The sequence below is a fragment of the Sminthopsis crassicaudata genome, chromosome 5 (genome assembly GCF_048593235.1).
Source record: "Sminthopsis crassicaudata isolate SCR6 chromosome 5, ASM4859323v1, whole genome shotgun sequence".
In the NCBI taxonomy this organism is placed as follows: Eukaryota; Metazoa; Chordata; class Mammalia; order Dasyuromorphia; family Dasyuridae; genus Sminthopsis; species Sminthopsis crassicaudata.
The window spans coordinates 115,694,688-115,838,866 of NC_133621.1; the positions used below are offsets into that span (position 1 = coordinate 115,694,688).

At 34.3% G+C, this 144,179-nt stretch overlaps 1 protein-coding gene across 10 annotated transcripts; it reads left to right on the forward strand.

The window, feature by feature from the left end:
- The first annotated feature begins 23,084 nt into the window (after window positions 1-23,084).
- On the forward strand, window positions 23,085-119,008 carry ZNF800 (zinc finger protein 800). Of its 10 annotated transcripts, none has more exons than XM_074268038.1 (6): window positions 23,088-23,621; window positions 24,299-24,417; window positions 31,443-31,538; window positions 45,796-45,939; window positions 50,426-52,121; window positions 117,141-119,008. In XM_074268038.1, coding segments are annotated over exons 2-6 (1,998 nt in total). In that variant the 5' UTR covers window positions 23,088-23,621; window positions 24,299-24,356; the 3' UTR covers window positions 117,142-119,008. The 10 variants fall into 10 exon arrangements, with proteins under 10 accessions (XP_074124143.1, XP_074124142.1, XP_074124141.1 ...); XM_074268037.1 differs by lacking the exon at window positions 117,141-119,008 and adding an exon at window positions 53,375-54,875; XM_074268039.1 differs by lacking the exons at window positions 23,088-23,621; window positions 117,141-119,008 and adding exons at window positions 23,679-23,867; window positions 53,375-54,875.
- Window positions 119,009-144,179: the final 25,171 nt, after the last annotated feature.

Here is a 144,179-nt window from a genome sequence, read left to right on the forward strand (position 1 = left end):
AAGTGTAATCAAACTTAAAAACACAATCCAACCAGACTTTGTATTTTTAGTGGACAATCAATAATTGTAGTTAGTGAATAAAGTCTTACTACCAGGAAGGATTAACCTGATGAAAACAATGAATCAAGGAGAAATGGAATGTCCTCAAAGTGAGTAAGTGCTTCATTCAGTTGCAACAACAAAGAAACTGGATTGGTCTGACTATCAAACCATATGCTATCCCGCTTTTGCACTAAGGGTATCTTCACACTTGTTTTAGGCTCACATTATTGGTGTGAAACTCTTATCATCTTCTCTTCGGTACCCAATGACAATTCCTAATCTACTTGGATTCAATTCCCTGATGTCCTAACAACCCTCCCCCCAATACATCTGAAAGGATCTTTAAGGGCCCAAGTATAATGTATTCCTCTAGTATAACTACTACAGAACCCTCAACAAGGAAAGGAATAATTTATATAGCTTTTACTACCTGCCAAGCACTTTACAGATTTAGTCTCATTTAACTTCACAACAACCCAAGGAGGTTAATACTATTATTACCATCATTTTAGTTGAAAAAACTGAAGGAGAAAGAGATTAAGTGACTTGCCCACTGTCATACAGCTAGAAAGTAAACTGGTAAGGCTTGATTTGAACTCAGGTTTTTTTAATTTCAGGTCCATTAGCTCTCTATCCACTGTGCCATCTAGGTGCCTCTACATGGTAAAGGACACCTGAACAACATTCTTATTTGGAGGTAACAAGATCCCTCTACATTGGTAGAGAGAGACTGAACTCCCCCACCTCCTGTCACACTGGAGAATCTCTTTGTGAGATGGTTGAAGTAGTTCACTCAATGGTGGTAACTTTTTACTTTAACAAATTAATTTTTTTTACAACTAGGAACTAAGGTAAGACTATATGTGGCAGGGATCCTTGGGGATGGCAGTATGAATGAGATTCAATACCTTTCCACTTATTCAATCAACTCCTCTCTCCTCATCATCCTCATTCTCTGTTCACATGTAGGTAGATTTAGCAGAATAATCTATGAGTAGGAAAAGGGCCAAGACCCTCCACTGAGGTGTGAAGCTGGTGGGAGCTAGTATACATATCTCTGTGATTTCATCTCAGACAGACAGAAGAAAATTTATTATTGCCAGGCTATATGTAGCAGGGATAGAGATAGCCCCTCACATGTCACTCCTTGCTACCATGTCTGTAAGCAGCTGCCGAAATTGTTCTTTCCTGATCTTGAGAGAAACAGCAATAGTCTGGGAAGACTGTTCTCATATTGGAAGATCAATGGTAACCACCCTGAAAGTCTGTGCAGCCAGCCCTAGTTGGCTGAGTGGAGAGTATGGATGCAGGATGGGAAAGAGAGCTTATGCATGTGTTTAGAACAAGAGTTGAGGGTCTTAATCATACCATTACCCTTCTAGGCTATTGCCTTCATGTCCTGCTAGGGAGGTTTGATTTTAGTAGGAACTCTTTAAATTTAGCACCAACTGAGACAAAGGCTTGCTTGCTCTGTCCTAGTCACAACTCTGAGTAGTCTCCTCAAGGAAATTATAGAATTAGACAGGCATATAAGGAAATACAATCTGAATCAGAATGTGCTAAGTGAATAGCAGAGGTCAAACAGAAAGGGATGACATAATGAGGACAGTGGAATTACTAAAAGTCATGGCTTTAGAATTGGGATTATCCACTAATGTACTCATTTAATAGACTGAATCCCAGACAAGTTCAAAGTAAAAAGAAATGAGCAAATTAGAAAGCCAAGATTTGAATTTATGATGCCTAGCTTTAAACTAGCATTTTTAAACACTGCTACTTCCAGCTAGAGAATCAGGGAAGACCTTATGGAAGAAGAAAAAGAAAGATTTAAAAAATTTTTTTTACTATTAGTTTGCTATTTTCCATTAAGGAGAAGAGATTTTGACCTAATCCAAGATGAGTCAAGGACAAGGAGGGAGAAATTTTTTCTATAATCAGAAAGACAGTTGCAATTATTAGTCAATATTACAATTTTATTCTATTTTTCAATAAAAATATCTCCATGTCCAAATCATATTCAAGTTCTTTCCATCCTAGTACCAATGTTGATGCCCTTTTAGCCTAAGAAAAGAAACCTCAGTCAATAACTCCTAGAAAAAAAATTGTAAGAGTTGCTTTATGACTATGAGTATAAGAATGTCAAAGAGAAATTGAAGTTGTTAAAAATTTTTTTAAGAGTTTACTTAAGACACTGTATAGTAACTGGGAAAAGATAGGCAGGCCCTACTCTCAAAGAGTTTACCATCTAATCAGAGAGGGGCAAGTATACAAATAATTGTGATACCAGGAAGAGTGATATAAATGCAAAGAAGGGAGTAATGCAAAATATAAGGTTTTCATCTGATTAGAGACGATAATGAAGAGGCTTCAGAGAAGGTAGCATTTCAGTTATATCTTCAAGAAAGGGGAGGACTTCAACAGATTGACATAGAACATGACAAGTACGTTTATATATGTGGTTCATTCTAGTGGTGGGGAATGTCTCAGGAACAAAGGTAGGAGGGGGCAGGACAAGAAAAAGGGAGTGAAGGAAGTCAACTTTGGTCAGGATACAGAATATGTGATGACATACAGTATGAGAGAAAACTGTACAGGCAGGTTGGAGCCAGACTGTGGAGGGCTTCTAATATCAAGGAAGACAATGGGGAGCTAATGAATATTTTTTAGTAGGAAGGTGACATGATTTTTAGGAAAATTAATTGGGTAGTAATATAAAAAGATAGATAAAATTATAAGCCTAGACATCAAAAGATGAATCACGAGACTATTACTATACTATAGTTTAAGAAATCTCAAAGTGGAATGAGTGTGGCAGAGATGTCTAATAGATGTCAGAAACATGACTTTTCTTTCAGACAGCCAATAATATCTCATATTTTATAGTACTTTATAAAAATTACAAAGCATATTCCTCATAGAATTATATAAAGTAAGCACTGCAAATTTTACAGATAAGGAAACTGTGACTTAGAGAGTTTACCTTTCTTAGTTGTATAGCTGATTAGTGTTTGATCAAGAATTTGAAACCAGTTGGGATAGCTCCATATTTAATACTATATACCATGATGTCTCCCTTACTTGGTATTCTCACATTGACTTCAAGGCAAAAAAAAATTGGGAAACACTCATTTACTCCAAAATGCAAATAACTTAGTATGTTATATCCTCCAAGAACATAGAGACTTCATTGGCCATTTAGACCAATCTATAGTTTAAAAAAAATCATAAATGGTTATTTATCCTTTGTCTGAAAATAACTAGTATCAAACTGTTCTCTCCCATTATCCATTTAAATAGCTTTAATTGTCAGCATGTTTTTCATTAAATCAAATACAAATCTGCAACTTCTTGTTATAGCTTTGTGCTTTGGTGCCAAAATAAAATGTCTAACCCTTCTTCCACATGAGAGACCTTAAATTCTAGAAGACAGACATCACATGTCCCCTGAATCTTTCCTTTTTTTTTGGAACAACCTCTGAAGTAGAGCTCCTTCAAGTAATGCTCCTATGGAATGATCCTGACTCTTTACTATTGTGGTTGCCATAGTCTCTAATTTCTCCAGGTGATCAATATTATCTCTCAAAATTATTAGGCACACAAAGTGTGATGCCTAAATCTAACATAAAGCTTTAGAAGTCATCTAACCCAGGCAGAATACAGCAGGATGACCACTTCCTTATTCCTGGAAACTGCCTCTCTTACTGTAGGCCAAGATTGCATTATATATTTTTCTTACATTACAATCCACTAATTTAGCTTATAATCCACTAATATTTTTATATATTTTTCAGACAAATTACTATCTGACAACACCTTCTTCAGTTTGTACTCATGAATTCAATTTTTGGATTCAAATATATAATTTGACTTTTAGCCCTGTCAAATTTAATCTTAACAGAAGTAGTGAGATGGTACAGTGAATAGAAATTTGAGCCTAGAATCAGGAAGATGCGAGTTCATAATCAGCTGCAGAAACTTACTGTGTGACTCTGGACAAATCATTTAATCTTTGTCTGTCTCAATTTCTTCAATTGTAAAACAGGACTGAAGAGTACCTACCTACCTCATAGGACTGTTGGAAAGCTCAAATCATATATTCGTAAAGCACGTAAAAAAATATCTAATCCATAGCAAGCACTATATAAATGATTATTCCCTTCTAATATTTTTGACCTAATGTTCTAGTCTGTCATTATCTTTTTGGTTCTTGTCTATCACCCAGTGTACTTGATATCCTCAGGATATGCTCTATGCTTGAGAAGATCAGAAGAACATATTTATCTAGCTAACTTATTTGGTACAAGTCAACCCTGAAATGTATCATGCTCCACTGACTTCAAAAAACTCATATGGCAAAAGAAAGAACACACAAAGCTACAAGAATTATTGAAAAGAAAGCTGAGAAGTGTTTAAAAATTGAAACTCCAGAGTTAAAGAAAATTTCCTTCTCAAATTTAGGATCAAAATAAGAAAAATGCAAAAGCATAATCTTAATCATTTAAATAAAGAATGAAAAGCTAAAATGTGAATTATTTTTCAATGCAGCAATAGCATTATGAAACAAAGTAATAGTAATTTCTACACAAAACTGAAATGGTTAAGTCCAATCTATTTTGCTGATGTACGGCAAGTACGTCTCTGGCCAACTATCTCAGAGCACAATTAGCTATCCAGTAGTAGTATTCTGTCAGTCTTCTGTTAGAATGAAATTGCTTTTGCTTTTGCTTTTTGTATTGACAAGAATATGATTCCCTCTTTTCCAGCAAACTATTAAAAATATCTAATGATTTAAGTATCATTGTGGTTGTAACAATAAAATGGAATGATTGCATTTCTATTTCTTTGGAAGCACACATCATCTAATAGAGCAATATCCCAATGGTTGTATATTGAGAGTCTCAAGATGGGGGTACCATAGCAAAGACAGATTAGGCCCCCAATTTCTGTCTCATGCAATTTGCTCACGAGACACTGATGACTAGCAGGAAGGCAAAAATTTCTGAATTGTTTGAACTATTATGCATGTTCCTTTCATCACTAGGGGTGTTGGAAACTGTGAGAGTGTGACCCTATGTGTAGAGTACTTTACTATTTTGTTTAATACTTTTACTTTGATGTGTCCTCTTATTTGGTCTAGTAAAATAGAAGTATCAGAAGGGTGCTTGTGAGCTATGGTCTTAAATATATTGCCCAAAGAATGTCACAAACCTGGTTATAATTTTCAGAGTCCATATTAAAGAGATGACTAGACCACATTGGCAATATGGTCTTTTCATTGGAACACCTCAGATACTCACTACTGAAATTGGTTTTATCTCATCTTTTAGATGAGTAAAGAGTGTATAACTATGGTTCTCCTAATTAAAAAAAAATCAGAAAAAACAATAGAAATCAAAACTTAGGAATCTTAAGTGCTAGACCCCAGTGAAACTGGAATATTTCTTCTTTGGGGGGATATAATTTTGTAAGCAAAGATTTTTTTTTTCATTTTAAGTAAAAAGATAAGTAGAAGGAATTGAAGAATCAATAATAATATATAAAGTCATACTTTATATGAAGAATTGTCTTCAGTTTCTTAAGAAGTCATTTATTTAAGTGAAGAAAGCTTAGAGGTACAGTGGATAGAGTGCTGGGCCTGAAGTCAGGAAGACTCATCTTCATGAGCTCAAATCTGGCTTCAGATACTTCCTAACTGTGATCTTGGACAAATCACTCAACCCTGTTTATCTCAGTTTCCTCATCTATAAAATGAGTTGGGAAAGAAATAGCAAACTAGTCCAGTATCTTTGCCAAGAAAATCCCAAATGGAGTCACCAAGGTTAGATACAACTGAAAATGAAAGCGCAAACAAATGAGGAAAAAGATAACAATAAAGCATGCATCATAGTATGCCCCAGATTAATTTTGGATTTTAGATTGAGCAAACAAAAACTTGTACAAAGCCCCTCTTCTAGTTTACCTATGATTAATCCTGAATCATACATTCTCAAAGTGGAAGTGGCAAAAGAGGTTATCCAATATGTATTACTGTTTTAAAAGTATCAAATATATGTTTATTTATTGGTCTGATTGCATAAAAATCTTCAGTGGCTCCTTAATATGTTGAGTAAAGTTCTCTCCTTTGTCTTGGTATTACAGACCATTTATGATTTGGGATCATTAACTTTCCTGCCTTATCTCATATTACTCCTTTCGGAAGAAAATTGAGCAAAATCTGCCCCTTGAACATATCTTCTATCTTCTTTTTGTTCCCAGCATTTCCAATTCCTGAACTATCTTCCTTCCTCTTCTTTTACCTGTTGAGTTACTAATCGTTCTTTAAAATCCAATTCAAATGCCACATCTTCTATAATACCCTTCCTAGTAGTCTTATTCAGTAAGGAGACTCGGTTAAGTGGAGAGGCTTTGCCCAGGGTCACACATTTAGTGTCAAGTGTCTGAGGCTGCATTTGAACTCAGGTCCTCCTGACTTCAGGGCCAGTACTCTATCTACTGCGCCACCAAGTGCCCCATATTCTTCCGATTCTTCACATAATGTACTTTTTAAAAATAGTTTTTATTTACCAGATATATGCATGGGTAATTTTACAACATTGACAATTGCCAAATCCTTTGTTCCAATTTTTCCCCTCCTTCCCTGCCCCCCCAGATGGCAGGTTGACCAATACATGTTAAATATGTTAGAGTATAAATTAAATACAATATATGTATACGTGACCAAACAGTTGTTTTGCTATACAAAAAGAATCGGACTTTGAAATAGTGTACAATTAGCCTGTGAAGGAAATCCAAAATGCAGATGGACAAAATTAGAAGGATTGGAAATTCTATGTATTGGTTCATAATCATCTCCTAGAGTTCTTTCGCTGGGTGTAGCTGGTTCAGTTCATTATTGCTCTGTTGGAACTGATTTGGTTCATCTCATTGTTGAAAATGGCCACGTCCATCAGAATTGATCATTATATAGTATTGTTGTTGAAGTATACAATGATTTCCTGGTCCTGCATATGACATTGTTATAGTTATCTATATTTGTGTCTTCTTTACTAGACTCTAAGTTTCATGAGGGCAAGGGATTATATGTTACCAAAAATTTATACCTCCTCTATGTCTGGCTTGATCCACTGTGCAGAGTATGCTTTCAAAAAAATGTTTCTTGAGCAAACAAAGGAAAGAATATCCCCAATGAAGATTTCATGATTTGTTTGGCTCTTATTTTTCCATCTTAATCCTGTTCAATACATTCTCTAAAAGTGTTAAATATGTTATTCTCTTTGCTGATTGACTAAAATAATTTTGTCTTCGGAGGATTAGATCTATAATATAATCTTTAATAGTTTATAACGTAATTATGTTTCTATCATTCCAATGGATGTGGATAGTGATTGTAGAAGAATGAATTTGTTAAATGGTACTCCAGCAATTTAAGGTTTGAACTAAGTTTAAACAGGATCTAATTCTAACCAAGTTCAAGAGTAGATTTTTATGAATTGGTATCATGTAACTCTTTTTTGAGATGGCACTGAAGGTCACTTGTGCACATGGAAACTGATGTTCTCTAGTTCATACTAAAAAGTTCCTAATACCAACTTAGAAAGTTTGATTTAGCTAGTCACAGAGGCTTTAGGTATAACTGAGCAGTTTTCTCTTGACATTAATAAGGTTTGAAATTAAGAAATTTTCCCTACCAAACTGCATATATCCAGTGCTTAAAAGAATCCATAGTTGTAAATTTGTAAGCTGTATTAATGTTAATCTTTTCAATAGCATCAATGGAGGAACTTCCCTATGCCAAAAAAATTATACAGTCTCTATTCCACTTGACTAGCACCCAGTTGGGACTTGTTAGAATGGGGACAGCCAGTTCTTCTTGGGCTTCTTTCATGGTCCTAACTCTATCCTGAAATTCCAATTAAACTGCAAGTTCAGGGTCCCATTAAATCAAATCACTGAAGCAGATCTGGGAAGAGTTCTTGGTAATTCAAAGATTGTATCAAATTTTGTTATACATTGTACTACCCAGAAGAAACCTATGAAAAGTTAGACATATATATATATATATATATATGTATATATAGAGAGACTGTTACATTTAATTTTAACCAAGAACTGTTAATATTATCCAAATAATTTTCATGCTTTTTCTGAGTAAAAATAAGTTTTATTGGCATAATTTAAATTATAACAAAACTTTCTATATATTTGTAATAATTTTATATGTGAAAAAGAAATGTTTATGTAGAAATATGTACTTTGAATCAAATTATTTAAAGTGACCATTTGTAATCCATTAATCAGGATTCTTCTGCTAAGTGTTTAATAGAAGGAAAAGCTGTTTTCATTTTTTAAAATGCCAGGATGGTAAACTAATGAGACAGAATACATGAGAATCAACAGAAGACTCAATTCTAACATGTACATAATTTACTCGGTGAGTAGATAAAGGGTAGACTCTTAAGTACCTAGTTTATGGGGAGTTCAAACTGATGTGTCTAGTTCCATTGCAGTGGTCATAGGTCAGATTGTAGACTGTTGAAGGTTTGTTTTAATTACTGGGTTTAATCAGGATATGGTTGATTTTAGGCCAAATTCTACCACCATGTCAGATGGTGCAAATAAAGGGGAAAAAACCAAATTCTAAATCCACAGATATAAAAATGACTGTCTTTAACACAATGACCAAGACAGTTCAGAGTTAAAAAAGATCTGGTTTTTAGAATAGCAGAAGCAACACTTAGATGGGTAGATGGGTACTCAAATACTTGGATTCTATCTCCTGCTGTGTGACCTTGAACAAACAAATAACCCATCCATTCTGGGCTTCAGTTTCTTCAGCTATAAAATGATCTAGTCAGCTGCACTAGATCATAGGTTCTTAATCAAGGGTCTGAGAACTTGTTTTAAAAATATTTTTACTAACTCTATTGTATAATTGATTTTCTTTGTAATTCTTATGCATTTAAAAACATGATTTTGATGAGGAGTGTGTGGTCTTCACTATATTGTTAAAGGGATCCATGGCGCAAAAAAAGTTAAAAACTTTTAGATTAAGTAATCTCTTAGGTCTTTTCTAACTCAGAATCCATGTTCTTTCATCCTCTCAAGTCTCTGAGGGCAGGCAAGGAGGGGAAAAGTCTGTTTTAATTTGTTGCTGTGATCCTGAAGGCTGTTGGATATGAAAATGACCAGGAGGAGATAAAGATACTCTCCTGGGAATATAGTAACATTCTCTGTTAACCTGCTACAGTTTGATGTTGAGTCACCCTTTGAGCAGCATCTAAGTATCAGAGCTGACAGTTGAATATAAGAGGTTAACTTGAGGGCTGTGATAGCTTCTTCTGGATAATTTAATAAACTCCATTTGAAAATGTGGGAGTATAGGTGGAGAATTCTAATCAGAAAAATATGGAGGGGAAAACTGAACAAATCAATGAATTTTTTCAGCAATTTAAGATTTTTGTTTTCCTGTCTCCTTTCCCATTCCTCAAAAATTTTCCCTCTTTCCCTTTCTTTCAAATATAATATGCAGTGAAAAAAAAGTGTGAAAGTATCTTTTGTGTATTGTTAATGTCATAGTCTTCTTGTTTCTTTAACTGAAATCCTGAGGGATTTAGTTTAGCTAAACTACAAATCTTTGTGTTTTTTTTTAAAGTATGTATAATCTAGTTTTTATGTCTAAGAAGCCAGAGATTCATTGTGCACAATTAATTTTTAAAGAAAGAATAAAAATTAAGGTTACATGTCTTTCTCTTCTTGTCCTATTATGGATTCTCATTTAAACCACGTAGTGAGATTCCTACCAGAAACTCTTACAAGAACCTTCTAAATGTTATCCAAGAAGATCAAAAAATGAGAACTACACATGGGAAGTTTGAGTGTTACAAAACAATGTTTTATCTTACTTTTAAAAGAATATAAATTCTTCCTTTTGACAAAAGTTAGTTCTGATTTTTGGAGAAGCCCATTAATGAAAATGATACTTCTGATAGTATAGTCATTGTAATATCTTTCCTAGTCCTACTATAGATATATACTACATGCTGACTCATTAAAAAAATCAAATTACATTGTTTCAGTGCTAGAAAATGATACTAGATTGAACTTTTGATTTTTTTCCCATGGAACCAAAGATATGAATACTATGTTAGATTTCTCTCTCTCTGAAAGCAGTGCTATTAACTCCAGCATCCAGGTGTCAATGCATGATTTAATATTGCCTAGCAACTCAAGGCTCACTAGGAATTGAAACCATGGATCCTGTGGGGCTTTCTCCTAACTAGAAGCTACTCTGCCTGAGTGGAAAGAATAATTCCCTAATGTTCCTTTTCAAAATTCTAATTGCATTAACTCCTTCCTTACTCTATAATCCATGGAGTTCATATAGGTAAGAACACAGAAATTGCTTTGTTGGTTTTTTGAATGGCTTATAGCAGTGGTGTCAAATTCAGATAGAAAAAGAACTACCAAATTGAACATAAGGATTTCTACAAGACAAATAGTAAGAAAATATATTTTCTATGTTTTATTTTTTCTTATTTAATTAAATATTTCCCAATGACATTTTTAATCTGATTTGAGCTACATTAGGGAGTGTTTCAAGTAACCTATTTGATACCTCTGATCTTGCTAAAATGCTCTGGCTTGAAAAAGAATGCAAATCTCATGGTTTTGTGTATAACATTTCCCTTTTCAAGATTCCTATTTTTAAGATTTTCTGAGTACAAGATATCTTTTCATTAATAAAATTTAGGAATTTAGGGTGTAATAGAAATTAACCTAATGAAATTGGAGATTTGGCCAACCAGTTGACCAATATAAGAAATGTTTTAGATTGAGAAATCTCAAAAAAGAATCACAAACTCAGATTCCAGTTATCTAAATAAAAAGTTTTAACTTCATTTGTAATTTTAGATAAATCCTGATATTATTTCATCTGCTAAAACCTTCTTGGGACACTATTTGAGATTCTCTATCCAAAAAAATTTTTAAAAAGAGAAGTAGAACATAGGATCAATGTTTACTAAGCTAATGACATATTCAGACCACAGATTCTTAAACTGTAGGTTATGACCCCCATTTGGGGGTCACATAACTGAATGTGGGGGTTGTGAAATTATGATTTACAGTAAATGTTTGATTTGTATGCTTTCCCCCCCCCCAAGGCAACTAATTGACTTGCCAAGAGCCACATTGCTAGGACCTGTTAAGTGTCTGGGATTAGATTTGAACTCAGGTCCTCCTGACTTCAGGGCTGGTGCTTTATCCACTCCGCACACACATATCTGGGACTGTATAAAATTTTCTTGGGCAATAGGAGGTCATGAGTAGTATATGTTTAAGAAACCCTGATTTAGATTACTATTTTTTTTCTCCCAATGGCAAAAAGGTGAGATAGAAGGGTATGACTTTTTTTTTTTTTTTTTTTTTTAAAGTAGGGTCATTCTTAAGTAGGGTTAAGTATGTTCCAGATTTACAGAATAACTATGTCTTTGTAAGTTATTCATTTGTCCAAACCTATTTTTGAAATCATTTTTGTCTTTGTTTCGTGTATTGAAACAAACACAATCTGCCCACCTATCAAGGATATCCTTGAAAAAGGTATAAAAGAAAACTCATACTTTCAATTACAATACCTGCCTAGCAGGCCATACCTTTACAAAAACATAATTAATTAAATGGTGTGGCAAATATGGGATCCTGTTGTACTTACCATTTGTTGACTATAAAAAAGTATTTAATTTGGTAGAGCATAATGTTACCTTAACAGCTCCATTTCATAAGGCACAGAACATGCAAAGAAAACTTTTAGATAATGTCTTATATACATTAAAATCATATAGCAGAGACAACTTGTTCAATGAATCTAACCCAGGAAGAGGTTATTCAAGGCAGAGCTCAGATGGGAGTATTAGGGAATTTCCTATAGATAGCAAGGTTTGCAGATAACATTATGCTGATTGCATTCAGCCCTGGAACTCAAGAGAATCTTCAAAATGAGATCCATAATGGTTCAAAATGGAAAGTTTAACTATGTTTAAAAGAAAAAAAAGAATGCTTATTAACAAAAAAGTATATGCAATTAGACAACTCATATTACTGGTTCATCAGCATATATCTCTTGTCTGATATCATGACCTGGACCCAGAATTGAATAGGAGGAAAGCGAACTGGATTGCCTTTGAGAAATTGTATCATGCTTTTAAGGACATAAAGCTTCTTTCTGAACAAAGCCTCTTTTTTGTAAATATTTGTTGGATGATGCTGTATATCTCCAAGTCATGAATTACTATTCTCTTAAAGGATTAAAGCTGTGATACTTCCAAAGGGGAGTGTGGTGGTACATAGTGGGTATCAATAGGCCAAGACATATTACCAATGGAGAATTGAGAAATGGCAAAAAGGAAAAGGAGTCTGTGTGATTGGGAAAAATGATCAGGTAGTCATGTAGTGAGAGGGAGGGATATAGCTTATATAGCTTATCTATCCTATAGAAAGTCTGGATGCTCAAATAGTATCCATTCAATGCCAAGAGATCTAAAGCCAATAAATAATAAAGTCAATAATTATTTCACACTTACTGTGAATGAATTGTGTGCAAAGGCACTAGGGATACAAGAAGTATCTTGTTTTAAAGGAAATACATGTAAAAAAAGAAAGCTTCTAGCACATCTGCTGGACCTCTTGTGAGAAATTTAAGGGAGGACATGGACAAAGATCATCCAATAGAAGAAATAGGTTGAAGTCAGGGGTATGATGGAACCAGCTTGTACCATCTGGTAAGAGTTGATTATTAAATTTTCAGAGTGAGCATTTACATATCAAATTGTTGCAGGTCAGGCTTGATTTATTGTTTTGTTAATTAAGACTTTTAAAAGTTATGGGGAAAATCTTAAGGCAGATTATGTTGTGAATACTTTTTTTTTTTCCCCTTTGGAGAGCTGTTAATTTTTTACAAACATGCCTCTGGAATCTACAAGGTTGAAGTATCACAGATTCTCTTAAGTATGGAAGTTTATACATGTTACTTTGTACTACTTCTTGAAAGCAAGGAGTTTTATAAATTTCATCATATGAATTTCTGCTAGGGTATGGGACCCTGCTGAGAGGGGAGTACAGAGGCCACCTCAACCTTTGGTGCGCAGTAAGTTTTCACTCTTGTTGAGGAAGGAGTAGTGATTTGTGACCAAGGGAATGGGTTCAATCTGAGTGTCAGGTGTAAATTGTTCTTAAGTGGGAATTCCTGGACAGGGCCTCTCACCTGTGAGCAAGTTGCTAGATTGCTGGATTAGCCCATTGGCAGATACCCTGCATACACAAAGCCCATGAGCTTGCCTATTGTTCACATGCTGATCATGCTTGTAAAAATGTATATCAAGAAGACTGTGCTGCATAATAAACTGGAGCTCTTTTCACACTCTGAATCTCCCACCTCCATCTCACCTCTGAGATCAAAGAGCTCATATACTTTGTGCTCTTAAGACTGCTGCAACAATTTTCATTCACTATATGAAGTATGTTCAGGTATTTTTAAATTTTTCAGGCTCTTCATAACCCCATTTGGGGATTTTGTGACAAAGATACTGCAGTGGTTTGCCATCTTCCCCAGCTCATTTTATAGATGAGGGATAAGTCTTAATGTGCTGTAGAGGGGATTCCTGTTTAGATTAAATGGTCTCTGGGGTATCTCCCCATTTTTAGATTCAGTGATTCTGTAAACATGTCTTGCTCAAGTTTTAACTTTCCCAATTCCCATCCCGGGTTCTACTCCCAATGCTAATGTTAGGATCTGGCACACATGACTATGTTCACTCTATCCATGTCATTCACATAATTTCAAGAATGTTGACCAGCTCAGATCTTTTATAGACCAAAAATTATTTTTTAGTTTGTCTCATGCAATAGTTTTTACTTTGTGAATTCTTTACAAGTTTCATTATGTCTATCTTGAGTTGTGCTAAACCAATCTGTACAATATATTCTAGATATTGTTTTATCATAAAGTTGGGATATCCATGTTTGATGATGCCTAATATTTTGTTGACCTTTTTGGCTACACTGCATATTTAAATCATAGCTTCAGGAGCTTTCTACAATAAAAATTCCTTTCCTCTTCTGGCTTTTACCTGATAGTTGAGATTTTATACACAAGTGTATAATCTTGTATGTGTTTAAATTAAAAATCATTTGTTTTTGGTCCACTTGCCCAGATTATTTTCCTTCAGTCCATCCTTATTGTCATTCCGGTCACATGAAACCCACAAACTTAGGAAATTTCACTAAATACATTATATTCTAGATCAGGGTTTCTTAAAACTTTTTCCACTCATGATCTATTTTTGCCCAAGAAATTTTTATATGACCCTAGGTATATAGGAATATAAAATAGGGATACGAATCAAACATTTATTGATGATAAATCCTAATTTTATGGCCTCCACATTCAGTTATGAGACCCCATATGAGGTCATGATCCACAATTTAAGAAGCTGGGTTATAATAATTCCCAAAGCTCTTTGTGGTAAGACCACCACAAATTAACAATCAGGAAACCTGAATTTGAGTCCATACTCAATTACTGCCTAGATCTGTAGCCTTGTGCAAATCACTTAACTATCCTAAATCTCATAACTTTTCCATTGAGGTAGTCGAATTACATGATTTCCATTTACAAAATTCTGTGTGGCAGCTGTTAACCTAATGGGTGAATGCTGGACCTGGAGTCAGAAAGACCTGAGTTCAAATTTCACTTCAGATACTTGACAGTTGTAAAATCTTGGGCTAATCAATCTCTATCTGCCTCAATTTCATTAACTACAAAATGAGGATAATAGCATCTGCCTTCCAGGGTTATTATGAGAATCAAAGGAGACAACATTCCTAAAGCTTTTAGGCCATTTCCTGGCACACAATAGTTATTATGTAATATCTATTCCCCTTCCCATGCTAAATAAACTCTTTTTTTAAGATTGAAACATTCCTATGTTCATAAGAGAGGCTAATTTATCCCTATCCCTAGTTCCATAAGCCAAACCCATTCCTACTTGTGACAAAACAATTTCATCAACCCTCTCCCCCACCCCAACCCCAGTAAATCTAGTGATTTAGTTAGTGTCATACAGTTCATGTCAGAGGTAAGATTTAAACTTTCTGATTACAAGCTCACCATTCTATCCACTATGTAGTGTTTACCTCACTTACCTTCTCAAATAATTCCAAAGAATACTGGGAAGGATTTTCCTGTGTAGAGTATATTACTTTTTTCCTAACAGACTCTTTTAATTTTGTTTTATTATTTTATCCTTTGTCGTAAACTTCAAAAGTTTGTTATAAAAATGTAAGTCTTTAGTCTATAAATCCTCTTAGAAGCCTTTCTTTTGAAACAAGGGTCTCCTTTTCAAAACCACCAATTCAAACTCACAGTTGCTATTTGTAACATGCTACACATTTTGGCCAACAGATCCTAATTTCATCTTTGAATTCCTTCAAAAGTTTGAATTGGGTATCATCTATTACTGGTAAATTTTTTCCTCATTTATCTTAGAAATTTGGCTTAGAACATCCTAAAGTTCTAATATTTAACCTCATTGTCCCTTCAACATACTGAATTCAGTGATTATGGAAGTGGGAATCTCCATAACATCATTCTCAGGAAAGATTCAGGCAAATGACTTTACTGTTTTAGGACATCTCATCTCCTTTTTCCTTGTCACTCTCCTAACTCTAGTCCTTGACTCCCATCATTCCTCATTCTCTAGCCAGTTTTCATCTTGTTCTAGAGGGACTCTTCTCAATTTTAGAGGTTCTTAAAAATGCGTCTCAAAAAGACTTTGGTTCTCTTAATGTCTAGTTCACCTAAAACATTCTATACTTTTGTGGGTGTTCATGTTCTCACTTGGGCAATTATTCTATTTTTGGAATTCAGAAATTTTGCAAAGATATTTTGTCCTCTCTGAAAAAAAAAACAACAAAAACCTTTTTAACCAGTCTGCTCTGTAGTTATATAGACATATCTCTCTCCTCCTCTTCCCTTTAAGGCATATGGTTTTGGGTTTTTTTTTTGTTTTTTTTTTAAAGAGAGTACTGTTGGAAATTGTTTTGAGTCTTTTAAATCCCATCTAACATCTCAAATTTTGTTAAAAGTCTTTCCTTATTTGTCTTAATTCTAGTGTCTTCCATCTGTCTGCTATCTTAAATTTATCCTATCTATAGTTTGTTTCTACATAGTTGTTAAATGTTGTCTCTCCCCCTTTTAGACTGTAGACTCTTTGAAATCAGGGACCGTCTTTTTTTGTTTTTATTTTCAATGTTCCCAGAGCTTAGTACAGTGCCTGACACATTTTTGTTTTTTTGGTTTTGTTCAGTTGCTCAACTTTTTGTGACCCTGTTGGAAATTTTCTGTCAAAGATATTAGAAGGGGTTGCCACTTCCTTCTCTAGCTCATCTTATAGATGAGGAAACTGAGTTAAATGATTTTCCTGGGACTGTGAAGTCTTATTTGAATTCAGGTACTCTAGACTCCAGGCCTGGCACTCTATCTGTTGTTCTGATAACACATTGTAGTGGCTTAATAAAGGTTTATCTTTTTGAAAAGAATGTTACTTATTTGCACTACTTTTACATTTTTGCTCTTCAAAAGGTTAATGATCCTTTTGTTAAGTTAGAAGATTTACAATCAAAAATCTGCTGAGAGAATCTTAATCAGAATGCTGATAAAGTAACTTTCTCATATTTCCATGTAACACATTAGATTAATATATATATATATATATTTTTCTTTTTTCTTTTCTGATGGGGTTAAGTGACTTGCCCAGGGTCACACAGCTAGGAAGTGTTAAGTGTCTGAGACTAGATTTGAACTCAGGTCCTCCTGAATTCAGGGCTGATGCTCTATCCATTGCGCCACCTAGCTGCCCCCCCCATTATATTAATATTAAGTGTACTGGGATTACTGTATATTTGTACCTAATATTGGGGTGTTTTCTATTGTGGAGATAGACAAATATGTATATTTAAAGTGATAGGGATAGGGATGCATGATTTCACTGATATGAGAAACACCTAAATAAGGTAACTATCAAGACAAATTTTAGTATCTTCTCTGGCATTCATAGTCGGAATTGGTTAGAGAACTGAGAGAATTGAGAGAAAGTGAATTTAGGAGGATCACACAGCTGATACATGTCAGAGGTAGGACTTGAACATAAATTTTTGGTTCCCGAACACACTGTCTATTCACTGAATTGTTTGTCCTTTGTTTTTGAAGGGGACCAGTGATGTCATGGAGTGAGGTTTTGATTAGCAAGTGAATTGAATTTAAGGCAGAGTTGCACAAAATCCTTGGCCTCTCTGAATCATCAAAGTCTAATGCCAAGACAAGACAATGCCATGACAAAGAGTCAGGATGACCAGTGATAGCGCAGGATGAAGTGGATGTCCTTGGCATCTTCCATATCTGACCAAGTCTTAAGTGCTTCATAGTGCCTGGTTCAGCCACCTTCATGGCCATTGGAACAAATGGTTCTCATCTGTCTATTTTTGATGAGAGAAGTCTTTATATGATAACTCACTGTGTCTATCAGTTATCCTCAATCTGGGTTAGCCCTTGTGTCAAGACAGTTTTAGCAGGGTATGACTGCCACATATGCTATAGCTTTTTGGAACCACAGGTGAAAGTTGGGTGAAAGGGGAACACAACAAAAGTGGATGAGCAGTCCTGAAAAGGGTTCTGCAAATCCTTACACCAGAGCTGCTAGTCCTCCTAAGCACCCCATCCACTCATCTATTAACTACAACATATTCTGAGATGCCTTTGAGACATTTAGTTTATGGGGCAAATAGTATGTATAACTTCAACAATGACATGAAATCTTTTTCATGTGTATTTCATGTGATCTTCCTGTGTAGATATATAAATCATATCTTGTCTCCATATATGATATATATATATACATATATATATACATCTATATGTATAATAAAATGTTTATGGCAAATTAAAAGCTTTATCAGGGAATATTCATAGCTAAGTAGTTTATAGATGAGCCTTCTAATGACTTTGATGCCCCTAAAATTTTAGGTTTTTCCAGGACAAATCAGTTTCAGTCTTTTCTGCAGCTACATAATATATCCTAACATTAAACAGACAGACAAGGTGAGAATATGGATAAATAAGTAGAAACTCAGAATCACTACTGGAAAAAATAAATTAAAACATGCCTTTTTGATGGTATAGCATTCATATAGAAAAGACAGCTCATTATTTCCCTCGTGGTTAGCCTTGCAAAAGAAATTGCTTAAAGCATCACAATATATGATTTAAACTAGCTGTTTAAAGATAAATAATCCACAGTAAACTCATTAGATACATTTTCCCTCTTCCTTGAAGTAACAGTTACTTCTTAAATTAGAATATAAATCTGAAGATACCTGGAATTTTCTGTTCCTCAAAAGTTCAGTTGAAGCTAAAAAAAAATAAAAACTAATTTTTTTTTGTCTAACAATTTTTAAAATCAGTTATGCATTTTAGTCTTTATAAATATTTTATTACTTTAAGAATGACATTCAATTTAACAATGAAAACCTTTACTAAGAGCCTACTGTGTTCTAGGAACTGTGCTAAATGTTGGAGATTAAAAAAAAAAAAAAAAGATAATCCCTTCCCTTAAGCAGTTTATAATCTAATGGGGAAAAAAACTAGAAAAGGAAGAGAGATTTATGTTAATTGTTTAATTAATTAATGAGAAAAAGCTAATTACAGTTATTTCCTAATTCAATGACATAGTCTAGAAACCAAAAACCTAGTTCATCTGCCTGCCTTTTATTTTTGTTCTGATATTGAGAAATTTCTTCATTATCTAGGTGGAATTAAGGAATTGGAAGTCATCCCTTTGGACTGAGGACAGAAGTTATAGAAGTTGTAAGGAAGTGGACCCTAGCAATTGGAGCTATCTGAAAATAGAATAGATTGATTGTCACACCAAGTAAAGCTGGAAAAACTGATGCAGAGGCTGGATTGTGGAGAATGTTGTAGAGGAGACTGGAAAAGGTGTCTTTTCACATAATTTTCAAAACTAATATTTGTTGCTTAACATTTGGGATGAGAGCTAACAAATGATTTTTAAAGGTCTTTTTCTGATTTTGGATTCCTTGATTCTATGTTCATTCTCAAAAACAAGGAAAATTTGACAAGAAAACTCATCAACAGGTATTGCTTACTACGTTTGTGGCATTATATTAAAATACTAAGTATACAAAGGCAAAAGTGAAATACTCCTTGTCTTCAAGGAGCTAAAATTCTAATGTAGGAGAAAAAGCATACTATACACCTAGTAATATGCACAGAATATAAATAAGAGAATATAAGGTAGTTTTCAAAGGGATTACACTCATAGCAATTTGGGGTTGGGATGAGAAGGGACAAAGAAATACTTCATGAAGAAAGTTGCACATAAGTTGAGTATTGAAAGAGATTCTAAGAGATCAAGGCTAGAAGGGAATGCAGTGGAGGCTTTGGGACAGAGAATATTAAGAAGCAGAGCAAGCATAGGGAGTGTCTTGTGGGTGGGAAAGTCTGTAGATTGTAGTTGGAATGCACAGTGTGAAGAGGGATTGTGATAAGATTAGAAAAACTGGATGAGATCTGGTTGTAGACAGCTTTTAACATATCAAACAGAGCAGTTCTGAAATTTAAGGAACTCTGGAATATTGTTAATTGAGGAAATGGATGATGAATTGTATTTTAGGAAAATCATTGCAGTAGCAATGTGGAGAAGCTTGAGGCAGGGAGACCAAAAAGGTTACTGTAGGCCTCCAATGAAGTGATATAAAGAGATGATTAGTGTGAGTATAGAGAAGGCAGTTTATATGTGGAAAGGCTATGGAGAAGGAAGATTTGGCAATTATTTGGGTATGTGGGGTAAAAGAGAGTAAGGGGTTAAGGATAACCCCAATGTTGCAAACCTGATTAGAAGGATGATAGTGCTTTAGAGAGTATTAGGGAAGTTTAAGAGAGAGATAAAGTAGAGAATGAGGAATACTGAGCTCCAAATCTTCAGTTTGAGAAGCCTATGGCACATCCAGTTTGAAATGTTTGATGATAGTTGATGTGTGACTGGAGCTCAGAAGACATAGGACTAGATATAAATATCTGAAACTCTCCTGAATAGATAATTGAATTTAGAGAGAAAATAGATCATTGCAAAGAAGACCACTTCACAATGAAACTATATCTGTGTCCTAGTGGATAGCCTCAAATAATAGTACTTAACTTGGTTATGGTTCAAATAAATTCAACATATATATTTAGCACTTATTTTGAAGACAAGACACTATGTTAAACACTGAAAATACAAAAATGATAAACAGTTCTTGCTTTCAAAAAGGTTACAATCTAATGTGGGGAAGAGAATGCTATAAGAAATTCTGAGGTGATACCCGAGTTGAGGAATTCAAAAGACTAAGATAGATAATGTGTCTTAGGCACATTGGGGATAAATTTCCAAATAAGGATTTTAAGGTTGTACTTATTGTATGTATTGTATTGGGCTTTTTTTTCGGGCCCATACTGGTGTTGTCATCAAGCCCATACAGAGCTACCACACTGACAATCTGATCAATTTAATCAATTCATTTAACTAATGCTTTTATGATTTGGCTAGTTATTTAACTGAATACAATTGGTTCTTTGTTGTATAAACAGTTTTAAAGTCTTCTAGAACTGCTTATGAAGGTATATAATATTTGAATGGTGATAATTACATTGTTTCCACTGAGGGCAAAATATCAGAAAATGCCTCAAAGTGTCAAAAGGTTATTTAAATATCTTTACTGAAGTTCTTTGATAACTCATTGTGATATGTAGTTATTCTTAGTTTAGTGATTTATTCTTAGTTTAGTGATTTAGTTCACTAAGTTCATGTTAGTGGGATTTACTCTCTAAAGCCCTCATTAAATTGGAAAGGTTTGATTAGGGCCTGGTAATGAATTATAGTTATCCAAAGATAATCCAAGATAAATTCAGAAAGGCTCATGACTAGGTTAATCTCAAGGCAATGAATTTCTTGGTCACAGCAATTCCTGGAAGCCATTGATTAAGTCATATATTAATTTCTGTCTGTATCAGTGGAAGTACCACCAAGATGAAGTATCAAGAAGCATTTGAAAGAATTATTAAGGTTGTTAGATAATGTGTATCAAGGAAGGTTGTAAACTTTTCTCTGAAGGTGTCTTTTTCAGTAATAGCTATTTCATGTAATACTTTAAAAAAAGTATTTTAGATACAGATAATGTACTATGACAAAAGTAAAAATGGAGATCACTTTCACCTAGGGGGTGGTCAGGGAAGGTTTGTAAGGTAGATCATTGTTGGGTGAAAATATTGGTAGGATATTGGAGAGGAGGAAGATCATTCCACACAAGGGAGGGCAGAATGCAGGAATACAAGCAGAGTCGAAAAAGATCGGGGACAAGAATGCCAATAGAAAGTGACCCAGTTTGGTTGAAAAATACTACATGAAAACATTATGAATAAACCTGATTAGGGTGGAGCCAAATTGTGGAGAGCCTTGAATGTCAAGATCAGAAATTTATCAATTATTCAGTAGAATGGGTAATCAGGAAAGGTTATTGAGAAGAATGACACTGTCATACAGGTGTGGTTAGAAGATCAAACTTGGGCAACAGTGTCTAAAACGGTTTGAAAAGGAGATATAGGAGAGACTATTACCTAGGTGCGAAGTGGAGTCTATTTTTTTTTGGTAGGGGGGAGCGGAGGTGAGGACCTAGATTGAAGAAGCTCTGAACATTATATTTATATAATACTTAAAATAATTACCTCATTTGATCTTCATTTTAGATTGATAAACAGGGTCAGATTTAAGAGTCCCAGGATCACAAAGCTATTGAGTATCTGGTGAGGAATTTGAACCCAGGTCTTACGGTAAATTTAGCTAGTTATTCTGCCTTGCACCAGGAAACAGAACTGATTGGAGGCGTGTGCCGAGTTAGAAAAGGGATGACTGAAACTTAAAGATGACTGAAGCTACAAGCTTGAGACAGGATGCGGCACCATTAAAAAATTGAGAAGTCACAGGGAAGGGTAAGCTTGGAGAGAACTTAAGTTCAGTTAACAAAACTTTTGAGTTTGAAGTGTTGGCAGAATATTCAGATAGATATCTACCAGTCAGTTGGAAATTAATATGGAACTGGAACTCTAGAAAGACGTTGGTGTTACATATTGGAGTCATCTGTAGAGAGGTGATAAGTAGAGGAAATGGAAGGAGAGTCCTTTAAAAGACTGAAGAATAAGGAAGCTAGCGATCATTAATTTGTGTGTTTTTTGATTGTTTGGTTTCCATTACTCGTGTAAGTAAGGTAAGTAGGTACTTAAAATGTTTGAGTGACAACGTCATAGTAGTCAAGGGAGAAGGTATCCTTTCCCCTCAAATCCTGAAGATTTCTAGCTAGCTCATAATAGTCGGCTTTAATACTGATGCAAAATTTTTAAAATTTAGAAGTTGGCAAGATCTTCATGAGAAAAGTTCACCAACGGTCATCCTGGAATGGTTAATTTCAGCTCATGCGCTCGTTAATGCGCTCGTTTTGTTTTCTACCTCAGCCCCTTCCTGCATTTTTCTTCTTCGGCAAGGAGCCGCCCAGAGTCATTCATTTAACAAATACGTATTCCCTGTCCATTCTCATCAACTCAACTTTACTATATATGGGGGGGAGGGAGAGAGGGAGAAACAGGTGGAGAAACAACCTAGGCAGCATCAGTGGGACGCAGAGAGGCTGCATCATCACTCCTTCCCTCTTCCCGGTCAAGTCTAGCCCCGGAGTGCTCCAACTACTGCAGCAGCCGAACTAACGCCAAACTAGCCCAGCTCCTCCTCTAGCTACTGGCTCCCTCCCTCCTCGCCAGCCCGCCTGCCAGAAGCCCAACGAAACGTGGGTTCCACGCATGCGCCCTACGCCGCACTGCCCCGGGAGTGCCGGCCACCCTCCTATTCCCTCCTCCGTGCGCTTGTCACTTCCTGCCCTCTCCACATCTCCGTCCGGGGTCAGCCGTCTGCCTCCGAGCTCCCTGTCGTCGGCTTCAGAGCTTCGGCTTTCCCCCTCCCCCACATCCCCCCTAGGCTATCTGCACCGCGGCCGCGGCGGCTGCTCGTGTCTTCGTGAAGGGAGAGAGCGCTCGAGGGACAGCGACAGGCTGACTCAATAAAGTTCCCTCAAACAGCCCCCTCAAAAAAAAAAAAAGGGAAAAAAGAGAAGGCCCAAAGAGAGAGGAGAAAATCCCCGTCCCCAGCCCGGCCCCTCCCCTTTCCCAGAGGAGAGGCGAGCCCTGCAGGTGAAGGGGCTCTTGGCTCCCGCCGCTGCTGTCGCCGGGGGGCTCCCCGGCTCCCGCCGACTCCAGGCCGGGCCTCCGGAGGGGCGTCGGTCTGGGCGGTTCCCCTGTCAACTGCCGGCGCCCGCGCCCCCGCCCGCCGGCCGGCCCCACTGCGCGGAGGGACGTCGTGAGCCGCCGCCGCCGCCGCCGCCGCCTCTGCCGCCGCCGCCACGGCCCCGGCCCGCCGAGAGACGGGGTAAGCTGCGCCGGCCGCTTCCGCGTCGGCGGCGGGGATTCTTTGGGAGCGCAGCGCTTTGCGGCGCGGCCCGAGCGGGCGGGCGGGCGGCTAGAGAGCGAGGCCCCGGCCCCCTCCCGCCTCCCGCTGCCGGGGTCGGCGAGGGGCTGTGCCAGGTGCCGGCCGTCGCCTCCCACGCTAGGCTGGCCCAGCTGCCGCCCGCCCGGCCTGCCCGCCCGCTTTGCGCCCGCCTGTCCCGGGAGTTGAGTAAGTTGGAGGTAGTTGGGTTGGGTTTTAAAATTAGTAATTGAATTTTTAACGTGACTTGTAGCCCGTCGCCACTCCCCCCTTCCCCCCCAGTCCCCGGAGCCATGCGCCTGAAGCGGGGGTTGCAGGCGGAGGGGAGACACCTTCTTGTCTCGGCTGAGGCTCCACGCCCGCTTGCCCAGCCCGGGCTTCCGTCCCTCCCTTCCTCCCTCGCTGCCTGGCAGGCGGGGGAGGCCCCTTGTGTGCTGCCCCGCGGCGCCGGGGAGGGGAGGGGGCTCCTTATCTTTGTGAGGATGGATGGAGCTCGTCTGTGGGGGACGGTGGGGGAAGCGGGAGCTGGAGGCACCGGGAAGTGGACCCGTCTGGAAAACGCAGCTGCCGCTCCCCGGGAGGCTAAGGGTGAGTGACTGGGCTTGTGCTTGTTTCAGCAGAAGAGCCGCAATGAGGAGCTTCGAACTGTAGAAGGAAAGTAGGTCGCACCCACTGAAAATGCCTCTAAGGGACAAGTGCTGTCAGACTGACCACCATCATCATGGATGCTGTGAACCAGGTATAGGCCATCCTTTCTTCTCCTTAGGCTGCCTTGACCCTTTCAGTGCACCATCTCGCCCATACCTTGCCTCCTCTTCCCTCCCCTTCCATCCTAGAAGTTGGCTTTAAATAGTTGTAATTTGTCTGGTGCGGAATAGCTGTGGAGCCCTAAGACTTGTGAAGTCAGAGCTTTCCCCTACTTGGTTCCTTAAAAAAATATCCCAAGTGCCACATTCAATCATTTCCACAAGATCAGTCACTCAGTCCTTTTTCCTTTTCTTTCAAAGACAGCTTGAGTAATTCCGCATGCCCTTGTGAATGTTAAACCGAAAGGAAAGGAAGAAACTGCATTTGTCTTTTTGCAGATTGTTGCTTTTAGACTTCTTAAAAATCAAATAAATATGATAAGTGTACGTGAAAGGAGAACAAGATATCGTCCTAGTTTCCAATAAGCTATGCTTTTTAAAAATGGAGCTCTGGGCTGACTAGGCTAGATCCCAGGTTCTGTTAAATACAATTATTTTGTTTAAGAAATCCTCTAATTTATCTGTATTTTTAAAAATCCATCTTTTGTATACATTTAAGATGCCTAAGTATTCTTATTGTATGTTCATCTGACAGAAGTTGGCTTTTTGATTTAACTTATGAACTAACAGAATCAGTACTTTTAACAACTAGTGGTGCCTTTTAGCTTCATTTTCACTTTTAAAAAGGTGATATCCAAATTTGTTTGACACGATGCTTCTTAGATGTGAAGTTTCATTTATTTGTAGAGATTTATGTATACAGCTTAAAATATCCCTGAATAAACATTTTAACTTTTTCAAGATAAAGACTTTTCTGAGAATGAGTTGTACATGAATGTGCAGTAATGTACATACTCTTGGACTATAAATATTTTTCTCTCAAAAGTTATTAGGAAAAAATGTAGCCAGATTCATTCATTTGTTCAGTAATTAAGTATACACAGTACTTTATGCTATTCTGAAGAGTTTGCTGGACCAGTTGAGATCTTTAGATTTGGAACATTTTGGCGGTGAGGGTAATATTTTAGCTACCTTAATGGTACCAAGTATCTTTACAATGCTGTTCACATAAATGGAATGATTTTTCTTTTTTTTTTTTTAACTTATAAATGGTAATGGGAAAGATGTTACTGTTTTGGGGAGCCCTGTTGTCAGCTTCTGCTCATGAGAATGAGAACTAGGTTTCTTCTTTGTTTGTCATTTTACTACTACCACCACTTAGTCTTTAGCCATAAAACAACTAATTTGAGATTGGGAAATTAGTTTTCTGTATTCATGATTTAACTGAGATTTATTAAGTATTTTCTAAGGTTATAAACATTGTAATCCATATTCCAGCACCTAAAACATCTTCAAGTTCCATTCATATTATGTATTGTATGAATTAGAAATGATAGAATCTTAGAGTTGGGGCTTTGCAGTCTATCTAGTTCACTCTGTACCAGAACAAGAGTTTTCTCTCCAGCTTACTAACAAATGGTCACCTAACCTTTGCTAGAATACCTCTAGGGAAAGAGAAGCCACTTTGTCCCGAGGCAGGCCATTCCACTTTTATATAGCTCTGATCTTCAGGGATGTCTTTCCTTACACCAAAATATACCTCATAAATTGACCTCTTCTGCAACTTGTGTACATTGCTTATAGTTCTGTTCATTGGGACCAAGCAGTACAAGACTAGTCCCTATTTCTGATGATACCCCTTTATATAGTTGAAAATAGCACTTATGGCCCATCTAAGTCTTCTTTTCTCAAGGATAAACATCCCTAGTTCTTTTAGCCATCTTCTTACTATGTGCTTTTGAGGTCTTTTACCATCCTTTTAAGTTTACCAATATTCTTTCTAGAATGTAATGCCTAGACTTGGACAGTCTATTATGTGTGTGTAGTAGCACTAATGAGGCCCTGGATGTTGTGTCTCATATTGCAACCAACTCGTATGGAGGTTAAGTCCACTAACTTTAATGTAGACTTTAACTTTCCACAACCTATAAAGTTGATTTTTTTAAATCATATTGTAATATTTTACATTTAATTGATTTTAAATTTTATTAGATTTGGCCCATTGTTCTAGCTTGTCAAAATATTTCTGAGACTGATGGTCTTACTATGTGTTAGCTATCCTCAGCTTTGTTTCAGTTTTGAAAAGTTATGCCTTTAGTTAAATCATTGATAAAAATATTAAATAACAGAAGATCTAGCACAGATTCCTAGAATCCTCTAGTGGAGACTTGCTGCCAAGTTGACATCATTGAGTCCAGATAGTCAACCAGCTTAGAACTCATTTAACTTTACCAGTTCACATCTTTTTATCAAATAATAAAAATAGCATGCGAGACTTTTGTCAGATGCTTTGCTAAAATTCACATAAACTGAATCAACAATATTCTTCTGATCTATCATCTAATAACTCTGTCATAGAGAGGAAATATTGCTAGTTTGGTGTGACCTTTTCTTGGGGAAGCTTTTTGTGATCACTACTTCCTTTTGTTGATGTTCATGTATCATCTCTTTAGTAATATAGGTTAGAATTTTCCTATAACTCCAGGTTAAGGACACTGGCCTTTAGTTTGTAGACTCCATTCTTTTTCTTATTTTGAAAGTTAAGGTAACATTTTCTCTTACCTCATCCTGTGGACTCTTCTTGTCCTCCATGATCTTTCAGTGTCACAGTAATCACACTTGCTAGATCTTTTAGTTCCCTGGGGAAGAAAAAATTATATGAAAAATATCAGAATAAAACTTTTTAATTTTTGAAGTAGACAGTATCAACACATTTGAGTCATGCTGAGTCTATTTCAGTTTGTGTTTGAAGATAATTCAATGCCCTTCTCTAAATTGAAGCAGTTTTAAAAATTGAAAATATATTATTTTGCCAGATTACCGTAATTGTCATGTTTTAATAATTAAAAATTTTCATGGATTTGAGGATTTTTATGACAATATACAAAACTAACTTTCAATATTTTAACATGAACCAGAACCTTTGATTATCTTTGAAAATTCAAGAAATCATTAGAGAAATTGCAGGAAATTGAAAAAAACAACCTTATAGAAGCTTTGATATTACCTTTCATTGCTTTTCAGGCTGGACATTGTTCCTGTTGCTTTTTTTTTGCTAATATTCTGAGCTTTTTTTTTTTTTTTTTTTTTTTTTAATGTGAGGACATTTTATATTAGTTAAGCAGAAGACTAGGTAGGATTAATTGTAATCCATTGGTGGTTATTTTAGGAGAAGGTGTTTTTTTTTTTTTTTTTTTAAATTAATAATTTTTTATTATATATATATTTTTTATAATATTATCCCTTGTATTCATTTTTCCAAATTATCCCCCTCTCCCTCTATTCCCTCCCCCCGATGACAGGCAATCCCATACATTTTACATGTGTTACAATATAGTCTAGATACAATACATGTGTGTGAATATCATTTTCTTGTTGCACAATAAACTTTAGATTCTGAAGGTACATGTAACCTGGGCAGACAGATATTAGTGCTAACAATTTACATTCACTTCCCAGTGTTTCTTCTCTGGGTGTAGCTACCTCTGTCCATCATTGATCAACTGGAAGTGAGTTGGTTTTTCTTTATGTTGAAGATTTCCACTTCCATCAGAATATATCCTCATACAGTATTGTTGAAGTGTACAGTGATCTTCTGGTTCTGCTCATTTCACTCAGCATCAGTTGATTTAAGTCTCTCCAAGCCTCTCTGTATTCCTCCTGCTGGTCATTTCTTACAGAGCAATAATATTCCATAACCTTCATATGCCATAATTTACCCAACCATTCTCCAACTGATGGACATCCATTCATCTTCCAGTTTCTAGCTACTACAAAAAGAGCTGCCACAAACATTTTGGCACATATATGTCTCTTTCCGCTCTTTAGTATTTCTTTGGGATATAAGCCCAGTAGTAGCGCTGTTGGGTCAAAGGGTATGCACAGTTTGATAACTTTTTGGGCATAATTCCAGATTGCTCTCCAGAATGGCTGGATTCTTTCGCAAATCCACCAGCAAGTATTAGTGTCCCAGTTTCCCCACATCCCCTCCAACATTCATCATTATTTGTTCCTGTCATCTTAGCCAATCTGACAGGTGTGTAGTGGTATCTCAGAGTTGTCTTAATTTGCATTTCTCTGATCAATAGTGATTTGGAACACTCTTTCATGTGAGTGGATATAGTTTCAATTTCTTCCTCTGAGAATTGTCTGTTGATATCCTTTGACCATTTATCAATTGGAGAATGGTTCGGTTTCTTATAAATTAGGGTCAGTTCTCTATATATTTTGGAAATGAGACCTTTGTCAGAACCTTTGTTTTTAAAAATATTTTCCCAATTTGTTACTTCCCTTCTAATCTTGTTTGCATTAGTATTATTTGTACAGAAACTTTTTAGTTTGATGTAATCAAAATCTTCTATTTTGTGATCAATAATGATCTCTAGTTCTCCTCTGGTCATAAATTCCTTCCTCCTCCACAAGTCTGAGAGGTAGATTATCCTCTGTTCCTCTAATCTATTTATTATCTCCCTCTTTATGCCTAAATCATGGACCCATTTTGATCTTATCTTGGTATATGGTGTTAAGTGTGGATCCATATCTAATTTCTGCCATACTAATTTCCAGTTTTCCCAACAGTTTTTTCCGAATTATGAATTTTTATCCCTAAGGTTGAGAAGGTGTTTTCTATGAAAATGATCTCCAAATTTCCTAAAGCTGAAAAGAATGTATTTTGATCGTATTTGTGTTCAGAAGAGGTCTTGGAATAATTAATGGTTGAAACATTTTGATTGAATTCTCCCAAAATGTTGTTTTCTAGAGGTTAGCAAACACCCTAGTTTAATTTTTAGGCCATCAGTGAAGCTGTGGATGAAGACTGTATATTCATGGACAGGGGTGTGGGCTAGGCTAAAGGTGGGAATAAATGTCTTAAGAGTAAAGAGGTTATTTTAGGCTTCTTGAGATAAATAGAACTTTATTGTGACATAGGAGTGTCCCTGGATTTCTGAAGACTGTTCCACCAGACAGATTTGTCCAACAGGTTCTTAATCTCAAAAGGCTTTCGGTATAGGCACAGAATTTGAATTTCATTTTAAATTCAGAGGTCATTAGCAGGTTGGTCACCTTATGATTACTGTTACTGGCCACAGCAACTCATGAAACTATCTTTTGTGTGCAAAAAAGTTGCAATCTTTCTTAGTGTTTAGAGTATCCAAATAGATTAAATTATGCCTCTTGAAGTATTTAAGTAATGGTATGATTGTGTTGCGAAGGACAAGGATCTTAGGATCCTTGATAAGGATAAGGAATAAAATAGCCCTGCAGTTGAAACTTCTTCTAGTATGCTTCTATACCTGGAAGGATGAAACTCATGTCTTATGAATGAAGATAATACCATTATGAAAGTGGATTTCTTGGTGGGAGAAAGTGGTGTTGATCTAGATGAATAGATAATTTGAGTATATCTTTTGCTTGTCATGGAAGAGATACAAAGGTGTATGAGAAAGATTTGTGAATAGCAGTAGACATATTCACAAAACTAAGGGAGTTTTTCAAGTGAGGGAGAAACTTTTTTCTTCTCTAGTGAGTACCCCATAGACATTCGTGGATAGTATCCATGTATGCAGAATAACTCAAGAATCTTTGGCCAAATTATGTCTTGGTATGATTGTGAGATGAGAGGTACAATTTTAGGATTGTGATAGTGAATACGAACATGTTTTTGGATTTGGATCTTTTGCTGTCCTGTGGGGGGAGAATTTATTTTTCCTAAGGAATTACTAAAGATTTTAGGAATATGCCTTTAATGGAGTTTTGTGTCCTGAGGATGAAGAACCAATGTTCTTTTTTCCCCCTTTTGTTCTTTACCAAAATTGTTTCTATTTCTTTAGATTCTTTTTTAGAACTTTTTTCACTAATAGATATATCCTTGGAACATTCTTTAGAATTATATGGGATTTTTCTTTTTTATACTTATTTCAATAACTGCTGCTTGTGAATATGGCAAAAGGGTACAACTTCAATCTTTGAAAAACTTTATTGTTTTAATTTTTAGCTTTGTTTTATGTGCTTGATCTTTAGTATCCCTTTCTAATATAAAAGAATTTCTGATCTTTGGTACTTGTCAGCATATAGTAGCAAAGATGTGTTTATGTCAGGAGTTTGGAGAACTTGTATTATTTCTCTATTTTTATTTTATCCTTGAAATGTTTAATCTGGGAAATTTTTACTTTTTTAGAAGAATTAAATTGATTCTAGGTTCCTGTATCTGGTTTATCTTTCCTTTGATTACTGAGGATACTTTTTGTTTATATTAATTTAAGAACTTGTAGTTTATTAGGCAGTCAGAAATGGAATCAGTTCTCTTAGTTGGGATACTTAAAACTTTGTAAACTCAGGTTTTGTGCTATGGGTTCATCTCCTTTCTGAAGTAGTCCTACCCTGGTTAGCTTTGCAAACTTATTGGTAGTATCTTGTGGATGGCAGTTGCAGTTTGGGACATGATGGGAAATAGAAAATGAGATTGATGCTCATAAGTTTTTTGTCAGCTACACTTCATTTTCCACTATGTGCTTTGGTAAATAGTTTTAGAAGTACAAGTAACATCTCTATGTCTGACCTGGAGCTTTACAATTCTGTTTTACATAAGTGTTATGAGAAAGCTATTCCAGATAACCTTGAGAGCCAGTGATTTAAGGCTTATGTGGTGTGGTGTGATTTAAATTAAACAGAATTACTAACAGTTTTTCATTTTCTAGAGAAATGTAAGTAGAAAGTAGGTTTTTGTTTTTGAATTTAATTCCTACTCTAAGTATCATTTCTGTTAAGAAGAGTACTTAGCCATGCTATGTTGGTTTTTGTCTTAGAAAGACTATGGTGTAATATGCATTAAAATATTTTGTATTATAATTACATACATTTGTTGAGAATCTAAAACATTGTTATATTTCAGTTGTAATATGTAAATAATATTAATTTTTTTATGGGGATGGGGTGGGTATTAATATCTTTTATACAGTGTATATTCTGGAACCTGGAGATCCTCCTTTGTTACAGCAACCACTGCAGACTTCCAAATCTGGCATTCAACAAATTATTGAATGCTTTCGATCAGGTATGAACATTTGCTTTGTTTCAAGATATTTTTTTTTGACATTTGTGTAGGAGGTGGCAGAAAAAAAAATCTGTAAAAACTTAGAAACAGGTAACTTTCTTAAAAGTCAAAATTTAAGGTGATTTGTTTGCTAGAAATTAGCTTTTCTTCACTTCTGCTTATATTTAGAACAGTATAGTAGCATATTTTCCAGTTGAAGATGTTTGTTTGGTATCTCAATACAGTTTAGCTTTTCATTATACATAATGTTATTGACAAATATGAATGTATATGCCTGAAAAACTGAATTGATACTTAGTATTCTTCGGGATTATATAATTGAAAAATCTTGTAATTATTGAACAGAATTTTCAGTTCTTTAGGAACCTTCATTTTTATAAATTTTATAAAAGTTACAAATAAAAGGAGTTTTCTGAGGCTGTTCATTTTGCATTGGTGATGCTCTTTGTGCATGCTCATTTATGGATTTTATTCCTTAGAATCTTTATCTTGAGTCTCTCTATCTTGTCATTTATTTAGCAAGTATTTATTAAGTGCCCATTATGCACCAAGCCTTGAGGATATAAAGATGAAATTGAAACAGTCAAGTATTTTACATTTCTATAGTGGGAGATAACTTGCAGAAATATAAGTTTATATAAAAGACATAACAGATAATCTTTTGGGGGGGCAGGCATGAGCAGCTGGGGTGGATCTAGAAAAACCTTAAGCTTTCATAGGAAGTTTTTAGGAGTCAAATATAGTCAGGTATTTAGTATCTACTAGCTTCCTCTCATCTTACAAATGTAACTCGTATTACATTCTGTACCTTAAAGGGATTGTGCTTTATGTTAATGATTTGTGGTTCAAACCTGGTTAAACACATAATGTTAAAATGAATTTTTAAATATTAAGTATTTGAACACTGGTCCATTTATTTAGGATGATACACAAGAAATTTCTTGTATATAAGGTGTCCAGATTTCATAATAGGATTTTTTTTTAACTACCTGAAATATGAAACATGTAATCTATTCTTTAACTTGTTAGCTGTGCCATGGAAATAATGCAGGGGATAACGAGATTTCTTTATCTATAATTTTCTTAACCATTGTCTTCATCTATAATTTTCTTAATTATTTTCTTCTTAATTCTAAATGGGCAAGTAAGGTCCTTTTTTACTGATTGTGTTCTTTGTGTCATTTGTTCAAATGGTATAAAATAGATTTTTAAAATTAACTCATACTTGAAATCCTGTTATAGATACCTTTACTAAGAAGCTTTAGAAGTAGCACCCTTTTTTTCTCTCTTGAAACAATTTCAACTTGAGAAAATTATTGTCATCTTGGTATACTCTATATGTGTGTATATCTTTATATGCACATCCAATTTTTTTTATGTACGGTCAACTAGGGACTATTTAAAGATGAGACTGGGGAGCAGATAATTTATAAATCTCTTATTCATGAGTTGACTTCCCCTTACCTCCACCCTGTAGTTTAAACTTCTGAGTTATTATTTCTATTATTGTTAATTTAGTTTTGATTATAAATATAAAATATATATAAAATATAAATATATATAAAATGCTGAATACTGTTACTTGCGTTCTTTTAGCACATATTTAACATTAGGTGTTTCAGAATTAGGTTATGTGGTCCAAGAAATTGTATTTGGGTTAGAAAGAACCTATTACTTATTTTATAGATTAATTCACAAATAAGAATAATTGTGTACACTTATATAGTATTTTAATGTTTGCAGAGTGCATTTTTTTCCACCATAATTCTGTGAGGTAGGTAGTGCAAGAATTGTTAACCATTTTATATTGACACTGAAAAGTTAAGTGCTTTGCCTATAGTCATACTGTTTATAAATGTCTGAGGTGATTTTAAATCAAAGTTTCTCAACTCTAAGTTAATACTTTTTTAATGCTATGTCATATTCTTTCAGAAAGGTAACTATGAACTGAGGACTGAAGTTTTCTAGAGCTATAAGGCACAAAATGTCATTACACTTTTTTTCCTTTTGGTTTTCTCGGAGGTTTGTCCTTTAAATGCAGTTTAGTTTGCATGCATTTTAGTGTAAACATTTTTGTCTATTTCTGTGAAGTAGAAAAATTTTAAAATAGGTCTTCTATATTTCTTGATTTTGAGAGACTGCTTCCTGATGTCTTACATGTTTCTTATAGCTATGTATCTATGTTTGTATGGGAGCACAGGAGAGCAAATGCAGTTTAAATTTATGAATATTTATAAGGGTATAGCTAGAAATTAGGGAATCCAAATCACTGAACATTCCTTTTGATCTCTATAACTGGCAGCATGACCTCCCTTTTTTTTTTTTTTTTTTTTTTTTTAATCTTTAATACCTTTTTCCAGATGTTACCACTTTTGTTTTTTGCCCTTGGAGGACTTAGTTTCCTCTATTTTAATTTGATTTGGGTTCTCTTTAATCCTACCCCTTGTCTTTAGTGGTCTAATAGTTATTATTGAAGTCTTCTTTTCACCTTCTTTCTTGCATCTCTTCCCAAACCCAGGTGCTTGCTTTATATGCCTTTCTCTTATTGGACTTTATCCTGTACATTTGGACCATCCCAACCTTTTCTAAAGGAATGACCTAGTGGTATCATGTTCCTTGAACAGAGTGGAAGATAGCTATTCCAGTGGAACAAGTTCTAGCTCAGGGATTCTTAACTTTTTTTTTGTATCATCAATCCCTTTGGTAGTTTGGTGAAGGTTGCTGACACCATCTCCTCCCTCCAAAATAATATTTTTAAATGAATAAAATAAAATGTATAGGATTACAAAAGGAAGCAGTTATATTGAAACATATTTATCAAAATATTAAAAAGGAATTTGCCAGATTAAAAATTCTCATGCTGACCAGTTAGGGTCCTGGAATTCCTGTCTTCCCAATCCTTTTATACCTCTTATTTTCAGTCTTCTTGGCTAGCAGCTATTATTAGAACTGTAACCTTGGATAGCATATTTACTATTCTAGTCAGGTTAACATCTTTTATCTTGAATTTCATTTCTTTGCACTCATACATGCTGGCTAATCTAGGAGTATTTTGGCATTGGTACCTCCTTTTATTTGAGATGAAATTGATTTAATTTCAGAGTTCCCACTCTTGAGTTTTGTTTTTGATGTTTTAACTTATTGACAGTTTTACTCAGCTTTTTGACTACTTTCTCTAGCTCTTAATATTTCCCTCTTTTTTTGGACCTCCATTATTTAGGTACTTTGTTATTGTCTCACTGGCTTTTGACTCTCTGCTCTCTCTTGAATATTGGTTCCTGTCTACTCGATGATATTTGAATACTGGTGCCTGATAGCTGGTTCGTTATTTTATCTGGTTCTCTATGCATTTTTTGAGTAAGGGATGTTCCTTTTACTTATTTCAATGCTTTGTTTCATGGCAAATTTTGCTTTCCTGGGCTGGTTTTCCTGGTCTGTGAAATTCCATAGCTTTAGCATGATCTCATGCCTATTCCCATAACTATCTTTAAAAGTATTTTTTTAAATTATGAAATTAACTTTCGAACATCAGAAAACCAGTTTATATTGTGTAGTAACTATTTACATTTTAGATTATTTCATCAAATATTATACTTGTTTTTCAGTAACTTTTAATTTCTTATCATATTTGTATTTTTATTCTCTTCCATTAAAACTTAGTATAGTTAATGCTAATAATATTTATCTGGATCTGCTTTTTTGCTTTGCATTATTATTTCATTAATGTATTTCTTGATTTCTATGTATTCTTCATAATTGTTAATATTAATTGTCATGGTATTCCATCACTAACATACCACAAATTATTTAGCCATTGCATTGCTATTGGATATTTAGGCATAATCTCCTTTTAAGCAATATTTTTTTCCACTTTGAACTTTATTTAAAATAGGTTTTATAAATATTTTTAAGCATAACATTCCCCCAAAAAATCTTGTACCAAAGTTATTGGAGTTTTGATCAGAATTGTTTGAAGTGAACTTAACCTCCCCTTTTTAGTCCTTGCTCAACATTTGCTGAATTTGCTAAGAAACAGTAAATGGCCTATAAATTAGAAATAATAGAAAAAAGGGTGAGACTTTGTTGTTTACAAAGTACTTTCCTTCTGACAACTTTGTGAAATAGGTGGTAGAAGTATTACTATTTTTATTGTACAGATAAAGAAGCTGAGACATTAGGTAAGTTAAGTGATTTGTCCAAGATTATGTGAGAAATAATTATAAGTCCCTTGATCAGTTCTCTTCCAGGTAATCTCTTCTACACTAAATCACTTTCTCCTTTTCTCCCCATCTTGACTACTTGATAACCCAGTTAATCTTTACATTGTCCTCTCTCTTGAATCCTTTGCTCCCTTATCATATCCCTGTTTTAGCCCACTGCCAACATTTGTACTTTTCCACAAGTGTTGTTGAACAGAGATGGAGAAAATCATCACCATTCTGACTTGGTCTGCTACAAATTTGTGTTACATAAATGTCAACTTGGCCTTCACTGCTACTAGGTAAACCTATGTAATATCTTCCTTAACACATTCTCTTACTTTCCACAGAGGTTCTTTCAATCTTATTATCCCTTCCTCAAGCCTTCCATTATATCCTCTTCTCCCACTCTCAGCTGAGAACTTTGTCTCTTATTTTACAGAAAAAATTGAGGCCATTTGTTATGAATTCCCTCTACTATCCAATTCACATGTCTTCTGATATTCTCCTCTATCATGCCTGTCTCTTATGGTGATATGGTCTTATTTTTTTTTTTTTTTATCAAAGTTAAATCTTCTCTTTGTTCAATTGATTTATTCCATCTCAACTCCTCTAACATTGTCCTTTCTGTCATCTCATCCCCACTATTTTACTTACTTCCAATCTCTTCCTATCTAATCATTTCCTGCTTTCTATATACCTGCTCATGTCTTCCCTATCCTGAAAAAACTCCCACTTGACTCTTCTACCCTCACAATTATTCTATATCCCTTTTGCCATTTATAGCTAAACTCCTTCAAAAAGCTGTCAACAATAGATGCCTTCGCTTTCTCTGTTCTTACTCTCTGAACCCTTATAATCCAACTTCTGACCTTATCATTCTACTGAAATTGCTCTCTCCAAAATTACTAATGATTTCTTAGTTATCATTTAATCCTTATTCTTTTGGATTTCTGTTTAACAATGTTTATTATTCCTTCTTGATATTTTCTTCTTTCTAGGTTTTTAGGACACCATTATCTCCTGATTCTCCTCCTACCTCTATGATCACTCTATTCCTCTCCAGATCATATCCTCTAATTGTAGTTGTCTCTCAGCATTCTTTTCTCTTCTATACCACTTACTTAGGGATTTTATCAGCTTCCATCGATTTAATTACTGTCTTTATGCTGATGATTTTCAAATCTACTTATCTTTCCCCAATCTCTTTGCTGACCTCCAATCTTGCATCTTTACATGTTTTTCAGACATCTTACATGATATCCAGTAGATATTTTAAACCCAATATGTTTGAAACAGATCTCATCTTATCCTTTAATTTTTCTCCCTTTCCTGCTTTCCATGTTTACTGAGGAGGGTCACACACTCTTACCAGTCCCTCAGACTTGCAATCTAGGGGTCATCCTGGATTCTTATCACTGTGTCTCACCATGTTCAGTCTGTTGCCAAGGTCTGTTTTCACCTTTGCAGCGTGCCTCCTTCTCTCCTCTCACACTGCCACCATTCTAGTGCAGGCTTTTATTGCCTTAAGCCTGTCTTATTTGTCACAGTCCTACTTATAGGTTTGCTTTCCTCAAGTCTTTCCCCACTTCAAACCATTTTCCCATCACTAAAGCAGAAGTCTGATCATCCCTCCCCCCATTCCAATGGCTTCTTAATGTGTCAAGTGGTAAATATAAAATGTTCTGTTTCACATTCAAAATTCTCCATAACCTTGTCTCCTCCTACATTTTCAATCTTCTTATTTCTCTGCTACAGCCTCTTCAGTATATTGATGCTGACCTCTTGAGTGTTTTACAAACAAGACATTACTTCTCTTGATTCGAAGCATTTTATTTGCATGTTCCTCATATGTAAAATGCTTTAGCTCTTCTGCTTTAAATATTGATCTTTTTGGCATCGTTTGAATTCCACCTAAAATCTCATTTTCTACAGGAAGCCTTCTGCAACCCCTTATTAAACCAGTGCTTCCCTTCATTATTTATTTATTTACTTTTATTTTATTATGTATTTATTTTATTATTTATTATATTTTTATTTATTTTTATTTTATTATTTTATTTATTATTATATATTTATTTTATTTATTTGTTTATTCTGTATATTTCTTGTTTTAGTTTTCATATTGGTTTTCTCATTACATTTTAAGCTCTTTGACAGGAGGGGTTGCCCTTTGCCTTTTAAAAAAATTCTCAGTACTTAACACAATGCCTGGCACGTAATAGATCTTTAATAAATATTGGTTGATTGAAATTCAGGCATTCTGATATCAAATCTTTTTTATGTACATTGTACATAAGAGCCTGTTGTAATAGTCCAAATGAGAAGTAATGAAGCATAATCTGAGATGTGTCCATGTAAATGGAGAATGTCTGACTTGGAAGTCAGACATTGAGGAGTTAGAAGTCACAAGGTTTGGCCACTGTGGAATGTGGAATGAGAGAGAATGAGAGAGCAAGGATAACTCAGAAGTTGTGAACTTGGTAGATTGAAAGGATGTTAGTGCTTTTTACAGAAATTGGGAATTTCAGAAAAATGGTGAGTTAGGGAGGAAGATAATGAGTTCTTTTTTAGGCATTTTTGAGTTTGAGACATTTATGATAGATATTCTAGATGAGGTATGTAGATTTGTACTTTGTTCAGATATTTGTCCTTCTCTGGTGTTTATTCATGCATGTCTTTCCCTTATTAGGGTATTTGATATTTTCAAAAAAGGTCTGTACTATAGTTATCACAGTACCCTATGGTAAGTGCTTATCATATGTTGGCCAAATTTAATTGAGTTTTGGAATAAAAAGTTGTCTCTAGTTTGCCATATGTTCAGCATTTAAAATCTTTAGGGTTGAAGTGTTGTTATAAATTCATTTAGATATTTAATTAAGGAATCCTTTGACTTCTCTTGTGGATATGTAGTCAACTTTTGGTACAGGCATGACATATAGATGATTATAGCACTTAAAATTATCTAGATTTCATCATAGAACTCTAGATTTCTAAAAGTTGAACTATCTAAAAGGGATCTTCCTGAAAAGTAGGCATATAATATCCAAATCTGAAAAGATTTTTCTTTAGTTTCCTGAAGCCTCTTGATTTAACTAGAAGGGTATCCCCAGGTCTAGGAAAGAAGGTTTTTGGCATATCAAGATCTTTGGAATTGGATGTTATGCTTATTAACTGTTTTGTAATCTAGTAACCAATTAAAAAAAAATTGAGATAACCAACATTTCGTGTTTTCTCCCTGTTCTTTCTGTTGAACCATATTATTTTACCCCCAGTTCCTGAAGTGTTCAATAATTAAATGTCATATACAATTGATAACATTTTTAATTTTTGAAAATTACATAAATTTCCCACTTACTAAAGTCCTTTTTCATTGGCTCATTGTGATTTAGAGGTGATGTTGGATTCTTAAAGGCTCTTAACAAGTCTTAAGTTGAAAAGGTTAAATGAATTCTGATTACTAAGAGGCTGTGGTAACTTGTTTTACCTTAGACTCTAGTAGTGGCAGTATGATATAGAGAAAAGAGCACTGAATTTGGATTCAAAAGACTTGGGTTTATTCCTGACTGCTGCTGATTTAAATATCCTTGGGCAAGTCACAGCCTCTCTGGATTTTGGGTAAGAATGTGTAAGAATTTCTAAATTGTAGATCTAGGTATAGATCTGGTATACAATCCAGTGGTTTAGCTTTTCATACTTTCTTACTGGAATTTGCAGGTTATTTCACTTAGTTATGTTTATGATTTTCTCATGTAACTAGAAAAGAAGTCTGAAATGACAGACAACACTACTGAGTTAGGACATCTGTTGGGACTTTTTAAAAAAGCTGCTATCATAATTGTTGTAGCTTGGCTTTGAGCTGTGCACCCTGCATGTAATTGAGGAGTAGTGGAAGGGCCTTTGAGGTAATTGTAGTCATACATGCTTCTTACTTTGAGCATTTTCAGAGGATCCTTAATGATTCTAATTTAATTCTTGACTTGAGGTTGAGAACCATTTTTTATTATAATATTATATATACTGCCTTTTTTTTCTTTTATTTTTTGAATTTTTCACCTTTCAAAGAGGAAAAAAAAAATTAGCTCCAAAACCAACCCAGGAATCGATTCCCAAATACATTTTTGTACTTAAGATTTGATTTGTAAGTCTGGTGCAAAGCCTGTTAGGAAAGATGACCTTTAAAGAGGTCTTATTGCTACCTTAGGAATAGGTAAAAATGAACAATTTGAGGCATTATAACTTGTTGTTAAGGTGATGTGGATAAAAGAATCTTTGTTTTTATAAGTCCATTAGAATCTTAAGCTCTAAAAAGCAACAAGTAGCTCTTTTTTCTTTTTTTCTTTTTTTTTTTTTTTTAAAATTTTAAAAGCAGTATGATAGGGAATAATGAAGAGAGTAACTGATGTTTGCCATTGTCATTACTTTAAGTTGAGGTTCGCAGATTCAACTTTCAAGAGATTTTCACCATTTTAAAGAATAGAAACTGCTGTTAGGCTAAGCAGGCATAAGGAAGTCATGACTATGGTCTGAACCAGTAAGATTTTAGGTGTGTGCTTTACGTGAGATATTGATAAAATTGCTTTTTCTTTATCTAAAGACAAAAATAGCATTTTTACACATCAGAACAAAAACTTAGCCATTAACTATATATGTAAAGTAGACATTCTTGATCTTTTTTGTGTCAAGGACCCATTTGGTAGTCTGATGACCCTTTCATGAAATAATGTTGTTAAATGTTTACAATTAAATACACAAAATTACATAGAAACCAACTATATTGAAATATGGTTTTTAATATGCATGTATGTGTATATAAAAACTGCTAATATGTATATTAATATATGTACATATGCCCCCATACATGTGTATTATGTGTGTATATATAAATGTATATAATAATGATATTATATATACTGTCTTTTTTTCCTTTCCTTTTTTGAATTTTTCACCTTTCAAAGGTATAAATATATATATGAAAAATTCACAGACCACAAAAATTCATAAGAACCCCAATTAAGGGATTATACCTTTGAAGTCAACTTTTAAAGAAAAGAAAGGCTTTAGTATAATCTTTTATTTTAAATTTTATTCAGAGGATTTAGGTTACAATAATATTGGTAATTCATTTAATCAAATTCAATTCAATTTGCTAGTTTTCATTTATCAGTCTTCATTGCTATCATTCTAATATATCTTCTAGATTCTTAAGCTGGGGTTCAGAGAGCAATTGATTAAAAAATTATCTATCTTTATTTAAGTATAGTTGGCTTCCTTTGTATTACTATGTATTTTATTTTTTACATTTAAAATCAAAAAGGGTTCACAGGTTTTACCTGACTGCCAAAAAGAACCATGAAAAAAAAAAAAAAGATTAGAAATCTCTGGTAATGAATAGTTTTCTCTGACTTTTCCTACTATTCATTTAATCAGAAAAATGCTTTAATTTTCACTTCCATCCTTTTATTATAATACCTCCCTCTTCCAGATAAGCACTCAAAAAACTTTAAAGAAAGATACACCTATCTTTTCTTTAGTAAGGAGGAACTAGTTTTTTTCTCTGTAGACATAAGAACTTTTTTCATTCCTGACTTGAAATGTGAGGAAATTTAACTGCTGAGTAGATAGAAACAATGACATCTCATTTAGTATTTGCTTCCCCTGAATCCATGAAATGTTTCTTAAGCCCCTCTTTGTACAGATATTCTATCTGTCTATAACAATATTTTCATCCTTTCATTGTATTTCTCTTGCATATTTTTTCTATAATATTTAAGTTCCTTGTATATTATTTTATAGTTAGTTTTATTTATCTTTGTGTGTTTCTTTTCACTTGTAACAGGCATGAGGCAGAGACCAATTAAATTCCATATCTCTTCTAGTGCTTAGCACAATGCTCCATAACTATAAAATAATAAAATATAGACTGCTTTTGTTGACGCCCTGTAAGACTGATTTATAAAAGAGCTAATATCACCACAGGAAGAAGCCATTTAAGATAACTTTTACCGGTGTTTTAAATAAAAATTTAAATTAAAACTTCACGTAAAAATATTTTATTCTGCTAGTAATCAATAAGCGTTAAGTACCTGCTATGTGCTAGGCACTGTGGTGCTAGGAATAGAAAGGCAAAAAGTCCTTGGCTTCAAAAAACTCAGTCTAATTGAGTAGAATTGTTTCATGTCATCTTATCAGAATCATTCTTTGTTTTCTGTGGAGGGGAGGAGGATGTCACTGCTGTAATGGGTTCAGTGAATCCTTGTTTGCTTATGCAAGAGGTATCTATAAAAGTTGTTCAGAATGCAGGTTTATAAGTATTTTTATGACCTCATGTTTATTATAATGATTTGCCTAGTGCCTTAAACACCACTTGGACAAACATTTATTTACTTTTATTCAAACATTTATTAAGTACCTACTATGTGCTGTCTTTTTTGATTCTCCCAACAATACTGGAGTAGTCAGGCCAGGTATTATTTCTATTATAGAAGAGGAAACAGACTCTGAGAGGTAAAGTAAGTTGCTAAAGGTAAGCACAGAGTTAGAACTTGCTGGCTTTCTAGTCTATTGGTCTTTGTTACACCTTATGTTTTGCTTTTTAAACTTTCAAACATTTTTTAATGGATTTAGACATTTGTCATTAAGTATAGTAAGATTTTATTGCCTTCGGAACAAAATGTGTCCATCTTGCTGCTTTTGGTCTTTCACTTGGATAGCATGACTGGGCCCCCTATTTTCCTGAAATGACTACTTTAATTAACACACCGGTAATACATTTATAGGAGAAACCTTTTTGTATTTAAAAAGTAACCTGAGGATAATCTCTTAACAGGACAGTTATTTTTATATAAAAGTTTATTGAATAAAAGAGAGTTTGTACAATTTGATTTTTGAAAAATACATCTATATATTGGTTGTAGGATACATTTTTAATCATTTACTATGCTTTTATTCTACTCTGCACCTCTTGGAATATTAAGTTCTAAGGATAATCACTTTAAGAATATTTTTTATACTGTTCTGTGAAAGAAGAAGCTCACAAGGGCATGAAAAAAGGATTATACATTCCTTAGCAATGTCATTATGTCATTCTGTTGCTTAACATGCATTTTTAAAGAAGATGGAGGTCATGTATAAGTATATAACAGACAAACATGCCAATTAAAAAATTGTTATTGTTGAAGCCACAATAACTGAAAGCTGTCAGATGAATTCTGTATGTCTCAATAACAACATATCAGCTATGAGGTATAAAGAAATAAAGCTAGCTCATCTAGCAGAAAACAGTTGGTATTAATCTGGTATCAGATTATGAGCTTGATAATATAAGACTGGTCCCTGAATTTTTTTTTTTGGAAAGATCTTCTGATTATTGTCACCCACTACCTATATATATTGTTGCTGTCATATAATGATACAGAGTAACCAAGGATGAGGTTCTGGGAGCCTTGTCTGTGGTTGAATTGGTTTATATGAAAATATTAATTCTTAATAGCAGTCAGAAAACATTAGCTCAGTTCAAACAGAGCATTATATCCTAAAAGACAATTAACTCAAATGATTGCCATCAAGTAAGAGAATGATTAGAAATTAATAAATATGTATATACATATACACATATATGATGACTACATATGGCATATATATGAATATACATTTATAAATATGTACCTAAAATTATTTATATTTATAGTCATTTCCTTTGTGTATGTATACTTGTTTTCAATTTTTATGATGTAGATAATAGAAACTGCTTCTTTACTTGAAAAATAATGTTTCTATAGTACTTCAAAGTTTACAAATGTTTAAAATTAAGCCCCACCATGATGTAAAATTCAATTTAGATCTTTTCTAAAGGTGATCTTCAAAACTGCAGTTTGTCAATTAAAGTAACAAGTAATAAAAGCAGGGAACATACTTGTTTGGCCAACTTTCTATTTAATAATGAGTATAATAAAATCACTAGAAAATACAGCTATTTGTATGAAATATATCGCTGTTTTTCAATGATCAGCTTTACAGTTGAGTCAAATAAAAACTTGAATTATAATTCTTTTTTGCTAAGTTTAAGATTATCATTGGGGGAAATGAGAGAAAGGCCAAACTTTACACCTAGAGATATAGTCATTTTTTTACATAAATATTCCCCTAGTATCTATATTATTTGTACATATGCTAAAATTATTTTTATGTTTTCCAATTTGTAATGTGCCATTCTTTAAACCTGATTCTGGCTTAATTTATATAATTATATAAATTCTAAAATTTATATAATTTAAAAATCTTCTTAAAAAAAGATCAAACTTTAAACTATGATTTATTTTAGAAATCTAGTCTTATTTCTGTTTTGAGTTGGAATGTGATATGATTTCTCTTTTACTGGGAGAATCCTTCTAGTCCTCAGTCAGAGAGGCATTCACATAGGAACATATAAGAATAATATTTATGGTTTCCAGTATTGTGCCTTTACCACATGAGTTGTTGGGCAGTTATGTACCATGGTAATGAAGACATGTAGTTTGGTTTGGATACAGATTAGGGATTTGGAATTCTCTTTCTAAATTTATACTTCAGAATTCATAGAGAGATAGTCTAACAGGGGAGCAAGCAAGGAATTTCTAGTCAGAGAGATCTTTTCAGTTTTATTTCATCTTAATTTTCTTAAGCCTAAATTCTATATTTATATAATTTCTTTATCTAAAGAACTCAAAACACATTTCATGTATTTTTATTTGTACCCCTCCGTTCCATTTGAGTTATATAAGAGGTATTATTTTGTTTTCCTTACTTATAGATAAATATAATGCAAAGTGATCCCATAATTTCTTAATTTCCCTAATTTATAGCAGTATTTGCAAGTAAATATAGATCCCTTTGTTCTCTAGGAAACAAACTAGACTAGGAATTAGAGATCTGACTATTATGTCACTCTATAGTTGTTTGACGTTAATTGTTAATTTTTTCTGGGCCTCACTTTCTTCATATGAATAAAGAGGATTTAGGATTAAAGCAAGAGGTCTTAAATTTGAGAAAAAAAATTTGATGAAAATTTCAATATTGATTTTCTTTGTATTCCAATGTATTTTATTAAGAACATTGTTCTGAGATGGGGTCTGTGATCTTCATTTGACTGTCAGAATGGTCCATGATTCCCCCCCCCCCCAAAAAAAAAACCCCAACGATTAAAAATACTTAGATTAGATAACTGTTAATGACATCTTTCCAGTTCAGACACACTAATTTTATTATACTGGGTCTTCTAACATTAGACAGTGCTACTAATAGCAGATGCAGCTAATCATTTACGAATAGCTAGTGATTTTAAAGTATTTTGATAATGTCAGTATGAGGTGTTTTAAATGCAATCACAAGCATTTATAGCCTCAGTTTTTTGTTCTATGAGAAATACAAGTTTGATGAGAATTATAGAAGTATATTCCATTGATATCTTTGAAAATGCTTGCATACACTATAGAAATACTTGCCTAGAATCTGAAATATTTTAAGACAGTCCTAGATGTAATATATTAGGATGATTGTAGTTTTCCCTTTTAGCATCTGTATAAAGTAGATCAGTATTATTTGCATTTTTATATTGAGGGAGCTGAGTTCATAAATTAGTTCAGAGTTTCAAATCCAAATTATCTACCAACTTGTCTGTTCCAAGAAACATAGTTTTCAGGGGTTTGAGGGAGGGCTCACTTTTGCTATCCTTATTTATTCTTATTTTAAATAAAAATAACTAAAAGCCCCCAAAGATGTATGGCCTATTTGATTTCATCCTTTTGATACAGTATCTGAATGATGGATTCTTTAATATCTCCAGAGCTTCTTGGTATCTCCTGGCAAGTAAATCATCACCAGGATAGAAGCCTTTTAGAAGCCATCTATATAACTGATCGAAGAGTATAGTTTTGCTTAGGACTTAAATAATATGACCCTCATAATATTGTGCCTGTATTTATTTTTGGTTACATGTAATATTTCATTTTTTATTTATCATCATTTCTTACCTAGTTTTGAGGTGTGCATTTAAATTTCATTTTTCTTTCTTCCCCCAGGAACTAAACAACTAAAACACATTTTATTAAGAGATGTGGACACAATTTTTGAGTGTAAATTATGTCGCAGTCTCTTCAGAGGATTACCCAATTTAATTACTCATAAAAAATTCTACTGCCCTCCAAGTCTCCAGATGGATGATAGTAAGTTTCTTTCACTAAAATCTTCCTTTATGCATTTTAGAGTTGTTCATACCCTAGTAGTTTTGTGTATTAAAATATTATTAGCTTGAAATTACAAATGATTTAAATAATCTTGAATAATAAAATACTTGCTATCAATTTGGTTTCCCCCAATTATCAGGTTAGCTTTTTTTGATTAGTAGAGTCTACTTGATTTAAATAATGTGTGAAATTTTTCACTGGTGCAAATCAGCAGCTCATCTGTAATTTAATCTTTTCAGAGTTGCCTGAGGCACTCAGAGGGTTAAATGATTTGCTTATCTTGGTGTAGCCTCTGTATGTCAGAGACAGGACTCCTACACAGGTCTTCTAGATTTTAATTTTGGCTTTTTTTTTTTTTTTTAATACTACATTGAATCTTGTACATGATTTCCTTCCAATATATCTGCATTAAAATTTTAAATATCAGAGCGGGGAGTGAGAAGATAGAGAGAAAAGAGAGAGTTTGTGTGTGTGTGTGGTATGTGTATACACATATGTATGTATATTTATGAATAATGCCTAAATGAACTCTAGATTAAGGTTTTGTTTTTCTTATTTTAATGCTATCTTAAATATGACTTTTAAAAATTGCTCTTCTTTTTTCACATATTTTCCTCTATATAGGATGATTTGCCTAGAATCCCTTTAGCAGAGAAAGGTAAAAATAATAGGAGCTACATGCTGAATTAATAGAAATTGAATCAAGGAAAGGAAAAAGGAATTAGTGCCACTTAAAATGTATTCTTCCTTTAGCTTTTGCTTTGCTTCCTCTTGTGTTTGTTTTATTTTTGTTTGCTTGTAAGAAATATGTATCTTGATTTTGAAGCAACTAATTTTTTTATGAATCTTTGTTTAAAGATTTTGGTCTGTTTATAAAATTCACTATTTTTGCTTGTAGTTGCATTTGCCAAACGATGGGTAATGTATTGCAAGAATTAAATCACTATAGATTAATTTAAAAGTATAGAAGTTTATAAGAATAATCAGTTTTAAATAATTAGCTTTTTAATTGACAAAATCTAGGAATTTCTCAGGGTTGAGTTAACATCTCAGTGGTATTAGTTTGTGTTTTAAAGAATTAATATGGGGCAGCTAGGTGGCACAGTGGATAGAGCACTAGCCTTGAATTCAGGAGGACCCCAGTTCAAATGTGGTCTCAGACACTTAACACTTCCTAGCTATGTCACCCTGGGCAAGTCACTTAACCCCAGCCCCCCCCCCCCCAAATTAATATAAGTTCTTTATAATGTTTTGTTAAAGTAATAGTTAAGGAAGATAATTTTCATTATTTAATAATCTGGAATTTATTACTTTATGGATCTTTAGTGTATTGCACTTAGAGAAGTTTTTTTTTGATACAAAAGTTATAACATTAGCAATTGAGTGAATTAGTTTTTAAATTTTGTACTTTGTGAGTGAAACAAACAAAATTTACATACATATTGATGTTCCCTCAAATATTCTTAACTTTCCAGTTCCTCATGCTATTCATTTTCTGTGACTTTTACTACTTTGTTCTGCCTTATTTATCTACACAGTCATACTCTGGATCTTGTCATCACTTAAAATATTCCACTTTCATGCTCATGAACCCCAAAATTACTTTATTTGATCATAATATTTTATTGGTCTTTTCTGTATGTCTTTCTTTACATTTATTGGAACTTCCATAATAGTTTCTCGGTCCATTACTTTTGCACTGGCTACGTATCCTCTTCCTTTCCCAATAATCACCCTTTGATAAACCAAGGTAACTTATACTGAATTCTTTTCTTGAATCACTTTGTATTGTCACTAATCATAAGTCGCCAAAATCCAACCTTGAATTATTTCCACCATTTCTCCTTCATTTTCTATTCATATGCTGCTTAAAAGTTGAAGGAAATATTGATTTGGTGCATTGTAAGTTATATTAAATAATTTCACCTGAGCATTCATTGCAGCAAGACAGTATTCTTCTTTAATTGGTTCTCTGTCCTACTCACCACAGTGATTGTTTCCAATCTTCCTGTCTCTTCTCAAGCATTCCATGATATTTCTTCCTCCCCTGTCCTACCTGAGAACTTTATTTCATATTTCACTGAAAAAAGTGAGATTATTTGTCAAGAGCTCTCTTTTCTCTCCTCCTCATTTTGACATTCCTTAGCATTAGTCTCCCTGTCTCCTTTAGCCTGTAACTAAGAGGTCATTCTTCTTGTCAAGACTAATACTTCCACATATGTTCTTGATCCTGTACCTTTCTTGTCTTCTCCAGTAGATTGGTTCCTCTGTAACGGGGTTCCACTATATGATATATTTACATTCTGTCTCCTTTATTAGAATATTACTTGATGGTAGGGACTATTTTTGCCTTTCTTAGTTTTTAACATAATGATTTAAATGTAAAAGAGCTTAATAAATGTTAGTTGATTGATTCATTTCACTGCTGTGTCAAGTGTATTATAGAACATAGAGAAAAAACAAATTCAGTGAAGATTAAGTTTAAGGTCCAAAGATGAAAATTTTTTTCCTTGTTATCAATGAATTTACAGTTTATTTAGGAATGTGAGACAAATAAACATATTAGAATGTAATAAAGACTACAAAGTTTAATGATACAACTTAAGAGGGAAATACTACTTTTAGCTGGGAAGATTAGGTAAACTATCATGGAAGAATTGGACATTCTCAGATTGGGCAGATTTTCAGTAGTTCAGTGTTGGGAAGGATGGAATTCTTTTGAGACGGGGTGGGAAGATGGGGAGTGGGAGCAAAAGGAAAAAGCAATACAGAATAAGATAAATTAGGGGTATATTAAATAATCTGGGTCAGCTGGAGAGGAGAATATGTGCAGGGGAATTTTTTAGACTGGAAAAATTTCTGCTGTTATTTGGGCTATATCTCCTTATTTTTCTGATCAAAGTAAATTAATTTCTTTTTAATTAAAAGGCACAGTGCTGAGTTGGTATTTAGATTTTTTTTTATTTGTTTGTTATTTTTGTTAATGGCAGGATGGTATCTTTGGACCAGTCTAGAGATTAAAATTAATTAGGAATCTACCCAGTTAAGTGTATGCTTTTATTTTGTAGTACTCATTCCAAAAGAAGGAATATTACCATATTTGCAATTAACCACCTTATCCATTACACAAGTGTAGATAGCTATAAGAATAAAAATTGGGATTTCTTTGGGATAGCCAGGTGGCACATTGGATAGAGCACTGGGCCTGGAGTCCTGAAGACTTGAGTTCATATATAGCCTCATATATTAAATATGTGATCTTGGACAAGTCACTTAACTAATTTGCTTTAGTTTCCTCATCTATAAAATGTGAAGAATAATAATAATACTGACCTACCAGGATTGTTGAGGGGACTCAAATGAGAAAATAATTGTAAAGTGTTTAGCATAGTGGCTGATCTATAGTAAATGCTATATGTTAGCTTTTATTATTGATTTAATATTCACAACTAGACTTGGGGGTAACTGGTATTTATAAATCTACTAAACCAATGTCCTGTTGTTAATGGCCCACTTGACAAATTTTTTTACAAGTATATTTTATCACCTGCTTATGGTGGAATTCATGTATCAACTGAACAAAACTAGCTGTATTTTTAGAATAATCACCAGTAGCCGTGTGTTAGTCCTTTGTTCAATAAAAATAGTACTGATTCTAATAAATTTTGGCTATAATTCATAACATGTTCATTTATTCTCACATTTCCTCTCAATTTTAAAATTCATTTTGCATGGTATATGCTGCATAATTGTTTGGTTTGCCATAATTAAAATAGATTTTTTTAATCTTAAGTTATTTTAATGAATATTCTTTCCATTTTAGTTTATCCACTTTAAACATTTCTTTTGAAATTCTCTATAGTAGTTCTTCCATGCTATATTATGTTAACTGATCTTTGTTCTTCTTGAAATACCGTTTAAATATTTTGTAACATAGTGCCTAGCACTTAATAAGCACTTAAAATGCTTATTTATTGATTGCTCACAAAGAATAAAGTTTGACATGTTGTTCAGAAAAATTGTTTTTGGCTTATATAATTTAAATTGATGGAAGCAATGTGTTGTAGTACATATAGTGCTAAGCCAGGAATGTGTATATTCAAATATGGCCTCTTTCACTTTCTAACTCTTTCTTCCTGGGCAAGTCACTTAATCTCATGTTCCTCTCTTTCCACACATTAACATAATTTAAACTTCTAGTAGAATAATTATACCCTCAAAAGTGGAAACAAATATTATGAAGCTGCATCTATTACTAATTAGAAAGTTGCATGTTTGTGTTGAATTGGCAATTTATATTAAAGTAAAGGTGAATTAAATTTACTGGTTGTACTTTTTAAGATATTGAGGATTCTTATAAAGAATAAAAAGAACCATGTGATTTAATAAACATTTTGCAGGTGTTCATATTGTTTTTTAAAATATGAACTAGAACAAACCTAAAATGGTGTTTTTGTTTTAACAGACCTTCCTGATGTAAATGATAAACAAAGCCAAGCCATAAACGATCTCCTAGAAGCCATTTATCCAAGCGTGGACAAGCGAGAATATATTATTAGGCTAGAACCTATAGAAACTAATCAGAATGCAGTATTTCAGTATATTTCAAGGACTAATAATCCAGCTGAGGTTACTGAGACAAGTAATTCTCCTGATCAAACTCAAGTTCAGATGCAAGAACCTAACATTGAACAGTCCAAAACAACTCCAGTTCCAGATACAGAAGTAGAAATTGTAGAGCCCCCTCCTGCAGAAACAGTTGTGAGTGAAGCAACACCAACTTCTGATGAACAGCCTCAGGAATCACACACTGATTTGGAAACTTCTGATAATTCTGATTTTGGCCACCAGTTGATTTGTTGTCTTTGTAGAAAAGAATTCAATTCCAGACGTGGTGTTCGTCGACACATTAGAAAAGTACACAAAAAAAAGATGGAAGAACTAAAGAAGTATATTGAAACACGAAAGAATCCAAACCAGTCCTCTACTAAAGGGCGCAATAAGAATGTTCTAGTAACATTGAGTAGGAGTTGTCCAGTATGTTATAAATCATTTGCTACAAAAGCAAATGTAAGGAGGCATTTTGATGAAGTTCATAGAGGACTGAGGAGGGATTCAATTACTCCTGATATAGCTACAAAGCCTGGGCAGCCTTTGTTCCTGGATACTGTTTCTCCTAAAAAATCTTTTAAGACTCGGAAACAAAAGTCTTCTTCAAAGGCTGAATACAATTTAACTGCATGCAAATGCCTTCTTTGCAAGAGAAAATATAGTTCACAAATAATGCTTAAAAGACATATGCAAATTGTCCACAAGATAACTCTTTCTGGAACAAACTCTAAAAGAGAGAAAGGCCCTAATAATACTGCCAACAGCACAGAAATAAAAATAAAAGTTGAACCATCAGACTCTGTAGAATCTTCACCCCCTTCTATTACCCATTCTCCACAGAATGAATTAAAGGGAACAAATCATTCAAATGAGAAAAAGAACACACCGGCAGCACAGAAAAATAAAGTTAAGCAAGACTTGGACAGCCCTAAATCAACGAGTCCTTCTGCTGCAGGTGGCCAGCAAAAAACCAGGAAACCAAAACTTTCAGCTGGCTTTGACTTCAAGCAGCTTTACTGTAAACTTTGTAAACGCCAATTTACTTCCAAACAGAACTTGACTAAACACATTGAGTTGCACACAGATGGAAATAACATTTATGTTAAATTTTATAAGTGTCCACTTTGCACTTATGAAACGCGTCGGAAACGTGATGTGATAAGGCACATAACTGTGGTTCACAAAAAATCATCACGTTATCTTGGGAAAATCACAGCCAGTTTAGAGATCAGAGCTATAAAAAAGCCCATTGATTTTGTTCTAAATAAAGTGGCAAAAAGAGGCCCTCCACGGGATGAAGCGAAGCAAAACGATTCAAAACATGATGGAACTTCAAATTCTCCCAACAAAAAGTATGAAGTAGCTGATGTTGGCATTGAAGTAAAAGTCACAAAAAACTTTTCTCTTCACAGATGCAATAAGTGTGGAAAGGCATTTGCAAAAAAGACTTACCTTGAACATCATAAGAAAACTCATAAGGCAAATGCTTCTAATTCACCTGAAGGAAATAAAACCAAAGGCCGAAGTACAAGATCTAAGGCTCTTGTCTGGTGAGGAACAGTTACAGAGTTTTGCTTCCCCCCACCCCCTTTCAAAACTAAAAAAAATATCATTTGGCCATAATTTATAGCAGGTTCCATTTTAACTGCTAACATGCCACATCTGATGGCAGTGGGAACTGAGGAGAAATGTACTTATTGGCATTTACTTCAGTGACCTTTATTCCACTGACTTGGGAACAAAAGTTAACTTCAGAGTTTATCTTCTACAGGACAATGCAACATAGCTGTAGGTAGCATGGAGCCAGTGCTATTCTTTTAATATTGTAAAATATGTGCATTTATATTGGCTTATGTTTATAGTAGAAGACCTCTGTTTTACTAACTTTGCACAGATTTGATTCAGCAACTTAGTCTACTAATGAACTTTATGCAGGAAAGTTACAGAGATAATAGAATGAAGATTTGTGAAGGCTATAATTATAGGAAAAATCTTTTAAGGCACTGTAATTATTGTAAAATTGATTTGTGATGGCTAAATAAAGTGCTACACAGAAAAATCTCTAAATTAATTTAGAATATTTAGCAGTAATAAAACATTTATTAATTACTTTTAACATAGTGTTTCAAAGCAAGGGGAAAACTTAGTAAACAAAAATTGAATTTTGTTTTAAGGTTTTTTTTTTTTTTTGGTTACTGTTTTTCATTTTTGTTTTATGGAAATAATGATAATTTAGTTAGTCCCAGAATGTTTTAGTTTTCCCCCTTTTGTTCAAATAAACTTTTTGGTGATTATTTCAATCTAATTAATAATTTTACCTCAAGGTTTTTTTGTTTTTGTTTTTGTTTTACTTTGTTTTTATGTGTATAGCAGGAAGTAGGTTAACATCCTTAACAGAAGAAAGAGAAGTTTTAAAAATTACATTTTAAGAAAGTTTTGAATGAAATAAATACAAAATTTGAAATGCAATATAAAATACAAAATAAACAAGTAGAAACATCTTCTACTTGTTTTTACAAGTATATGCATTTTAAAGACTTTATCATTAATACTTGAGTACCCCTTGAATTGAGGTCTCTGGTGAATAATAAATTAATTTTTGGATTCAACTTCTAAGGCATAATAGTTTGATTATTGAGTAACTTAAATTGTATGTACAAGCTTAAAGTCACAAACCTTTCCTTCTATTTATGTGGAAAACTTTAAATGAAATTATCATTTTATTGTTCATTTTAACTATTGTATAACTTTAAGATTTTATTGGCAAACTCAAAGGTGTTAATTTATTCCCATTTCTCCTCAGATAACTTCAAGTGATGTACGGAAAGGTTTGGAGTTCATTTATGTGGAAAGACTTTAAATTGGTGTTAGAACCACTAACGTCTTCAAATGGTACTATAAAGAAAAAAAGAAAAATATTTTCATAAATATTCAACTGTTACTGCTGTTTTCTAACTAAATTAATAACCATCTGACTACATGTTTCTAAGGCCATTGCCTCTTCCAACACTTTCAAATAGCTATGAAGTTAACCTTATTCTACCTACATCATAGTTTGTCTTACCATGTACATTTGGTCTACAGGCTCATCCTATTGTATTTAAAAACAAAAAGTTGCAAAATTTGTTTTCCCTTAAAAACCAGAAGCTTTAGGCATTCAACAGTTTGAGGGAATATCTCGGTTGGTGGTGGTATTTGACAAAGAAGTTCTATCATAGTTTCATTTTATTTGGCAAGATTTTCATCCTGGTTGTGTGCATGATTTCAAAAATTTCTCAAGTGAATGTATGCTAAGAACAGACTATTAATTAAAACACAGAGGAACTTAAGTCTGCTGAATATTAATACTTGTCCTCACTTCAGTTCATCTCCAACTGATTTTCTAGTGTAATGAAAGTTTCATTGTACAAAAAATAGTGTAGAGAAAGTTCCAGTTCATTTTCATGCATGGTTCATAGTAACACCTTTAATTTGTAAACATTTGAGGTTTTTATGAAAATCAAACATTCCCCTATTTTTTCTTTAAATTTTTTACACAAGCACTTTAATGATAGATGCAACTTAATTTTTCAGTTTCTATTTTTTTAAATGGGCAACACATTTACTAATGTTAATATGAAGGTAGTAAATATCTTACTGATATTTTATATTTACAGACAATCCATGCACAACCACTTCTTATGATGTTAGTTTTATTTCTTTAAATATTGCTACATAGGGAGGAAGAAAAGAGAAACTAAGAAAACTTTTTTCTCTCAAGAAAATTTCAAGCAACCACTTTAGATAACATTTGATTTTTGCTATAGAATTTGCAAAATAATGAATTCTTTTGCAATGAATTCTTTTCCAATTTATAATAAATCAAGATTTTAGGGAAAAAAGGTAAACCTATCATTACAAATTTCTTGGTAGGTTTCTGTGTACCAACATTTTGTACTTTTTAGGAAAAACCATTTTGTTTTTTAGAAATTTGTGTCAAATTATCCTAATTTCAAAAGGTTCAAGAGAAAATATACCATGTTTTTATAATAGGTTCATACCTGTAATTAGGAGGGACCCTGTTTCCATTTGCTTTTTGTATAAAATCTAAAAATGTTGAAGATCACAAGGTTATAAGAATAAAATGCTTCTATAGATAGGAAAAACATTTAGCCTTCCTAGTGCTTTGCACTAAAATATACTGTGAAAGGAAACTAGAAAGACTGTAACTGTTGCTGGAAATGTTCTATATTGAATGTACATTCTTTTGTTTGGACAAATGTACTGTATGTGATGGAAATAAACCAGACTCGAAGTCACTTCAGCTAAATGTGCTTCAACAAAGGTGCATTGGTTGAACCATAAATGCTTATTATTCACTTTCTTCAGTTACAATGGGCAGTTGTACTTAAACTATGTCTTTCTGTTAGCTTTGTTTTTAAACTTGTGAAGTAATAATTTTCTTTTTAATTTAAAAACAAATCTACATGTGGAAAACATACTTGTAGGTATGATTAACAAATGAACGTCTTTTTAGGGACCCAAATTTAAAGGTAGTATTACATTTCTAAGTTAATTTATAATATTATTGAACATTTATGTTTAGTTTTTGAAGGTACTTCATACATTCCTACTCACTATATACTCACAAAACACTTTATGAGTTCCTAATTTTAGTCAGTGAAATAGTGGCAGTAATCTATAAAGATTCCTTGAAACTTTGAGGAACTTCCTTGATACTGCTCTTCCCTCAGCTGTAACCTGCCTTTCTCTTATCCATTCTTTGGAAAGGAATCTAGTTTTCAGGGATCACTCAATTTTTGGAATTTTCTTTTTCTAATAACTTTTCCCATTAGGCTTCTCTCTGCTGATTTGCTACAGAGTTATTCTAATGTTGCAGAGCAGGCACAAGAAAAGGGACAGGAAAGAGCTGCAAACCTTTCTTAGTTGGGTCATGTAGAAAGTAAGCAAATAATATTGAAGCAGGATTTGCCTTTATTGTTAGAAAAGGTAGAGTACACATATGCACACACACATATATACATACACATATATATATAGATACATAAATATATATGTATATATAAACAAGGTCTAACAGTGGATCATAACAAAAATGAGTTGTAGGGGAAGCTGCAGCAATTTTGCAATTAAAGTTTAAGAAACTCGAGAAACAATTAGTTATTAATCTTCCCATTTCTTTCTGGCTTAAACAATACTGATTCTTGGAGTTTGAGACTCTTTAACTCTGTTTCTAGACCCAGGGGCTTCAGATAAGGTTTCAGACATCTGAGAAGAGACCTACAAAATTTGTGCCAGAAACATTTTTATATAAATTGTAACTTTTTATAAACATTTTAATTGTAGGTGAAAGGAATTATTACAAACAGGAAGTTAATGAAAACTTCCCTTGAATTTAGACTTGGTATTGACTATTAGAATAGCTCAGCTTTTTGGTTACTTTAGAAACAAAGGTTGCACTGAAAAGATTCCATTTATCTGATGTATCTTCTACTCCCAAATAAGATGAAAAAGGGGAAGTTAGAAAAACAGATTTATTACACAATTTAACATGTAGACAAACCTAGGAAAACACTGCTAATATTACCTTATTGAAGGACACTTGTTATGGGATCTTTTAATACACAGCAAGCCGTTTATATTGACTCATTGCTTTATCTTTTATATAAAGAACAAAATCTTCAAGGAAAATACAAATTACTAACACTAGTTTTTAGCTTACCTCTTTACGGACAGTTGATTTTTGTTTGAACTAATTTGATTTTGTTGTTAAGTAAATTTGTATTCTTTAGAATTATTATTTATGTTACTATATTAATCCTAAAATGAGTATGTGTTTCCCTCAGACTTTTGAATTTTACAGAGCTTGGAGATATATTAAGTGAAGAATCCTTGTAGTTTCATCATAATTTAAGATTATAGGAATGGAATATAGTATTTATTTCTTTGCAGTCATTCTAGCCATAAGTTTTGGACCTGGTGGCTTCCTGACTACATTTGGGGATGTAGAGAATCTTTTTCAGGAAGCTTGATTATGATGGATGAGTTCTATCAAATTTGATGGCAATACTATTAAAAATACTGAATAGACATCTTTGCTCCTGTGTCTGCACATGACAAGTGTTACTTAATATATTTAATACCCTTAATTGTAAGTCATAGAAATGGTTAAGATTATAACCTGAATCAGATGATAGCAACTAAAATACACATACACTGAGTAGAATCAGCTGCTACTGGGGATTTTCCTAGTATCTCTCTTTTCCTTCAAAGTTTTACTGAAAAAATCTTAAGTATGGGGAAAAAAAGTAATGTCAGAAAGAGCTGTTTAATGATGTCTGTGACCTAAGCACATTCATTGTGAACAAGGGATATGTTAGATGTTACATAAAATCGCTTTCATTTCCTTATTCAAACATTTCCTGTGTCTATCTTGACCCCTCAAAATGCTTCCTTTCCATCATACCTGTCTAACTTCTCCCTTATTCATTCCAGCTTTTTTGTTTTCCCCAATATCTTGACCAGTTTACGTAAAAACAGGATTGGAGGGGGGAGGGAGGAATGGAAAAGGAATAAAAAGATGTCTAAGAAAGGGAAACATTGTCATTAGTTTCATACCCCAGTCCTTTAGCTTATTCTATTGGGGTTGTAGTTTTAAGTATCTTAATGACCTAATACACATAGTTACTATAGCTATGGATGTCTATAATTTATAGGGCTAACGGAAAATAGGAATATCTGGGTAAAAATGTCCAAATGGAGAGGATATTATTTCTGCCCATAAAGTAGTGGAATTGCCTTGCTTTTATATATATTTTGAAAGTAAGGACTATATCTTCAGATTAATTTTGTACAGTGCCTAAACACATTGCCATGTATACTCAGGCACTTGAATGAATATTTGATGATGAAGAGTAAGGAGTAACCTTTTCCATCTGAAAAATAATATGCCTTTGTGATTTTGAGGTTTTGTTTCACTATATTTAAATGGAAAAATAATGATAAATTACATTTAACATGAAAAGTGCCACAACAATGAAGGAAAGTGAAAAATTATGAAAAGAAGAGTTCGGAATAATGATTTATAATTTAAAAATGTTAAAACCAGGTATTTTGTGATAGATATCTCATTTTTTGCATTGTCTTGGGATAATATATCTAAATGTGAAATTCTTTTGTAAATGTCACTTAGAATATATTTGTATATATGGAAATTTATGAATTTGAAAAATCTCACTTATTGTTTTAATGGCTATTTTTGCATTCCATTTTGGCATGAAAACAACTGGATAGATTTTATTTTGGGACCATTTCATGGTATGGTACAATATTAATAGCTTAATTGTCACTTAAGAATACTTCATCTTGTGAAAAGCATTAGAAAATTTATTCTAAAAAGGCCACTTTAAGCACAGAAATTTTCAGTGTCTGCCTTAGAGTGGTTAAGTCTTTTGCAGTTTTGGGGTTATGTGCAAAATTATGATATGGAAAAAATAATAACTGAGTTATTGGGCTATTTAATAAACAGTTCTTAAGAGTAAAGGGCTTACTGCTGTGCAGTACTTGTTGAAATTGCTAGATTGTAAAAGCATGGATTTTTGAGGGGGGAGGGAATGCAGTTTTAATCAAATTGGACTCTTCATTGGTGAATGTATCATAAATGAATCCAAACAAATACTACTCATCAGGAATATCTTGCTAACCATATTCAGTTGTGGCCAAAGATCTATTGAGAAAACTTAGGCACATTCATGGAGCATTTCTAAAATTCATTTTATTAAATCTTGGTTCAATGCCCTGGATGTTGTTTTTTTAAAATTTTGGGGTTTTGGACTTGCCACAGTTTCTGATACTGTGTCATAAACCACTTGATTCAGGTTTGAGTGAACTTGTTTCCTAATTTGTAAGTTTTGAAGTAGGTGCTCTGGTCATTAGCACCAGAGGCAAGTTGACTTCTAATAAATGCTACTACTCAGATACTTGCAGCAAAGGTTACTGATAAAAAGGTAACCCCAAATTGTGGTGAAGTCATTTGATTTCTGGGATTTTTCTAAAATCAAATTGCCTTTGAAAAAATATGGATGTTTGTTTCTTTGGCTATATTATAATTGTGTTTACTAGGGGTTTTATTATTTGGAGATTGTTTCAGCTTTGGTACTCATACATATCCTTACTTTCTATTGTTTTTCTGATTATTGGGCTGGAAGGAAGCAAAACTCTTCCCAAAGTCTTCCTTTATGGAGGGTTTGTAATCCCAGCCATCTCTTCACTTGTCACTATTAGCTTCTCTGCTTGGTTTTGAATCCATCATTGTTATAATGCCCTTGTAGGTGGCATCCTTTCTCCTATCTCCTTCCTTCTGCTTCTTATTCAACTCCTTAAGATTGAGCTTTAAAAAAAAATTATCCTTAGTGCTTAGCAGAGTGCTTGGCATATAGTAGATAATGTTTAGCATATATTTTATCAAAAGTTAGGCCTAATTACATTGGTAAATAATACCCATTGTCTAGGTATTATGTATTTGGATGGATAACCTTTAGTTCGTGCATACAGAAACTGCAGTTGGACAGTGAATTGGGCCCAAAATTCAATAGGAGGAGAAGAGTGATCTGGATTGACTTGGGAAATGATGTAGTGCTTTACCCCAAATCTATCCTTGACCCAAAGGTTTGTCTTTTCTAATTTTTAGTGCTACATGACTTCATGAGCATGAAATAATACAATCCCATGGTCACTTCAAGGGCAATGGAAGGCTATTATCAGAGCATGAGTATAATCCATCATGTTACCAAAGAATTGTGCCAGGAAGAATGTAAAGGATGTCTTTAGAGTACTGTGTCAGTGGAAAAGATGAGTAAGTCATTGTGAAAGTAAGAGACTGGATATAGCTCTTATGCTCCATTAGAATCCATGCATTGTCAATAATTCTTTAGGAAGGCCCCAAAACTTTTGGTTTACCCCTCCTGTGGAGGATTTAGACTTGGACAAGAGTTATGGATATGCATGAATGGGTTGCATTATGCATAGTTGGAGAAAGTATCTTTATAGATGAGACCACAGATCCATTGAAGTATTAAAATCATTGAAACTGGGGTTAGTTCCATGCTTTGATAGCCTATGAAGATTTATATAATCTCTACTACTTTGTGAGTCAGCCTATCATTGGAGAGTATGTTAAGGACTAGAATTCATGTAGTTTTTAATCTTTATATTTTGATTGAGAATTTTAGGTTATAGGTACAAGCCTACAAATTTAGTCTTACCATTTTGCTTGTCTTGCAAAATAATTCACAGTTGCTCTATATGTGCTGCAGTAATAACTCATTTTTATAACCTTGTCAAAGCACTTAAAACAACCATCTGAGATAGGCAGTACAATAATCATCCTCATTTTACAGAAAACAGATTTTTGAGAGTTTAAATGGCTAATAAGTATCTTAACGAAGGATTCAAACTCACTCCTGATGTCAAATTTAACATTCTTCATTATTACAATCTCCCTAAAGAATATGGTACTCAATTCTGTATTGTATCATTGTTTTCCAGAGTTATTTAGAACCTTATCTCTCAGTCAAATGACTTTTATTTCAGTTTCCATCTTGACCTCTGCAACATTTGCCTTTTTTTCCTTCCTGCCTTCATGACAATTTCCCATTTCAATTTCTATGATGACTCTTTTATCTCTTTTGCTAGTTAAAAACAATAACAGTTTAACATTAAACACTAATCCACTATTTATGCTAGGCACTCTGCTAAGTGATTACAAATAATACTTGATTCTTACAACTACCCTGGTAGGTAGGTGCTATTATTATCATTATTTTACCAGTGAGAAAAGTGAGGTAAATAGAGGTTAAGAGACTTACTTGGGGTCACACAGTTATTGAATGTCTGAGTCTGGATCTGGACTCCACTCTTCCTGCCTCCAGACCCAGGACTTTATCCACTTTATCATCTAGCTGCAACTCATCCTGCTTCTACTTCTCAAATATGGATGTCCTTTTCTAGGTTTCACCTACCATCCCCTTTCCCCCTTTCCCTCTCTTATACTCTTGGTGATCTTAAAACCAATTTTTAATAATAGTTAACACTTCTATTCAGATGATTCCAAAAACAGTATCTGTCTGCAACTTTTTTCAGTCTCATCCCTTTAAAATAAAATAAAAATGGGGGAAATTTTATTTTATAAAAAATAGCTTCTTAGTGATATCTTTTTTTTACATTGCTTAAATTTCCTTCAATTTTATTTTAATAATGCCAATAATAAATATATAATACTTTAAGGTTTAAAAAGCACTTTATATGCATTATCTCTAAGTGCCTGTTGAATATCTCTACTTGAATGGGTGCCTTGCTTGCCTCAGTCTATTTTCTGAACTTTAGTTATGCTTTCTTAACTACCAATTGAATTCAAAATGGGAGTCTCAAACTCAGCATATCCAAAAGGGAATTCATTTCCTTTTCTTCTAATAATAAAACTCTTTTGAATGGCCCTATTTCTGTTGGGAACACTACCATCCTTTCCAATTGCCTAGGTTCCCAACCATATTGTCATCCTTGACTCCTCACTCTTATGCTACGGTACCAATAAACTGCCAAATCTTGTTGCTGTTGCCATCACAGCTTCTCTGTCATCTTTCCACTTACATGACCACTACCTTAGTTTGAATCCTCTTTACTTCTTATCTGAACTATTGTAATTGCCTTCTAACTGGTCTCTGACTTTAATCTCTCTCTGCTTCAATTCTCTGCAAAATGGAGAATTCCAAAATGAATTTCCTAATTCTGATCAAGTCTGACCAAGTTAATCTTCTGTAAACTCTTACTATTTGAATCCCTTCAATATCAAGTTCCATTCAACCTTTTCAGCCTTAACAACCAGTTATTCCTTCATACAAATACTCTGGCTTAGCCAAACTGACTTTTAAAATTGTTCCTCTTGTCTATTTTCTTTCTCCTTGTTTCTTTCTCTTCTGTGCCTGGAAATCACTTAATCAGCTCCAGATCTTGGAATCTTTAGGTTCTTTTAAAGCTAACTTCTACTTTAAGACTTTTCTGATCTACCTTAGCTATAACTGCCTTCCTCCTAAAATGATCCAGTACCTGTTTTTACAAACCTATGTGTGTGTGTGTGTGTGTGTGTGTGTGTGTGTATATATATATATATATATTTTTTTTTTTTTTTTTTTTTTTTTTTTTTTTCCCTCTCACTAGATTTTTAAGTCTCTCAAAAGTAGAGATTGCTTCACTTTAGTCTTTAGTGTCTAGCACGATGCCTGGCAATATATCATTGTTTGTTAATGGCTTGCTTGCGCCTAAAACATTTTAGCTCAAACAGAACTTTCTCCTTTGAATTTACCCTTCTCCCTAACTTATCTGTTAATTTTGGAATCACCTAGTAACCTTGAAATCATCTTTGATGCTGCTCTTTCCTTCGTGCTACACATTTAAACAAATGGCTACATCATCTTGTTTCTACCTTCACAGTATTTCCATCTGTTTTCTACTTTGTATTCCCAACGGAACCCTTTTAATTAGGCTTTCATTTCCTCTCATTTATACTATTATAATAGACTCCCAGCTGTCTTCCATCCTCCAGTCTATCTTCTGTCCAATTTATTCTTCACATTGGTGCCCAAATAATCCTAATCTGTCATTGTGGTCATGCTTCTTATTCACTAAATACAACTACTTTAGTGGTTCCCAGTGGCTTACTGAATGTCCTTGACATCCATAAGTTATATTTCTGAAATTTATGTATTTTTTTGTTATGTGTTCCCTTTCCAAGTCTCCTGGACTACTAGATTACCCCATTCTTATCTGTTCTTGTTTTTGTGCCTATAACAAGAATAGGCTACATTTTCACCCCTATCTCTCTGATGAAATCTCTTCTCAGCAGGCAACATAGATGCCACTTAGTCCATGAAGCCTTCCTTGAACCTCATTCTACCTTTATAGTGAAAGTGGACTCTAATTATATTTTATTTGGTCTTCCTTGTATTTATTATATTTTATCTATTATCATACTTATTTAAGTACATGTCACCCAATCCACCTCCTGTAAATTCTTTGAGGGCAGTACAAATTTTCATTTTTGTGTACATAGTATCTTTCACATAGCTACTTAATAAATATGTTAATTTGAAACAGTCATCTACAGATAGTTCAAGATGCATTCTCTCTGTTTATCTAAATTCTGCTTGTCCAATCCAGCGTCCATATCCTTACTTTCATTTCCCAGGTCTGCAGATAATCATTGGGTCTCTAATAATGATAGTACTTTATACTTGTGTATTTCCATATAGATCTTAATAGATCTATAGCTTTTCTCTATATTCACTTAGTTGACCCTGGCCACAACCCTGTGAAAAAAGCAGATCGAATGTTTCCTTCACTTTTCAGATGCAGGTGTAGAGTTGTTAAACTTCTTGTATAGTATTGCATGGCCAGTAAATGGCAAAGGAGAGATGAGAACCCAAATGGGTTAGAATTTTAATCATGGTCTAGAGCATGGCATTTATAAGACAATGGATCCCCACTTGGAGAATTATAGTATCATGAAATCATTTGCCCAGAATTACTTTTAGACATATAGCAGGTTTTAGAATCTATCTTCCTCTAATTAATTGTTACTGGCTCAATTTCCTTATACGTATCCAGGATTCTAATGGACCTGCTGTGATATTTCCTCTTTAAATGCAACGTGTTAATCATTTGTTAACCACACTAAATCTCCTCCCTTGTATGCTTTTGCTAATTTCTTTCAATATGAATTGCCCTTGAATTATAAACGTGAACAGTGTTAACTAGATATAGTTTACTCCAGTGTAAAAACAAATACAAAAATATTTAGATATCTCAGTAAATTGAAATGAGAGATCACAGACCATAGTCTAATAGTTCCTTTCTTTTAGGATGCCCCTTAAATTGTTTTCAACAAATCTCTTGTAATAATTGATTATATTCTTTCTCTTTGACAATTCATTAGGTCTTACAGGAAAGAATTTCATTTAGTCCTTCTCTATTTCTTTTCAAAAGAAATGGGCAATTTATTTTTAACCCATCAGTTAAAATAGTCTTTCCAAAGTGAATAGTTTAATCTGTCAGTCTCCCTTAACTTTTCACAGATGACAAACTCTAAACCCCTTAGATCCCATTTCTTCTTAAATATACAATAATAGTAACCATTGTCTTCGTGAAAGAATCTGTTCATACTGGAGTTACATTTTGCCTTGTAGCCAAAAATATTTTCTTGAACCTAAAAAAATCATTATTATATATACAACAAATACCACAATTACCAGAGAACATTAAGTACATTCATTTTATAGATTAGAAGATTGAGGTCCTGAAAGGGTAAATCTTCAAGTTTCAGCAGATAGCAAGTGACAAAACTGGTAGTTTGTGCTCATGCTCTGTAATTCAAATGCAGCAATCTTTGCTTTGCATTATGTTCATTCCACAAACTATCAGACTATATGTAATACATCCTTCTACCTAATACAGAATTCTATTTTCAGAATAAATTCTATTTTTGTCAATGGTGTTTATATTTTTCAGTGTATCTCTACCTTCCTCCCCAATCCTTCCCTTATAACAAAAAATTTTGAATGGGGGAAAAATAGTTCAGCAAAACTTAACAAGCATTTCAACAATGCCATATATTTTTACTTTCATAGTCCCCTGCCTTTGCCTAGAAGAGAGGGAGGAACGCTCATATTTTTCCCTTTGTGTTCAAACTTGCTCATTATAATGATAAAATATTCATTTTCTTTTGTTGTTTCAATTTACATTGTTGTCCTTCCTTATTGGTTTTTGGGTTTTCTAAGTTCACTTTGCATCAGGTCATATGAATCTTCCCATGCTTTCTTTGCTAATATAAAAGTATTCCTATAAAGCTTTTGATATGCATGGAACCTTCCTTTTCATTGTTATGATTTTTGGGTTACATACCCGACAGTGAGATTTCTGGGTCAAAGGTTATGGATATTTTAGTTGCTTTCATAGTATAATTCCAAATTACTTTCCAGAATTGTTAAATCATTTCACAGCTCTCTTAAAAGTGCTTTAGTAAGTTTGTCTTTTCATTCCTTCTCTAAACTATCTCATCTTTTGTCTCCTTTGTTGAATTGTTGGGTTTGTGAAAAAATGTATTTAAAATGTGTATTAATTTTTTTATTATTAATGACTTGGAATATTCATATGGTTATTAATAATTTGCCATTCTTTCCAGAGCTGTTTATTCAAATCCTTTAATCAGTTACATATTGGGAAATGACCTTCTGGTCTCATTTATGTTAGTGATTTTCTCTTATTTGGAACTTGGTTATTATGTACTTTGTATTGCTTAAATTTAATGTTAGAATCCTCTTAATCCACAAGCATTTGAATATGTACTATTTATTTAGTAAATATTTATCAAATTCCTATTGTATTCAAAACACTATTAAGCAGTAGGGGAAATTAAAAAAAAAGACAGACATGATCCCTCTCCTTATGGAGCTTAGAGACAAGTAGAGGAATAAAACACAAATGCAGAAAACTGTAATATATCATATCACATAAGTGCCTTAGAGAATTACTGAACAAAGTACTAGGTGAGACCTGGCATGGAGTGGGAGATTATCACTAGCAGCATATATAGAAAATGGTATAAACAAAGGGAGAGTGAACTGAGAATTAAGTTCTCAGGTGTATTTAAGGAATAGCGTTAGTATAGTTTTATATAGGACATGCGGAGAAAAATAATTGAGATGGTTAGAAAGCTAGAAAGGAACCACTGACAGGTTTTGAGTAGAGGAATGATGATAATGCATAAGAAAGATTAATATGGCAAGAGTGGATAGATTGGAGTGGGTAGAGAGTAGAGACAGAAATAAACCATTGAAAGGTTTTAGTCTAGATAGGTGTTAATGAATAGTAGAGTAATAGTGTTGTGAGTAGAAAGGAAGGGATAGATGGGAGATTTGGTGGAGATTTTGGATGTGAGAAGTGAGGCAAGAAAGAATTGAAGATTATACCCAGTTTTTGAAAATAGATGGGATAAGTAGTAAAGCCAGTGAAATAAATATATACATACATATACATTTATATATACTTACAGACGTATAAATGTTTAGGACACAATCATTTTGAAATAATATTTCATAATTATATAGCATTTTAAAGTTTGCAAACTACTTCTTTCCTAACAAAGCAAGTACAGTCTTGCCTTGGAGATATTGCAGGTTTGGTTCCAGACCACTACATTAAAGCAAACATTGTAATAAAGTGATTTTTTTTGTTTCTCAGTGCATATAATAATTATGTTTATACTATACTGTAGTCTATTAGGTGCAAAATAGAATTGTGTCTTTAAAAACAGTGTACATATTTTAATTAAAATAGATTATTGCTAAAAAAAATGCCAACCATTATTGAACTTTTAGTAGGTGGTAATCTTTTCTCTAGTGCAGGGTCTTGTCTGGATATTGATGGCTGCTGACTGATCAGGGTGGCTGTATTCTTAAAATAAGACAAAAAAGTTTGCCTCATAGATGGACTCTTCCTTTTATTTGAACACTTGGAACACGTTGTTGAGTTAATAATTTGGTCTAATTTCAATATTGTTGTCTTTCAGCGAATAGGTAGACCAGAGGAGAGGAAAAAAGACAGAGAATGGCCTATTGATGGAGAAAACAGAACATATTTATCAATTGAGTTCACCAACTTACATGATATGGGAATAGTTCATGTCACCCCAAAACAATTATAATAGTCATTAATCATATCATCATAACAGATTTAATAATAATGAAACAGAAATATTGAGGGAATTAACAAAAGATGACATAGAGAGACATTGTGAGCATGTTGGAGAATGGCATAGATAGACTTGCTCATTGTAGGGTTGCCACAAACTTTCAATTTGTAAAAAATATATTAAAGTGAAGTGCGATAAATGCAGAAATGTCTGTAGTTTAAAAATGAGCACTGTGTTGGGAAAAAGGTAAAAGGAATGATCTCTCCCCTCCGGATATTGGCAGTCTAGTTGAAAAGACCTGCCCTATAGGAAAAAGATAAAAATAATAGGCTTTAGCAATCCTGAGTGCCAAATGAGTGCTACTAGTATAGTAAACTGGAGAAATTTAAGCTTGGTGTGTTTGGGAAAGGCTCCATGGAGAAACCCTGGGCACTGAAGAAAATGTATTTACTAGATTTTATGTTTCTTGTGATAGTCTTATATTATCCAGTAGGTCCTTATTTTGGGACAGCTAAATAAAGCTCTGGAGTCTGGGCCTGAAATCTGAATGACTCATCTTTAAATCAAGCCTCAGACACTTAGCTGTGTGACCTTGGACAAGTCACTTAATTCTGTTTGCCTCAGTTTCCTCATTTGTAAAATGAGCTAGAGACATAAATGGCAAAACCACTTTAGTATCTTAGCCAAGAAAACCCCGAATGGGGTCATGAAGAGTTAACACAATTGAAATGATTGAACAACAGCAGCAACATTTTCATTTATTATGAATCATTAAAAAAATTTGCATTATTATGAATATTAACAGAAAACTGAAGCTTTTCCTTTTAGGTGCCAAAGTAACATCTATTATAATTGTGTGTGGAAATCTTCTAAAATGAATTATATAATTCTTTGCATTCTAAAACATTTTCTTAAAAATCTCAAGGTAAAAAGCAAACACAACAAGAAAAGACAAAAGAAACATTGCATGTGTGAGATAATAAATTTTCATTTCAAGAAAGCCTATATAATAAATGCTATACATTATGTTCAGAACTGTCTTTGCTTCCTTGTAGGTTTTCTTTTGTTCTCTGTTGTGCACTTTTTACTTTATTTTTTCCCCTTTCCTCCCCTTCAAGAAGACTATGATTAAGCTAGGATATATTTATATATGTATACACATGCATATATATGTGCATATTATACACACATATAAACAAAGTACATTTATATACATCTGTGTAAGTCTATTCTACACTTCTTCTGTTTCTTTGAAGGTAGATAACAACATCCAAGTGTTCCCATATTTTTCTAAATTCACCAACTCATTTTCTATATCACAGCAATATTCCAACCTTATATTATTTAGCTATTTTAAATAGTTTGAAACAATATTGATTAATATGACTGGCTTATACTGTTTCCTTATTTTTCTTTTTTGATTAAATCTATTTTAGCTTTAACTTTCAGAAGAAACCCTGCTTCATCTTTCTTTTCTTTCTTTTTTATTTTATTTTATTTTTTTTTGGTGAGGCAATTGAGTTTAAGTGACTTGACTAGGGTAACACAGCCAGGAAGTGTTAAGTGTCTGAGGTCAGATTTGAACTCCGGTCTTCCTGACTTCAGGGCTGGTGCTTTATCCACTACACCAACCAGCTGCCTCTCTGCTTCATTTTTTTCTAATAAGTTCTACTCCTGATCATTGTTATATTTGTGTGTTTTTATTTCCTATCCCTACTGACTCCTGTACTTCTACCCAGTACCTTGGCTTGTTATTACTTAACCTACTCCCCTCCTCAAGGATCCTTCTCTACTCTCTATCTCCCCAATGCTTTCTCTCATTCTTCATTTCATTCTCGTTAATCTACATGCCTTATCCTGTTTCTGTTAATCTACACATCCTTCTATACTTCTCATCTTATGCTATTCCCTCCTCTTTTTTCTTTATAAATTTAAAAGATTTTTATATTCTCCCAGATAGATATATATTATTCCCTCTTTATCCAGTTCTCAATGACAGTAAGGTTCCAGAACTACCAGGCCTCCTCTCCCCATTTAATTCCTCATCTAATTCAAATTATTCTGTGTCAATTCTTGCTCTCACCTCAGTCATATGACATAATTAACATTTTTTACCTTTTCCTAGAGTTTTGCTTTTTAGAGTAACATACTCAGTTCTACTTCAATCTTTCTTTTGAAACATCCAATTACTAAAGAAAATCTTAGATATATGGTTTTTATTTCCACATATAAAACATAAACAATTTGTCCCTAGTGAGTCCCTTGAAATTAGACTTTGAAGTTTACCTTATGTTTCCCTTGGATCTTTTTATGTTGAATTTTCTTTTAAGTTCAGGTCTTTTTGCAACAAAACCTTGAAAGTCTGGCGATTCATTGAATGTCCACTTTTTCCCATTTAAGATTGTATTCAACTTTGCTGGGTATGATAAATTTGGGCACAGCTCTATTTCTTTTGCTTTTTGATATATACTGTTCTAAGATCTGAAGTCTTTTAATGTAGAACAGCTACATCTAGGTCTTGTGTGATTCTAATTGTGGCTCTGCTGTATTTGAATTGTTTTTTTCCTTGTTGGTTGTAAAATTTTCTCCTTGATCTGGGGTTTTATGATTTGGCAAGATGTTCCTGTAGGTTTTTCTCACAGGATCTCTTGCAGCTGGTGATTGGTGAATTTTTCTGTTTCTACTTTCCCCACTTATTCTAACACTTACGACAATTTTCTTGAATTATTGTGGCAATTTTTTTTTTCTTGTAGCTTTCAGGTAGTCCAATAATTATGTTTTTTTCTTGATCTATTCTTCAGATATGTTTTTATTATGAAATGTCTCACATTCTCTTCTGTTTTTTCATCCTTTATATTTTATTATTTCTTGGCCAATTATAGCTTCACTAGCTTCCTCTTGTCCCATTCTAGTTTTTGAAGTCATTTTCTTCCTTTTTTAAAATTTTCTATGAATTCTTTTTGAATTAAATTTGAGGTAGCTTTTCCTGAATTGGAGGCAGTTGAATTCAAGTCTCTATCTCTGGGACCAGCCTACTTCATTGGCTTGGCAGCATTGATTTTAATATGATCAGCGATAATATTGTAGTTTAGTGTTAGATTAAAAGTGTTAGATTTGGCAGCCAAAATCTCTGCCAGAGCCTTATTCTGCCATTGGAATAGTCACTTGAAAGAGGGAGGTTGTAGTTCAAGATCTGTCTTAATCACAAATGCAAGAACTCTGCATGAATCAATTGCATGATGGAACTCTGTTTTATTAGCTCATTTCTTCTGTTCATAAGAAAATAAAATTTGGTATATTTAAGTTCATAGCATAGATACCACTTTGTATCCCCTTTTTCAATTGAAAAGAGTGTCTGTTATAGAGAGGGCCAGAAATTCCCATGCACTGATAAATCCTAAATTGATCCACTCCCACAACTTTTATATAATTTAGGTAAGCTGTTAGCAGATTTTTAATTTCACCTCATTGTGTATATATTTACATGTTTAAAGTTCACATTTGTTGTAAAAATATTTAATAAAATTGATGGAAAATTCTCTGCTTTTCATAATTTTTAGTTTGTAAATTTTTATCTGGTGATTTCCAGCTGTGCTGTTGTCTTCTTAATTGGCTTATCCCATTAATTATCAATTATTTTACTGTATTAGAAAAAATAATAAAATTCATTTGGAAAAACAAATAGGAATATTAAAGGAACTAATAAAAATGTAAAGCAAGGTGGATGTAGCAGTACCAGATCTTAAACTATATGTTATAAAGCAATAATTACCCAAACTATTTGGAACTGGCTAAGAAATAGAAAGGTAGATCAGTGGAATATTTTTTTTATATTAGTAAATTAATATAATAACCTTGTTTTTGTAAAGACTGAAGTTTTCGGAGTAAAAATTGTTTAGTAAACATTGTTGGGAAAACTGGAAAGTATTCTGGCAGAAATTGGAAATAGAATAGTATCTTACATCATTTACCAAGATAAGGTCAAAGTGATCTAGATATAGAGATATTACAAGAAAATTCGAAGGACATGGAACATGTTACCTATCAGACTTATTGATAGATGGACAGTTAATGAATAAGCAAGAGAGAGATAACAGTGTGAGGTGTAAAATGGGAAATTTTGATTACACTAAATTAAAAAAGGTTTTGTACAAATAAATGTGAAGATCAGAAGGAAAGCAGAAAGTTGGGAAAAAAAGTTTCTCAGATAAAGTTCTCATGTATCAAATATATCAAGAGCTTTGTCAAATCTCCCCAGTGGATAAATGGTCAAAGGATATGAACAGGCAGTTTTCCAATGAAATTAAAACTATGTTGTTATTATTTAGAGAAATGCAAATTACAACAACTTTGAAATATCATTTTTACACTTATCAGTTTGGCTGCAATGAAATGGGAAGCAATAAAATGTTGGACGGGATGTGGGAAAAGTGGAATACTTGTTAATGAAACTGTGACTTGATCCAACCATTGAAGAGCAATCTGGCATCATTCCTAAAAGAGTTATTAAACTGTCTATAACCTTTGACCTAAAAATATTACTACTAAATTTATTTCCAAAGATAATTAAGGTAAAAGGAAAAACTATATGTTCTAAAATATTTATATTAGGTGTTTATGTGGTGGCAAAGAACTGGAAATTTCAGGGATGCCATCAATTGGGGACTGGGTAAACAACTTGTATTATATGATTGTGATGGAATACTATTCTGTTATAAAATGAGTTCTGTGATCTTAGAAAAACGCAGATAGGCTTGCGTGAAATAAGGAGCAAAATGAGCAAAACCAAAAAAAGGTGGTATAGAGTAAGAATACATTACTATTTTAAGAGCAGTTAAGTCATTTTGACTAATGTATACAGTTAAATTAACCACAAAGGATCTCTGAAGGAAGATGCTGCCTGCATTCAGAAAACTGATAAAGACACACACACACACACACACACACACACAGAGAGAGAGAGAGAGAGACATACACGTATATAATGGTAGTCCTCTCTATGGCAAGAAGGGGGAGAGAAGAAAAAAGAGGAAAAAAGTTACCTGGTTATTTAGCAAGTTGTACATAAGAGATTTGCAGTTTCATACACAATCATCTTTTTTTTTTTTAAATTCTACTGTGTTATGGAAATACTTGTGTTATTTCATAAATTAAAAATAAAATAAAAAATATTAATGGTGTTATTGTCACAAGCTTTCCTTGTGGTGGCTTAGGAATGACATGTATTCTATTCAGATGAAGAATCAGATAGGAGAGGATAGACTTTTAAGTTCTTTACTGAATTCAATTTAATTTAGCAGATATTTATTAAGTACCCACTAAGTACAAGGCACTGTGCCAGGTAGACAATGTATAAAGACAAAAAACAGATTCTCAGTGTCTGGCACAGAATAGGTGTGTCATAAATATAAATTATAAAAGATTGTGTTAGTATACAGATTTAGCAGAGTTAGCTCACTTTATACTTTAATGAAGTGTGTAAAAAGTTGTGGATAAATTACATTGTATTTAAATGTTCTAAGAGTATTTATTATTGAAAAAAGCACTTTATTGAGCCTTTTGGTAAAGTAAGAAATTTTTTGGTCATGCAAATAGTTGCTCTTTAATTTATCCCATTTGTAAAATCACACTTTCATAGTTTGGGTTTTCTTAAAGAGGTGAGTAAATCCATTTATTCTTGTTTATTTAAAATATATCTGGACTCTAGAAACAATAAAAAACAATTTGTATTTCATCTGGATATTTTCATTAAAGTATGAGCTTTCAGGGGATAAGCTGTCATCCTTATGCCCTAGCATGCTTGCCATCTGTAGTGATATACTGCATCCAAGAGTAATTTCTCCTATCTAATTCTAGTATCAACTGTAGTTATTTGGAATTCAAGGAAAAACATCTGGCAGGGTTGCAACGATAGAGAAAAACAAGTTGTGTATATGGAAGAGTTTGCTTTACAATATCAAAAATCCTTCCCTGAGGATTTTCATGTCAAGATTGTTTTCCTGCTTGCATCATCCTAATGGAGAATGTACATGATTACAATATTTAATTGTATATGATTACTAATTTTCAAGATACATTTAAAATTAATTTTTTTGAAGTGCAAACTATGAACAATGTGAAGTAGACATATTCTGTGATCATATATCTCAAGCTCTGCTTTGCTCATGGTATAGAAGGTTCGAGTGACAGTAAATGGGGACCTGGATTTGGAATCAGGAGACCTTAGTCTCTCAATATTCCACTTTTTCATTAGTCAAATGGGAATATTTCATACTTATATTATTTACCTCATAGGGTAGTGAAGAAAGCAATTTGCAAACTTTAATGCTCAATGAAGTTTTATATTGTAGGAAATAGAGGGTTGGCCTTTTAATCAGGAAAATTTTGGCTCTACTCTTTTGACATATATTATTGAGTGATTATGTGCAAGTTGCTTAATTTCTCAAGTTGATCCAAGTGACTTTTTGAAAATATAGGTAATGAGTTTCTTTTTGGAATCAAAGGAGGGTGTTTCCATACTTGGGTTTTTTTTTTCACACAAACAGGTTCTTTAGAGCTGGAAGAGTCTTTTAAGTTCATATTGTATTCCCTCACTTTTCTGTCTTCTTCACAGGCCTAAAGGAAACCCCAGATCAGATCATGAAGACATAGACAGTACTGAACAACAATACGTTCTATTAAGGGCAGGTAGGGAATTCAGTAAATAGCACTGGACTTGGAACCAGGAAAACTCAGCTTCATAAGTTCAAATTTGGCTTCAGACTAGCTTTGTGATCCTGGGGAAATCACTTAACCTCATTTGCCCCAGTTTTTTAAATACAAAGAAAACTCTTAAATAGGGTCACAAAGATTCATAAGTAACTGAAATAATTAAACCACACAATAATATTCTACAGATTTTGTGTTCCTTGGAGATAGGAACCATGTCTTATTAAATCTTTATCTTCTTCAGTGCCTATCACAGTGCCCTATTTCAGACAGATAATATGTGTTTATTGAATTGAACTGAACAGATAAATTATCCTTAGCATTAGGCATAAAAAAGTTAACTATTCTGCTGGCTAGCTTTTTCATGCTCCAACATTATATGGAAAGTAGAGGATGGATATACTTGGTCATAGTTGTCTTAGGAGTTGAATCAGAGGGAGGTAGGGATTGCCATTGTGATAGCAGTTGAACTTGAGAGAGCAAGAAGGTAGCTGTCCTTTTGTTATTCAAGGGCTGTAAGTGTTTGGATGCTCCTGATATGGTGGCTAATAGGTCCTAAAAATAACACTTCAATTGTTTTATGACTCCAATCAGCATTTCAGTGACTTCCCAAGCCAAAATACTTCTCTTCTTCATCATTCCCCTATAGTTGTTGCTAACAGCTACAAAAATTTTAGCTCTTGAGAATAGGAACAGTCTTGCTTTTTATATCTAAATCCTTAGCACTTAACACATAATAAGTGATTAATAATATTTTTCATTCATCCATCCATTATTCCTTTTCAGGGAGGCAACAATTGCTAAAGAGTTTGTTTTTCTTTCATATTTTCATTGGTCCGTGTGTTGCTGGGGTTTAGGGGAAATTTTGGGAAGATGGTCTTTTTCAATCTCTCACCCTTTAATATTTAACATTATTGCCATTTAACAGATGGGGAAACTAATGTAAAGAAGAACTGACCTAAGGAATATAATTGGCCAATAGAGAAGTGTGGGTAAAATGTTTAAGATCTAATTTATATCTGTCCTGAGGACAAGATACTGAACTAGATGAAATTTGAAAGTAACTCATAAAATACTTTTTTGAGGGCCTGAAAATCATTATTAGAGAAATATAAAGGAAAAACCTATCTGAACTCTTTATTTTTACTTTATACTAGAGGCAATACATTTTGTTATTTTAAGTAAGAGTTGTCTTTACTGTTTCTTCAATTTTTGGCTCAATAGATGCAAGTTAATTTTAATTAAACCCCTTCAGTCTCTACTTGATCAATGAGCTATATCATAGTTTATCACACAATTAGTCCTATCAATAGAGGTGTTTTAAATGCTTAAAACTTAATATAGAGCATGAAAGTCTATATTATCTAGGAAGTTATAAATGTATAGAAATTTATTTCACCTGGGCAGAACCTATTAGCCACCATATCAGGAGCATCCAAACACTTACATAATCATAATTTTTGAAAAAAGAACATTGGAAAATATCTTTGATAAAAAGTAAGAATTATTATGTATCTCCCTGCCAAAGATGAAGGAAGATGTTTACAAGCATATTTAAGCAAACCAAGAATATTTTCCTAGAATTATTGAAACCAAAGGATAAATTGAAAGATTGACAATATCAGATGCCAGTGTAGACAAATCCAGATTAAGCTGCCCAAACATATTGCTGTCAAATTCTTAAACTCTGATCAGAAAGATGATCTTGTAGACAACCAAGAAATACATCTCTTACAAAAAAAAAGTTGATTCAAATAGCACAGACTTTTTGATTGAAATGAGAAAAGAAAGAGTAAAATATATTCTGAAAATTAGGGAAAATTTGGCTTTATCTTAAAACTTAGCTAGAATGAATTTGCTTTTCTAAAACAAAGGATGCTTATTTAAACCCCACAAGAATTTTAAGGGATTCCTAGCGAAGGTTGTATAGGGCCTTTAATATGTGAACCAACCTTGAAGAAAAACTTCACCAAGGTAAAGAATGAACTTTAAAATTGAGCTTTGCCTATTTAAGTGCTAGAGAAGACTGGCAATACAATAATAATATTTTTGTGATCACCTTAAAGTGCAATTTAAATTTGTCACAATTGCTATTATCAAAGTAATATGCCTATCTTTAGGTAGAAGGGAGAAAAATTAAATAATAGGAGTGTTAAAACGACTAATGCAATCATATCAATGTAATCATCATAAACCTTACAGGGAGAACAACATAACAGCAATGGTATAGTTTTGATTAGGAAGTACTAATATAAAGAGGCTTGGTTCCTCAAATGGGTGAGTGAGTTGGAATAAATAAAAAATAAAAATGTAAATATTAACTTCTTTAAAGAAAAGCATAAAAAAGGAAGAAGGGAACAGTGAATACTTTCATTAGGGACAGATGAAAAATGAGGGAATAGAGGAGAAAAGTTACATTCTATTATAAGATGGGCTAAATGGGTGGTACAGTCAAAATTTATGAAGAACTTAACAGATATAATACTAGGATTTTAAGATGTATATATAAGTTTGCATATTATCTGAAAAATGGAATTGAATAAAATTAGGTAGGATATACTCAAACTAGGAATAGTTTTATTATAAAGAATTGGAAGAGGAAAAGTAAATTAAAATAAGTATTAATCATTTGACAAGCATTCTGATAAGCATTGTGAATACAAAAGGCAAAAATATAGTATGTTTTCAAGGAACTTATTTTATTGTGGGAGAGAATGATATTTTGACACATAATATATATATACATATAAATATGCTGATATCATATATATATATATATATATATATATATATATATATATATATATATATATATAATATAAGTAAAGACACTATCAGAGATGCAGGTTTTAGCAACTTTGGGGGACCTGAAAAGACCTGGAGTAGATTTACTTTGAGCAAAGTCTTGAAGGAATTCAGGAAAGCTAAGAGGGACAGGGGAGGGGGTGTAACCTTCTAGGCATGGGAATAATAGCCACTGACCTTATATCAGAGAGACTGAGAGTGTCATGTTCTAGGAAATACTAGTAAGCTGGTGTAGCTAGAATATGGGGTGTATAGAGGAAAACAAAATGTAAAAAGACTGGAAAGGTGGGAAGGGGCCATGTGATGAAAACCTTTCAATGAATGAAATGACCTTTCAATCAAGGTCAGTTATTGCATTGGTGGTAAATTGTCAACTTGAAAAGGCTGCAAGCCAAACTAGAAGTGAGGGAGTGCTGGTGCATGTTTTTTGTTTGCAGATGATTATGCACTCCTTGCAGCCTCTGAAGCTGAGAAGCAACAAAGTATGGATTGATTCTCTGCTATTTGCACTAAGTTTGCTATTAACAATTAACACCAAGAAAGCTCAGGTGCTCCATCAGCCAGCACCATAATCATCCTTTTGTAGTTATCACATCAGTTACAGCAAATGGAGAAGCTGTGAATGCTGTGGACAAGTTCACTTACCTTGAAGTATACTTTCATGTGTACTTTGATAATGAGGTTGATGTACGCATTGCCAGATCTGTTAGAGAGGCTCCAAAGGAAAGAATGGGAGAGGAGAGATATAAGACTCCTACCAAACTGAAGGCTTATGGAGCTGTTCTGTTGACCTCACTGTTGTGCAGCTCTGAAAGCTGGACATATACCAGCGCCATGCTTTCAGGAAACTCAATTGCTTCCATTTGAATTGTCTTAGGAAGATTCTGAAGATCACCTGGCAGGAGAAGGCACCAGACACAGGTCCTTTCTCAAACTCAACTGCCAAGTATTGCAATTCTATTTCAGAGAGTGCAACTCCCTTGGGCCGGCCACATTGTTTAAATGCCAAATGTACACTTGCCAAAAAGACGATTTTACTGAGGTCACACACAAAGCAAATGCTCACATGGTGGTCTGAAAAAGTGATACAAAGATACTTTCAAGGTCTCTCTTTAAAACTTCAGAATTGACTATATAAGAGATACTGGCATAGAACCACTCAGCAGAGCATGCCCTCAGAAGATGCTGTGCTCTATGAGCAAAGCAGAATGGAAATAACTTGAAAGAACTGTGAGATGTGTAAAATTGGAGAATCCACCCTGAATGTTCATATGAACTATTTGTGCCCGACCTGTGGTAGGACATGTTGAACTCATATTGGTTTGATTTACTATTATAACTTGACTCTAACATAATGATGTCATTTTGGTCCTATTTGAGAACAAAGGACAACAACCAGTGAAGAACTTTAAATGCCAAAGGTATGATAGTTATGGGGAGATTTGTATTTGGTATTTGTTGTTGTTTCTGATTTGTATCAGTTGTGTCCTATTTGGGGTTGTCTTGGTAAGGATACTGGAGTGGTTTGATATTCCCTTCTCCAGCTCATCTTACAGATGAGGAAACTGAAGCAAACAGGTTTAAGCCTGGTTTGCCCAGGTTCACATGGTTAAAGGCTAGATTTGAACTTAGTAAGATCTTTCTGACTCTAGGCTTGGTATTCTATACACTGCACCACCAAGCTGCCCATATATATTTGGTATACCGAGAAGTAATAACCAATGAGTTCATTGAGTTCATTCAGAACAACTAGAAAAACCACCTTGGTAGCTAAGTGGAAGATAGATTGGAGTGGGGAGGTACTTGAGGTTAGGAGACAGGGAGACCTGTTAGAAGGCTATTGCAATAGTCTTATGAGAGTCTGAAGTTGTGTTGTGGCTGTAGGAGTGAAGAGGAGGACAGGTCTGCTAGAGATACTGGGAAGATATAAATAAGACTTAGTAATAAATGGGATATTTGGCATGAGTGAGAGTGAGGAAGACACCAAGATTGTGAGCCTTGCAGACTGGGAAGACAGTGATATCCTTAACAGTAATAGGGAAGTTAAGGAAAGTTTAAGAGGAAAACATGAACTCTCTTTTGGGCATATTGAGTTTGAGATGCTCATGAGGCATCTACTTTGGGGTTTCTAAAAGGCTGTTGATAATGGGGGACTGAAGTTAGAGATCAGGGCTTCCACAGGAGTCTGATTCAGTACAAATTCTGATTCTTCCTATTTAATCTGAGCTCTGCAAATTCTTGACCTAGGGTTGAGTCTGTGCAAGAGCAGACTGCTATTAGACTGTATCCCTATTAACCAATGGGAAAGTTTTGTTGGTTCAGAGTCTGAAAATTGGAGGTCCCCTTTGGTTTAGATTTCTTGCTTGTTTTTTCTCTGCATGGCTGAGCTAGGTAGTGAAAGTGAGATCTTGAGGTTTGAGCCACTCTACTACTGCTGCTGGCTTCTGAATGTCCTCCTCTTTTTGGTATTCTACCCGGGGCTTCCCTGCTTGGGAAAAGCTGTCCTTTGGGGCCACTGAGTATAGGGATCTTCATTCCTCTCTGGATCTGTGACTCAGGATTGGGTAGTTGGCAACTGCCTAAGCATCTTTCTAAGATTATGAATTGCAAAGTAGTCACTTTACCTCCTGGGGTATATATATATCTACCAGTATAGTCTTTGAGTCAATCTGGACATTTAAGCTGCTTTATTGGCCAAATTCCCCATTTTTTCCCAGAATGGTTGTACTAATTCACAGAAGCAATGTTAGCTTGATTAGGCTGATTTCTAATGATTGATAATCTAAACAATTATCTATTTTTATGTCTATTTTTTTCTTACCCACCATTACTGGTTGTTATTATGATGGTAACTGCAACTTTCTACATGATGTCATAAGATCCCCAAAGTTACTGAAACTATATTGGTTCACATGCTTATTGTAGTTCATCTGGCAGCTTGTTCTTCTAGCCCATCTAGAGTTATGTTCTGTGTTGGCTGCAGGACTCAGGACTGCAGCTGTCTCCTCTCTATGGTACATTCTGTTTCCTTCTCTTTTTATCTGTCAGTCCTGGTAAAATTACTCCATATTTCAAGCATTTAGTCACATAGTAACTGAAGTCTCAGGAACCTCTATCAATCAGAGCCCCAGTGACATGGAATTCTCTTTTTTTGATGTGCTCCTGTTATAGTCACATGCAGTGTTTTGTGGGGGTCAGACTATCTCCACACCTTACTCTGGAATACTTGTTAAGTATTTGCTCCATTTGGATGTACAGGCACACCATGGAGATATTGTGGGTCGTGTTTCAGTTCAGATAATAAAATGAATATTGCAATAAAGCAGGTCACATATTTCTTGATTTCCCAATGCATATAAAAGTTAAGTTTACATTATATTGTAGTCCATTAAGTGTGCAATAGCATTACATCTAAAAAATAGACATGCTTTAATAAAAATACTTTATTGCTAAAAAAAAAAAAAAGCTAAACATATGAGCCTTCAGTGAGTTATAATCCTTTTGTTGGTGAAGAGTCTTGCTTCAATGTTGATTGCTGGCTCATCAAGATTGTGGTTGCTAAAGGTTAGGGTGGGTGTGGCAATTTCTTAAAATAAGACAAGAATTGCCTCATGGTTTGACTCTTCCTTTCACTTCAATAGAATCCTTTGTGGAGTTATTAATTGTTCTCATTTTAATATTGTTGTGCCTCAAGGAATAGAGAGGTCTGGGGAGACAGCAAGATTTGGGAAACTGTCAATTGGTGGAAAAGTCAGCACACTTAATATTTATTAAGTTGACCATCTTAAATAGATGTGATTTATAATATCTTGAAATAATTACAATAGTAACATCAAGAGCACGATCATAGATCATCATAATAGATGTAATAATAAACAGCTTGGCAAATATGGAATTACCAAAATGTAATAATTCCTCCCTCCCTCCCTCACATAATTTCAAGTTTTTCAGTTTCTTTTGTGAAGTCCTAAATTCTGCTTTGATAATTCTTATTTCTCCTTTAAATTCTTAAAGAGCATCCTGCTTGGTAATGTGTTCTTTTGGAAATCCACAGTGTCCTCTGTCTCATCAATTGTTGATTCATTTTCCTTTGTTTTAGAATATTTATTCATAGATGTTTGGTCTCACTTAGCTGATCTTGAGATTATATTTCACTGTAGTATTAATATCCTCCCTGTTAATTTATTTGCTTAAGAATTTTCATTCTCCAGAGATTTTCAGTAATTTTTAAGTTTTATCCTTCTCATATTCCCTCATTGCTTACTTTCTGACTCCTTATTTTTTGACTTTGGTTTCTTTTAAGACTAGATCTTCAAGCCATTTGTGCCTCTTTCTATACTGGTCAATTCACATTTCACCAGGCTCAATTTAAGTTCCAAGTGACTTCTGGAGTGGAGGGAACAGAACTGGGTCTAGCTAGTTTCTTTGCTTTAAGCAGGCCTAGATCTATGCACATTTTGGAGTCCTGCCATAGATCTCTCTCTGAGAGCTGTTATAGCACAGGTTGCATGCAGATACAGATAGAATAATCTTTCTGCCTTTTATTTTGTGATTTGGCAATGCCACAGTGTGGTGAACAGTAGGGGAGAGGTTACTAAATGCAGGCATTAAGGGTTAGGGATTAACCTTCTCTGATCATAGTTCACTGGATTTTTTTTTTTTCTTTGTTAGGGTTCTTAATATCTTTGTGGAGAGAACTGAAATTGCCTTATCTTTGAACACAATTCCTATTTTGAAGAGGTTTGAAAGATTATTAGGAATAGAAAAAATACCTTGTCTTCCATCTTGATAGCCATGTAAACTAGAAATCCTCAGTTGTCTTTAAATAGAAATGGGAAAACAACTCTGAGATTGTCTAAACTTTGCCCTTGGATACTTCCTTTCAATTTCTTGACTATCCTAGTTATATAGTTTCTGACCTTGTCTTTGTATTTTGTGTCCTGGACTAACTGCTGGCATTTTTCCAGATCACAGTGATTTCTTACTTTGACTTTCTCCATAAAAATATTCATATTGTTAAATAAGAGCTACAGTGAACCTAGAGAAAAGAAATTGTCAATCTGGCCCCATTGTGCCATCAAATACTTGTAGACTTCCCATTTTATGAGATTTCCTGCCAGGGAAGCCACAGGACATTATATATTCATCAAATCTAATAGAGTGAAGGCCTAAGATTGCTGTTAGTTGGAATGAGCCAACATTCCATAGTGTAATGTGTATCTACATACATGAGAGATTTGGCTAGGGTGCCAGATTTGGAATCAGGAAGACCTGAGTTCAAATCTGACCTTAGACATTTTCTATCAGTTCTACCCTAAGTGAATCATTTAATATTTGTTTGCCTCAGGTTTTTTTTTTCACCATAAAATGGAGATGGTAATAATAGTGACTACTATATAGTGCTTGGCATGTAGGAAACATTATAGAAATGTTAGCTTCTATATATGTGTGTATATACACAGGTATATATATGTATACATAAATACATGTATGTATGCATACATACATAAACACATTTGTATTTGAAAATCTAGAAAACATAAGTAAGGAAAGGCATCTGGGTAGATCCTAATATAAGGTACAGGATTTCTTTTCTATTTATTAAATTATTTGAATATGTTTAATAAGGTGATATTAATGGTTAAGAGGTGAATGTAATATAATTTTTTTCATAGAATCATAGAAATGGAGTATTTTAGAATTAGAATATGATCTCAGAAGACTAGTCTAACTTATATGGGAAAATTAATATTCACTATAACATTTCTGATAAATTGTCATCTAGCCTTTAAACATCTAACTATTGGATCCTAAAGAAACTTTGCATCTTTTGATTATCAGTGAATACATTCTTGATCCTCCCTTTTCTGCTATTCATCCTTTGTGGTCATCAATGACTTTCCCCATCTCTATTCTGGAGGGGGTAGTTAGCACAGAAACTTTTCTTGACCTTGCTATTGGTATAATCATTGTAGTTTTAGTCAGTTATTTTTCTAGTATGGACAGCTATCTACCAGAAATTGAACTCGGGTGATGCATTTATGTTACCTGGGGCATTGGATACTCCTGAAAGTGAAATGACTTTTAAGAAAATGAGCAATCTGGCTCAAGATTGGAACCAGTGATTTCCTATAAGGAACATAGGCCCTGTGTGCCATTTGAGCTGTCCAACTTCCAATTAATTTTTAAAATTTGTCTTTAAAGGGAATAATTCCCTGAGAGATTTTGTATGCCAAGTTTCAGCAGAGTGAATTTTATGGATGAGTTATGAAACCCTGAAAACCAAAGTCTATAATAGAAATGCTGACAGACCTGAACTAGAATACTACTACTATAATAAAGCAACTTTTTGTTATTCCCTTATGGTCTCCATCACAATGAAAAAGAACTAAAGTTTTCAGATTTAACACTTTGAGAATGTTTTATTTTCCTGATCAAGTATTCAACTTTAAATTAGCCATTAATAGTTATAGCCATAAACACATAATATCCACATTGACCAATACAAGTCATAGCTATTCTAGTATAGAATAGAATTATTCTGAGAGATTAATAACTAGTACATATTTCAAATCTACCTCTTGAAGAAATTTATCTTAAACAGTGATTTTTTTTAAAAGGAAACTACCTTCCCCATAGAATGATTCTCCTTCTAACCCCTAACTCTGCTACATCCTTCAGCAGCTTATTGAGAGGTAGAATAAATGTATTTTGGCTCTGCAGGATCAAGATCATTTTTCAATAAACTTGCTTTTCCAAATACAATTTCTCTTGCTTAATAGCCTTTTTTCAACCAGTAATATTCTTCATTTTCCAATGAACAAATGTTTGTAGATAAATTCTCCTTTTTTGAAATTTTATAGGATTTATTATTGTATATTATTATTGCATATCACTTCACTGATACTACATTTTCTAACCAAGTGGTAATGAACACCTTGAAGTTATATTGAATATTTCTCCCAAAGATTTTAAATGGTATAGATATACAAATATGTATCCTTATTATATACTCATATGTATATATGTAATTACTTCAATTCTTTAATATCCCAAGTGGATAGCAAAGGAATGAAAATTTTTATTTTTATGTGGCAGGTAGCTGTTCCTAGAGCCTTAAGAATTCATTAATTTGGCTCAGCTCACAGAAGTAATGGATGGAACATCCAGACTAGAACAGTTTACATCTCCTGATTTCTTCATTGTGCTCTCGCTATAAAAACTGACTTTTTTTGAATTTGAGAAGGTTGAGTTGTGATAGGAAATAGCACCAGGGACTTGTGAAAAAAATACTGGAACATATTTGTAAAACATCATGTATATCTAGGAGTTTTCCATATGTTAAGTTCTTGCCTCATTTTATAATGTCTGAATGATTACAAGTACTTTTTTTTCCTGCCCTGTTAAACACTGTTGATCTCTACTGTTTGTTCACACTCCCACTGCCACTCAGTTTCATTCAACATTTTAAAACTACAAGACAAGGAATTAAAATTGCTGAAATTATAAAAAATGATTAGGACTCCAAGAACCTAACAATCTAGTAGAGGAAGATAAAAATATATGCAAAAACTACAATGCAAATTCAAATATGTTATGTGTAAAAAGTAGCCCTAAAAGTGTTCTGAGAAATTCCAAGATGGAAAGAATTCTTGTGAAGAATGCTAGGATGAAAGAAGCTTCTTGGAGGGAAGTAGCATCTGAAATAAGCTTTGAAAGACAGAAAGAATTTTAACAAGTAATGACTTATAAGGAAATCCATTTCAGTCAGTGGGGATGGTGTGAATAAAGTTTAAGGGACAAGAAAGGTCAGGAAAAGAATCAGAGAATGGAGAAAAGTCTATTTTGCCTGGAATCCAGAGTGTGTTATGAGGAGTAGAGTTGATAGGTAAAAAGGAAATGGGATCTGAATTGTACCAGGCCTTGACTGTTAAGCCAAGAAGTTGTTACTTCATTTGGTGAGCTTGTAATAACTCTTCTAACTAAAATTGAGCAACTTCTTCTTGAATAAAAAAAAATTCTTTCATGGACCCTATTTTAGAGATTAAAGTTTGCATATTCTTTTCCAATTTATTTTATTTTTCTCTTCTGTTAGAGTCACCAAGTTTATTTTTAACTCCACAAATTCTTTACCACCACTTTTATTCACATGATACACAAATCCCTATGACTTTTCTTTTTATCTTCATGTACATTATTTCTAAAAGTTTATTGTGCATTCCTGGGTCCCACAGTCACTTCAAATTCAACACATCCAAGATTAAATTTATCCCTTTTTACCTTTCAAATAATTTCTTTCTTGACTCCCCTGTTTCTGTCAGTGATGCCATAAGATTTCTCAATCACTCAGGTTCAAAAATTCAGCCATGTTTGCCTCATTTGGCTTTCTTATACTAAGTAATTAAATCTGGCCAATTCTTCCTTTGTGATGTGCCTCATACATGCTACTGCTGCTAATCTACATCTCTCCCTTGGTACTGTCTTCCCTTATCCACACTTGCAACCACTGTTAGATTAATAGTAAAGTTCTGGCTTCATTCTACTTCTCTAATGTCCAAAATGGGTTTTTAAATCCTCTAAAAAATCTGGACACCCCCAAATCTTACTTTCTCAATTTTGTCATCTACTTTCCCTCTACATGAATTCTCTGCTATTGCCAGTTTGTTCAATCATCCCCTAGTAATGCAGAATACATCTTTCACCTTGTAGCTGCTAGATAGTTAAGATTAGTAATAAGGGCTGATATGAATGCTCCTTAAATCAACTGGGACTTTAGCAGTCTGGTCAGATGAGATAGTGCTCCTTGTTAAGGAGCCAACCAGGCAGGGGTTAGCATAGTCAGTAGCATGTTATGCAGTCATGCTGTCTCAATTTAGAAGACAGGAGTTCTAAGAGATGTAGTAAATCCTATGACTTCTAGGTCACAAGATCAATAAGATAGAGGACTAGATTTTTTTTTTGTCCTCACATCTGCTCAAGTCCTTCTAAAACAGAATTTTTGCACCAAAGATAAAACAATTTCAGCTGTTTCCATGGTGTGGGACAGAATGTCATATAATATGGTCTACAGGCCACATGCAATGACACAGTGCTTCTGAATGCAACCCAAGCCACATTAAAACATTTAACAAAAATACAATAAAATATAGATAATATTAAAATTAAAACTAAGTTAATATGCAGCCCACAGAGATATTTATGTATGGATTAGTGGTACCATTTACATTTGAAATTACTGGTTTAGGATAATGGGAACCCAAAAGCTAATAAAAATCTTCATGAAATAATTCCTAACTTGAACTCAACTCAGAACTCCTGTCCCCACTGCCTACCCCACTCCTGACAGCAAGGCTATACTAGCTGACCTGATCCATGGACTTGCAAGTCCAAAATGCACCCTCACATCCTATTCTCCTTTTTTCAATGCTTTGGAGATATAAGCCCCACACTATAGGAATTAAGGCTGAGACATTAATAGCCTGTGCCATAGCAACATTTTATAGTTCAAAAGATCTCTGCAGGAGAGCGGAGAAACAAAGTAGGAGTAAGAACATGTGTATAAGTTTGTTATAGGGCACAACTTCATACCATGACATTCCTCCTCTCTCCTGTTTTCAGAGCCTCAGTGTTTCAAACTCCAAATGACAGAAATCATCTGAGGTTGCAACAGCACCAACATAGCAGACAGGTCAGAAAACTAAGGATCAGAGAGAATGGGACAAGACATCATGTACGGAGAATGGAAGAAAAGGCCTAAAGGAAAATGTTCATCATCCAGCTGGGGTCAGTTTTCCCAGAAGTCATTTGGGAAAGATATCTAGGTTGGCAAAATAAGAATTACACAGCATGGGAGCAAGCTGACAAGGTTTGAGATCTAGCTCTAATTTAAGCCACCATTAGATGGGGAAGGAGTTAGAAAGTGAGAAATAAGAGAAAATGAAGGAACAAAGACAATTTCAGGAGGAAGAAAACCTGAAAACTGTGAGCATAAATAGATAAATCAACAGGGAAAATAATTAATAGTAGTTGATAATATAGTCTCCAGATCTAATAAATGATTTCAGGTATCTATGAATAAATACTACAAAAGAAGATGACACTTGATGAGACAGAAAGATCCTGTGGAATCTGAGAACATGGGACAATAAAACACTGTACCTGAATAGTTTAAAATAGATATGAGAATTGTGAGAAAATTTATGGCCTGCACAACAAAAATAATTGGCAGAATTAAAAAAACAAATAAACTTGAATCTGCAATGTCTAGTCTTACCCAAGAAACTAAAGAGAGAAGGAACAACTGAATGGGAATGCAAATATGCAGAACTGAAGGGCAATTTAGAAGAAGAAAAAAACAATAACATTTTTAAAAAGTGCTTTCTATTTGAGCAAATCATATTGATATTGAAGAAAGAATGAGTGGAGACAATCTAGAAGGACACAGGTCAAAGACATGTCCGGATGGTGGGATGAGGCAGGATAGAAGAAATGGTAAGGCTGCATGAATGGAGCTGGTGACTTCTTGGTGGCTAGGCAAGGTGAAGTTCAGTACTGAGCATTCTAAAACTAGGTTTGCTGGAAAAGGAGCCTCCCTAGAGTTGAAGACGATTAAATGTTACCTGTGTTCTTAGGAATTTTTCTGCATCTTAAAAAGGGGAACATATCAGATCAGAACGTGGTGTAATATCCTCTGGATGAGCAGAAGTAGGGTTCCTGTGGCTGAGTTCATCTTAGTGTAGGCAAGGAGGTTATAACCAGTATCCTAACCCCTGCTTTCATGCAAGTTGGCAATTTTTTCTTTAAAAAATATTGAGTGTCTTCCAAGCTTGGTTTGCTTGGAGGATTAAAGGGTCAGGCTCCTGCCACATTTCCTCATCCCCTGTACACAAAACAACAACAAGACAATTCTAGACTACCTCTCTTTGATGTTCAGCCAATAGATCATGGTTGATATAAGGGAGTTTCAGGCAGCTGAATCAACTTGAGGTATCTTCAGTACCTTGCTTTGTTGAAGCAATAGCTAAGTAAATCTCCTTTTGTCAATTGCTGAAGGATCTCTGAGGGTCCATTGTTTTCTTCATTTTGTTAATATTAAACCCAAACTATGAAGGGACTGACCTGAATCAAACCCAGTCAAGAACATGAAACAAGAATTCATTGGCTCTTAGTTTTTCTGCATACCTTCATCTTGAAACGGGTCTGATTAGAAAGTCATTAGGGTTGGCAGCTTACTTGGTCTCAGGTACCCACAAGTCTGAGGGGTGTAGACTATGCTTCCAGACCAGAAAACCTTATTAGGAAAGATGGAACCAACCAGGCTCTGGTGGCTTCCAGTCAAATCCACCCCTGTTATGGATGGGAGGAAAGAAGCTGTGTCAGAGAAATGTCACTCCTAACAAATCAATATATGTCATTAGCAGATATAAAATTTCTCACCATTTTCCATGAGTGTGTGTATTATTGCCACCTTCCATGCCATGCTGGAAAAAAAAGATGATTATTTGTTCCTAGTTTAACTTCCTGGATCACAATGCAAAGAGGCAGCAGGGGAAATAGACTTAAATCTATCTGGAAGAGAGTGGGGAAATTTGTTAGGATAAATTGTAATGTTTTTGTTTGGTTTTCTGGTGGTCTTGGAGCAGTCTTCATTTTTGCCATGTAATCATCACAAGAATAGCCAGGTGTTAAAGTCCAAAAGTCTTTATTGTCTCCTTCACCTGGCGTTCAGCTAGCTTTCTTGTGGCCTTCAGAGGGAACTTGATTTCAGTGGAGAAAATGCAGGAGGACAGGCCAGCCACCACAGTGGTGTGAGATGGAATGAATGAATCTGTCTCTGCGTCCCCGGACTTGTGCTTTAGCCTCCAGCTACCATAAAGGTGGACAATGGAATGAATCTGTCTCTCCTTAGCTCTGAGAGTTTGAGCTCCTATCTCTACTGTACTTGTCTTCTCTGGCTCTGACTTTGGCTGTTTGTCCCAGCTTTATATGGGTGTGAATCTTGTAGAACTATATTAAGTACTAAGTACATGTACTGAACTAGAGAAGTACTAGTCATCATGCTAAACTAGATAACCATTATAATTCCACTGACTTAACATCTTGGAAGAATCCTTGTTTCAGAGTTGTGGTCCATAACATCTCCCACTTTCTTTTGTTTTAGAGCATAGGTGGTCATGCCCTCCCTGACTTCTCAGAGAGGCGAGAACCCCAAAAAGGAGGTGATCATACCCTTCCTGATGTCTCAGGAAGGGAGATGAAAACTCAAGGAAAATGGGAAATCAAACCAGATTAGCGGGTTTCTGAAGTGTCTCACTTGAAACAGATATACATAGATCCATCATCATGAGAGGCATTACATAACAAACAACATGAATCAAAATGAGGAATTATACATGTCCATAAGTCCTAGAAATAGTCCAAAATCAATGTATTGTCCATTATTTTATGTGTCAGAGAATCCAATAATTCCTGCAAGTTTTAAAGTCCTGAAATAGTCTCATCATGTATCAGAGAATCCCATGATTCCTGCAGATTTTGAAGTCCTGTATCAGTCTTATCATGTCTCAGGAAATTCAATGATTCCTGCTGGTTTTAAAGTCCTGCAACAGTATCATTATCAGCCATGCTCTTTCAGTGTCAGATGTTTCTTCTTCTCCTTTGTTTAGAGGTTTTTCTCTTTTTCTTTCTCTCTCAAGTTGCTCATTGGCACCCATCTGATTCCTTCTCCTTCTGTAGAGAGACAAGCAGACCCTTTTTCTCAGGCAGTTAACCTATCTAGTCCTTTCCATTCACCACTTTCTGGATTTCTCCACATTACCTGGCAATTACATTGGAGCTGCTCACAGTGGACACTGCCCTTCTGTCAGATTAAAAAGCCTGTATTCTCCCTAATTGTAATCTCTTTCTCCCATCTGATTGCTTTTTGGCTGATTGATCATATCAAAGAATTGAGCTTCTAAAGACTCTTCATATAAACTCAGCTGCCATCATGCCCCACCTGTTTTTTTGTCTGAGGTCTTGGAGCTGGGCCTCACCTCTCATTTCCATGGGCTAGTCTACATTCTGAGGCCCAGTGGAAGCCCTTATTGCATGAGGTTTTGGGTCTTGTTCCCCCACCCTGTCTACTCACTCTATCTCTATGCCTATATTGAGCTTTCAGATACTCTACTTTACCACACTGAAAGCTTTGATGAGTCTCTCTGGAAGTCCCTTGCCAAGAGGGACCCTGTCTTCCCATGTTTTGCATCATAGCCTGGGTATAAAAGGCATTTGTGCCCACTGTGACACAATGTCTTATGATCTCCTCTAAAGGAGCATCCTTGTTTAGTCCCCATATAATTCTTCTACACACCTCATTCACATTTTCTCTAGCAAGTTGTTTGATCGTTATTTCTGTTGCTGATTTTTCTCCAATCGTTTGTATGATGGCTGTTTGCAGACATCCCACAAAATCAGCAAAGGGTTCATTTGGACCTTACTCTATTTTCGTGAAGGCTTCCCCTCGATCTTGCTTTCCTGGGAGGGTACCCCAAGCTTTTATAGCAGCACTAGCAATTTCCTCATATGCTATCAAAGGATAATTAATCTGTACTGAAGTGTCTGCATACTGACCTTTATCTGCTAGTTGGTCAAAGGTGATTTGTGTATTAACTCTAGTTTGCCTATTTTGTTGGGCTTTTATTCTACATAGTTCACTATGCTCCAAAAGCCACAACAAATTTTGCCCAGGTTCTAAACCTGTCCTTTCCATTTCATTTCCAATCACTAGGGGTTAAAATTTCATAAGCCAAATTCTCTAATACCAGTTTAACATATGATGATGTAGCACCATAATGAATGCAACCTTTTTTCAAATCCTTGATTTTTTTTTTCAGATCAAAAGAAGTATATCTTCTCCTTTGTTGACATGAAGAGTTAAACTCTTCAATAACAGGATATGCATTTATCAAATCAGATATATCCTATCCTTCTTTTTTAGCTTTAACTAGTGCCTTTTGTAATCTTGTCAAAGGCTGCTTCATAGATGATGCTGATTGTTACTGCCCCTCCCTCTCCTCCTCCTCCACCTATGAAGGGTTAATTGAGGGGGGTAAATCAGGGGTTGGGAAATGCCCTAATGGCTCCTGCTGTGAAGCACCACATTCCTGAATTTCATCAGATTTGTACTTAACTCCTTTCTTGTCTAATTCTTCATCCTTTTTACCTAGTTTGTCCCCCTCCTGTTCTTTCTTCTTTTTCCTTATTCTATAACTTATATAATTTCCTAAAGCCAATTGTATTAAGTTATATGCATAGAGTGTTTCTTTAGGAATTGAATCAGTACCATTATCATTGTAATATTCACATAGTTGCTCTCCTATTAATTTCCACTTGTCTGGATCTAATTATTTTTCCTTAGAGAACCAAGGAGATGTGTACTGTAATGTTTCTAAAAGTTCAATGATCTGCTCCCAAGTTACAATCAAACCTTGGCTTTTTATTAGTTTAACCATTTTACTTGAGGTAGAAAAGGCTCCTTTCTAAACATTTGTCCTATTTCAGCTAGAATACTACTTTAGCCCTTAACAAAGTTTCCTTCTTGTCTGTTTTTGTACTCGCCCTAATTTCTGAGTCACACATGTAGGTCCTTAGCTCCATGTTGGGCGCCAAAATGTAGTGTTCTTGTTTAGTTTTCTGGAGGTTTTGGGAGCAGCCTTCTTTTCAGCAGATTAAGCACCACAAGAATAGGCAGATGTTAAAATACAAATTCTTTATTGTCTCCTTGCTTCTGGCTTTAGCTAGCTTTCTGGAGGTCCTTCAAAGGGTCATTGGTCTCAGTGGAGGAAATGCAGGAGGATAGGCCAGCCACCACGGTGGTATGAGATGAAGTGAATGAATGAGTTTGAGGGCTTGTGCTTCAGCCTCCAGCCACCACAAAGGTGGATGATGGAATGAATTTGTCTCTCAGTCCCTAGGTCCCCCAGGAGAGCCACCAAGAGCCTGACTGAAGATGGAATTAATCTCATCCAGTCCTTGCTGGCTGTTATATACTCTATTATAATTACATTTATCATGGGTGTGAGTTTTGTGGATAATTATTAAGTACTAAGTACATGTACTGAACTAGAGAGTTATTAGTCACCATGCTAAACTCATTGTAATTCCACTGACTTAACATCTTGTAAGAATCCTTATTTCAGAGTTCTGGTCCATAACATCTCCCACTTTCTTTTGTTTTAGAACATAAGTGGTCATGCCCTCTCTGACTTCTCAGGGAGGTGAGAACCCCAAAAATACATTAGTCATATATGTAAATGCATTGTTAATTTTGATCAATGGATTTTTTTTTTTTGGATGAGTAGGGTGTTGACTGATTTGTTGTTACTATTATTATTTTTAAAAAGAATGCTGTGAAGTGAAACTTTTAATTTTAGACTTTACAATCTAAATTGGATTACAGGCTTGTCTAATTTTAATATATATATATGTACATGCATGTGTGCATATGCAAACACATGTATGTACATACATATAAACACACATACATATATGTGCTGATATACATATATACACCAGACCAATGCTACATCCCAAGATGCATAGGAAAGAAAAGTTGAATATTGCTTTTATAATTCTGTATTGCCCAAATGCTGATCAACAATATTAAATTCTCCAAAAGATGGCAGTATTCTTCACTCTATTTTCTAATTCTATTTTAGCAAATTTTTTTTCTTTCTTGAGCACCTACTATGTGTAAGATATAAGTTCACACCTCAAAAAAAACTTACTGTAATGTAGCTTGGAAAATTTAAATGGTTTTTAAAAAAAACATATCCATAGTATCACCAGAATCATTGTTATTCACAGTAAAATTCTAGATAAAATTATGGTTCTCATATTTATAGTGACCTTTCATATTTATCATTTAAGTAGATCATATGATCATAGATCTTGCTCTGAAAAGGACTTGGAGGTATGTTTGATTTAAAAAAGAATTCAGAATATTCATTAATCAATGACTATATTCTGATATAGGGATTCTTGGTTGTAATTCTAAAAACTAAAGTCATGTTGATGCAGTTTGAGTGAGGTTAGTGGCAATAATAGAGTTGTTAGTAATCCCCTTTAAATTGGCCACAGGTGGCGCATCTAGGTGGCGCAGCTAGGTGGCGCAGTGGATAGAGCACCAGAGCACCAGCCCTGAATTCAGGAGGACCCGAGTTCAAATGTAGTCTCAGACACTTAACACTTTCTAGCTGTGTGACCCTGGGCAAGTCACTTAACCCCAGCCTCAGGGAAAAAGAAATAAACAAACAAACAAACAAATAAATAAATAAATTGGCCACAGGTTTAGAGTGAAAGAATTCACTCACTCCCGAATCATTAGTTGCAAAGTGAAAGTTTATTGTTGGGTAGAAATCACTTTACCAAGAGACTGACTTCTATAGTGGCAGATCTATTGGAAAATGTTTTGCACTGAGAGAATGCTTTTTCAATGGACAGAAGATCCTGGCAGCTACCTCCGTCCATCTGCAAAGACTTTGTTGAGGAAAGCTGTTATATTGGGTGTCTTGGTGGGAGTTGGGACAGCCCAGGTTCCTGGGCTTACTTCTTATCAGCCAGGATCTCCTATTGGAATTAACAACACTTCAAAGAGGGTACTTTTTGACCAGGATTTCTAATTGAATCAAAGGCCCTGGCAGACTGGAAAGACCTGGGGAGGATGTGCTTCTTAAGAGGGGCTGAGAATCTGAAAGGGATCACAGATCAAAAGGAAATAATTTCTTAAAGGGACCACAACCTGCTTCAACATCAGTAGCTGAAAAATATCTTGTTAGAACCATAATACATTAATTTTTTTCCTATTTGAATGGGATTAAAGGGAGAATGGGGACACCACAACATACTAAATAACTATGTAGTTTTTCTGTGTGGAGACATTTGGCATATCTTGTTTCTTAAACTTCAATAAAAGTTGGCTTGCACAAGTCCCATGTGAATTGTGAACTATTTTTCATTTGTGTAGTTCCAACTCTTCAGATGCATTTGGGAAGCTTCTCACTAAAATATGTCTTTTAAGTTAATATCTCTACCCAAGATCTTTCCTGAGAATATCAGAATTTGGTTCATGTCTTGGTCTCTACAAAGGGCTCCCAGTTTTCATGAAAGTACTCAGACTAATGATATATTAATTATAGGACAGGCTTCATTTCATCTGACAGTAAATTCAATGAACAAAAGATGCATAATTTACCTCTTTAATAGCTAAAAAGCTTCATTTCCCTCCCTCAGAACTGCTGTGGAGTTAAGCCTCCCTTCTCCTTAAGGGGAAATCAGTGTGGGTCAATAGAATGTTAATCTCTCTACCATAAGAAAGTACCATCTTTCTAGAGATCTATAATTTGCTTCCAGATTTGTAACACTTTGGTTAGTGAGGTATTTTCTTCCCTTCCCCAGAAAGGAAGAGCATTCGGGGTTACTTAGGACATCTTGATTCGATTTAAAGATGAAGGGTGAACAATTAAAGATAAAGGAGTGAAGTCATGCTTCCTTCTGCTGAGCCTTATCTCCCCCAGGTCCTAAACAGCACCTGTTTAGTAAACAGCACTGTGCTTTGGGATGGGGTGGCTAGGTAACACCGAGGATGGAGTGCCAGCTCTGGAGTAAAGATGACTCATCTCCATGAGTTCAAATCTAGTTTTAGATTCTTAGCAGGAGTGGGACCCAGGGCAAGGCATTTGATCCTGTTTGCCTCAGTTTCCCTATCAGATACTAATAAATCTGGCCTCTTTGTCAAGAAAGCCTTCTTTAAAACAAGCTAAACATTTCTCAATTAGGCTATGTATGATTCTTTAATATGTACTTTTAATGATCTTACTTTGGTGTATTATTTTTATACTATGATGGCTCAATGATCTCATATCTATTCGTTTCCTCATGTGGACAGCAATATATGCCTTCTTATCCTATGTGACCATTGTTCACATTCTCCTATAGAGAATCACAATAAAAAATAATTGTAATTTTAAAATTGAAAAGCACTTATTTTCTCTCTTACCCAGAGTTCTCTCCCACTTGAGAGAAAACAACAACAACAACAAAAACCTTTATAATAAATATGAATAGTTAAGTAAAGCAATTTTCCCCACATTGCATGCCAAAAAAATCTCATTTTGCATCTTGAGCCCATTGTCTCTCTGTCAGGAAGTATATAGCATGCTTCATCCATAATCCTCTGTAATCATGGTTTTTCATTATATTGCTAAGATCCTCAAGTCTTTCAAACTTGTTTTTTTATAAGGTTATTATTGTATACAATGTTCTCATTCAGATCTTTACTGTGGACCAGTTTACACAAATCTTTCCTCTAAAACTGTCCATTTCATCATGTCTGGGACACAATTATATTTCATTGTTTCATGAATATGCTATAATTTGTTTAGCTATCTCTAATAGAAGGAAAATTCCTGAGTTTCAGTTTTTTTTGGTTCTATAAAAATAACTGCTATAAATATTTTTGTATACATGTTTTTTTTTTTTTTTTTTTTTTTTTTTTTTGTTTCTTTGATCTTTTTGGAATTCACCTATAGATTCTTCACACGGATTCACCCAAAATGTTGAGACTTTCCCAGTAGATGATAATAGCTAACATTTATGTAGTACTTAAAAATTTACATTGTCTCATTAGTAATAATTATATTAATAAGAGCTAATATTTATACATGCTTATTGTGTACTAAGTGCTTTATAAAAATTCTCTCATTTAATCCTTAAAACAATCCCGGTGGTAGGCAATAGTTATTTCCATTTTACAGATAAGGAAGCAGACCAAGAAAGGTTAAGTTATTTGCCATTGGTCATGAAGTAAAGAAATAGATGAGATAAAATGTAACTTGGGTCTTTCTGACTTCAAGTCCAGTGCTTTATGGCATATTTCCTCAGACATCAATCTCTTTATACTGTATGATATCCTGTCCCGTCCCGCGAGACTCAGTCATTCGTGGGGAATAGAGGTGGATCCAGCCTGGGGGAGAATGGGCGAGAAAGAAGAGGGAGACCAAGCAGATCTTGTCAAGGTCTCATTTATTGAAGGAAACAGCTCAAGTTATATAGGGTAGAGCTAGGTGCAGGTAGAGCTACCTGCGAGAAAGGGTATGGGGGGGACTGCAGGAAGGAGCAGACATTCCAGGAGGAGGAGGGGAAAGAGCATCCTGTGGTTACAATTCTTATCTGAGTCTCTAGGGTCGTTAAGCCCTGAGACATCTCCGTGGTTAATACAATACCATGACTATGTGTTTACAAGTGTGGGGGTCGTTCGCTTCTCTAGCCACCTGGTCGCCATCTAATGCTAGATGCAAAGTTTATGGTCTGGTAATATTCCATGACTATAGTTCCCGTCACCGACAATATCCACAAAATGCAGCAATCAGGTTGTTCTCTATTCATTATCACCATTTTAAAAAATACCTGAATGGTATACCTCCTTTTCTAGTCACATATTTCTGGTGATATCCATCATGTCACTTTCCTTTCTTCGTTTAATAGATTCTCGACTATCATATGCCCATGTATTGCTCTTTTGATAATCTGAAACTTTTAATACTTTGTGAACTAAATGATTTGTAGGCAGATATCACAACTAGAAGCATATAAAGATTGTTGATTGAATATTGTTTTTTTTCTTTTTGAATATTGTTGAATATTGTTGAAAAGATTAATCTTTATTTTAGGGAGAAGCATAGATTCATTAAAAACAATTTTCCTGATGCAGCCAAGTCTGCTCTTATCATCCTGTTCAGTTCTGGGACTAGTTTGTTGCTCACCTTCAGCATCTGTCAAGATATATGTATTGAAGAACCAGCTTTATGGATTGCCTATCTAACTATATAACATGATCTAGACAATAGATAATGCTTATTCGCTTGTTTTTTTCTTGTGTGAATAATTAAGCCTAACTCTTTTGAGTAACCATAGGTCCTGTTTTAGGAGAATTTGCCACGTTTCAGGGCTGGATGATGTCAGCGCAAAGTCATCTATAATAGTTTTGATTGCATTGAATTTTAAGTCTTTGCACAAACAAAATCAATGCAGCCAAGATTATAAGGAAAGCAGAAAACTGGGAAAGTATTTTTACACCAGGTTTCTCTGATAAAAGTCTATTTTTTCAAATGGATAGAGAACTGAATCAAATTTATAAGAATACTAGTCATTCCCCAATTGATAAATGATAAAAAAATTTAAGTAGGCAGCTTTCAGAAGAAGAAATCAAAGCTATAATTATATGAAAAAAATGTTATAAAACTAAATTACTTATTAAAGAAATGGAAGTGAAAGTAACTCTGAGGTATTCCCTCACACCTATCAGAGTGGCTAATATAACAGAAAAAGAAAATGACAAATGTTTGAGGGGATGTGGAAAAATTGGGACACTTGGATTTGTGAACTAATGTAATTTTCTGGGAAGCAATTTGGGACTATGCCCAAAGGACTATAAAACTGTGCATACATTTTGACCCTGTAGTACTACTACTATGTCCATATCCCAAAGAGATTAACAAAAGGAAAAGGACAAACACATGTACACATACACATATATATGTACTTATAGCAGCTCTTTTTTGTGATGACAAAGAATTGGAAATTGAGGGCATGCTCACCTATCGGGAAATGACTGAACAAGTTGTGGCGTATGATTGTGATGGAATACTATTCTGCTATAAAAAATGATGTGCAAGATGATTTCAGAAAAACCTAGTAACACTCCTATGGGCTGATACCAAGTGAAGTGAGCAGAACCAGGAGAATATTGTATATAGTTACAACAATTTTGTATGATTAATTGTGAATGACTGAGCTCTTCTCAGCAATACAATGATCCAAGACAATTCTGAACAATTTATTTTTTTATTTTTTATTTTTTTTTTATTCATTTTTCCAAATTATCCCCTCCCTTCCTCTTCTCCCTTCCCCCGATGGCAGGCAATCCCATACATTTTACATGTGTTACAATATAACCTAGATACAATATATGTGTGTAAATACCATTTTCTTGTTGCACATTAATTATTAGCTTCCGAAGGTATAAGTAACCTGGGTAGATAGACAGTAGCGCTAACAATTTACATTCACTTCCCAGTGTTCCTTCTCTGGGTGTAGTTATTTCTGTCCATCATTGATCAACTGGAAGTGAGTTGGATCTTCTTTATGTTGAAGATTTCCACCTCCATCAGAATACATCCTCATACAGTATTGTTGTTGAAGTGTATAGTGATCTTCTGGTTCTGCTCATTTCACTCAGCAACAGTTGATGTAAGTCTCTCCAAGCCTCTCTGTATTCCTCCTGCTGGTCATTTCTTACAGAGCAATAATATTCCATAACCTTCATATACCATAATTTACCCAACCATTCTCCAACTGATGGACATCCATTCAACTTCCAGTTTCTAGCTACAACAAAAAGAGCTGCCACAAACATTTTGGCACAGGTCCCTTTCCGCTCTTTAGTATTTCTTTGGGATATAATCCTAATAACAGCAATGCTGGGTCAAAGGGTATGCACAGTTTGATAACTTTTTGGGCATAGTTCCAAATTGCTCTCCAGAATGGCTGGATTCTTTCGCAACTCCACCAACAATGCGTCAGTGTCCCAGTTTTCCCACATCCCCTCCAACATTCATCATTATTTGTTCCTGTCATCTTAGCCAATCTGACAGGTGTGTAGTGGTATCTCAGAGTTGTCTTAATTTGCATTTCTCTGATCAGTAGTGATTTGGAACACTCTTTCATATGAGTGGAAATAGTTTCAATTTCATCATCTGAGAATTGTCTGTTCATATCCCTTGACCATTTATCAATTGGAGAATGGTTTGGTTTCCTATAAATCAGGGTCAGTTCTCTATATATTTTGGAAATGAGACCTTTGTCAGAACCTTTCTTTTTAAAAATATTTTCCCAATTTGTTACTTCCCTTCTAATCTTGTTTGCATTAGTATTGTTTGTACAGAAACTTTTTAGTTTGATGTAATCAAAATCTTCTATTTTGTGATCAATAATGATCTCTAGTTCTCCTCTGGTCATAAATTCCTCCCTCCTCCACAAATCTGAGAGGTAGACTATCCTCTGTTCCTCTAATCTATTTATTATCTCATTCTTTATGCCTAAATCATGGACCCATTTTGATCTTATCTTGGTATATGGTGTTAAGTGTGGATCCATATCTAATTTCTGCCATACTAATTTCCAGTTTTCCCAACAGTTTTTTCCGAATAATGAATTTTTGTCCCTAATGTTGGTATCTTTGGGTTTGTCAAAGATTAGATTGCTATAGATGCACCCTTTTTTGCTGGACAATTTATGATGAAAAATGCCATCTATCTCCATAGAAATAACTGATAAAATATGAATGCAGATCAAATAATATTTTTTCTTTATTTTTCTTGGTTTTTTTGGGGGGTATCCGTTTTCTTTTGCAGCATGGCTAACATGGAAATGCTTTGTATGATTGTACAAACACAACTTATATAAAATTATTTGTCTTCTCAAAGAAGGGGTAGGGAAGGGAGAGAGCTAGAGAATTCTGAACTAAAAATTTTGAAAAAAAAATTAAACATTTTTAAACATGTAATTGGATATATAGGTATATCTATATGTATCCAATTACATGTTTAAAAATTTAATATTTGTTTTTATTTAATATATAAATATAAATAATAAATTTTATTATATATATGTATATATAAAATGCTTTGAGTATCTAGCTAGGAGCTGTAGCTCTAGGATGGTATAGAAAAGCCCTGGAGCTAAGGTTAAGGGTCTCCAGATTAGTCAGTAAGTCAATAAGCATTTATTAAGCACCTACTGAAATAAGCTCTGGGATACAAAGAAAAATAAAAGTCTATTCTCAAGATGCTCATTGTTTACTAGGAAAAATAATATGCAAACAAGTATATACAAACCAGACATATATAAGACAAGCTGAAGATAATCAACAGAGGAATGCTATTAGAATTATGGGGGACTGGGAAAGGTTGCTTTGCTAGGCTTTGAAGTAAAGCCAGGAGGGATACTGTTTCATGCACAAAGGAATACTCAGTGAAATTATCTGGAGTTTAGAGATGGTGTACTTTTGCATAAAATGAAAAAAAGGTAAATGATCAAGGTGATGCCAGATATTCTGCAGAAAATATTAGCATCAGCCCGGCAGTCAGAACTATCAATCAATAAATATTTGTTGTTGTTGTTTAGTCATTTTAGTTATGTCCAACCTTTTTAAACTCTATTTGGGATTTTCTTGGCAAAGATACAGGAGTGATTTGCCATTTCTATTTCCATCTCATTTTACAGATGAAGAATTGGAGGCAAACAATTAAGTGACTTGTCCAGTATCACACAGCTAGTCTGAGAATATATTCAAATTCATGAAGATGGGCTTCCAGACTTCAGGTTTGGTACTATCCATTGTACCATCTAGCTGCCCCTTCCATACTATGGTTTCATCTAATACTGTCACATAAAATGAGACACACAATTGATTGATTAATTTATCGACTACTAAGCAAAATTGCTATCATTATTCATTCGTGCATTTTCATTCATTATGAAGTAAAATGAATTTAACAGATATGAGGGCACTTTGGTTAAAAATTCCAGTGGAATCCATGTAGAAATGACATTTTTTCCACAAGTTTTATAATAGTTTTGGCATTCTTCCCATGTGTTATAATACTTTAATTTTATTGTGACCTTTATACATTTTCTTTGAACTAAAGTCCATAAATATTAATAGGAGTTAACATTTTTGAGTTTATTAATGGCAGAGCAAGAGAATAAATTCATTCTTTAAACTATTGTTGCACTCTATAGTTTTAGTGCCCTTACATTCTTTCAAATTGCAGTAGAAAGCAAATGTATTTAATTATCATTGTAACATATTTCCACACAAAGGAAAGAATAATAGTGCTCACATTACATATTAAATAAGAATTTTTCAAATCGCTAACTTCAGGAGGAAACTCTAGCGTTCCACCATGAATGAGAAAATTATTATGGGATAATGCTACAGGCAAGGCCATGTAAAACCTTTGTTGTCTAGAATATTTGCCACAATGTCTCTTTTATTCCACAAACTTCACTTGTACTCCACATTTTATTATCAAAGTTAATAAACCCAAACAGGATTTCTGAAAGCTCAGCAATCTGAAAAATTTCTTCTCTTAAATAAAAATGATTAGTAGAGTCAAAGGAAAAGTTCAAGTCAATAAAAGACAACTATAATGGGCTCATCGTTACCTTTGTACATAAAATAAAAATTTAAAAGGTGACATTCAAGTGATGCTCTGATTTATAATACAATGACCTACTTAAAAAAAAAAGAAATCTTCCTTTTTTCTTGTGAGTTAACTACAGGACAATTACTTCACAAATTTGCATGAGAAGCAGATGGATTTGAAGGAAAGGGAGTCTTTTGGATCATATTAAAAAGTAAAGTAAACAAATTTATTGCTTTTGTAAAGGGTGGAGTAAATACCTAGACAATATATTCAGTTGTTGAGTGTTTTCCTCACTTGTGAGGAAACAACTCTGTCTAAGCATCTGTGAAAGATACATTAAAAAGCCTTGTCCCCTGAGAGCTTTTATAATTTGGAAATAGAATTAAAACAAAATCCCCTGTCCTCAGGCCATGTGAAAGTTAACAGTTTTTTAAAAAGTCTTTGCAAAAAGAACTCTGGGAGTTGACTATGAACCACTACATAGAATTCCCAATCCCTATATTTTTGTCTGCCTACATTTTTGACTTCCTTCACAGGCTAATGGTACACTGTTTCAAGTCCGATTCTTTTTGTACACCAAAATAACTGTTTGGACATGCATACATATATTGTATTTAACTTATACTTTCACATATTTAACATGTGTTGGTTAACCTGCCATCTAGGGGAAGGGGTGGGGGGAAGGACAGGAAAAGTTGAAACAAAAGGTTTTACAATTGTCAATGCTGGAAAATTACCTATGCATAAAATTTTTGTAAAAACAAAGAAATTAATAAAAAAAATAAAAAGTCTTTGCAAGAAACTAAGGTCCTATAAATATTGAAAAAATGTCTTTTAAAATTGTTTGAAATAAGCCTTATTTGCCCCCTCTTCAGATCTGTGATTTCAATGGCATAGGAAACTTCTGCTGAGGGGAGCTCTTCTTCTGTTATTGTCTCAGAGCAAAATTTTTAAAAACCTCTTTTTTTTTTTTTTTTTTTTTTTTTTTTTTTAACATTGACCCCATTGACATTCTGGTGATGAATTTGGACCCCTTCTTAGGATAATGTTTTTAAATAACTGAAGGAAATGTTAAATTTTAATTAGAAGTTAGTGAAAATAATTATCTTTTTTTCCCCCCTCTCCAATCCATGTTCATAGATCCACTGAAATCTTTCCACATGATTCATGATTAGGAAGGAACTTTTCTCAGAGAGAACTGCCTGGGAAGTTGTCACTTAGCTATGGTCATAAAAGATAATATTCAAATCCAGGTTTTCTTGACTTCCAGCTAGATATCTGTCCACTATGCCATGCTGCAAATAACATTATATCACTTTTGCCTTACTTATTGTCTTTAGAATTAAAATAATTGAAAATGGTATATAGAAAGCCCAAGAGGGGAGGTGAAAAGTGCTAAAAAGAAATCATATTTTCCATTGTTCTTGTAAAGTGAGTTACTGGCTGTTTCCTATTGTTTATTGTTGTTTGTAATTGTGCTTAGCAAGTTAGATTATGGGTCCAATTAGTTTATTCCCTATTAGGTCAATGGGGACTCTTTATGTGGCACAAGGGCTAACTATCATAGGGCTAACAATCAAAGGAATGCTTTAAGTCCTTATCAATCAAGGATCTTCAAATTCATAATTTGAATAATAGTTTTGGGTGTATATTTAAAATTTTTAATTTTAAATATGATAATGTATATTGAATTTATCAGAAATTACTTCTGCTAAATAATTGCTCAGAAAAAGTATAAAAGTAATTGGATAATCATCCTTTTGAATATGAATATTTCCAATTATTACCTATGTCACCATTACTTCGTACATGTACAGTCAAAGAAACCAACCCCAGAGTTAAATATACATAAATAAAGAAAAGCCATTCTTGAGACACTGATCTTCTGGATGAAGTAATGTTTCATAAAAATAAAATTTTTTCTTCATCTTTTTTTAATGCTAAACTTTCTTTTAGAATTTATTTTTCAGTCACTCAGGATTTCTATAGAAGTTGAAAAGATGATAAAGAAAGTTGATGAGGATAAATGGTTAGCTTTTGAGTTGAAACAGTTCTGTAAAACTACCACAGAAACTCACTTTATTTTGGTTGAATAATCTAATAGGAATGAATAAATAGAATAGGAATGAAATAAAAATTGAGAGGTGTGTGGTTTAAAAGGATAAACCAAAGATTGGAACAATGATCTGACATTTAATGGTATTTGGCCACAGACTCAATATTTTATCTCTCAGTGTCGATTTCTTTATTATCTACAAAATAGAAGTCATGAACCTCATCTACCTTCCAGGGTTCTTGGGAATATAGTTAATAAAAGTGAAACATGAAACTGTAGAAATTCTAAGTACAGTCTATGCCGGGGCTCAAAACATTGGTTTATTTGTTCTTCTGACATTCCAGCTTCTGCTCTCTCTCCTCCCCTCCACCTCTTAAAATCCTTTTGCAGGAAGCCTTTCTTAATCCCTTGAGCTGCTAGTGCCTTCTCTCAGATTATCTTCTATACATACATATATCTATTATGTACCTATTAATAAATAGTATAATAAATATACAAGTTGTGTCTTACATTAGAATGTAAGCCCATTGAAGTCAGGAACTGTTTTTGACTTTTTTTTTTTTTTTTTGTACCCTTAGTGCTTGACATACAGTGCTTGGCATCTAGTAATCACATATTAAATTTTTATTGATGTATTGAGTGGTGTGAAAGCTTCCTATTAGCTTTCATAATCTGATCTGTCAATTGATATATATTTAGAGCTAAAGCAAAAGAAATTAGGTATTTCATTGGAGACAAAATTTTGGGGAGCAGAAAAGAGATGTGGCAGTTTCTAGCTTCATTGTCTACCTATTCTGAACTGTCATAGATTTTGTAGGTGTCTTATCAGACATTTTGATTTTCCTTACCCTGTGGTTATTTGTGTGTGTGTGTGTGTACCTCATCTTCTCTATCAGTTATTCAGACAAGCATTTATTAAGGACCTACTGAGTGCCAAGTACGTGGGTTTTTTCTGTTTTGTTTTTTTTTCTGAGAAGAGTAAGACCCCTGGTATGTGAGTTTGTCAGATCCTGTTCAAGGCTCTCCACCTTAACCCAACTCTCACCTGTGGCTCCAAGAAGCTTTTTAGCATGTGCCCCAGCCACACTCCAGTAAATAAATGTCTGGGCAGATGGTAGACCAGGTGGAAAGTAACAGACTTGTTGGTGAGTTAGGAAGATGTCTGCCCCAAGCCTGTGAAGACTTTCCCTTTGCAGTGGGTGATTGACATCATTGTATTCCAATGACCACAAAGGTGGCTCAAGGAGGCAGTGTGGAGTACTTAGATTGGTCAGGCATGGAACATGGCCAAGGTCATCCACCAAATCCTGGACTGTTGCCTGGTTGTCTAGGTTGTCTTGATTTTTTTTTTTTTTTTTTTTTGCCGCCAGATTTTGATGACTCTGGAAGAGAGAGAGAGGCTGATGACTTTGTGCAACTCTGCCTCACTTAAATCCAATCTACTCACAGGACAAGACATCTCCTGATGATGTCATTGGTTGTCTTCAAAAATAAAGGACAAACAATAACATTAAGTTATCAGTACTTTGCTAGGCAGTGGGAAAACAAAGACAAAAATGAAATCATCCCTATCCTCAAGAGACTTATATTGTGCCTGTGGATATAATATGAAAGTAGGGGTTGGGTCTTCTTCCTATTAGTATCCTCCATAAAATGTAACACAACATAACAGGTAGTCAATAAATATTGGGATATTGATTCTATTCTAATTTATTTCATAGTTATTCATGTACATGTGTTATTAGTTATTCACGTTATTCACAATAACTCATTAAGGTCAAATCTTCCCCTAAAGTACCTTGGACTGTAAGCTCCTGGAGGGCAGGGGAAGTGTCTTTTTTATAGTACCTTGTGGTATACACATAGGGCTATTATCTGTATTCTCCTCAGGTGAAAGGAATAGTTGATTAAATTCAGAGAGGCAATACTAGATCTTCTTCACAGCTGCATCATTGTGTGTTCTCCTTCAACTGGTGCATGTTATGATATGACTTAGATGCGCCCCTATCAAGCACTCATATACCAACGGCCTTTTTACTCTTTGGCATTTTAAAATTCTGGTGGAAATTATGGGAAGCTAACTGCTTACCTCAGTTATTTATTTGCAGAGAAACATGGAGAAGATGTTCTCTATGTAGTAAACCTTTTGTTATATGCCTCAAGGAATTTCTTTCTTAAAGGATTGTTGGAAAATAGGACATATCTCTTACAGAACTGGTGTCTTAGTGTGGGATAATGGAAAGAATTAGGGTATCAGGAGACTTGGACTCCAACCCCCAACTTGCTAATTTGCTGTGTGATCTTGAGAAAGTTATCCCACCTCTCTAGGCCTCAATGCATTTCTCTGTAAAGTGAAATATTAGAGTTGGTGATTCCATTCTAAGTAGAAAAGACTTTCACTGTTAGCAGTTTTCCATTTTAATAAATATATCTTAAATATTTTCTCTGTTAATTTACAATTGCTGGATATATTTCCAGGAACTTTTGTTTCTTTAGTCCTGTTGATTGTTTAGGAAAGATACCACATTTTAAAATGGATCTGTAATATATTCCACATGCTCTTCAAGATCTTTCATCTTGTGGTGACAAGAAGTTTCATATGCTTTTTTGAAAGGACAAGACTTGAACTGAAAAATCAATTTATTCCAAGAAAGGAGAAAAGGGGCTATTATTAAGAAGTAAAGAACAGTCCAAGAAGGGGTGAACAGATCATTGGAGACATCTGAGATAACGTTAGTATCCTTACTAGTAACTTAGTTACAGCCTTGAGCTTTTGACAATTTATTTCTCTTTTTGTATCAGAATCAATCAGCATAAGTATAGGCAAATAGCCATGGGTTTGTTAATTCCTGATAATGAAATCTCAATATCTTGGTCCTTTGCTTTTTTTTTTTTTTTTTTTTTTTTTCATTCTCAGAAACATAAATCTAATAAATAAATCCAATTATCTCTACATAGCAATAATTGTTGATTCCATGGGTATGATTCTTATGTATATGACTCTCTCATCTCAACTTTTCTTCCAAGTTCCAGTCTAATTATAACCTTTTGTTGGACATTTCCATCTGATTGTCCTGCTCAAACTCTTCAAGACTTTGATAAGCTTGTAATCTTTTCAATGGAGATACTTTTTCTATCAGTGTCCATTTCTACATAATCATGCTATCTATCTTTTCTATCTTCTAGTCAAAGTTCTTTAGTATAAAGTTCTCACAGAGGATCCATTAGTAAGCTTAGGACTTTTCTCTAAATCTCTTAATGCATGAATTCAAATGGAACACATGGGTCAGTAATTATCCCATGATTTTATCCCACTTCAAACTCTACATGTCCACCCATAATTCAATTTTTCTCTCTTTTTCTTTATTTCTATTAATGGAATTCTCATTTCCCCAGTCAACCTTTTTGTTGTTTAAAATTTTCAAAGTAAATTTTGGTTTATTTTATCAGGGAACAAAATCCATTTTTCTTCCCTTCCCTTCTCTTCCTCTATTGTGAAAAAAAAATTTAAAAACAAAACAAAACCAAAAAACCAAAACAAATTCCTATATTAGCTATGTTCAAAAACCAAATATGTCACACATTCTGGCTATATATAGCCACATATATATGTATGTATATGTGTGTATATATATATATATATGTATGTATATGTGTGTATATATATATAGGTATATATGTGTGTATATATATATATATATGTATGTATATGTGTATATACATATATGTATATGCCAGTCCTCTGGCATATCATTGTGTTGATCAGAGTTCCTAAATCTTTCAAAAGTTGTTTGTCATGATAATGTTATTGTATAAATTATTCTCCTGGTTATGCTCATTTTACTTTGTAGCAGTTTATATAAGTCATCTTGGGTTTCTCCAAAATCATCCTTTTCACCATTTCTTATTAGTGAAATTAATATATTCCATTACATCTCCTATAATTTATTTATCCAATTCCCAATTGGTTTCCACAAAAGGAACTATTATAAGTATTTGTGTGTGTGTGTGTGTGTGTGTATTTATAGACTCTCTCTCTCTTCCTCCTTCTCTCTCATTCTGTCTCTCTGTCTCTGTCTGTCACTCTCTCTCTTCTCTTTCTTTCTGTCTCTTTGTCTTTGTCTGTCTGTCTCTGTCTCTCTCTGTCTCTGTCTCTCTCTTATCCTCTTTTCTAGCCCTAATTTATAAATCAAAGAGTATGTACACTTTAGGAAATATTGAAGCATACTTCTAAATTACTGCTGGATTAATTCATAGCTCTACCAACAAGGCATTAATAAATGTGTTTTCTTGCAGCTCTTCTAATGTGTCATTTTCCTTTTTTGTCAACTTTACCAATTTGATGGGTGGGAGATAGAACACAGAAGTTGTTTTAATTTTCATTTTTCTTATTATTAGTGATTTGGAGTGATTTATATGGTGATCAATAGCTTGGATTTGTTCCTTAGAAAACAACTTATTCATATCCTTTGACTACTTTATCAGTTGGGGAACCAGCCATCCATTCATAACTTCTTCCCATAGCTAAGAAATTGTCATGTCTTATCAGTACTTCCATTTTGCATCTGGACCCCTTTTTTTTTTTTTTTTTTTTTACCATGCTTACTGTCATAATTCTAATTCATGCTATTTTTACATCTCCCTGGCTCTGTCTCCTAATTGTTGTCCCTGCTTGCTTTTCTGTTCTCCAAGCATCTGAGGAAGTGACTATCATTGACTCTTCCTCTCCTTAACAACCACTAGAGGGAGAAATCACTTTATTTGAAAGTCTGAGGTCACTTTTCAGTTTCAGTAAGATTCAAATAGGGAATATTAATGAATTGATGCCTGCATTTTCCCAACTTTTAGACATTTTGCTAGATGGCCTTTGTGGGACCAGTTCTCAGTCCGCTATAAGGATATAGAAATGCTTCTTGAGACAAACTTGTGGAAAGGAAATCTGGGAGGAGAGAAGAGTCAGAGGTGACTGGGATTCAGCTCTTCTAGGTTCATCCCACCTTCACATCAAATAGCACAAGTTGTGTAACCCAAACTCAATGATGACTGATTGATGAAAAGGGAAAGAAGTCCTTACACGGTGATTCTTAATTACCCAATCACTCAATAGCCAAAGATTCATCTGCCAGGATTCCTGCCTTTGGCCCTGAACCCCATCTAGATCACTATTCAGCTCTGAGGAATCCTGAAACACCCCTAAAGCTGCAGCAAGGACCTTGATATTCATCCCTTTTTAGTGTCATAGGATTAGTGTCACTACCTGGGCAGGTGGAAGCCCTTCTGGCCTTCCCGGGTCCAAGCACTAGGAATGATCTTCAATTGAAGTGAAGAGGCAATAAGCAGTGATAAGAAAGAGAAAAGTGGAGAAGAAGAAGAACAGAACTAATTTCTAGGGCTTTGAGGAGTGCCATCTCATTGCAGGATAATGGAACAACTTTCCAAATTCTTTCAAGATCAGTCCCTAGGGACTAACCTAGGGAACTGAATAAAGTCATTCATGAAATAAATTTGTGGAAAACAGTTCTGAGAAGGGCAGAATGAAAGGTGGGGGTAGGGTGGCTAGGTATGGGATTGAGATAATAATAATAGCTCATATTTATATATTGTGTATTATATGCTAGATACTGTGCTAAGCACTTTACACATAAAAAAATAATAATAAACATTTATATAGTACTTATGTCAGAAATTATGCTAAGTGATTTACAATTCATATTTTATTTTATTTTCACAACAACCTGCTTTTATGAGCCCCATTTTACACTGGGGAAATTGAGGCAGGCTGAGATTAGATTAAATGATTTGCTCAAGGTCACATAGTTACTAAGTAAGTAAGGTCATATTTCAACTCAGGTCTTTCTGATTTCAGGCCCATTGTTCTTTCCACATTAGCTACCTAGTAATATAATAGTAGAACCCAGAATAGAATGCTAAAGGCAGAGAAAAAGTCCAACTACTTTGACCAATGTTTCCTGATAGCAGTGTGCCAAATGGTCACCTTCACTCTCTGAAGGAAGTAGATGTCCTCAGTACCCTGGTGGTCCTAGATAGCAGAGTGCTGGGGGACAGGCACAATAGAGCAGTTCCTCAGAAGGGAAAGGATATTTCAAGAAGTATACCAATGGAATATCAGCACAGTGATTGATAAAGACAGGCAAAGACTGACTGAGAAGAAATGGATCAAAATTTGAAGAAGAGAAGTTCAAAAGACAAAAATACTTAACAACAAAGAGAAACTGAGTCAAAATCTCCCAAGGAAGGTGAAGAAATTCTCAAGATCCTCTGAGATGACAATATTGCAGCTCTCTAAACCTTCTAATTGGTTCAGGAAAGTAATCAAAGAATTAAGTCGATTACAAAGTTGAAAGTCTTAGCCTACATTGGAGACAGAGGTACAAAGATAAAGCATAGAAAGCCTAGGAGTATCAGTTACTGAAACATGGTTCTAGCACAAAGTTTGTTCTAGCTCTTTTCCAGAACCATGCAGGCCATATCTGTACATCTTTCCTCAGAGATTTAGGGATCATCTATTTTCTATTGCCATGGGCTTGAACTTCCACCAGTTGGGTCCCCCAGTTGTTAGGGACTTATCTAGTTACATCTAACTTCTTAACATTGATTAGCTTTAACAAAGGAATATTTATATCCAAGATTTAATTAGAACAAACATTCAAACTTTTCTACTACCCCAACACTTTGGGAGTTTACCTCTCCCCAATAACACCTACTTCAGTTTATGGGAGAGAAGGCTCAAAATTTAGTCAAGTTCTACATAGCACTGGTCCCAATAAGTTCGTGTCTAGATGTGGTACAACTGCTGGATGAGCCACTGGGCCAGAGACCTAAAGGTCATTCCCAAAGATTTCTCCTTGTTTTTCAGGACATTGATACAGCATTGGCCATGAAATCTGGCTCTGACTCCCAGGTTCCTGAGGATCACTCTCCCTTCCTTTTGAAACTCCCCTCCGCTGGCCTGGTCTCAAGCTAATCAAAGAGCCTTCTCTTCCACACAGGATTAGTTCACCAGAACCAGTTACAGAATGTCTCTGTATGCTTTGTAGTCATCAGTACACAGGCTTCCCAGGTTGTCTCTCTGGTGGGTGACCCTGGGCAGGTGATTGGGCACTTACCTCCCAGGTTGTTGTGAGGATCAAGTAAAAAATATTTGTAAAGTACTTAGTCCAGGGCCTGACATGTAGTAATCATCTAACAAATACTTATTCTCTCCTCCCCTTCCCAAGAGCTCATTGCATTTGCCAAACCATCATGACATGGAGGAGAAAGGGTCAATATTACATGGGGGGGGGCAGCTAGGTGGCGCAGTGGATAGAGAACCAGCCTGAAGTCAGGAGGACCCCAGTTCAAATATGGCCTCAGATACTTAACACTTCCTAGTTGTGTGATCCTAGGCAAGTCACTTAATCCCAATTGTCTCAGCAAACAAACAAATAATTACACTGTGAAAGATAGTTATGTCCAATAGAGACTTGTAAAGAACAGAGTTGAAATAATATTGTATAACCTAGGGTTGAGAAAGATGATAGACATCTTTCTGCATCTTCATCTCAGATGTTACAATACTAGCAAGTAGAACTTTTGGTAAGAGGAATGAAGGGAATACAGAAGGCTCCTTCTTTATACTGTTGACTCTAGAACAGCTAGAAGAATCAGGGTGAAATTCTGGTCAAATGATGTCCACAAACATTTTTGTTTTTTAACATCCCAATGTTTGTGTAATGAAAATGAAAGCAGAAATGAAAGTTTAGCAAAAACCAGCAAGATAATGACTACATCTAACAAGGTAACATTAGGCATCTATGGTCAGCCCCAGGCCATCAATGAAAAGAAAGAGAGGGGAGATGCATTTAATCACCTCATTACTGGGGTCAAGCTTTGATCATCAGATCATTTTCAAAGGTGCCCATTTTGGACACAGAGTAAGTCTTCTGTCCAAGAAAAAACACTTCTATAATTGGGAATCTCCTTTGTGCTGTTTTACTGGGAAACTGAGATAGGAGCACCAGATAGAAGAGAAAGAAGGACCTCAAACATAAAGCATAAAATGTATCCCCCAATAAAGTAAAAGATCTTTGAGGGCAAGGACTATTTTTCATTTTGCCTCTCCCCTCAACTTGAAGTACAGTGCTTTGGATAGGACTAAATGCTCAATGCATGCTTATTTACTGAATCACAGAATCCCCATTCTTTTCTTTTTTCTTCCTTTCCTCCTTCCTTCCTTCCTTCCTTCCTTCCTTCCTTCCTTCCTCCTTCCTTCCTTCCTTCCTTCCTTCCTTCCTTCCTTCCTTCCTTCCTTCCTTCCTTCCTTCCTTCCTTCCTTCCTTCCTTCCTTCCTTCCTTCCTTCCTTCCTTCCTTCCTTCCTTCCTTCCTTTCTTTCTTCCTTCCTTCCTTCCTTCCTTCCTTCCTTCCTTCCTTCCTTCCTTCCTTCTCTTTCTTTCCTTCTTTCTTTCTTTCTTTCCTTCTTTCTTTCTTTCTCTCTTTCTTTCTTTCTTCTTTCTTTCTCTCTCTCTTTCTTTCTTTCTCTCTCTTTCTTTCTTTCTTCTTTCTTTCCTTTCTCTTTCTTTCTTTCTTCTTTCTTTCTTTCTTTCTTTCTTTCTTTCTTTCTTTCTTTCTTTCTTTCTTTCTTTCTTTCTTTCTTTCTCTTTCTTTCTTCTTCTCTTTCTTTCTTCTTCTTTCTTTCTTTCTTTCTTTCTTTCTTTCTTTCTTTCTTTCTTTCTTCCTTCCTTCCTTCCTTCCTTCCTTCCTTCCTTCCTTCCTTCCTTCCTTCCTTCCTTCCTTCCCTTCCTTCCTTCCTTCATGATCTAGTAGATGGGTAGAGTGTAGGACCTGGAGTCAGGAAGACCTGACTTCAAATTTGACCCCCAACACTTAACCTTAGGTACATTAAATGTGTGCCTCAGTTTCCTCATCTGTAAAATGGAGATTATAATAGCACTTCCCTTCCAGAGCTGTTGTGATGATCAAATGAGGAATAATTATAAGGTCCTTAGCAAATCCCTTGTATCACGGTAACTGCTATATAAATATTAGTAATGTGGTTTTTCACTTTAAACATAGTCCCAAATCCATCATAAAATGCAGCAGAACCACTGAGGTTTTGGGAAGTGGTTGTGTGCAACAGCATGTGTATTTGGAGGGCAATCTCATATTGAGGGTTCAGTATGTGGGTCATGCAAGGACAAGCCATAAGGAGGCTGGACACTACATTCAACGACAGTGGCTAAGCATTCCAGTTGCTGTGTGCATTCTGGAGATCAGACAGCAAGTGAACCGTGACCCGTTGGGCCATTTTCTCACTAAGGGGGGAACCACACTGTCATTTTTGCAAATGAAGGCTTTGTCTCTCTCAGAGGTTTCTCTTTCTCAGCCCCTCTCCTGACAAGGGTAGTCCTGCTCTGCTGATAGCCTTTCACTTTATAAAAAACTCAGTCCCTGTCTCTTCGACCCAGTACCACTTTGTTGGCTGGGCTTCATTCATTGCCTCCCAGTTTATGTCTGCTTCACACACAGTGAGGCTTAATCTTTGCTGAAATACATTCCCCAGAAACCAGCCTGGGAGAGAAATTGGACTTATAAAGTTTCATTATTACCTGTAATTTCAGAGAGCTAGAAGCTCTTCTTGGTTCACAATGAAGATTTTTTCCAATATGTGCATGGAAACACAGATTATAAGGTTTTTAGGTAGAACTCAGGAATGAAAAAAATGCACAATCTGTCAGCTATAACTTTCAGTGATTTTTTTGGTGCTAATTTGTAGAGATAAGTAAGCCACAATCATCTAACATTAAAGATAAGTTTCTTTGAAAGGCATTTGAGAGGGAGGAGGAAAAGAGAGAATGCAAAACACACAGGCAAGAGACAGGGTCGAGAGAGACAGAAACAGAAACAGACAGAGACAGAGAGGAACAGAAGAGAGAAAGAAAGAAAGAGACACACACAGAGAGAGAGACAGAGCCAGAGAGACAGACATACACACAAAGAGACAGAGACAAAGACACAGACAGAGACAGAGAGACAGGGAAATACACACACACACACACACACACACACACACACACATACAGAACAGAGGCAGAGAGAGCCGGAGAGAGAGAGAGAGAGAGAGAGAGAGAGAGAGAGAGAGAGAGAGAGAGAGAGAGGAGAGAAGAGAAACAGGAGAGAGAGAGAGAGAGAGAGAGAGAGAGAGAGAGAGATGAGAGAGAGAGAGAGAGAGAGAGAGAGGAGAGAAACAGGAGAGAGAGGAGAGAAACAGGAGAGAGAGAGAGAGAGAGAGAGAGAGAGAGAGAGAGAGAGAGAGAGAGAGAGAGAGAGAGAGAGAGAGGAGAGAAACAGGAGAGAGAGAGAGAGAGAGAGAGGAGAGAGAGAGAGAGAGAGAGAGAGAGAGAGAGAGAGAGAGAGAGAGAGGAGAGAAACAGGAGAGAGAGAGGAGAGAGGAGAGAAACAGGAGAGGAGAGAGAGAGAGAGAGAGAAGAGAGAGAGAGAGAGAGAGAGAGAGAGAGAGAGAGAGAGAGAGAGAGAACTAAGAGAGAGAGAGAGAGAGAGAGAGAGAGAGAGAGAGAGAGAGAGAGAGAGAGAGAGAGAGAGAGAGAAGAGAGAGGGAGAGAAACAGGAGAGAGAGAGAACTTACTGTATACTAGACCCAGGGGACGCAAAGACAAAATAGATGAGATCGTGTTATCACCTTATCATGTCAGTGACTAATGCCTCTTGCTTGGGGTCTAAGAGTCATGATTTATGCTGAACTTTATGAGTATGTTTAGGATAGTTTAAAAAAATAAATCATGAGGCCCTCATAATTTGTAGTAGCCTGTCCTCTTGTTACAATTACAATCCTCAATATCAGACTAAAAGAACATCTATTCCTGTCTCTAGAAAGTTGGAGTTCCCTACCTCTTCAAGGAAAGGAGAACATTTTTCATCTCTTCTGCAAGGCCAAACTTGGGCATCATAATTAGGTACTTTTTCTGTCACACTGTATTGCCACATTCATATGCAAGGTTTTGTGGAATAAAAAAGATGAACTTTCTGCCTATATAAACCAGCTGCAATTTCTGTATCTCCTTAATCCAGAATTCCAAAATTTAGAGTAAGGATTTACATTTATTCAACTTGAGAGAGGCATTCAGTTTTGTTTTCAGTTCAGATCAGTTCAGTTCAATTAATTTCAACAAATATTTATTTCTTAAGGACTTAATGGGAATAAGGCACTGGAAATACAGAAATGAAAACTGAAATCCCTCATCTTCAAGGAGCTCTGCTAAAGGTATACAGCAAGTATCTTGAAACTTATTGTTCAATATTGCCTGTCTCTTCATGAACCCGTTTGGAATGTTCTCGACAGAGACACCAGAGTGGTTTGCCATTTCCTCATTTTACCAATGAAGAAACTAAACTGGGTTAAGTGCCTTGCCCAAGATAACAGAGCTACTAAGTATGGGAAACTAGGTTTGAACTCATGAAGATGTCTTCCTGTCTTCAGGTCACATACCACTAATGGTAGTTGTAGTATAAAGATATATTGTTGCTATAATATTTTGTTATCCTTTCAGCCCAAGTCAGGAGAGAGCAATGCTACCTCCCCCCTAATGTTTTTAAAGTAGATTTTTTTTATTACTTTGGTTAGATTTTTGACTCTGCAACCATTTAGGTATCTCTGAAGTTTGTTTTAATCTTAGCCCAAGGCCACCAAGGATACAGGCAAGGTAGGGAAGTGAGATGGGCAACCATGGTGAAATGAATATCTTTGAGATATTTGGTATATACCATGTATTTATTACCTCCCAGAGATATTATCCATTCAAGGTCTAAAATACTCAGAATGTAGGCAAAACTATATACTCTGTAAGATGCATTTTTTATTTTATTTATTTTTTAAAAAATGAAAAAAATTCCAAAATACTCATTTATGTATTGACCAAAACATGATTCATGACAAATTGATAAAGGATAGAGAAGAATAAGAATTAAGATCTGTGATTTTATGTTTATAAGGTACTCCCAGATGTTGAAACTGTTAGCCAGTGCAGGGCATCTTTCCCACAAAGTATTGTTTTAGAGAGCTGCCTTGAGCAATTGAAGGTTAAATGACTTGGCCAGCATCACACAGCTGGTACTAATCAGAAGCAGAACTGAATTTAAGTATTCCTGTTTTCAAGGCCAGCTCTCTATACATCAGGATATGCTGGAAGGAGAAATTCTGTTTCTTAATGGGAAGGATTATAATGATATGGCTTTATAATGAGTAATAGTATCTCCACACTAAAGGTTTCCACTTTAAAATGTTAAATACTTTGCTTCTTACTTAATTACATAATCAACATATGGCAATGGTTGGTCTTGACTGTAACTAATTTTAACATTATTATTTACATTTCCCTCCTTGGTGATGAAAGAAAAGAGCTTCTGGTTAATTTTTTCCTGTTTGACATTTATTTATTACATACACAATCACATTAAACGTATTTCCATAGTAATCATGTTGTGAAAGAAGCATCAGAACAAAAGGGAAAAATCATGAAAAAGAAAATAACAAAAAAGTGGATATAGTATGCTTTGATATGTATTCAAACTCCATAGTTCTTTTTCTAGATGTAGATAGTATTTTTTCCACCATGAATTTTTTAGAATTGTCCCAGATCATTGTATTGCTGAGCAAAGTTTATCAAAGTTAATCATCCTTACATTGTTGCTGTTCTGTGTACAATGTTCTCCTTGTTCTAGTCATTTCACTCAGTATCAGTTCATGCCAGTCTTTCCAGGTTATTCTAAAATCAACCTACTCATTATTTCTTTTGGAATATCAGATTCCAGACCCTTTGATCCTTTAAAGTGGAAGCTGCTAAGTCCTGGGTAATCCTGATTGTGGCTCCTCAATATTTGAATTGTTTCTTCCTGACTGCTTGCAATATTTTTTCCTCATCCAATAATACTGAAATTTAGCCACACTATTCCTTGGAGTTTTCATTTTGGGGTCACTTGTTTTTCCAGTGAGGTATTTTACATTTTCTACATTTTCTGCTATTTTTTCTTTTTTTTCTTTTGATTGATTCTTGATGCCTCATTGAGTCATTCATTTCCATTTGTTCAGTTCTAATTTTTAGCAAATTTTCTTCAGTTAACCTTTTTTAGCTTTTGTGTTTGGCCAATTGAAATTTTAAATGAGTTGTTTTATTCAATGGATTTTTTTTCCATTTCACAAATTCCATTTTTCAAGGGGTTGTTTTCTTTTTCTATTTTGTCAAATGTATTTTTTAAGTAGTTATATGCTTTTTCCGTTTTGTCAAGTCTATTTTGTAAGGAGTTATTTGCTTTTCCCATTTCATTAAACCTATTTTTTAAGGAGTTTTCTTCAGATAATTTCTGTGTTTCCTTTTCCAAATCCTTTTGCAAAGTTCTCATTTCCTTTCCCCATTTTTCATCTAACTCTTTTAAGATCCTTTTTGAATTCTTCTAAAAGAGCCTTGTGTTATAGGACCAACTCATATTACCCTTTGGGGCTTCATCTGGAGATGATTTGCATTTAGGATCTTCAGGGTTTGAAATCTGTTCTTCCCTTTTTCCATAAAAACTATCTATGGTCAGGGTTCTTTTTGCTTTTTTTGCTTATTTTTTTTAAAGGTTGAGGTATGCTTTTAGAGCAAAGGGGAGATTGTCCAAGTTTACGCTACAGGTGACAGTGGCTACATTGGGTTGGTGCTGAATGATTATCAGTGCTGGGTGGGTGTGATCAGGTCCTGATATCCTGGGGTTTAGGGGCTCTCTATTTGCCTTTGTGTTGTATGTCTTATAGCTAGTCTGCTGAACTGCTGGTTTGCAAGAGGGCAGAGTAACTGCTATATATTGCTCTCCTTATATTCCCCTGTGCACAGGAACCCACACCCACTCCGGATCCCTGCGTTCGCCTGCACTTAGCCCCTCCCTCCATGTCCACTTGAAACATAACTTTTTCTGAAGTTCTTCCAAAATATCTTCTTCTGGAAATTTGTTACACTCCAAATATTGTGGGTTCTGTCACTTCAAAACCAGTTCAGAGGCTTGATCTGGTGTTGGTCTGAGGGATATCAGGGAGAGCTCAGATAAATATGTATCTCCTCTCCACCATCTTGGCTCTGCCTCCCTACTCATCATTTCTTATAAAACAATAGTATTCCAAAAATTTCTGTTCTTTATGAACTAAGATTAGGACTAAGATGCTACATTCACTAATATAGCATAGCTATTGCCTCTTCTGCAATAAACTCTTTTGTGTTCCAGACCTGAATCTCTGAGTCTTATATTTCTAAAACTCTGAATATTAAACCTCTAACTGCAAGGGAATTTCTTCCTCAGCTTACTAACATCAACAAAGGACAGGAATTTCAAAATTATTCAACGTAATAACATATATAAAGCATTTTATGAACTATGAACTGGTATAGAAATATTAGATACTAGTACTCAAAAATATTAACTTGAAATTGACTTAGATTATTGGAAATTGTTGTGTGGTTCCTCTGTTTCTAAGTTTTTTCATTTGTTAACCCAACCTATCAGATTTTTACTTTAACATTTAATTCACCAGGAATCCTCATATTGTTTCCATAATTTCCTAGGGGATAGAATCTTCTTTTTAAAACAAGTTCTTACATAATATTCCATATGCAATCAAGTACTTAATTAATTTTGAGTGACAGCAATTCTAATGCAATACAATGCTGATTTTTCTCTAGCAAAGAAAAAGTAGTACTACAACACTAGTTGAGTTTGAAAAACATCTTGTTTCTGGAAAAAAATGAGATTTGAAAATGAATATAGTGGTAGTTGATCTTTAGCCTAACTGGGACTGACTTAGATTATATCAGAGAAGGCTTAGGAGCAGTAGATTATATTGCTCATATGGGAAGAGCATCTGCTGATATGTTTTTGAATTTGTGTATGTCTGTATTTTCTGTTCTTCATAATCCTTTATTCCTTATCTGGCTTCCATTGTATAATTCTTGTCTGTGTACTATTTAGATTCCTGGAAGAAGAATGAAGCTCCTCCCCGGGGGAATAAAATAATATATAGAGTGGAAAGTAAAGAGGCTGTTTTGAAGACTTCAAGTTGAAAGAATCTGAACCTGGTGACCACCCAGTGGACCTACAACTGAATGATCCTGTCAACCCAGCCTAAAATAAGGCCAGAATGACATCAGTCAACCCACTATTTTCCCCTAAATTGTCTGGTCACACACAGCACTAAACTGAAAGGTTAGAATTACAGAGCTTTAGAATTGGAGTAGATCACTCCATTGTGCAATTCAAATCCTTAATCAATCTGTGCAGGAATGCCTGCATTTTTTTCAAAGACTATCTCTCCTTATCATTGAGATTGGAGTTCTGACTGGCTTCATTTCTCACCTTTCCTTATACAATAGTATAGTAGTATAGTAGCCCCTTTACTAGCAGCTTATTATTTTGGAACTAAATTAAGTTTGGGCATCTGAATGGCATAACCCAATGCAATTCAGAACTCCACAGATATACCAGCCTCAGCCTCCCTAATAGTAGACAGAGAATTACAGATATATTCCACCATGCCTGGGAGGTATCCTCCTCCAGTACCCCAAGTGGCCATCAGGCTTGAGTCACTTATCTAGGTTATCCTGTGTACTTAAGGTCAGCCTCACAAACTCTCTTCAACTTTATCTTAATTGCAATAAGAATTGCAGTTCTTATGATGCAGCTATTTTGAAGTATTTCTACATACTTCTCAATTGTCATCATTTATGTATTTATCACATTCCTTTACTGGATTATAAAAATGGGACTATATCTTATTTAATCTTTTTCTGTCCATAGCACCAACTACAGTACTGTGGCCTTAATACTTGCTTAAATATATTATTATTGAATTGAATCATCTCTTGATTTTTGGCCAAATAGTCTGGAAAATTGAGATTTTCAAATGGGCCCCTGGGTCTTTGATAAGTAGATCTGTGTAAAAACAAACAAACAAACAAACAACAACAACAACAACAACAACAAAAAACTACCAAAAAATTTGATACGCTTTCCTTATTGTACAAGTAGAAGAAGGAAAGAAAGAGTAGAATTTATTCTTATTTCAAGTGATAAATTTTGCCCAATATGAGTCCTACTGGAACAGTACTGTACCATTCTTTAAATCCTCTCATCTTAGAATGAGAAGACTTTGACTCTTCTTAAACTCTCCCATTCACCAGGTGTGTGGCTATAGGACAAATAATGTAGAGTAGTAGAAAAAGTGCTTGTTCTCCATTCAGCTGACCTTAGTTTGAATCTCTTGTATTCTTTGTGTAAGTCACAGGAAAGACATATATTTTCTTATTTGTAAAATGAGGACTGTTGGTTTAAATGTTCTAGAAGATTTTCTATTACTTTCAATCCTAGTAACTCTTGAACTTAATGTCCCTGGGGTCTTAGTTTCTCCAGCTAAAGGCCTTGGACTAGAAAGTACCTCTTTGTTCTGAATTTTATGAATTCCTATGAGAATCTTTAGGGGCCTCAATTTCCTCATTTATAAACTAGCTGATTGAATTAAGTGGTCTCTAAATTCTAAAATTCTATGTTCTAAGTAAATAAATAGCTTGAAAAAGTAGAGAGAGATAGCACATGCAAATATTTCTTCGTTTCCTAGCATTTTAGGAATAATGGCTAGGAATTACATTTGCTCTTGACTAAAAGAAGGCATTTTTTTCATACTATCAAAAGTATCTGTTCAGATTCTCCCCATGAAGCTCAGCCCCCTGCTTATATGTCGTTATGATATATGCATGCAATTAAATGAAAGATATTAAGAGTTGGCAGGCTAAAAGTGCCTTGCTAAACATTTAATAAATTAACACTGGGTGTGAAAACTTTAACCATGATTCCATGTGTGATTCTGTATTGAGTTGTAGTATTATCAGAATTTATTGGCATTCAAATAAACAATTGCTCAAGCATAGTATTATTAAAGAGTGAAAAATAGATGGAGAAAATAGGAAGTCAACCATTAATCTGAAAGGAATGTGTAATTAAGATAGTACACAATTCAAATTAATTTTAGTCGCTATTTAAATTTAGATATTAAACTATCTCTAATGCAGACAAATATCTGATTTATCATCTTAATAAATACGCTGATACCAAAGAATTTGTTTAGTTAGATTTTCCCCCTCTTTATTATTAGAGTTTTTCTCTCTGGCTTCTAAAAATGTAAGAAACAATAATCATAGTTACAATAGCAATTTTGGGACAGTGGATTAATGTAATGTCAACCTTTTTTTTTACAAAAATTTTTGTGTCCCTAGGTACTTTGTAAAAAACAATTTTTGCAACTAATTTTCTTAGCTAGTATTTTTTCAAATGAAATTAAGAATTTGTTTTAATTTTTGAAAAACACACAATCTGAGACCATAAAATGATATACACATATTTGATTAAATCCTCTACAGTTTTTACTTTTATAACAGAAAATAATAACCACAATAATAATATTGTTAATATAATGCATGAGTTTAATTTTTGGCCTGCTTCTCAAAATGTGGGTCATTGAAGATATTGTTTCTCACAACTTTTTCAAACTCTAATTGAGATCAATTTTTCCCTTTATAATAACTATAGAAGAAAACCTCATTTCACACAAATAGGCTGTTGCAAATGGGAGTAAAACTTGCATCTATTTCTTTCATAAAGCATGGAACTCTTTATTCATATATAGCTATAATATAATATTTTCTGGTTCAAATACTTATTCAACATGCTATCATGAGAAAAATTCATAGGAAGAGTTTTAAGAGGAATTTTTGATTATAAATTTTATAAGTTCTGTTATAAAATGAATTAATTTCATCTTTTTGATTATCACTGACTATTTGGGTATTCACTGAAAATTTTTTCTTTTTTACTTGAATACCTTTCAAAGTCCTTTAATATGAGAAAACCAAACGGTTTTTTCCCTTAATAAATAGAGCTCAATAGAGCATTATGCTCTATCCCCCAGATTGTTGTGTTTGGTATGAGAAAACCAAACATTTTTTCTCCTCAATAAATAGGGCTCAATAGAGCATTATGCTCTATCCCCCAGATAATTGTTGCAATAATTTTGCAAAAGGGCTTTTATGGACTAATGGACTTAAAAAAAATCAAGTTAATTGCTCTTATAACATGTGAAAAACTTTATGCATAAAATACAGAAGTTAATGAGCATAGTCACCTAGTTTTTGATAAACCTAAAAATCTCAATTTCTAAGGTATGAACTCAAAATTCAACAAAAACTGTTAAGAAAACTAGAAAGCTGACTGTTAGAAACTAGGTATAGACAAACATCTTACAGTGTATGTCAAGATAAGCTTCAAAGAGGTGTATGACTTAGATATAAAAAGGCAGTCTTAAAAATATCAGAAAAACAGGGAAAAATTACTTGTTTACAAATCTATGGATATAGAAAGAATCCTTTATTAAACAAAGGATAATGGAAAATACAAAAAATAAAATGGACAGTTTTGGTTATATGAAAAATTTTAAAATTTGTACAAATAAGTGCATACAAAATTAGAAGGGAAGCATTTAGCTAGGAACATTTTTACAGCATATTTTTCTGATAAAGGTATCATTTACTATATAAGGAAAAAATTTAGTATAAGAATAAGAGCTATTCCTCATTTGACAAATGATCAAAGTATATGAGCAGTCATTTTTCAGAGGAAAAAATTTAAACTACAAATAGCTATATGAAAAAAAAATGTTCCAAATCATTAATAAATAGAGAAATGCTAAGTAAAGCAGTTCTTGCTTCTGCCTTACACTTATCAAATTGACAAAATTGACAAAAGTGGAAAATGATTGGAAAACAGATATATTAAGTGGATTGATGGTGAAGGTATGGATCGGTCCAGTCATTTTAAAAAGCAACTTGGAATTGTGCCTCCAAAATTATTAAACTGTGTGTATTCCTTTTGACACAGTAATACAACTTCTTGTCTATGCCATAAAGAGATCATAATAAGGGGGAAAGTATTCGTGTGTATAGAAATATTTATAGTATCTTTTTTTATAATGGCAAAAAACCTTATTTATAGGAGAATGGCTAAACAAATCATGGTATATTAATGTAATGGATTGTTATACTGTAAAAAAAGTGGATGATTTCAGATAAACTTGGAAAGATTTATATGAATTTATTCCAAGTGAAGTCAGCAGAATGTAGAGAACAAGTAATACAATAATAACATTATAAAGATACAATTTTGAAAGATTTAAAGAACTCTTATCAATGCAATGGCCCGCCATGATTTCAGAGGATGAAGCATACTACCTCTGACAGAGCAATGATAGATTCAAGATGTGGAATGGGATGTACACCTTTAGATATGGGCAATATGAGGTTTTGTTTTGTTTGACTATTCATATTTGTTACATTCTTCTTTTTTATGAGGTAGGTGGGAGGGAAAGAAAATGTTAATTAAAAATTAAAAAAAAATTAAAAGAATTCAACATACATTGACTCATTTGACATTGTTGTATATAGTATCAAATAGTTACTGTTCTTAATTTACTGTGATTTGGAACAAATTTGTAGTCTTGCTTTTATTGACTCTGATTTGAACTTTTTCCCATTAAAAAAGAAGAATATATATATATATATATATATATATATACATATATATATATATATATATGTGTGTGTGTGTGTGTGTGTGTGTGTGTATGCATATATATATGCAATATATATATTAATTTTTGCCATTGTTTTGTCTCAATTCATACATACTTCTCCCAGAGATGCCATTTTCCTTATGTAACAAGTTTCTACCATCTCCCTGCTTCTTGAGGTACCTTGTCTAATCTCACCCAGCAGATGCCAATATTTTTCTATGTGAGTATAAAAACTTCTTTGGAGTATAAAAACTTCATCTTTAAGAGGGACTGAACTCAGCTGGTGGAGGGTATCCAGCCTATAAAAGAATATGCTGATCAGAGCCATCCTTATCCCAGAGTTCAGAGACTGGCTATTCTGAATGAAGCTGACACTTCAGGAACACTACATGGGGCTGTTAATTTCCTCCAGTTTATATGTATCTTTCAACAAAATATCTCTAATGTTGTTAGTCCCTTACTTAAAATACTTCTAGCACCTTATAATTTACACTTGAGCCTAGATCAACATGTCTGCCTAGATTATATATATATATGAATTCCCTTTGAGAGTATCTGCCTAGTGAAAATCAGAGATGTCACCTAGTAGCTGGATAACTTGAACTTCAATTTCTTCCTCATCTCTTAGATGAGGATAATGGTACCCTCTGCATTCATATTTCATAGGGATGTTAGTGGTAATTCTTGAGTTATTACCTGAAAAGCTCTTTAAGTACTTTAGGAAAAAAGGTGAATAAGCCCAGCTATATTCCATCCATATTCCTAATGGTAAAAGAGATCATGATATAACAGCTCAGTGAAGATAAATTCACTTCAGGCAGGAAGAAAGTGATTAACAGCTCTCTGTACACATCTTAAACTTCCCTATATCTTGTCATCTTGGAACTCATTGGCCCTCAGACTGTTATGAGATCTTTAGCAGTTTCTTTGTTTCTGGGTTCCTTCATTTTCTCAATTGTTCAAAGGGGAAATTTTCAAGTCTGTTGGGGCCAGTGATAAACAGAAGTGATTAGGAAGTCCTTTGCCCACAAAAAAGTGCTCTCTAAATGCAAAGGAAAGTATGTTCTTTGTTCTTGAATTTTAAGAGCAGAGATAAGGGTTTTAAACAGGTCTGTTCAGCCCTTCCTTTAGAGACAAGAAGTATGTTGGCAGAACTAGAGCTTTCTAGTTTTCAGGAGACAGCTGTTAGATTCTTAAAAGCATATGCTGCTTGCACATTTGGTTGGCTTGATACATTTAGCTTGAAGATTTTAGATGGAGTTTCAGAAAATGGCAATGATATTTCAAATTTAGATGACTTTTTAAATAAAGTGCCCCATTATGAACAGATTAATCCACCGAGTGGTCCATAACCATTTAGCTAGAACTTGCCAAAAGAGAACACTACTCACTGAGTGCACATCAGACATACTTGACATCTATCTACTCTTTAAATGGTCATGGTCTTCCAGGCCAGCAATATTTTATTTCATCTATCTATCTATCTATCTATCTATCTATCTATCTATCTATCTGTTTATATCTATCTATCTATCTATCTATCTATCTATCTATCTATCTATCTATCTATCTATCTATCTATTTATCTGTCTATCTATCTATCTATCTATCTATTTATCTATCTATCTATCTATCTATCTATCTATTTATCTGTCTATCTATCTATCTATCTATCTATCTGTCTGTCTGTCTATCTGTTTATCTATCTATCTATCTGTCTGTCTGTCTATCTATCTGTTTCTGTCTATCTATCTATCTATCTATCTATCTATCTATCTATCTATCTATCTATCTATTTATCTGTCTATCTATCTATCTATCTATCTATCTATCTATCTATCTATCTATTTATCGGTCTATCTATCTATCTATCTATCTGTCTGTCTATCTGTTTATCTATCTATCTATCTATCTATCTGTCTGTCTGTCTGTCTATCTATCTATCTGTTTCTGTCTGTCTATCTATCTATCTATCTATCTATCTATCTATCTATCTATTTATCTGTATATCTATCTATCTATCTATCTATCTATCTATCTATCTATCTATCTATTTATCTGTCTGTCTATCTATCTATCTATCTATCTATCTATCTGTCTGTCTATCTGTTTATCTATCTATCTATCTGTCTGTCTGTCTGTCTATCTATCTATCTATCTGTTTCTGTCTGTCTATCTATCTATCTATCTGTCTGTCTATCTATCTATCTATCTATCTATCTATCTATCTATCTATCTATCTATTTATCTGTCTATCTATCTATCTATCTATCTATCTATCTATCTGTCTGTCTATCTGTTTATCTATCTATCTATCTATCTGTCCGTCTGTCTGTCTATCTATCTATCTGTTTCTGTCTATCTATCTATCTATCTATCTATCTATCTATCTATCTATCTATCTATTTATCTGTCTGTCTATCTATCTATCTACCTATCCACCTACTTATTTTTAAATATTCCTACATTTTTCATTTTTAAAAAGTTTTATTTTCAAAATATATGAATAGTTTTCAACATTCACCCTTGCAAAACCTTGTGTTCCATTTTTTTTCTCCCTCCCTTCCCCTCACCCTTTTCCCTAAGAAGCAAGTAATCTATGTTAAATATGTGCAATTCTTTTATACTATTTCCACATTTATCATGCTGCACAAGAAAAACCAGATCAAAAAGGAAAAAAAAGAGAGAAAGAAAGCAAAGAGCAAGCAAACAACAAAAAAAAGTGAAAACACTATGTTGTGACCCACACTCAGTCCCCACAGTCCTCTCTCTGGGTGCAGTTGGCTCTCTCCATCACAAGACTGTTGGAACTGGCCTGAATCACTTCCCAGCAATATTTTATTACTGAATGGGATTCATTAGGTACTGAAAGGTACCTAATTCTCAGTTTGGTCAATGATACTCTTCTAGTGGTGGTTTTATGAAGAGTAGGATGACTTCTTTACAATGTAGATTCCTTGGAGGTTGGAACCATATATTTTGGAGGGTAATGCTTCAAGTTTATTAGTGACTGAAAGTATTTTAGCTGCTAAGTATATGATGATAGAACAGTGTATGAAATGATAATGACAGGCCAGAACATGGTGAAGAGATATTTCTTTCTCTTTGTTTTTCTTATTTTCTTCTCCCAATGTAATAGCTACTTGGGGGATATAATGGAGGGAATTTCCCCATTGCTTCTTTAGAGCAAGGATAGATATCCACTGACTGCTACTCATCAGACTTATAATGACCCTTTTTATTGGCTTTTGAGCTAGAACTATGGGAATGTTTTTAAAAGGAAATTTCTGATGCTCAAGTTCATCTTTCTGCTGGCCTCAAAGTGTGAGAATAACTTTTTGGACTCCATAGGGTTAATGATTGGGAGGCTGCATTTCTTAATTACTAAATTAAAAGCTATGGGCTCATGGCTTCCTAATTAGATCACTGCCTAGGATAGATCTATTTCCTATATCTGCCCTTTGGGATAGGACATTCTTAAGTCACAAAAGGCTGCTGGTGCTGACACTCCTTTGGGCACCCAAATAGTATGTGTTTCAATAGTTGACAGTAGACTAGCCAAGAGAGAAAGACTTGACTACACAGAAGGAAACTCTGCAAAGAGAGAGCTCACTTGTCATGGACTGGGCTATATTTGGTGGCTGTGAAATGCAAAATAGTAAGTACTTCCTGCAAAGAAGCTGTTTTCAAATGTCTTAATGAAGTTTGTACATTGGCTTCTCACTGTGGAATCATTCTATAATATTTGAATGCTTAGCATTCCCTTTTCTGCATGTGAGAATAACATTATTAATAACAGATTCATGTTTGCATGCTGGATACTTTTTTATTTCCTCCACCCCAAATTCCAAGACTGAGCCTCCCCCGCACCCCAGGAGCTCCTTTGATCTCAGCCTCGCGCTTACCTACCAGTGTCACTTTTGGAGACAGCTTATTTTTTATATTTCTGACAACTGACATTATGTCATACTTTAAAATTTGCAAAACATTTAAATACATAAACACATTTAAGTTTCACAATCACCCTGCTTGGTACTTACTGCAATTGTCTTTGTCCCTAAGTTGTAGATCAGGAAAGTAAAGTTTAGAGACTGTGTACCTTTGAATCAAAGGTGATTCAAATAGACTTGCAGGCCCAAACTGACTTAGAAAACCACAAATTAACATTATCCATGTTGCATTGAATTGCTATTCATTTTGTTAAACATTTCTCAAATATGTTATAATCTAGTTCTTGTGCTACTTGGGAGTTTTGCAGACCCATTAGACAGTGAATTTGACACCTCTGGGACAGTGCATAGAACTTTGCTCTAGAATCCTTCCTCAGACACTCTATCTCTGTGATTGTAGGCAAGTCACTTAATCTTTTACCCCTTTTAAGGTTATGCTTGACTTCTAAAGCCCCTTTCATATCTAGATCTACTATTCTATGAGCCTTCATCTAAGCTCATGTCTACAGACATCAATATCATCTTTTAACCATGGATTAAGTATAGGCAGAGGGCCACTCTTTTCTGCTAGATGTAAGTGGCAGGTGAAACTGAACCTCATAGTCACAACTCTGTCTCTTCAACTCGCCCCCAAAGTGGATCTGGTTCACATTTATTCATTTTGTCTTGTCTCACTGAAGTATCTTCAAGTCACCCCAAAGTGGATCTAGTTCACATTTATTCTTTTAGTTTAGTCTCATTGAAGTGCTTTTAACTCAGTGATAACTTCAATTATCAAAACCTCATAATTATAAATGATTTTTCTTACCAGAACCAAAAGAACTGAGTAAAGAATTTAGGCTGAGTGGTTAATTTATCGTATTTCATTATCTAATCTATTGATTTGTTCATCTGTCAACTTCTTTACCTAGCTATTTATTAATTTGTTTAATTTATTTGTTATTTATTATTGGGGGGGATAGGAGGACAGATATTACTCCTTTTTAAGGTGCCTGAAATTAGAAGGAAAAATTAAAAACATGAGTTAAAAAAGCAAAAAAAAGATAAAATCCTTAAAATGAACTTGGCATTTCCACTAAATAAAAGCATTAAAATGGCAGCTTATACAGTAAGGAATAGTTAGAGTTATAGTCACCTCTGGACAGATGCTGCTAGTACATAAAGAGTTAAAAGCAGAAATAAGCAAAGCTTTAGGTGGCTGCTGAGGGTAATTGAAAATTAAAACCAGTTGTAGAAGAGCTTATCAGATACATGGACTAACCCTTGGAGTGGAAGAAACCAAAACTAAGGAATGGATTTAGGCTTATTTCCAATTGGAATAAGTATAAGTATTGTGTAGGAAGGAGAGTCAGGGCAAATCTGCCAGTCCTACACATTGTGACATGTATTAAGAAAGGGATTTCTGGGAATCAGGGAGGATGAATCTAGTCAGATGAATATAAATGCCAGTCTAGAAGTCCAATATCTAGTCAGGAAATAGCAAATTATTAGGAGGGAAGAAAAAAAAAGTTAGAAAGTGCCTGAGCTAAGATAGGGTCCAAAGTTAAGGTCAAGGTCAGGGTCTGGTCATAGTCAATGGAACAGGGTAGGACATCAGTAAATTGTTTCCACAAGAATTGGGATGAATGATATTAGAGTCAGCAAAATGCTGTAGACAGTGCCTTAGATTGGGATGAGAGAACCTGGGTTTAAATCCTGACAATTCAAATTGCACTCTATTGTGAATCAGGGTTAGTCAAAATTTAATCTCTCTTTTTCAATATCCTCTTTTGTAACATGGACTTTTTAAAAAGTTCTTTCTGCTTTAAATCCTATGTCCCACTTACTTTTGAATTGCCTGTTGTAGTTTACACATCATAAAAGGTGGAATTTTAAAGGTCTTTATTCTGGGGATGTATATAGGACTTTACAGAAATGAAGCTTGAATTAGAAAGAAGGATATGGTATGCCATTTTATTTAAGGATCTGAACCAATCCTACCAATTCTTAGGGTTGCTAATACATTCTTGGAATGGGCATTTTATCCATTCTTCCCTTTTACCCTTATCATTTCCTTATATTTTCCTGCGCTATTTCCCTTTTTCTTTTTCTACTCTTTAAAGATCCCCTCTTTCCATTTGGGTTTAATAACTCCATAATCCATATATTCAACAGTTATCTCTCTCTTTGACGTGGTTATTACATTTCAAATCTCATGTTTAAATTCCTCCTGAATATCTCAGGTTTCCTTGATCCACAGAGCAAAAAGTGCTTTGTTTGATTTCAGTTTTTCCTAAAATATTTATTTGTTATTCTTTTTGTTCTCATCATCATTAATTTTCATTTACCTATTTGTAAACATGACTATAAACTAGGGACTTTTAAAAAAATCTTCATCTCTAGCAACTAATACAATGCCTTATACAGGGTATATGCTTAATAAATTACAGTGATCATTTCCCTAGCCACCAATGGGGATATGACTCAGGGGCAGAAATAAGTGAGAGGATAGAAAATAACTATTTTTATTTAAGTTATGTAGGTCCTTTGCCTGCCCTTGCAGAATCATAGAATTTCAGACTTTAGGGGCAATATGGTCCAACCTATTCTTGAAAAAGAAATTCCCTTGAATACTTATCCAGCACGCAGCTTTTGCTTGAAGATCTCTGATGAGAGGAAATCTATCTTCATGAAGTAACCACTTTTGTACAACTAATTGTTATGAAGTTTTTCTTGACATCTCACCTGAATCTGTCTCTTGCAACCTGACTCCTCTTCCTTTTGTCCTGTAACTCTAAACAGAAGACAGTTATTGTGTTTCCCTATAAATCTTCTCTTCTTTAAAGTAATTATCCTCCAGTCCTACAACATATCATTACATTGTTGTTTGTTCTTAGTTTTCAGAGGACCAATGACTTCTTGGGATGTGTCTTGAGTTGTGTGTTAGTTGAATTTAAGTGAGGTACAGCTGCACAGAATCTCTTCCAGAGTCATTAAAATTCAGTGGTAAAACAGCAGTCAAAATGACTGGTATTAGTTTGGGATGCAGTGGATTATATGAGTGTCTTTGATGTTTAACCAAACTCTAAGCATTCCACAATGACTGCTCCCACCACCTTCATGACTCGTTGAAACAAACTGTTCACATCCTCCTGTCCTGGTGGGGAAATCTTCACATGCTTGGGGCAGACATCCCCTAACTCACCAATAACTTTGAGGACTGTTACCCTCATGCTGGTTTAGCTCATCTGCTGAGATGGTTTTATAGGGGTGTGATCCCTGCATGCAACTTCTTGGAGCCACAGATGAGAATTGAGTGCCAGCTGAACATCAAAAGTGAATGGGCACTGAAAAGTGCTCAATAAGCCTTCACATCAGAGGTACTAGTCTTCCCTGAACCCCTACCTCCATAAGCTCACTATAAATGACCTCTCCTTTCCTATCCCATGTGGTAATTACAATTTATTTCAAACTTAATTGTCTTGTGCTATTCTTTTCAGGTGAATACATTCTCGCTCCCCTAACTAGATTTTAAACTTCTTGATAGTTTTAGTCAGACCAGTCTTCTCATTGTTCCATAAATATCCTAATATTTATTCTCACCTCTTTGCCTTTGTTCACTTTATTTCTTCTGCTCTAGAATGTTTTTCTTTTACCTGTTCAAATCCTTTAAGGCATGAATCAAGCTCTACTTCAATAATAACAAAAATTATAATTCTTATTTGCATATCACTATGTGACATAGTAGCTTAAGTGTTATCATCCCATTTTATAGATGAGGAAACTGAGAAATTCAGTGATTTGCTATCACTGTAAGGGTCCTAAAACAGAATTCAAACTCAAGGCTCTTGACTCGAAGTCCTATACTCTACAACTGCAATGTTTCTTCATTGTTCTGTCCCTGGCTATTCATGCCTTCAATAGTTCCATCTCCTCTGGACTTTATTGCATTTATGGCATATACTATAGGAGTTCACACATAATATTATATAATATGTTATCTGCCATTGTTTCACATGTTAATTTTGACCTTCCAATTAAACTTTAAACTGCTTAAGATCGAGGGCATCTCCACAGTGTTCAGCACATAGAAAGCACTCCCCAAAATATATATCAATATATATGGAATGATTAGTGGTTATTCTTTTTTTCAATACTTCCAAATAAAGATATTTTAATGAACATGAGACTTTATGAGATTACTCTCTTGTAAGGGTTCAAGTCATAACTCATCTGTGCCTTTCCTTAACTAATTCTCCATACTCTGCCCTGAGTTTTGCATAAGGGGCTAACCAATATGCTTCCCCAATCTCTTCCTTTTACAAGACAAGCTGCTCATTGGATAGTCTTTACTCTTTATAAGTGACTTGCCTTTTTTTCAGTTATTCATAGATAGTGTAATCCTACACTATTTTAGTTCTATACTTATATGATTTCAAGGCCCTCCAATCTTGTCATCCTCTTTTGGACACTCTCCACTAATCAATATTCTTCCTAAAGAACTGAATGATAGATTTAAAACAAGCAAGTAAATGTTTATTAAAAACATTTATATGGAAGACAAATAATGTTATCAACTTTTATTTATGAATGGATAGCGCCATTATTGACGCGTACATTTCATTTCCAACTTCTAAACCATAAAGTTAGATGACATTTTTATTTCTGGTGATATTTTCTAAATCCTCTTCATTATAAAAAAGTAATGAACCCCACACAAGAATTTGAAAGGGGATTTTTCATCTAATACCTCTATAGACTCTATATACTTTTCAATGTAATTTCTCAATGGATGAGCAACTGTAAATAGGAATGTTTATGCTTTAACTATCATGAAAAAAATCAAAGAGTTGAATACAATGATATGTAATTTTAGTGTGGGCAAAAATAGGAAGACTTCCAACATGGTGAAAATATCACCAAAAAAAATTAAATAAAAGTGAAGCTATGAATATAGTCCACGACTTTTTTAGGAGAAAAAAATAAGAAAAACAAACTACTATAGTTTTGTATTCTTTGTTTTAAATTTGTAATTGAGTGGCAGATCTTGTGCCTAATTTCTACCATGCCAGTACTTCAGTGGAGCACTAGAATGTAAACTTGAGGGCAGACACTATTTTTTGCTTTGTTTTGGTATCTCAAAGACTTTTGTTTTTATATGTTTTCCTAAGCTTAAAATTCATCCTCTTTCTGGCATTCTGCTGATGAAGCTCTCCATTCTCAAGTTGGTCCTTAAGTATCAGTCTGTCACCAGGATTATACCAGAAGTCTTTTCAAAATGATAGAACTAGACAGAGCTTATATTTCATTGGCAGAGAAATTGAGAACCAGAGTACCTTCTGTGCCATAGTAAACATTGCCTAAACTATGTATAGAGGCAAGGTGATAATACTTGTTAAAGTAAATTCACTGTAATTCACAGTTTGATCAAGAATGGTATATATATATATATATATATATATATATATATATATACATATATATATATATATATATATATATATTTTTTTTTTTTTTTTTTTTTCAGAGAACAATGTTGCAGACCCTTTCATGAAAACCTTATCCTGCCACCTTATCATTTCACCATTTTGAAAAAGATTTTGCCAACAGAATGTATGTTCTGCTGGATTATGAAACTAGGAATGCTTCTAGCATGAATTCAGTAATGAATGGTATTTTTATTGGCAAAATCAATTTTACTAAGTTCTAAGAGGCCCATTATCATGTTGGCTGTAGGATGATAATTTTTGCCCCCTATGTTAACTCATCAAGAAAATTCTATTGTAGCAGGGGTATGGGGGAAGTTTTCCCTAGGATGATTTTCCTGCTATTCCCCAAGAACTTATTTGTAACCTTGGCTTAATATACTTTTGGCTTAGATACCACCCCTTGGAAGCTTTTTGGAGTTTAGACACTAAAAGTAACACGGATTCATAATTTTTAAAAACCACCCAATTTACTTAGAACTTCCAAAATATGTAGTACTGCCTTAGATATTTATTAGTAGAATGACCCTAGGTAACATTCCTATTGTTTCTTTTGCTATTATCTCTTATTTTTCTGAAACTGTGCTAATTCATGACTTGCAGACACAGAATTACCAGAAGAATACCGATGTGATTTGAATACATTTTCTATTTTTTTGCCAGAAAGGATGTTGGGTATTTAAAGGCACAATATAGTTTTCCAAAATAATCTGACCTGTTCGGTCCTCCTGTTTAATTTTGAAACAGTTCATTGCCCATCAGAAGTGCTGTTTAAGATATATGTATGTATGAACTAGTTCTGAGTATTTGTACAATTGCAAATCATATACTGGACACCAGGTGTCTCCCATGCATATGTCAATATCATATAAGATTCCTTGAAAGATGTTACAACAAAAATAACTTTGATGACATTTGATTTTTAACTATTTAAATTTTCATTGCTAAAATTAATAAATTATAAAAAAACAAAACAAAAACAAAAAAATTAAATTAAATTTTAAAAAGAGTTTCCACTCTACTATAGAGAGAAAACTAAACATGGATAGGCAAATAAAAAAAATTATTGCAGGTTTAACACTGAATATTAGTATAACCACCTAAACTTGTTTGGTGATTATTTATAGTTAAATTAATTTCAAATAATAAAGCATCCTAACATCCCCCTTTTCCTATCATGTTTTTTATTACCTACCAACTAAATTCTCTCCTTATCTTCTGAATAGTTCTCCCTTATAACAAATATGAATAGTCAGGCAAAACAATTTTTGTCCATGTCAAAGTCTGATTCTATAATTTATCATTATTCTTTTGAAGTCATAGTTAGCTGTTGCTTGTATCAGAGTTCTGAGATTTTTTTCTGAGGTCAGCATTCAAAGGTCAGAGGTCTTTCAGAGTTATCTCTCCTTATATTTTTATCATATTCATCACATAAATTGTTCTTTTCTGCTCATTTTACTCTGAATCAGTTCTTACAAGATTTTCCATATTTCTTTTAATCCATCACATGTCTCATTTCTTATGGTTCACTAAAATTGAATTACGTTCATACACTATAATTTATGCATCCATTCTCCGATTGATGGACATCTATTTTGTTTCTAATTCTTTGCTCTCTTGTTCATATGAAATAAAACATGAAACAGAGGGAATCCCCGGAGATGTTGAGATTCTCCAGAACGGTCTTATTTATGGATATATCATGATGATCACCTCAGGCCCTAGAATACCTCTGAGCCTCCTAATTGAGAATTTTGTGTTTAGTTATTTTTGGTCATATCTGATGCTTTATGACCCCATTGAGGATTTTCTTGGCAAAGATACTGTAACCTATTTTATAGATGAGGAAACTGAGGCAAATAGAGTTAAGTGACTTGCCTAGGGTAATATATTTAATAAGTATCTAAGTCTTTCTGACTCCAGTTCCAACAGTCTATCCATTGTTTCACCTTGCTGCCCTAATTGAGAGCTATAATCATTCAAAAGGCTTTAATATAAGTATATGTAGAAGAGAAACCAAGTGGATAAAGAAAAAAGAAATATAGAAAGAAATATTAACTAATACAAAGTAAAGAAAATATAACCAGAAGAACAGTATATATCTAACTATGACCATAAAATAGGCAAATGTATACACAGAGTGAATAGACTAAAAAAGACAATGTAAAGGGGTGAAGCTGATGGTGAGGGTAGGAGAAAAGAAGCACCTGCCACACTAAACATTTTACAAAAGAGTAACTATATTTAGTACTGTACTGTAGGTTGCTACAAATTGAATGCCATTTAAAAATTTAAATAATTGTAAGCATATTTAATTAGTTTTGTTAGTGCTTGAAATCTAGTCTATGATAAATGGCTATTTTTAAAACAAAAGAAATGCAGTAAACCCCAGAGTTTCATCCTTTTAATTCTGAGTTTTGATTAAGTTGGCAATAGAATCTGGTGCATTTGCTTGTGTACTATGTTTGAAACAAGGGGGATTCAGTAGACAAGTGAGTAGGAGAAATGTTTAAACTGCTGATATTAATTTCTAGCATTAAAACCCACCAATAAACTACTCTCCAAATGTAATTGTAGGCTCCCAACTTCCTCTGTTGTATAATACTTAACAAAGTATTGGACTTAGTCCAAGTAAAGGGTAGAGATTTGTGGAATGCTACTGGATGACTTCAAGGAGTTCAAGTTATTTATTAGGCTATACAAATTATTTCCCCGGGAATGAAAAATAGGTAGAATGGTGATTTCCAAAAAAATCATTCAGAATAAGAAAGATGGCTTATTACCAAAAAAGGACAATTGTTGGCTTGATCTTTAAAAAAGGGAAATGCATAGAGTTTTTAAATTATAATCAAGTGAGCTTGACTTTGACTTCAGGAAAAAAATTTGGAATGTATTACTAAAATTATAACTTGTGAAAATAGAGAAAGGGCGGTTATTAAGAGCCAGCGTGGCTTTACTATGAAGGTCATGCCAGATTAATCTAACTTTTGGATAGAGATTATTAGTCTGGCAGATAAAGAAATGTTATAAATTTATAACTAGATTATAGCAAAACATTTGATATATTGTGGATAAGATAGACGAGAAATGTGGGCTAAACTGGCTAAGTGGATCTGGAATTGATTTAATGATTAAGCCAGAAAATGGTCATTTATGGATCAGTATGAATCGAATAAAGTTCAAGTAGATAGCTCCCTAAGTAGATCCTTCTTCTAACATATTCTCAGTGACTTGAAGGAAGACATAATTAATCATATTTTCATGTAATATAAAATGGTAAAGGATAGTTAATAAGTTGGATCACAAATCGGTATAAAAAAAGATCTTAACATGCTATGGAAAGAAAATAAGCATTTATATAGCAGCTACATTGTACCAGGTACTCAAATATTATATTATTTAATTAATCCTCATTACAATTCAAAAGGTAGGTGATAATTATTATCCTCATATTACAGTTAAGGAAACTGAAGCAAACATAGTTTAAGGGACTTATTCAAGTTCACACAGCTAGTAAGCATCTGAAACCTGGTTTGTGTCAAATTCTTCCTGCCTCATGGCACAGTACTCTATCATCTCTACCAGCTAGATGCCTCTATAGGATGAAGATAGAACAATGGCTGAATCTAATAAGATGAAATTAATCACTGACTATTATATGTGGGTTTTAAAAAGTCAGCTGCACAAATACAGGATGGAGAAGCTTGGCTAAGCAGAAGTTCATGTGAAAAAAAGTTTAAATCATGCCTAGGATAAGTCAGCAGGATGACATGATAACCAAAAAAAATTTAAAGTGCTCTTTGGCTGTATTAAAAGGGGCTCAGAAAAGGGGAGTTGATAATTCTGCTGGACCTTTATTGATTAGTCCCCAGCTGGAGTTCTACATTAAGTTCTGGGTGCCATATCTGCAAAGTGAAGTAGCAATGGTTTCATCAAGAACAAATCATCTCAAACTAACTTCATTTCCTTTTTTCCCCATCAGATGACTTAACAAGTAGAATTCTTCATGGATACAACTTACCTATTTTTTTTGATAATGTTTTTTTGATAATACATATCATGCTGTTATTATTTTTTTGTTATTTATGTTTATGTTATTATTGCTGTTATTCACCCTTCACTTTCCAAGAGGACCAATGACATCATGGAGTGATGTTGTAACTTACTCATGAATTAGATTTAAGTAGAGTTGCATAAAGTCATCAGTCTCACTCTCTTTTCCAGAGTCATCAAAGTTCAGTAACAAGATACAAGTCAGGACAGCTGGTGATGGCCTGGGATGTAATGGATGACCTTGACTTCTTCCATGTCTGACCAAACTCTAAGAGCTCCATAGAGCCTGCTTTAGCCGCCTTTCATAGCCATTGGAACATACTGTTCTCTTAAGCCTATTCTACCTAGGAGAGTATTCACATATTTGGGGTAGACAACCCCTAACTCACCATGGATTCAAACCAACAGCCGGGTTTACCTACTAAACAGTAGGTTTAGTCTACCTACCCAGATGGTTTTATCAGGGTGTGGTCACTGAATACTTTTTATCCATAGGTGATAGTTGGACACCAAAGTTGGAAAAGCAACCCTGAAAAGGATTAGATAAAAACAGACAGATTTTGCATTGGTTGGATGACTGACTGGACCCAGAACGTCTAGTTATAGCTTGATGTGGTAAGAGGTCTCCATTGGAATACTCCAGGGATAAAGAGTTGGTAGTCTATTCAATTTTCAGATGATGTGAAGATGTATGACAGAAAAGATAAAAAAAAAAAAAGAATTTTGAAAGATTGAAATTTTGGTTAAAGTTCAGTAGGAACAAACTTAATGTCTAACACTTAGGTTCAAAAAATCAGCTTTATTAAGTTAAAAATGGGAGAGGCAAGGTCATATAGAAGCTATTCTGGAAATGATCTGGGAGTTTTAGTGTACTGAATGCAGGTTCAATAGGAGTTAGCTACTAAAAAAAAATAACCAAAAAAAAAAACCCCAAAACACCCCCCAAAAAAACAAAAACAAAAAACAAACAAACAAAGAACTAATTCAATGTTGGACTGCATTAAAATGGGATTAATTTAATGACTATCAGTGTTACCTGATGATAAAATATGAATGAGCAAGATTTGATTGGATTGGAGAAGAAATTAGCTTTTATATCTTATCTTATTATTCTTTCTTACACTCAAAACAAACTGAATGAAAAGCTATAACTTAAAAGGCTCATCAAGTACTCACATGTACATTCTATGTATGAAACATTTTCTTGTCCCAAATTTTAACAAGATGAGACTTCAGCAGAAATACTAATTTTAAATGTTAATCTTATTGTAGTTGATTGCTACAAGATTATACTAGTACAATCCTTGTGTCAAAGACTTTCGTGTGATAGGAAACCTTTCATGTAAAGGTTATTGTATAATAGCAGGTACATTTCTGAGGATTTTTCATATTTCTGGCTTCTCCCTTCCACCTAGATCTGACAACTATGTCTTCAGAGTATTATCACCAACTGCCCTTACAACTACACAGTTGTCCAAATTCAAAGATGTTGAAGAAGACTCATAGGAAATGCTCTTATCAAAACTCATGGAAAATACCTGTATAGTCAACTTTGTCACCACCCTATATCACTGGATACATGAACAATTAGCTGGAGTGATTTCCCCTAATTTCTCAGTACATAGTGCCTAATGTAGGACTCCACTACTTTCATCCTGAGACATCTGTCCAGGTAACAAACAACACTCTGAAAACATATGATATTTCAAAGTTTAACCTGCAAGATTAAATTTTTCTCTGAGTCTTTCCTATGTCTAGATAATCAGAAAAATAATGAATCAACCTGATTTCTGCTTATGCTGAAAATTTAACTGTTACCTTGAGCCGGTTTGAGCTGGTTACAGCACCCTCCTGTATTTGTCATTAAAGTCACTTCTGCTATTCTCCAGTCCTATAGGCCCCTTATATCAGTCTGCAGCAGGGAATCCCCCATGCCAACCCCAATGCCAAAAATCTCTCTATTTGTGCCTAAAGTGCATAGCTGTGTATTTCAGAATTGTCTGTTGGAACAACGTTCTGATCGATGAATCTGATCTAGGTGTTTCTGCTCTTATGCTTCTCCCTTGTGCTAAAATTTCCCCAACTTTTGGCTTCATACACCTAAGTGCCAAGAATAATAAGCAAACCTTCTCATCTTTAAACATGTCTCTGTCACTGACATTGAGTGAAATCAATAAGAATCCACATTCAGAGATCATCCAGCCTTCAACTTCCTGGGGGTGTAGAAGCTTGGTTAAAATATTCACATTTCCCTCTTAAGGGTGGAGGGACCTGATGGAGACAACTGCACAAGAATCTTCCAATTAAGTTTGCTTCCTTCACCTTTCAAGTAGGTTTGAGGAGACAAGCGCTTCCTACTTGGAGAAAGTGGAAAGAGGGAAAACAATTTAATATCTTTCTGTGCTATAAACCTGAACGATTTGGAAATACAATTTGCAACCAAAGATAATTGCTAGCACTTATACAGAACTTTAAGATTTGCAAAGGGATTTATATATGTTATCTCATTTGTCCTCACAACAACCCCATGAAGTGGTGACTATTATTATCATCTCCTTTCGGAAGAGGAAACTGAGGCTGATAGAAATTATGTGACTTGCTGGGAATTACACAGTTAAGTGCTGAGCAGAATTTGAACTCAGGTCTTCCTGACTTCTCCTGTTTTATCCACTGTATCTCCTACTTGCTCTAATGCCACTTAAGAAAGGCATAATCTGTTAATCAGATAATAATGGCCATAATAACTTACATCTATGCAGCACTTCAAGATTTACAAACTATTTTTCCAGCAAAAATCTTAGTTTGGAGGGAGGGAAGGAGGTATGAGTTAGTATGTTATAATAGAATACTTAATCTGAAATCTAGAAATCTGGGTTCAAATCTTAGCTGTCATGTATAAACTTGTTTAAATTCATTCTTCAGTTTATTAGTAAACCTTAGTTTACTCTTATGCAAAATGGGGGTATTTGCATTATTTGCTTCCATAGGGTTGTTATAAGAAAAATTACCTTGCAAGCCTTAAAATGCCATGTGAATTTGAATATTATCTCCACTTTGTAGGAGAAAAAACTGAGATTCTGGATGGTTGTGTCTTGTCTAGAATTATACAGCTAGAAAAAAATGGAATTTGAACTTAAATCTTTAGTCTCAGCCTAGAGCTCTATCATGTTGTTTCATCAGTACAATAATAACCTGATATTTCAGAAAGAATAACAGACTTAAAATCTGAAGAGAGCTGGGGTCAAATCCTGATAGCTACTAGCTTTATGACCAATCACAAAGTCATCACCCCTTTGGAACATCAATTTTCTTCTCTGTTAAATGGGACTATATAGTAATACTTGCTGTGACAACCTCAAAGGGTTGTGGCAAATATCAGATGAAATGATGGAGAGAAAATCTGTTGTAAACTTAAAGGGTTGTACAAAAGCAGGATCATCCTCATTGTTATACTCTGGTGCTTTCGATGGCATGCAGAAATGACCCTGATCATACCAGCAGAGAAAAGGCTAGAAATGCTTTAGCTATGGAACCAATGACAGACAGTAGATGTACCATGATAGTGTCACTTATTAAATCAGAGCCTCTTCAATTCCAATAGACTTGTGATGGAAAGTGCCATCTGCATCCAGGGAGAGAACTATGGAGATTGAATGTGGATCAAAGCACAGCATTTTCATCTTTTTGTTGTTGTTTATTTGCTTGTTGTTTTTTTTTTTTTCTTTCTCATGTTTTTTTCCCCCTTCTGATCTGATTTTTCTTGCATGGCATGATGAATATGGAAATATGTTTAGAAGAATTACACATGTTTAATCTATATCAGATTGCTTGCTGCTTTGAGGAAGAGGGAGGGAGAAAAATCTGAAACACAAGGTTTTGCAAAGGTGAATGTTGTCACCTTTGGTGACACAGACACACACACATATATGTTATATATGTATTTCATAAATACTATTAAAAATAAATCAGAGACTTATAACAATTTGGTCATGGGATGGTCATAGGATGATGAATATACAGAAAGGCCCAAGTTCAAATCAAGCCTCAGACCCTCACCAGTTATGTGACTCTGGACAAATCATTTAACGTCTTTCTATCTTTGCTTCTTCAATTGTAAAATGGAGGAAATTATATTACCTACCTCACAGGGTTGTAGGGAAGATCAAATCACACAACTAGTAAAGCAGTTAGCACAGTGTCTAGCAAAAAATACTCGTCCTTCCTTTCTTTCTGCTAAAACAATGTGGAATTGTAATCTGTGTTGGATTCTGGAATATAGACTAAAACTTGACATATTGAATTATGATTCTGACCTGTCTACTTTCCCAGGCCAAAAATGATGGATTAAAGAGAAAAGAATTCTTGGGATGGTTTAAATTCATCGAGGTCAGCAGCTGTCTTCTGCCTTTTTTGGTATATCTATATCTATATATCTCTATATATCTATATATCATTAGTCTATATCTATTATCTATATCATATCATATCTATATAATATCTATATTCTATATCTATATCTATATATCTATATCTATATGTTTAGCACAGTGTCTGGCATATAGTAGGTCCTTAGTAAATGATTATTAGGATTGAGATTGATTGAGAGGCCTATAGGTACTTAGGGCAAATTCCAAGAGCTGAACCCCATTCTCTTACTTGTAGTCCCCACACTTTATCCTCATGGTCACCATACTTCCCATTAGACCTTTCTTCTCTTTCCCACTCAAGTGTAACAACCTTGTTTCTCTTCCTCTGCTCTTTCTACTACTCAGGTCTTTCCTTTTAGTGTTAGGAAGTTTCAGGAGAAGTATTTGATTGGGAAGCATGCTTCACAACATTCAGTATCTGGTTGACTCTAGGGAAATCACTTAGTTTCCCAGAAGTTCAGTCCAAGTGAACAAGTATTTATTAAGTTCTCACTATGTGCCAGGCACTGTGCTATGTGTTGAGAATATAAATAGAAGAAGAAAGAAAATACAACCCCTGCCTTTAATAGAATAAGATAAAACATAGAAAGGAGCTGAAAAAACAGGATAGGGAAGAAGGTACCTGGATAAGAGTAGTATAAGTCTAGAGACTCTGAGTGGAGCCTGGAGAGAAATGAAGACATGGTTAGTGCAATTATTTTCTTTAAAAATGGAGTTATGTGGACTGTGAAAGTCCAAAGAACAAGTTCAGCCCTCTAGCAACTCAATTACTTTTTTCTCAAATTAATCTCCAGAATAATTCTTACCCAGAGTAATAGTATATATCATAAATGCCGTAGAGGGCTTTGGGAACTGAGACTTGAGTCTTTGGCAACCCCACATTTTTTTCTTCATTTTTTGGAGCGAGAGCTGTACCAAAGATAGTTTCCAATAAATTGGAAGTTATTGTATGGACCAGGTCCCAGGATACAGAAGACTTATCCAGAGAAAGAAGGGAAGAGAATTGTTTTGATGACCAATGAGCATAGATATGTATCATTCATGTTTTGGGGGGGCAGATTAAATAAAGCTTGCTTTATGCTTATTGTTTAGTTAGTGTGAGTGTTTATTTGGGAGCTGGGGGACCTTCTTTTGCTCTACCTCCATTTTTATGGATGAAGACACGCTTCTGACATTCAAAGGGGAAACTCTGAGTAACATTAAGAACCGTTGAGTATAAGTACCTGAGAAGCCACTAAAATTCAACTCAATCTGTGTAAATCGAGAGCTCTGATATTAAGCCACAAGTGACCAGTATATTCAAAGGCTCATGGGAAGCCAAACTAACTTTTATCTGTAGTTTATTATTATTCACATTGATCAGTAAATCCGTTGGGGGAAAAAAAAACAAAACATTATTTAGTAAGGCAATTTAATAGCTTCTTAGGACAAATACAGTTGTTTGCACTGAGATTTACAAAAACATATATACAATGATGTGTCAACTTGGTTAATGTATATTTTGGGGGCATAATAGATATTGTCATGAGTTATTTGAGTTTTGAGTACTATTGTGAAAAATAATCTATTTTCCACATTAGGAAAATTGTGTCTGTCATTGATAATTACTTTACCTTCTGTTAAATTTTAGAAAAAAATTTTTTTCTTTCTTAAATATCCTATTGGTATCTTAGGCACATTTCTTTTCTTCCATTCAAACATCAGTTCAATGAAAGTCCATAAATATTTATTAAACAGCTAGCATGAGTTACAATGAACACTATACCAAACACTATGTTAGAAAGTTTAAATATTTTCTCTGTTCTCATGGAGCTTATACTCCATGGAGGGGCTATGATATATATGGAAAGGAAAATGCTAATGCTAATTCACACAGGCAGAGCTGATTGTTATATTTTCAGTGAAAGTATTTACATCTTAGAGCTCAGCAACCTACAAATCAGGGTTTCATTTACTGTTTTATTGTTTAGCTTTAAGAAAATGTTAATACTACATATAAATTAAGAGACTGTGGGTAAATGGCAGGATAAGATAGGAGATTTTTCCTGGCTCTCTTAAATTTTCCCCCAAATAATTTAAAATAACACAGTGAGTTTTAGAGTGGCAGAAAAATGAAAAGTCAGAGTAAGGTAGTTATCCAGCTAAGACAACTTGGGAGAATGTGAAGATGAAGACCTGAGTCAGCCTTATCTCTGGGAACTTTTGCTGATCAGGGGTAGAATGTTAATGGAGGGGAAGGCTTTGCTGGCACCAACAATTGATTTTAATAAAGTTGCAGGATATAAAACCACATAAATCAGTATTTCTATATACTGTGCAACAAAGCCTTTCGAGAAGAGATATTTAGAGATGTATCATCTAAAATCATTGTAGATAATATAAACCACCTGGGAGTAGCTTGCCAAGGCACACAGAGGAACTATATGAATATAATTATAAGACACTTTTTATGAATGAATGAAGTCAGAGTTAAATAATTAGGGGCATATTAATTTTTTATGGCCATGCGAGGCCAATATAATAAAAATGAAAATTCTGCTTAAACTAATCTGTTTATACAGTTTTATCCCAATCCAATTACCACAAATTATTTTATTGAGCTAGAAAAAATTAACAAAATTCATTTAGAAGAACAAAAGTTAAAAATATCAATGGAATTAAAGAAAAAGATATAAGGGAGAAGGTCTAGCAGTATCAGATTTCTAATTCTTATAATAATAAGGTTTTAACTCAAAACTATTTAGTAGGGACTAAGAAATAGATTGGTGGATCAGTGGAACAGAACAGATATAAAATATATAGTTGTAAATGATGATAATAACCTTATGTTTGATAAATGTAGATTTAAGCTTTTTAGGATAAGAATTGTTTGGTAAAAATCTTTGGAATAACTGGAAAGCAGTCTGATAGAAACTAGGTGTAGATCAGTTTCTTACATCATTTACCAAGATAAGGTCAAAAAGGACACATGACCTAGACATAAAAGGAAATATCATAAGTAGATTAGAAAAATGTAGAATATGTTATTTACCATATTTTTGATGGTAGAAACATTTCTGAACAAATAAGAGATAGCATCGAGAGATAAAAAGGATACTTTTTATTACATTAAATCAATGAGGTTTTGTACAAGTAAAAAAAAAACAATGTAGCCAAGATTCGAAGACCAGAAAATTAGGGAAAAAAAATCTTATAGTCAGTTTCTTGGATAAAGGCTTCATATCTCAATATATAAAGAACTTTGCCAAATTTATAAGAATATGAGTTATTTCCCAAACTGACAAATGGTTGAAGGTTAAGAAGAGGCAGTTTTTGGAACAAGAAATCAAAACTATATATTGTCATATGAAAAAATACTTTAAATCATTATTTATTATAGAAATGTAATTTAAAACAATTTTGAGATATTATCCCATACCTATCAGATTGGTTAAAATGACAAAAAAGGAAAATGACACATGTTGGAGATGATGTGGAAAAATTGAGACACCAATAAACTCTAGTGGAATTGTGAACTGATCTAGCCATTTTCAAGAACAATCTGGAATTATGTTCAATGAGTTATTAAACTACTTATGTCCTTTGATCTCGCAATACCATTATTCTGTTTTCCAAGGTGATTAGGAAAAAAGATAAAGAATCTATGCTTAAAATATATAGACAGCTCTTTTTGTGATTATAAAGAATTGGAAATTGAAGGGATGCCCATTAATTGGGGAATAACAGCAAGTTGTGATATAGAATTGTGATAGAATACTACTATTCTGAAAGAAATGATGAGCAAGTTGATTTAGAAAAACATGGAAAAATTTTCATGGCATAATAAATGAAATGAAGTGTGAAATAAGCAGAACTGAGAAAATGTTGTATACAGTAACAGCAATATTGTTTGAAGAGTATCTGCAAGTGACTAAACTATTCTGAGTTATGTGAATATTAAAAACAACTTCAAAGGACCTATGTTATCCATCTCTGTAGTTCATACATATTCAGTATGCTGTAATGATGCAATTATACAATTAGTAATGATGCAATTAGTATATAAGGGCTGAGGACTGGAAATGAGACATTCCATCTTTAATCATCCTCCTGGTGGCTCTCCTGCCTCCTGCCTCCACTAAGATCAAGGCTGGTCCTGAGATCCTCTGGAAAGCTAATATGGACATTACACATCTTCAGAGAAAAAGCTTATATATGGTTATATCTGTATCAAATGTTGACCTTTTCTAGTTCTTTCTAGTGTGGGGTCAGGAGGGAAGAAAGGAGACAGCTCTGAACTCAAAATGCAATAAAAAAGACATATCTGAGAATTATATGAATCCAATTATAAAACATTTTATTTAAATAGTGATATAACATAATTGGTGTAAAAAAAGTGTATTGTGTCTTTCTGGAGAGTTAGTTGTTAAGCATTTACCAGCACATGCCTGCCAGGACAATACTCCAATACTCCCAATAATCTGTTGGTGAACACACACACATAAATAACTGAGGCAGCA

Bases quoted from the DNA above. Each gene is read 5' to 3' on its own strand.
- ZNF800 (XM_074268033.1), top strand. From the start codon at position 24,357: ATGCCTCTAAGGGACAAGTGCTGTCAGACTGACCACCATCATCATGGA. The intron at 24,418-31,442 runs GTATAGGCCATC...TCTTTTATACAG, and splicing joins TCATGGATGCTGTGAACCAG to TGTATATTCTGGAACCTGGA. The intron at 45,940-50,425 runs GTAAGTTTCTTT...TTGTTTTAACAG, and splicing joins AAGTCTCCAGATGGATGATA to ACCTTCCTGATGTAAATGAT.